Source organism: Hemiscyllium ocellatum, chromosome 12 (assembly GCF_020745735.1).
Source record: "Hemiscyllium ocellatum isolate sHemOce1 chromosome 12, sHemOce1.pat.X.cur, whole genome shotgun sequence".
Lineage (NCBI taxonomy): Eukaryota > Metazoa > Chordata > Chondrichthyes > Orectolobiformes > Hemiscylliidae > Hemiscyllium > Hemiscyllium ocellatum.
Window position 1 is genome coordinate 79808130 of NC_083412.1, and position 121896 is coordinate 79930025.

General features: G+C 40.1%; 1 protein-coding gene across 4 annotated transcripts; it reads right to left on the minus strand.

The window, feature by feature from the left end:
* Window positions 1–30531: 30531 nt before the first annotated feature.
* Window positions 30532–120914, minus strand: LOC132821155 (sodium/myo-inositol cotransporter-like). 4 transcript variants are annotated; one of them, XM_060833757.1, is made up of 4 exons: window positions 109747–112100; window positions 104738–104751; window positions 58004–58137; window positions 30532–30810 (listed from the first exon to the last, which is right to left on the minus strand). In XM_060833757.1, the coding sequence occupies exons 1-4, from the start codon at window positions 111779–111781 to the stop codon at window positions 30627–30629; spliced, it is 2367 nt and encodes a 788-aa protein (XP_060689740.1). In that variant the 5' UTR covers window positions 111782–112100; the 3' UTR covers window positions 30532–30626. The 4 variants fall into 4 exon arrangements, with proteins under 4 accessions (XP_060689740.1, XP_060689737.1, XP_060689738.1 ...); XM_060833754.1 differs by lacking the exons at window positions 30532–30810; window positions 58004–58137 and adding an exon at window positions 120831–120914 and having other exon boundaries at window positions 102155–112100; XM_060833755.1 differs by lacking the exons at window positions 30532–30810; window positions 58004–58137 and adding an exon at window positions 114085–114301 and having other exon boundaries at window positions 102155–112100.
* Between the last annotated feature and the right edge of the window lie 982 nt (window positions 120915–121896).

The window sequence follows — 121896 nt, forward strand, 5'->3', positions numbered from 1 at the left end:
TCTATGAGTCTATGACTGGAACACTGCTAATGTGACACCTCTGTTTAAAAATGAAGTAAGGCAAAAAATGGAAAATTACAGACCGATTAGCCTAACCTTGGTCATGGGTAAGATCCGGGCATCCATTATGAAGGATGAGATTTCTGAATACTTGGATGTATATGGTAAAATAGGGCAAATTCAGTATGGTTTCATCAAGGGGAGGTCACCCTGACAAATCTGCTAGAATTCTTTGAGGAAGTAATGAGCAAATTAGACCAAAGAGAACCAATGGACGCTATCTACCTGGACTTCAAAAAGGTCTTTGACAAGATGCCGCACAAGAGGCTACTGAGTAAGATAAGGGCCCATGTTGCTAGAGACAAGATTCTAGCATGGATAGAAACTTGGCTATCTGGCAGAAGGCAGAGTGTGGAGATAAAAGGGTCCTTCTCAAGGTGGCAGACGGTAACGTGGTGTTCTGCAAGGCTCACAACTTGTCATTTTATGCATTAACAATCTAAATGAAGGAACTGAGGTATTCTGGCTAAGTTTGCAGATAATACAAAGATACGTAGAGGGACAGGTAGCATTGAGAAAGCAGGAGGCTGCAGAAGGATTTAGACAGGTTAGGAGAGTGTGTAAAGAAGTGGCAGATGGAGTACAACATGGAAAGGTATGCGGTAGGAAGAATAGAGGCATGGATTACTTTCTAAATGCGGAGAAAATTCAGAAGTCTGAAGTGCAAAGAGACTTGGGAGTTCAAGTCCAGGATTCTCTCGAGGTAAACTTGCAGGTTGAGTCAGTGTTTAGGAAGGCAAATGCAATGATGGCAATTATTTTAAGAGGACTTGAATATAAAAGCAAGGATGTACTTTTGAGGCTATACAAGGCTCTGGTCAGACAAAATTTCGAGTATTAGGGCACCATACCTCAGAAAGGATGTATTGGACTTGGAGCCTGTTCAGAGGAGGTCCATGAGAATGGTCCCAGGAATGAAAAGCTTAACATTTGAGGACTCAAGGTGGATACTCAATGGAGTTTAGAAGGATGAGAGGGAATCTAATTAAAACATACAGAATGCTGAATGGCTCAGACAGAGTAGATGTTGGGAAGATGTTTCCATTGGTAGGAGAGACTGGGACCTGAAGATACAGCCTTAGCGTAGAGGGAAGATCTTTTAGAATGGAGATAAGGAGAAACTTCTTCAGCCAGCAAGTGGTGTATCTATGGAATTCATTGCCACAGAAGGCTGTGGAGGCCAGGTCATTGATATATTTAAGATGCAGATAGATAGGTTCTTGTTTGTCAAGGAGTTCAAGGATTATCGGGAGAACGTGGGAGAATGGGATTGAGAAATTTATCAGCCATAATTGAATGACAAAGCAGAATTGTTGGACTGAATGGCTTAATTTCTGCTTCTTTTTCTTATGGTTTACAACAATTAAAATGCATCAGCATGGGATTATGAATAGGAAGGATTTAGAGGGATACAGCCCAAATGGGACTAGATTTATTTAGGATATCGGTCTGCATGGACAAGTTGGACCAAAGGGCCAGTTTCCATGCCATACATTAGATTTCTTACAGTGAGGAAACAGGCCCTTTAGCCCAACAAGTCCACACCAACCCTCCGAAGAGCAACCCACCCAGACCCCTTCCCCTACATTAAACCCTGGCCTGCACATTTTTGGACTGTGGGAGGAAACCCACACAGACACGGGGAGAATGTGAAAACTCCACACAGACAGTTGCCTGAGACGGAAATTGAACCCAGGTCTCTGGCGCTGTGAGGCAGCAGTGCTAACCACTGTGCCACCATACATCTCTATAACTCTGTGACTGTAAGAAAAACAAAAAGAGCAAGGAAAAGAATGGGTATGGAGATGACTGCCCATTCCCTCAGCCTTTCCTTGTAGCCATTGTGCTCAATCAATCTTGGAAGTTTTTGCCTCAGTACCACTAGTATTCCAATTGTTGTAAAACTTGCCGATGCATTGGTCCTCCTTATATCCAGAAAAACAGCCCATTGTGTGCACAGTAAGTAACAGAGAAAGCCAAAGATTGAATTTTAATCGATTGCTGTTTCATTGTTTGCTTAATGCAAGCTTGTTATCCATCTATTGTCTGGAATAGAATGAATTTACATAGGTTATCAGAAAGTAACACTCTGTTTTCTTCTGAACAGCTGGCTTTCTTGCAACACAATGGTACATTGTTATAAATCCAACACAATTAGACAAAATAAAAACCGTGCTTTGGAATATTACCAGTTCAAACCAAAGTAAAATTGATCGAAAATCAGGGAGACCAAAGTTATAAAAATAATAAGTGGTGTGTTATTCTTCTGTTAGGACGAGTTCCTTTGTTTATTCTCAATGAACACCATACACAGCTGCATGACCAGCTGCAGGGCCTGTTAACATGTTTGCATTCACCTTTAACCCCAGTGGATTTAGAAGAGTAACTTTCTCTCTGTGTATGTATATATGCATATTAATATGCACTGATTTCGTATAGATAGTTGTTAATATCAGAAATGTGGTACTCCAGTAGAAATACACGGGAAAGACGAAAATTAAAGCTCAAGTAAAACAACATTTACTTGTTGTCTGGGAAAGTATCTGATAACTGACATGTGCCATATTTTTTATTTGCAAAACTAACATGGAATGCTTTTCCTCATTACAATGAATATGTGACAATGGAACCTGCAACATCATGAAATCATACAGTGCAGATGAGGCCTGTACTGCCAAAATAACACCAAATCTCCGCTATCCCCACTTTCCAGCATTAGGTCCATAGTCTTGAAATGACTGGGCTAAGTCGGTGCTTCCTCCTTCTGTGAATCACAGACTGAAAGCTTTACGATTAAATAAGGAAGATTGGATACAAACCAGTTTCAGATTTTTGGCACTGAGACACAAGCTTATTCCTATCATAGTAATATAAATCAAAGAACTTTGGATGCTGGAAACCTGAAACAAAAATAGGAATTGTTGGAGAAACTCACCAGGTCTGCCAACATCTGTGGAGAGAAAACAGAGTCAACATTTCGGGTCCAGTGACCCTTCTTAAGAAGTGATGCTACCATTATACCATAACTCTGTTTTCTCTCCACAGATGCTGTCAAGATCTGCTGAGCTTCTCTAGTAATTTCTATTTTGTCTCATTTCAATCATGGCCTCTTTAGGATTTGATGATTTCCATTATTAGACATTCCAATAATCAGTGGACAAACAGCTCCAGCTCTTAATAAAATGGCAATGGTTCCAGTCAGTTTGCATGATGCTACTGTTTGTCAGAGTAACATGTTGCATAGTATTTTGCTTATCTCTTCAGAATGCCATGAAGGTCATAGCTTTTCAAGAACAAGTGGAATCCTTTTAGGATCTGCTGCTGTGGGACCAAATGGTGTTGTAATCATCCTGTCACTAGAACAGAGAGCGAGGTTAATGCCCTGGGGACATGTGGTCATAGCCCACTATTGCAATTGCTGGAATATAAATTCAATATTTTTAAAAATATGGATTTGGAAGCTAGTCTCAGTAAAGATGACAATGAAATTATCATCAATTGCTGTAAAAACTAATTTGTGTACACTAAGGTTCTTTTGGGAAGTAAATTGGCTGCTCTTACCTGGCCTGGCCTATAACGTTACTGCCCTCTGATTCCGCCTGGTAAGCTACTCAGCTATTAGAGAGGGGAACCACCGACCAATACCAACTTCCCATCAAAGAATACAAACAGAGATGATCATCATCATACATGAGGAAAACGATAGTTGAGAAAATGTTGTAGCACACAATATTTTTGTACAATTTGCACATTGTACAGTATTTTATCCTATTTGCCTTCTAAGATTGCATTTCTAAATGCCAAGCAGGAATGGTGCCATAATACTTATCAATATTTCAAGGACCTTTATCGTTTCTGGGTGCTGTTAAATTGCTGCATGAAATGTCCCATGTAAAGGTAATTTTTTTTGTCATTATCTCCAGGCCTGTAATTTCCCTTTAACACTGGTGGTCTCTTACTAGACCTGTAACTCTGCAGGCAGATACTGACATTGGAAGCTCTTCTGTAGTTCTGTTGAGTAAAAAATGAGGTCTGCAGATGCTGGAGATCACAGCTGCAAATGTGTTGCTGGTCAAAGCACAGCAGGTTAGGCAGCATCTCAGGAATAGAGAATTCGACGTTTCGAGCATAAGCCCTTCATCAAGTAACACATAATTTAAATTCCTGGAAAATATCTTGTCAATGTTTGGAGAATTGTCAATGTAAACTGTCTATTCCCATTTACTACCATTAATTTACATCACAGATGTCTGTATCATTGGTATGGTTACATAGTTGAGTATTTATGTGTTTCCTCATAGTCTGTGATCCACACATGATTTGAGACTTTTAAACTCTGATCCTGAATAAGTAACCTGAAATAATCTTGGATGCTTGTAGAAATCACTTCACTCATAACATATTACTTGCTGCTGAGCTCTATTTTTCAGATCTGAAACACAAGAACATATTGTTTTGACTGCAGCTTGTGATAATATGAACAAGTCAGATTCCAGAGTTAGACCTGGCTTGGTTGACCATTAGTTTTATTAACATGATGTTCAGTCACTGAACATATCGACAAGAAGCTGCTCATGTTCTTCTAACAAAGGAACATTAAAGTTACACACAAAAGGGAAAAAAATTAGGTATTATATCCTTTAAGAATTAATTGAAATGGCCTTCTTACTAATATCAAAAATAAGAAGTCAACTGCATTACCCACAACACCGTCCTTACAGATACTCAAACACCAGAGAAACGTCACTTTAAAGTGTAAAGTTCATTGTTCTGTTGGCATAGCTTTACATTATTTCTTTCTGACAAACTTCCACATTCACTCCATGAGCTCTCTTTAAGTCATTGTCTCATCCTAAGTACCTTAAAACAAATTGCGACTACACTTAAGCTATTTCTTATATGTTTTTCAACTCCCTTTTTGCAGCCTTCTGTTTCTGGAGCTCTTCTCTTCTTAAGTCATTCACCATCAGGGGTTCTTCTCTTCTGCATTGACTGTTCTAAAGATTGCTAAACTGTACTGCTGCTAGTATAGACTTTTTTACATGAAAAAAACTGCTTTGAAAAGAAATCCGCCAATTACTGACCACCTGGATGGTTCTGTCTTTATAAAAGAGCTGAATTCTATCACTGCCTGTTTCTGACATAGCTCACTTGCAGCCCTTCCTTATTGTGAAGACATAAGGACAAATAACCACAAGAGTTTTAAAAACCACATCTATACACATGTAAACAAAACTTCAGAAACCGTGGCACCACTCACAAAAACGGAACTAAAATCAGCTCTTCCCTTTCCTAATTCACACAATATAAAAGTACAAATCAGACTTAAAACTTTACATTCTTTCATCCATATTTGAACCCAGGTTTAGAAATAATAATACACCAGAAACCTTCATCAAGCATTCATTGACTATATAACCTGGAATAGAAATTCAAAGACATAAACATGTTCCTGAGGGGCGTTTGCTGGGTGGATGTTGAAAGGATCCTTGTGGGAGATTCTAGAACCATGACTCACTGTTTCAAGTCTAAAGGGTCACTCGTTTACAACAAAGGTAAGATTTTTTTTCACCAAATGTTGTGAGTCTTTGGAAAGCTCTTATTTTTTGTGGGTAGAAAGCAGTGTCTCTGAATACTTTAAAGGCAGTGAAAGATAGATTTGTTTTGTTAAGCAAGGGAACGAAAGGCAGTGAGCAAGCCCAAGATGTGGAGTAGTCAGATCAGCTGTGATCTTATTAAATGGCAGAGCAAATTCAAAAGACCTATTCCTGCTCCCAGTTCATATGTTTGCATGTTCATTAAGTTATGTTATTTCTGTATGTGGTCAGATTCCTTTTCAGCATTATTGAACTTGGAAATTCTTCAGGAGGCATTGACTACACGTTCTCAGCTTTGCTTTTGTGGGCCAAGCACCGTTTAGATGTTATTCATCTTTACATAAGTTCTCAAGAGAGATCTATACCTGAAATGTTTGTTTGTACTCTCCACAGATGCAGACTGATCTGCTGAATGTACTCCAGCATTTTCAGAGTTTTGAATTTCCAACATTTGCAGTTCTTGTAATTATAAAGTTATGCTGCCATTAACTATGAATCCATGCATCTTGGACATTTTTTGGCTTGAATTTTTGTTACTGTCAATGTTTTTTGAATGTGATTGTAATGTCTATTTATGGCTCCATTAGAGATCTGTTTAGTTTCCTTTTGAATGCTTTAGTATTTCATGCATTAATTGAACAGGGTGAAAATAGAACATTGCCCACCCCTCCCTTGCTGCAGTACTTTCTAGATTGTTAATAAAGCTTGTCAGAATTTGAAGCTTATTCATTATTTTTCAGAAACTCACTAAACTTTTTTTTCCATTTATCTATTGTTAGCTAAACAGTTTATCTAATGCATGCTACATGTCATGTCTAACATCAGTCATACACACATTTCATGCTCACACTTCCATCTATTTAACTCAAATTCCCTATTAAGAAAACAACAAAGTATCACAATTGAACATGAACAGAATCAACATGTAGGAAGCAGAAACGAAACCTGCTAAATATGGATTGTCAGTGCCAGCCAGCAATCGAAGTGGAAAAACAACTTCTGAAAATTACTTCAGCTGCCATCTTGAATAAGCCGAGAAATGAAATAGTGTATTAACGCTTTAAAACATTAAAAATCCACAAATGAATATGTTTACCTACATAATATCATGTTTGTGATTGAAACACCTTTAAATATTTTATTTCTGTCAAGAAACCTGCGCTTATATGAGAAGGCTGAGACTTGGGTGTATTCAGAACCCTGGATTCTTCAGCTGAACAGATTCAAGTTAGCACAGCTCTTAGCAAACATCAGAGTGCGCAACATTTTTGACAGGAAGACTTGGCAAACTCACTGGCTATTCATAGAATGTGCAAAGACTTAAAGTTTGTAAGCCCTGTAACCTCCAGTGGAAAATTACTGATAATAAAACCCCATGGGAAACTATTTTAACATAATAGAAGTAGTCAGAATTTTCTTCTGCATTTATTAAACATCAAAGAAAAGACAAAGCAATAACTCAGCAACTTATAGTAATATTTCTGCAAAAATACTAGTTTATTGTCTTTGTGGTATTATTCACAGTATGTTACCGTGGCAAATGACCGAGCCAAATTTCAAAATTGTATTTCATAGATTTTGCTACATATTATAAATGGGTGCACTACTGTTGATTTGTTTATACCTTGAAGAGGTAACAATATCTGGGAGAATTGTGCAATCATTCAAGACTTGAGGTAAAGATAACAAAAATCGCGAATTGAAGGTGTTCTAGAAAATGATAAGCTTAAACATATTGTAGTGACGTTACTTATTAAAGGGAAGATTTATAGAATCATAGAATCGCTACAGTATGGAAGCAGGCCATTTGACCCATTAAGTCCACTCTGACCCTCTGAGGCACATCCCACCTAGACTCAACCCCCTGCCCTGAGTATTAAACAAGAGCTTTAGCTTATTCTTAATGCCCACTACAAACCTTCAATGAATGCTAAAGTGTTGTTCCCTTTATCATACACAGAGATTTATGTAGCTGTGTTGTTTATTTAGCTATTCACAATAGCTAGGGAAAATCAGACTGGAATTATTGAATAATTACAGAATAGGTTGAGAGCATCGGTCCATTGTGTCTGTGATAGTTTGCTAAAAGATCTATTCAACTAATTTTACTCCTGTGCTTTATCCATATTCATTGCATTCCACTTTCTGTGTAAAACATTTTTCTTCATAGTGTTCCTTCTTGTGCCAATCACCTGAAATCAATGTCCTCTGGTTGTCACTTTCATCAATGAGAAGTTTCTCACTATCTACTCTCTCTTTGAACATCTCTATTACATCTACTCCTAAACTGCCCTTTTCTAAGCAGAACAGTCCCAATTTTCCCAATTCATCCACTGAATTGATGTCTTCCATCTCCAGGATAATTCTCATAAATCTTTCCTGAATCCTCTGAAACTCTGTCAGGTTACCAACCTGCAAAATTAACTCTAATTCTCTCTCTCCACAGAGGCTGTGATTTGGTAAACAGCAACATTAGCTCAGACATAGTTCATCAGGACCACTTTGGAAAGGGGAAGGTGGCTCCTTAGCCTTACTAAAGACAGAAAGACCGAAGAAACAAATTGAAACACTTGTTAAATCACATTTCTTTTCCATTCAGTATTTCAAATCACTGTATTGACTGATCAGGAGTGAGAGATCATACAATGAGGTCTGGGATTCTTCCCCAGTATCCTCAGAAACTGATTATAATATTGATATCTGTTTCTTCTTTTTGCTTCTTTGTATTGTGATGTGAAGACAGTAGTTATTGACTGTGTCAATTAATTTTCATCTTTAGCAAATTAATCAGCCAAATTCCACACAAGGTACCATTCCCCAGGCTCTCTCCCCTAATTTCCTAAAAGTGAGGTTCCCTTAACTGAATATCAACAACAATAGATGCTAATATAGGAATGGCCTATTTCGTAACAAGTTCTCTTTATGTCACTGGACAAAAGCAACAAGCCTGGCAGCACCTGTGGATAGAACATTGAGTTAACGTTTAAAATCCAGTGATGCTTCTTCAGAACAAGCTAACTGGACATGAACCATTATCTCAGCTGTTCTCCACAGATATTGCCAGGTCTGCTGAATTCCTTTGGCAGTTTCTGTTTCTCTTTCTCAGTTCCAGCATCCATGGTTCTTTGTTTCTTATTATTGCGATATTGCTTATGGTTGAATCAGAACTTTGTGGGTTAAAGTTCCAAACCCAGCAACTGAACGACTCGAGGAAGTCTATATCTGTCCACCTGAGTCTGAGATTATCATAGGATCTGGGAATCGTCTTAGTCAAAATTTCAAAATGCCAAATATATGAACTAATATTAGAAAAACAAAGTTACCAACCTTATTATTTTGTGGACCACGGATTGAGCTTTATACACAATAATGTCTCGACCAAAAATAAATCATTTATTTTCCCTTGGCCTTTCTACCACGAAAACACTTTTCACCTTAAGCCTCTCCAAACCCAATTTCTATAATACAGTTAGTCTCCCACCCTCCATCTCTTGCAAACTCCAGCTCTTCCAAAATTCTTCTTCAGTTTTGTCTTGTTCTAAACCTTACTCATCAACACCCCAATGTCATTGAGCAGTATTTGCTTTGTATTCCCTTAAAACTAATATCCTTTTCCATGTTTAAATCTCTACACAGTCTTGACCTACAGAATATCTAATAATAAGCATTTGTCCATTTACTATAGTTGTGAGATTGATGTAACGTGGAGCTTTACAGCGACGTGTCCTTCCCCTTGATTTGTCATTGCTGACAAGCTTTCTGGCTTTGCGTCTGTGCTGAAAGGCAAGACACAGCAGAGGTACTGTGAGTCTGTCAATTCTGAAGGAATTAAAAATCGCACAACACCAGGTTATAGTCCAACAGGTTTAATTGGAAGCACACTAGTTTTCGGAGCGGTGGGTTGCACTTCGGCGGGTCGGTGTGGACTTGTTGGGCTGAAGGGCCTGTTTCCACACTGTAAATAATCTAATCTAAGCAGCATTGCATTGAAAGGTGTTAGTGTGCACCCAGATCCAGAACTCTATTCTAAATGTGGGACAGAAATGTAGTGGGTCTGATACCTACCTCTGTGGATGGGAGTAGGGGGGAGGGAGGGTACAGGAGGCTGCTGGCCATGGGGTATACCCTGAGACATTGAGCACTGTTGTCCAATGTAGAGCCAAAGAAAGGCAAGCTGGATTCGCCCCATGACTTGCCATTGCCAGCATTGTTCACCAGATGGGAAAATTCAATGCTTATGCTCTGCAGTAATCTTACTAAGCTTGTCTATTTGTTCTATACTGCACATTAAACCCTTGGTCTTAAACAGGATTACTTAGGAAGAACCAAATCTCCACCCCACTCCCAGCCTCCCATTTAAGCAGTTTTGTGCTTTTATCAATTCTATCTACCCACCTTCCACTGCTTGCAAGTGTTTCTTTTCTTTCTTTATTAAGTTTCTTTAAACTTTCCTGAAGCAAAGGTAACTTTTTGTCTTCTGTTTATCTTGCAAGCACAATAAAGGCCAGTCTACTAAAAGGCCATTCTGCACTCCCACACCTCCTCCTTGTTATGACTCCATTAAAATGTCAGTTCATCATTCAACCTCTTTTTCATTTCTGACAAAGACTGAACTGTTGAATCATTTGCTCTGCCTTCAGATGAGGACTGACCTGCACTGTGTTTCTTGCATTTTATTTCAGTTTTGAACTATCAGTAGGCTACACCACCAACCCTCTGTTCCTTATTATATGTCCAATTTACAATTTCATGCTTTATTTCAAACGCTTTGTGTTCTATTTAAAAACTCTCCTTTGAGACAATTTATGAAATGCCTTCAGACAAAAAAAAAGATTTGCAGCAGTCGTTCTATCATTTTGAAGCTGCTACATTCCCCAAATAATTATGGTTCTTTGGTCAGGATTGTTTTCCTTTTCATTAAATGGATTTTAGCCCATATTTATTGCCTTGGCTCATTTCTGGGTTTTTTTATGCTAATCAGATTTTTTGAGGTTTTAGTGCTGCAGAATGAAATAATTTTAATATCCTATGCTGAATCCACAAATATTTTTGAAAATAAGAGTTGCCACAGTCCCAGAAGCTGTTCTCTGTTTAAAGAGAGAGAGAGAGAGAAAACTAGCATTGAGTTTAACGCTAGGATCACCTGGCCTCAAGTGAGGGATGTCCAACCAACTGAGCTAGTCTGAAGTCCTAATGCAACCACAGGGTAAAACCTTTACCACCTCACTCCATTATTGTGCAGTATACTGTAGTCAACTCACAAAAATTCCAACAACTACATTAATATGAATGGTTTCCCTTCATTCGTATCCATGCGGTGAATTTTCTGAGAGGCATGTCTCACTCAGTTTGAAAGATTTTCTGTCATTTGCCTGCTTGTCCTGAACTGACCCAGTTCTGACTTCTTTGCAATTTGCACCGTCATAGCTAACAGACTGAGATTTACTTTTGGGCTGGATACAAATCAAAGTTCTGAAGGTGAAAGATGACTGAGACACTTTCCAATTCCCTAGTGCTTGGTCCAATTTGATGAACTTGGATTCTTTCCTACCCCATGCGCTGCTATTTTTGCACTTAAAACCCTTCCCTAGCTCCTCCACCCCTGCCCCCGCACTATAAATAATGCTAAAACATTGAGATTCCCAGGATCATGTTTCTGACCAAAATGGAACATTAGTGTCTTTCTGACCTTCTGGTGGTACTCCCATGTTCAAAGAGCTTGAAAAAGTTGAATTCATTCCAACTTCCCCAATTCCGTCAAACTATTTAAGAACTCAAGCATTTTAAAAGGCTATTGCATTACGAACCACAATCTTCCCCATGAACATGAAAGTGCCCCATGAATGTCTAGTGAACACTAAACATGAAGAACTGAGGAAAATCCCAATGACAAACTGAAAATGCTGTAAATAAATAGTAGACCACTCACATTTTGAGAGAGAAAGGGAGTTTAATGTTCTATTTGGTAAATCTGTTAGAACTGCTAATAATACAAAATCTTCTGATAAAATCAGGGGAACAAAACATTTGTTTCTCCACACGCCACGCCCCACTCCAAGGGAAAATTTCTCAGTTTCTGAGAATTTCTCAAGGGCTACTTGTTGTTTTTCAGGGTGTCCTTTCTCATTATTCAGAAGACCTTTATTAATGTAATTGTGTGGTATTATGGGTGGCTTGGTGGTTAGCACTGCTGCCTCATAGCACCAGGGACCTGTGTTCAATTCCTGCCTCGGACAACTGTCTGTGTGGAGTTTGCACATTCTCCCCATGTCTGCGTGGGTTTCCTCCGGGTGCTGTGGTTTCCTCCCACTGTTCAAGGATGTGCAGGTTAGATGAATTGGCCATGCTAACTTTCCTGTAGTGCTGGGTGCATTAGTCAGGGGTGAATGTAGGGGAATGCGTCTGGGTGGATTGCTCTTCCGAGAGTGAATGTGGACTTGTTGGGCTGAAGGCCTGTTTCCACACTGTAGGTAATCTAATCTAATGTAATTCCTCTAGGGGATACCCGAGGTAAAGGGGTAGCAGCAGGAAAAGATCTTACTGCTGATAATTCTCTAGTTGTGATTAAAAAAATGAAACCAGATGAATGGTTCTTATTTAACTTCACCTGGGCACTTCTGGATGGCCAGCTTTAATGGCCCATTCCCCTGATTGCCCTCGAGACGTGAGCAGTGAGACCACTTGGGCAATAGTGGACAGGTAGCAGAGGTGTTGTGCAGTATGGGGGGTCTGGACATTCTATATATCTCTTAATGGTCTTGTTTATTGAAGCAAATGCAGGGGAGCCATTGGGCTGAATGACAATTCAACTCTAACTCCTACAACAATAGTCACAGTGTGTTTTACAGCAGCAAAATAAGATTTATTGTAATATTTACATGATCCATGAATTACACAAGAGGTTAAACCAAATTTGGACAAGATGCTTGATACGTTTTCCTTTTCTAGTCAGAGTTCAGCCATTCTCTGTGCATGCCCAGACATGTTTGAGCTGTACTAAGCTGATAAATCAGAGTTAGCCTTCTCCCCACAGCTTAAACCTAGACATGATTGTGCTATATTAACCCCTTCAGTCCCCACTGCTGGCCCACCCGATATCCCCATTTAGGGCTGGAGTCCATAGTCACACAGTAGGTTGGCCAGACCTCATGGGTGGACCATCACTCTGAGACATTGCCTGCACACACCCATCTCCTTCACATTGTCAGCACTCACTGCTCACCTTTCAGAAGACTAGGTGTACATGTAGTCCTCAAATACCATAGGAACATTCCGATGTTAGTATCATACTGGGAAAATGCAATTACAAAGGCTTGGCTGATTGGGACTACTGGTGTAGAGGACCTTATGGCTGCCTACTAATCCCCTCGCTAATCCTGTCATTCAGATTCTGGGATGTAGGGAGCAAGGTGGATTAGGGTTGATTAGATTTTGAGGTTGTATTCTCTTCTCCTGCTATTGTAGCAGAGAAGATGGAGGTCCTCGTTTTGTGATTACATGAGCACATATATGTAACAAATCAGCATCATACATGTAACTATTCAGCATCATATTGGAACCTCGGAGAGGCCTCGCTTGTTCCAGAATCTTCCCACCACTCCACCCTATGGGCTATTTCATTTATCTGAGCAGACCTCCCTCCACTGCTGGATCTTTTAGTCAAAACGGGGAAGCATTACATACTGGGTCAAGATGATGCTGTTATTGGCATATTATGGGTTAAGTTTATCCCTGCCAGGTCAATGGTCCCTTTAAATTGTCTCCAGTGTGCACTACTTGCTTATTTCAAATTTATTTTGCCTTTGAAATCAGATTTTCTACAGCTCATTTAATTGCTGCCTACTTAACTGAATCCAATCACAATATAAATCACACAAATTCCTCTACTGTCAAACTTTTCCAGATTAAGTATGACACCTTTTTTAAGAAAATATCTCTTTGCCAGCTGATCTCAACCAGGGCAGAATTTGAAAAGCAAAAAGCCCAGGAGCCCTGATGATGTTGGGTAGTGAGCTAGGAGAAACATATTCCCATTCCTGAATCCTCTCCAGTGATCCACTGCAATGAAATACACAAACCCTTGTGGTTGCAGACTGATCATTGTGCTGGCATTGCAGTAGAACTGCCTAACACCAGCTATTGAAGCTCACCATGAAGGGATGATCAATTTGATCAAGGCAATGGAGAGACACAGAAGTTCAATGTTTTTGAGAAAGGATATCATGGTAGAATAAGGTGAACCTCTTCAGTAGTAAGCCTCAAAATTAGGATAACTGTTTTTGATTATGTGTCAAAAAAAGTTTTTTCAAGCTATATTTTATCACCTGTAACAAAATGTTTCAAGGAACTTTGCAAAACCCCTGCAGCTGTCAATGTTGTGGATCAAAGTGAAAAGCTCTTATTTCTAAGTACAATAAGATTACTGATGCCAGAAAACTGGAATAATGTTGTAAAATATCAGGAAAGTTAAAAAGAAATAGCCTACAGTCTATTACCACTATAATAAGCAACAGACCAAGTATAAAAGCTTATGTGCCCCAAAGTGTTTATTGTTCTCTTGATATTAGTTGCTGGCAACAAACCCTTCAAGTTTGGAAGCTTGATTAGTTTAGTGAAAGAAGAAAAAGTGTTTTCAGTGGACAAACGTTCACCCAGCTGTTGGTCTTTATGTAAGTAAAACCTGAAATACAGTACTATATTTCAAAATTTTGTGAAGTTTTGGTATTACACAATTTGAGGGGCAATACATTAATTAGAAAAATTCAAAACCAATTTGTTATCATCAAAGGCAGGGATTTTGTCACAATACATTTTATAATCACAGTTGAAATGAACTAAATCTTTAATCTCATGAGGGGGAGAATTGGGCCACAACAAAAAGATCTATCAGATAGCAACCCATTATCTATTATGCAGCCAAGTACATTGCAAAACTGGCAATCGACAAAGGTACACATCCGAGATTAAAGACAGATGTTAAATCCCAATGCCTAAAACATAATCACCCTGTGAAGGAAAGCTTTATTCCAGGGATTGAAGGTTTGGGGCAAAACTCCAAAGTGCAAAATTTAATTCATGGTGCAATGTAGATCATTCCCACATTGGAACTAAAACAAAAGATTATTGTGACCATGCATGGGGAAGAGCTGGCCTCTCACCAGGAGGCCTTGTTCTTAACAATCTTAAAGGGACTCAGTGAATACACCAACTCTTATTAGGTGGAAACATGCATTCTTGTGCATGGTCAAAACAAGGGGAGACTTCTCTTGAGAGAGACAGAGGCCAAGTGAGGACATCTGGGAATTTGATTCACAGTGGGAATTTGATGCATGGGGCAAAAGCTTTAGGTAAGTTTTACTGCAAGAAGTAAATTGTGCTGAGTGTGGGCTTTGGTGAGGCTGGGAAAAGGTGATTTGTTTTTCCTATTAGCCTTTCTCTACATGTTCATTAGTTGGTCAAACAGCACTACTATGAACAGTTTTTAAGTTGCTAAGTTAGGAATAATATTATTTTTAAAGGATTAGCTACATTTGAATTTAACTGACAAACAACAGGAATAAAGGTAAATAAATTTAGATAGAGCAAAAGAACAAAAAGACAATTATCACATTGCTGAAAGTAGTCTATAGATCAACAACTAGTGGGAAAGATGTACAGGAAAAGATGTGTAGGGAGGTTATAGACAGGTGCCAACATTATATTGCAGTTATAATGGAGGATTTTTAATCCAAATCTAAAAACTGATAGTGTATGGAGCAGTGAGGAGCAAGTGTTCCAAGATTGTGTTCAAATGAATTTCCTATAGCAATATGTGTCCAGTCCAACAAGAATTAAGGCATTGTTGGACTCAGTTCTTGGAAATGGTATGGGTCAGGTGGATGAAGTGTCAGTGGAGAATCTTTTAAGAAATAGTGACCAGTATATCATAACTTTTAGGATGATGATGGAGTATGTCAATGGTCAATCCAGTGAAAGAAAAATCAACTGGCAGAGAGGGGAGGAGAAGAACAAAATTGTGCAGGACAAACAGGAGTGAAAAGTTCACAGCAGATGCTGAAACTGAGCAATGGGCTACCTACAAATAGGAAATGGTTAGCATATAGCCAAATAATATTTTCTCAAAAGGGAAAGGCCAGACAAACAAATCCTGACGTCCCTGGATGACAAACGAGACAGAAATTAAGACAAAGAATAAAAATGTGCTTATGACAGATGTCAGAATATTAAATTGTCACCCAAGAGGGATGGAAAAGGTCCAGAGAGGAGTTTTTAAAAAAATCAGAGAGGAAAAGAGGAATTATGAGAAAAGACTGTCAGCCAACGTGAAGAGAATCCCAAGACCTAATTTGGATATGTAAGTAGTAAATGAGTGGTAAAAAGGAGTAGTGTCAATTAGAGACTGACGTACTCATGAAGGCATAAGTCAGTAATTGAAATATTGAAACTATCTTTACCAAGGAAGTGGATCTACTGAGGGAATGGTGACAGAGGAGAAAACTCTGTGATGAGAATGGCTCAAGATTGTATCAGGAAGAAATGTTGGATTCACTGCTGGTACTTGAAGTTGACACAGCACCAGGAACCAGATGAGGAGTATCCAAGGATAATGAAGGATGTGAGAGTGAAAATTGCAAGGGTGCTGGCTATAATCTTTCAGTCTTCCTTAGACTTAAGGGAGGTACCAGGAATCTGGAGAATTATAAACATTCACAAAAGTTGGAAGGATAAGCACAACATTTGTAAACTGACCAGTTTATCTTCAGTGGTGGGGAAGCTTCTAGAAACAATTATTTGGGATAGAATTAAAGTAGTCACATGGAAAAATGTGAGTTGATTCAGAAGATTTCTAAAGCAGAAATTGTGCATAATTAACTTATAGAATTATAGAGTCTGACAGCCCATAAACAGACCCTGTTACGAGGATTGGAGGGCTTGTGTTATGAAGACAGGCTGGATAGGCTGGGAGACAGTGAATCTGCAGATGCTGAAGATCAGAGTGGAAAGTGTGTTGCTGGAAAAGCACAACAGGTCAGGAAACATCCAATGAGCAGGAAAATCGAAGTTTCAGGCCCAAGCCCTTCATCAGGAATGAGGCTGAGAACCTTGGGGGTGGAGAGATAAATGGATAGGCTGGGACTTTTCTCACTGGAGCATCATAGGCTGAGGGGTAAGTTTGTAAAATCATGAGGGTCGTAGATAAGATGAATAGCAAAGGTCTTTTCCCTAGGGTGGAGGAGTTCAAAACTAGAGGGCATATATTTATGGAAAGAGGAGAAGGGAGCTGAGAGGAAGCACTCCATGAGAGGAGCTCATGGAATGAGCTGCCGGAGGAAGTGGTAGATGCAGGTCCAGTTACAACATTTAAAAGACATTTGGACAGATGCATGAATAGGAAGGATCTAGAGGGACTTGGGTCAAATGCAGACAAATGGGACTGGGTTAGTTTGGGAAACTTGGTCATAACTTGCTGGAGTTCTTGAAGAAAAGGGTGTCAGAGAAGAGCTGATGAGAGTAATACTGTTGATATAATGTGCATGGACTTCCACAAGGCATTCAATACAATGCCACACAACAGCCCTGTAACAAACATTCCAACTTATAGAACAAAACAGACAGTAACAACATGGATATAAAATTAGCTGAGTAGTAGGAAACAGTGAGTAATGGGCAATGGACATTTTTCAGGTTGGAGGAAGATTTGCAGCAGAGTTCCCCAGAGGTAGGTATTGCAACCCTTACCTTTCCTGATATATATTAATGATCTAGATCCCGCTGTACAGTTGGCAATTTTAGAGTTTGTGAATGACACAAAACCTGAAAGTGTTATAAACTGTGAGGATGACAGAATAGAACTCCTTAAAAGACGTAGACAAGTGGCAAAGTGGGTTATTGGGGGGTAAGGGGTACAGGAGCAAAGGGGGCTGGGTAAATAGTGGTAAATTCTGACAGAAATTTCAAAATTACGAGGGAATGGGTGAAGTAGGTAAGGAGAAAGTACTCCTGCTCATAAATGGATCAAGAATGAAAGGCTACAGATTTAAGGTGATCTGCTTAAAAAGGAAGTGTGTGATGTGAGAAAAATCTTTCTTTCATGCAATGAGCAGTTAGGATATGGAGTGAACTGCTTGGAAATGTGGTGAATGTACGTTCAATTGAGGCATTCGAAAAGGCAATTCAATGATTATTTAAATAGAATCAATATGGATAGGTATAGGAAAAGGTAGAAGAATGGAATTCAGTCTCAATGTTCCTTTGGATAGTAATGGCAGACATATCAAAAGAATTATATCAAGGTAGGGAAGTAATATTACTAGTGATGCTACGTCCACTCTCCAGTCAGCTGGTTTTGGAGGCGTCTGTCCAGCAGTATGGTTATAGTAGCTCAACAACATCTAATTGCTTTGGAAATTAAAGGCTATGGGGTTGGCAGACTGGACTTGTTCTGCCACAGTGAAAGCAAACCATAGATTTTCTTAATAAAACTGTCATCCTCTTTGGATTGCAACAACGAGCAGCCCCAGAAAATGTATTGTAAGTTTCAACATGAGGTGAGCAACCTGCTGAGGTCAGACATTCATATAACAACAAACCATATCACAACAATCTCTCCACAGCCATCATGGCGCCTTGACAAACAACATGTGCCAAGGAAAGGAAAAGAACATAATCCAACTTGGACCAGATCACATGGTATCTTGCCAAAACTGAGATTTGGTTCACTGTGAGCAAACAAAACACAAGGTACAGCTTGGTAGAAAAAAAGAAGTGTTCTTCTTATAGGATACGGTATTCCTGGAAATTTTGTCAGGTGATAATCTCCTCCTCAGAGCCAATAGTAGAGAAATGAATGGTTTTATTCGAGTTGTTTCTCAGATTACAAGGGACAAACCCCATTGCGAGATTATTTCAAAAATGTCATGGGAATTGCTTTGCTCCTGCCTCCAGCTCACTGAGGCACATTTCTAGATGTCTTGTGCCATTGCCAAATTGGCCATTCTTCATGTGAAGATTTCAGCAGTAGGTTTTATTAAGCTATTCAACTGCAGAAGCACACAGTTGAGCACATTCTGGTGTGCACACAGCTTCAGTATATACAGACTGCTATCTGTGAATACTGGAGGTCAGTGACATTGATGAACCTAGTTAAGATAACATTTCTCTCCATAACTAGGGGCAATTAGTACCCATGAGATTGTCTTAAATACAACTGAGTAACAAAAGGCTGGAAAACAATTCAGGGATCAATCTGGAACCAGCATGTCGTGAGCCCATTGAGTTATCTTTCTGTTTGTTTTTCTTACCTAGATGGGTAAAATTCATAAAAGGAAAGACTTAGATTTGCTCCAAAGACTCGGAAGGTGAAGAATCTGCCAAATCTAATATTTGCTTTTCACAATGTATTTTCAAAAAGATAACATTGAAATAATTGAGCTATGGCTTAGTGGTAACAGCTTTAACTCCAAGTCTGGGTTACGGGTTTAATATCAATTCGAGAGGCTTGCGCACAAAATCCAAACTGATTTTCCAAAGTAATAAACTGCATTAGGTGCTGTCTTTTGGATGGATTAGAAACTAAAGCCTTGGCTGTCCTGCTAGACTGGCACTAAAGTTTACATGACACTATTTGAAGAGATGGGGATTTCCCACTATGCTCTGGACAATGTACATTCATCAACCAACACCTAAAAACAGATCATCAGGTCATTATCCCATTCTGTTTGAAGAACCTTGCAATACTGAAAATTTCCTACCATCTTTTCCTTCATTATCAATGATTGCATTTCAAAAGTGAGCAGCTACGATAACTCGGATGGGCAACAATAAAATCCCTGGTTGCAATTTCAGTGTGCTGTGTATCAATTTCTGCCACCTAATTTAGAATATCTCCAAGGAGTATCCGGATTCAGGGTAATCCCAAATGGAAGACTGAAAAAAGTTGTGGCTATAAGATATGCTCCTTTTTTGAGGCTATTTTAGGTGTTGGAGGTGATTTCCTCGAATCCCACAAGAAACACTTACTGTTTTATTTGATGTTGCCTTGGTTTGGAGCTTTGGGGGACAAAAGATCAGAACAACGGCACTTTCAAAAAGATGAAGACAGACAAGGGCATTGACTACATGGTCAGAGAAAGAAACCTATACTGCTGTCTGATACAGCAGTGAATCTGCTCAGTTACTGTCTTTGCTGCTGGAGTTCAAGTACCTCTGGACATCAGAGTACATTGAGGAAAAATTAAAAAACAGCAGAATTCACAGCTGACCTTGGAGGAAGCTTGCTGGGAGTCCTCACAGCACAGGAACAGATAAGTTGCACAGTTTTTTTAAGTGTAGTCTTGTTGTAAATCTACAATAGTGAGTAGAGTGGATTCTTACTTGATTATATGTTTATTGAGATCTGTCTCTTGGTTCATTTTTTAAAATATAATCCATAATTATTAAATTAGCCTGAAGCATTTTTTTTAGAGCAATAAGACAGTATTATTTTCTGGATCTGTAGATCGCTAAGTAGCAAAAATGGCCTTTAGTAGAGTGATGTGCTTCTTCCTTTTGGATATGGGACATTAACGAGAGTTTCCATGTTACTGATGATTATGGCTACAGGAAATGTCTTTGGTTGTGAATCCTATCCGATCGCATGGATTGGTTGGATCAGCAGTTAGAGGCAATGAGGAATTTACAGGCGCTAGAGGTGTGATGGATGGCAGTTATAGAAAGGCAGAAAAGCTGCAGATACAGTCAGGTAGAGGAATTAACTCCAGGAAAGATAGGAGAGGTAGGAAGGTAGTACAAGAGTCTTCTGTGGCTATCCCGATTTCAAACATGTATGCTGTTTAAAAATGTAGGGGGTAAGGAACTCTCAGGGGAATGTAGCATGAACAGCCAAGTTTCTGGTACTGAGAATGGCTCTAATATAATAAGGGGTACGGCGGATTTCAAGCGATCAATTGTGATAGGGAACTCTCTAGTTAGAGGCACAGACAGAAGTTGCTACGGCTGCAGCAAGAAATCAGAATGGTGTATTGCTTCCCTGGTTCCAGGATTAAGGATATCTCAGAGAGGGTGCAGAATGTTCTCAAAAGGGAGAGGGACCACCAGGAGGTTGTTGTACACATTGGAACTAATGATATAGGAAGGGAAAAGGATGCGATTCTCAAGGGAGAATATGGAAAGTCAGGCAGGAATTTAAAAAGGAGGTCCTTGAGGGTAGTAATATCTGGATTACTCCCAATGCTATGCCCTAGCGAGGGTAGGAATACGAGGATGGAGCAGATGAATGTGTGGCTGAGGAGCTGGTGTATGGGAAAAGGGTTCACATTTTTGGATCATTTGAATCTCTTCTGGGCTAGAAGAGATCTGTACAAGAAGGCAGGGTTATACCTGAATTGGAAGGGGACTAATATACTGGCAAGGAGATTTGCTAGAGCTGCTCAGGAAGGTCTAAACTAGTAAGATGGGGTAGGGTGGGGGGGGGACTCAGGGAGATAATGACAAGAAAGATCAATCTGAGAGTGGTACAGTTGGGAAAAGGAGTGAGTCAAACAGTCAGAGCAGGCAGGAACAAAGTAGAGAACACGATAGGACCGATAAATTAAACTGCAGTTACTTCAATACAAGAGGCCTAACAGGGAAGGCAGATAAACACAGGGCATGGTAAGGAATATGGGACTGGGATATCATAGCAATGACAGAAACATGGCTCAGGGATGGATAGGACTGGCAGCTTAATGTTCCAAGATGCAAATGCTATAGGAAGGATAGAAAGGGGGGGAGGGGCATGAGAGAAGGGGGAGTGACGTTTTTGATAAGGGATAGCATTACAGCTGTACTCAGGGAGAATATTCCTGGGAATACATCCAGGAAAGTTATTTGCGTGGAACTGAGAAGTAGGAAAGGGATGATCACTTTATTGGGATTGTATTATAGACCCCCCAGTAGTCAGCAGGAAATTTAGAAACAAATTGGTAAGGAGGTCTCAGTTATTTGTAAGAATAATAGGGTGGTTACAATAGGGGATTTAAACTTTCCAAACATATACTGGGACTGCCAGAGTATTAAGGGTTTAGATGGAGAGGAATTTGTTAAGTGTGCACAAGGAGATTTTCTGAGTGAATACATGGATGTACCCACTGGGAAATAAGGCAAGGCAGGTGACTGAGATGTCAGCGGGGGACCACTTTGGGGCCAGTAACCATAATTCTATTAGTTTTTAAATAGTGATGGAAAAAGATAGACAAGATCTAAAACTTGAGATTCTAAACAGGAGGAAGGTCAATTTTGATGATATTAGGCAATAACTTTCAAACGCCAGCTCGCGGATGCCTCCTCTTATCGCCCCCTTGACCACGACCCCACCTCCCACCACAAACCATCATCTCCCAGACCATCCAGGACCTCATCACCTCAGGGGATCTCCCATCCACCGCCTCCAACCTCATAGTCCCACAACCCCGCACCGCCCGTTTCTACCTCCTGCCCAAAATCCACAAACCTGCCTGCCCCGGCCGACCCATTGTCTCAGCCTGCTCCTGCCCCACCGAACTCATCTCCCAATACCTCGACACGGTCCTGTCCCCTTTAGTCCAAGAACTCCCCACCTACGTTCGGGACACCACCCACGCCCTGCACCTCCTCCAGGATTTTCGCTTCCCCGGTCCCCAACGCCTTATTTTTCACTATGGACATCCAGTCCCTGTACACCTCCATCCCCCATCACGAAGGACTCAAAGCCTTCCGCTTCTTCCTTTCCCGCCGCACCAACCAGTACCCTTCCACTGACACCCTCCTTCGACTGACTGAACTGGTCCTCACCCTGAATAACTTCTCTTTTCAATCCTCCCACTTCCTCCAAACTAAAGGAGTTGCCATGGGCACCCGCATGGGCCCCAGCTATGCCTGCCTCTTCGTAGGATATGTGGAACAGTCCATCTTCCGCAACTACACTGGCACCACCCCCCACCTTTTCCTCCGCTACATCGATGACTGTATCGGCGCTGCCTCGTGCTCCCACGAGGAGGTTGAACAGTTCATCAACTTTACTAACACCTTCCATCCCGACCTGAAATTCACCTGGACTGTCTCAGACTCCTCCCTCCCCTTCCTAGACCTTTCCATTTCTATCTTGGGCGACCGACTCAACACAGACATCTATTATAAACCGACTGACTCCCACAGCTACCTGGACTACACCTCCTCCCACCCTGCCCCCTGTAAAAACGCCATCCCATATTCCCAATTCCTTCGTCTCCGCCGCATCTGCTCCCAGGAGGATCAATTCCAACACCGCACAGCCCAGATGGCCTCCTTCTTCAAGGACCGCAGATTCCCCCCAGACGTGATCGACGATGCCCTCCACCGCATCTCCTCCACTTCCCGCTCCTCCGCCCTTGAGCCCCGCTCCTCCAACCGCCACCAAGACAGAACCCCACTGGTTCTCACCTACCACCCCACCAACCTCCGCATACAACGTATCATCCGCCGCCATTTCCGCCACCTCCAAACAGACCCCACCACCAAGGATATATTTCCCTCCCCTCCCCTATCAGCGTTCCGCAAGGACCACTCCCTTCGTGACTCCCTCGTCAGATCCACACCCCCCACCAACCCAACCTCCACCCCCGGCACCTTCCCCTGCAACCGCAGGAAATGTAAAACTTGCGCCCACACCTCCACACTCACTTCCCTCCAAGGCCCCAAGGGATCCTTCCATATCCGCCACAAGTTCACCTGTACCTCCACACACATCATCTATTGCATCCGCTGCACCCGATGTGGCCTCCTCTATATTGGTGAGACAGGCCGCTTACTTGCGGAACGCTTCAGAGAACACCTCCGGGCCGCCCGAACCAACCAACCCAATCACCCCGTGGCTCAACACTTTAACTCCCCCTCCCACTCCACCGAGGACATGCAGGTCCTTGGACTCCTCCACCGGCAGAACACAACTACACGACGGCTGGAGGAGGAGCGCCTCATCTTCCGCCTGGGAACCCTCCAACCACAAGGTATGAATTCAGATTTCTCCAGTTTCCTCATTTCCCCTCCCCCCACCTTGTCTCAGTCGGTTCCCCCAACTCAGCACCGCCCTCCTAACCTGCAATCCTCTTCCTGACCTCTCCGCCCCCACCCCACTCCGGCCTATCACCCTCACCTTGACCTCCTTCCACCTATCCCACCTCCATCGCCCCTCCCCCTAGTCCCTCCTCCCTACCTTTTATCTTAGCCTGCTTGGCTCTCTCTCTCTTATTCCTGATGAAGGGCTTATGCTCGAAACGTCGAATTCTCTATTCCTGAGATGCTGCCTGGCCTGCTGTGCTTTGACCAGCAACACATTTGCAGCAATAACTTTCAAAAGTTAATTGGGGGCAAATGTTCGCAGGTAAAGGAAGCAGAAAATGAGAAGCCTTCAAAAGTGCGATAACAAGAGTCCAGAGACAATATATTCCTGTCAGGTTGAAAGGCAAGGCTGGTAGATGTTGAGAATGCTGAATGACTAAATAAATTGGTTCAGAAAAAGAAGGAAGCGTATGTCAGGTATAGGCAGCAAAGATCAAGTGAATCCTTAGAAGAGTATAAAGGCAAGTAAGTGTAGCTCAAAGGGGAAGTCAGGAGGGCAACAAGAGGACATGAGATAACTTTGGCAAATAGGGTTAAGGAGAATCCACTGGGATTTTACAAATATAGTAAAGACAAAAGAGTAACTAGGGAGAGAATAGGGCCCCTCAAAGATCAGCAAGGCAGTCTTTGTGTGGAACCAAAGGAGTATTTTGCATCGCTGCATTTTAAATGCTGTCTGAACTGCTGTGCTCTTCCTGCACCACTAATCCAGATATTTTGCATCAGTCTTTACTGTGGAAAAGGGCATGGAAGATATGGAATGTGTGGAAATAGATGGTGACATCTTGAAAAATGTTCATATTACAGAGGAGGAAGTGTTAGACATCTGAAATGCATAGAAGTGGATTAATCCCCAGGAGGTGTACCCTAGAACTCTGTGGGAAGGCAAGAAAGTGATTGCTGGGCCCTTTGCTGAGATATTTGTATCATCAATAGTCACAGGTGAGGTGCCAGAAGACTGGAGGTTGACCAACATGATGCCACTATTTAAGAAAGGTGGTAAAGAAAAGCCAGGGAACTATAGACCAGTGAGCCTGACATCAGTGGTGGACAAGTTGTTTGGGGGAATCCTGAGGGACAGGATGTACATGCATTTGGAAAGGCAAGGACTGATCAGGGATAGTCAACATGGCTTTGTGCATGGGAAATTCTGTCTTATGAACTTGATCGAGTTTTTGAAGAAGTAACAAAGAGGATTGATGAGGGCAAAGCAGCGGGCGCGATCTATATGGACTTCTGTAAGGTGTTCGACAAGATTCCCCATGGGAGACTGGTTAGCGAGTTTAAATCTCGTGGAATTCAGGGAAAACTAGTCATTTGGATACAGAACTGGCATGAAGGTGGAAGACAGCGGATGATTATGGAGGGTTGCTTTTCAGACTGGAGGCCTGTGTGCCACAAGAATCGGTGCTGGGTCCACTACTTTACATCATTTGGATGTAACACAGGTTTGTTAGTAAGTTTGCAGATTTCACCAAAACAGGAGGTGTAATGGAAAGCAAAGAAGGTTACCTCAGAGTATAATGGGATCTTGATCAGATGGGCCAATGGGCTGAGGAGTGGCAGATGGAGATTAATTTAGATAAATGTGAGGTGTTGCATTTTGGAAAGGCAAATCAGAGCCGGACTTATACACTTAATGGTAAGGTGCTGGGGTATGTTTCTGAACAAAGAGATCTTGGAGTGCAGATTCATAGTTCCTTGAAAGTGGAGTTGAAGATAGATAGGATAGTGAAAAAGGTGTTTGTATGCTATCCTTGATTGGACAGGGAATTGAGGAGTTGAGTTAGGAGGTCATGTTGCAGCTGTACAGGACATTGGTTAGACCACTTTGGAATATTGCGTGCAATTCTGGTCTCCCTCCTATTGGAAGGATGTTGTAAAACTTGAAAGGGTTCAGAAAAGATTTACAAGGATGTTGCCAGGATTGGAGGATTTGAGCTATAGAGAGAGGCTGAATAGCCTGGGGCTGTTTTCCCTGGAGCATCAGCTGCTGAGGGGTGAGCTTCTAGAGGTTTATAAAATCATGAAGGATATGGATAACATAAATAGACAATGTCTTTTCCCTGGGGTGGAGGAGTCCAGAACTAGAGGGCATAGGTTTAGGGTGAGAGGGGAAAGATATAAAAGAGACCTAAGGGGCAATTTTTTTCACGTGTATGGAATGGGCTGCCACAGGAAGTGGTGTAGGCTAGTACAATTACAACATTTAAAAGGCATCTGGATGGGTATATGAATAGGAAGAGTTTGAAGGGATATGGGCCGGGTGCTGGCAGGTGGGACTAGCTTAGGTTAGGGTATCTGGTTGGCATGGACAAGTTGAACCAAAGGATCTGTTTCCATGCTGTACAAGCCGATGACTCTATGACTCTAGTGTATAGACCGTATCTTTTTATTTTTCTGTATTTGTGTTGATTGTGAGCTGAAATAGAGAAAGGACTGCTTAAAAGTGGAGGATTGTTGAAGCATCACTGCACTGTTTAAAAGCAAGTGACCTGACACTTAATGTGCTGTTTATTCAATCAATGAGGGAAAATCTAGTTACAGACAAACTGGCACTAGGTAGTGTGTACTTTATTGGATTTGGTCATCAACAAGTAGTTGATAGGGCTGTGGAGTGGTAGCAACTTTATTGATGTTCGCAAGACCGTATGAAATAGGAAGAGGAGTAGGTCAATCAGCCCTTCCCGCCTGCTCCGCCATTCAATAGGATCATGGCTGATCTGACATTCCACTTTCATGCCTTCTCCCCGTAACCTTTGATTCCCACATTGATCAAGATTTATGTATCTCAGCCTTAAATTGTACACAATACTCTGCACTCACAGCTCTTGTGGGAAACAGCTCCAAAGACTCTCAACTCTCAGAGAGAAATTCCTCCTCATCTCAGTCATGAATTGGCACCCATTTATTCTGAGATTATTCCCTCAGGCCCTAGAGTCTCCCATGTCTCCCATGAGGGGAACCATCCTCTTAGCATTTCTCCTGTCAACCCTGTTAAGAATCCCATATATTTCAATGAGATCACCTCTCAGTCTTCTAAGTTTCATTGAGTAGAGTCTTGACCTGTTCAGCCTTTGTTCATAAGAAAATCCCTCCATACTGGGGATCATTTTGTGAACCTTCTCTAAATTGTCTCCAAAGAAATAATATCTTTCCTTTACTAAGGTGATCAACAAGGGTGGCACAGTGGTTGGTATTGCTGCCTAACAGTACCAGGAACCTGGGTTCGATTCCACCTTTGGGTGACTATCTACGTAGAGTTTGCATGTTCTTGGGTGGGTTGGTGGGGGGTGTCGACCTAACAAGGGAGTTGCAAAGAGAATGGTCTCTGCAGAATGCTGATAGAGGTGGGGAGGGAAATACATCTCTGGTGGAGGGGTCTTGTAGGTGGTGGAAATGGCAAAGGATAATGCATTGTATCCAGGGGTTGGTGGGTGGAAGGTGAGGACCAGGGGTGGTTCTATCCTTATTGTGGTTGCAGGGATGGGGTTCAAGTGTGGAGGTGTGGGAAGTGGAGATCACTGGAGGGCATTGTTGACCACATGGGAGGAGAAATTGCAGGCCTTGTCGTAGGAGGCCATCTGGGATGTCCTGGAGTGGAATTAGTCCTCCTGGATGCAGATGCTGCAGAAGCAGAGGAATTGAGAATAAAGAATATCATTTTTAAGGAAGTGGGGGGGGGGGGAGAGGTAGAGTCCAGGTAGCTGTGGGTGTTGGTGGGTCTGAAGTAGATGTCACTGTTGAGTTGGTCACCAAAGATGAAGACGGAGAAGTGCAGGAAGGGGAGGGAGGTGTCCGAGATGGTCCAGGTGCGTTTGAGGTCAGGGTGGAATGTGTTTGTGAAGTTGATGAATTGTTCAACTTCCTCGTGGGAGCACAAGGTAGCACCGATACAGTCATCAGTCACCAAGGAAAAGGTGGGGAATGGTGCCAGTGTAACTGTGGAAGATGGACAGTTCCATGTATCTTACAAAGAGGAAGGCATAGCTGGAGCCCATGTGGATGCCCATGGTTACTCCTCTGGTTTGAAGGGAATGAGAGGATTCAAAGGAGAAGTTGTTGAGGGCGAGGACCAGTCCGCCAATCAAAGAAGTAGATCCGTGCGGTGCAGGGTTCCACGACTGTGTGGTTGTAGGCTGTATTTTCTCACTTCCCCTCCCTCTACCTCATCCCAGATTCAACCCTCCAACTTGGCACTACTCTCTTGAATTGTCCTACTTGTCCATTTTTCTTCTCACCTATCTGTTCCACCCTCCCCTCTGACTTATCACCATCACTCTCCACCTACATCTGCCTATCACCTTCCCAGCTACCTCACCCCCAACCCACCCTTCTATTTATCTCTTATCCCCTTCATCCCACAACCCCGCCCGCCTCCCACATTCCTGATGAAGGGCTTATGCCCAAAACATCTATTGCCCTGCTCTTGGGATGCTGCCTGACCTGCTGTGCGTTTCCAGCACCACATTTTTCCACTCTGACCCTGAGCATCTGCAGCCCTCAACATTCTCCAAAGGTGTGCAGGCTAGGTGGATTCACCATGAGAAATGTAGGGTTACAGGAATCAGTTGGAGGAAAGGGATACTTCTTGGAAGGTTGATGTGGACTCAATGGGCCGAATGGCCTGCTTCCACATTTTAGGGCTTGTTTAATTCTCAGACTGCTCACGGCACTCCAGATGTGGGCTTAACATCACTTTATGCGATTGCAGTAAGACTTCCCTACTCATTCTGCAATCCATTTTAAACAAGGGCTAATATTCCATTAGCCTTCCTGACCACCTGTGGGGAAAAGCTGAGCTCAATTTCCAATGTGCAACCCTGGTAAGGTTTGACAATATTTAGTGCAAGTTTGCACCTGACTTGGCTGCATTAATGTGCCCAAATACTTGCCATTTTTGTCATTCTGAAGAATAGAGAAATGAATTGTGACATTGCGCATTGTACCTTATAAATGTACACCAGCTGTGGAGCTCAGAGTTCATGTATCAATCTGTCCTGGATGCTACCAAAATTCTTGTGCGTTGGTGAAGTTGCAGTATATTCTATCACAGGCCTGAGCTTTGTAGATGGTAACTCAGAATACTCAGCCTCTTTCCTGATATTTTACACAAAAATATCACAGAGTGGCTAAAGTGCATTTAGGAGGGCATTCAACCCTGTGTGCATGTATTAGCTCGTTAAATGAGCATTGTTACATAGTGTCTACCTCCTGCGTCCTGCCCCATACACTTATATGTCAGTTTTACAAATAATTGTCCAAAGACCCCTTAAATGCTTCCACATTCCCAAGTAGTTCATTTCATTTCCTCAGAACTTGCTGAGAAAATGTTTTTACTCACTTCACCCTCACTTCTCTGGCCGATGACTTTAAAATCTATGCCCTTTAGTCCTTGTCGACTTTACAAGCGAGAGCAACTCTCCCTATCTACTCTGTCCAGCCAGTTCGTGGTTTAGAAAATCTCTTTCAGATCTCCTCTTAGCCTTCTTCTTTCCAAGGAGAACAGTCCCAACCTCTTCATTTACTCTCTAAGTTGAAATCCTCATCCCTGGACCCATTCTTGTAAACACTGCTGCACTCGCTCCAATGCATTCACATCTTTCTTTTGTCTGATCTAGCTGAGTTTTCCCTCAGGTGACTTCAGGGTGGTGAATGGATAATTTCTTGTTGCAGATAGTCACTGTTTGACCAACACATAGGGCAAGTAGAACCAGCTAGTTGTTAGCTCAAGCCTGGACATTATCCAAGCTTGGGGGGTTGTAAATTGGCAGAGGCTGATTCATTATCAGATGGAATGAACATTCATGTTGTCAGCAAACAGCTCTTGCATGATTTTAAGGCGTTCCCTCAATGACCTTCACACCATTAAGTGATGGTCAAACTTAGTACCTTGCCTGAGTGAACTGCAACACGCGGAGAAAGTGATCTCCAAAAACAGCTCCCGTTCCTTTATATCATTAAGTATGACTCAAGCTATTAGAAAATGATTCATTGACTCAAACCCACCTCCCTTCATCACAGTTACTCTTTTTTTCTAGTTCAAGGACGAGTGTTCAGTGGAAAAACTGCAACTGAGCGAGATTACCATTGAGTGGATGTTGTTTGATGATATCATTAGTAACTGCTTTTATTACCACGGTGATTAAATAAAAAGTACTGGTTTGGGTGGATATGCAATGCGTTTTGTAGATACAGGCCATCTCTTTCATATTACTGGGAAGATGATTGTTATAGTGTTCTAGGAGATCCCAACAACATGTAGAACTGTTAATATTTGGGGACTACATTTTTACTGAACTTCACATATTAAATTGGGTGGATAGCAGGTGGCTAAAGAATCAGGTTCAGCTGAGATACAGTCTTGCTTTCTTATGGCACTCCAACATACATCCACTCAGCTAGACAAGCTACATAAATGTAATTTTGAGTAAGTATGATCCCATGAAAATGTAGGCAAGTGAGGACTGCAGATGCTGGAAACCAGAGTTTAGATTAGAGTGGTGCTGGAAAAGCACAGCAAGTCAGGCAGCATCCGAGGACCAGGAAAATTGACGTTTCGGGCAAAAGCCCTTCATCAGGGCTTTTGCCCGAAACGTCGATTTGCCTGCTCCTCGGATGCTACCTGACTGCTATGCTTTTCCAGCACCATGGAAATGTAGGCTGACCTGAATGAAAACATACAGTTCAAACAGGAGAAATACATTTTAAAATTTAAAATGTTCCAGCAGACAAAAACAAAAAAAGAACACACCAGTAATTTAAGTCTTCTCATCTTTATTAAAGTAGCCTTCTATCAGCTTTCAACACAGTGCTTTGGTTTTATGTTCCTTTAAATAAATAATTGACACGAGATCACTTCCTTTTGGATTGAAATTTTGCTTCGTAGTTGGGTTGGAGCAGCCCAGGGCAGTTTTCATCAGTCTCTGGAGTGCAGTGTTTCAGGATTGTAGGCCTGATTACATCGATGTCACGTCCTAAATGGTCCAACATGGTTGGGATAATGGTTGGAGGGGCATCAAAGTCCAGCAGGAAATATCTGAAATAAACAAAATATAAATAAACTCAGAAAAATAAATTCTTTCCATGATATTTCTCTCTTCACCCATAATCATTTAATTTTGAACTTTTGAATCCACTTTTTTTATACCAGTTTGCTGGAAACAGGATAGGTACCAGGAGGATTGGCAAAACGGCTTATTGAATTTAAATTTCACCATCTGCTGTGGCAGGATTTGAACCTGGGGTCTCTGGATGAGCAGTGCAGTGATAATATCATTAGGCTATCACCATAATGATGATGGAAGGTGTCATCCTATCTCCTTCTCAGCACCATATTTTACCAGTGGTAGAACATTAACAGTGGCCTCGTGAACCAGGCAACCAATTACAATCCACCGTCCCATCTGTGAGCATTTTACTGGCATTCATAGGAGCTAACACTGCACAAACAGACTGACAAATAGGCCATGCCTTTGTTCACGGGAGGGAAGAGGGGGAAGATGTGTGTGCATGTGAGAGTGTGTAGGAGTGAGGAAGTGATGGAGAAAGTAGAAAGACCCCTATTATTGCCACTCCAGAGTGAGACGAAATGCGTACTACATTACAAAATCTCAAAAGGAGCAGGGATTTCATTTCACAAGTGGAAAAAGGTAATACTACACCTACATGCACAATTGATTAGATCATTGTAGAAAACTACGGGTGCCTGACTTTGGGAAAGAAATGACGATCCTAAGAGGGGCTAGCGATTTAAGAAGAATATACTGTACATAGGACAATCAAGTGCAGTGACCAGGAAAGATAGAACTCTTCTCAATAAGACGGGAGGGAGGGGATCAGATAGAGGTCCTGTGGAAGCAGAACTATAATAAGCATTGAAATGGAGTTAAGAATCACACAACACCAGGTTATAGTCCAACTGGTTTAATCGGAAGCACACTAGCTTTTGGAGCACCGCTCCTTCATTAGCCAGCTGATGAAGGAGCATCACTCTGAAAGCTAGTGTGCTTCCAATTAAACCAGTTGGACTATAAGCTGGTGTTGTGTGATTCTTAACTTTGTCCACCCCTGTCCAACAGCGGCATCTCCGAATCACTGAAATGGAAGTGGACTAACTGAAATAGAAAAATGTAAAACAAAAAAAGAAATCAAAGAAAGTCAAAGAGGACTAAATGAGACAGAAGACAAAGTAATAACTGGCAAAACTCTGTTTTTCTGGTAGCATCTATGGAAAGAAAGCAGATTGAATGTTTTGTGTCCAGTGACTCTTCCTCAGAGTGTTAGCAGCTAGGGAAAGGTGATATTTATGCTGAAGCAGAACTGGGGTAAGGGGGAAAAGATGAGCAGATGGGTGGAGATGGAGCCCAGAGAAGAGACATATGAAAGGGGTGCATAAACAAAGGTTACAGATAGCAGAAAAGGGCAGAAGTTGAATAAGTGATAAACAGGGGTAAGAGTGAAAAAACGGGTGACTGTGCTGAAAGCAATCGATATAGTCTGCTAATGGGTCTGAGAGAATGTGAGAATGGGTGACTGTACTGAAAGCAACCCATCTCAACAGGATTGCACAAAAAATAACAAGGAAGGTTGGAATCAGGCTTTAAAGTTATGAGCTTGATGTTGAGTCCTGAAGCCTATAGGGTCCCCAAGCAGAAAATGAGATGTTGTTGTTCGAGTTTGTGCTGAGACACACTGGGACCCTGCAGCACGCCCAAGACAGAAATGTTGACGCAAGAACATGGTGGGGTATTGAAGTGGCAGGCATCAGGAAACTCGTGTCACTTTTGAGGACAGAACATCTGTGTCTTGCGAAGTGGTCACCCAGAGTGCACTTTATCTCCCCAATATAGAGGAGACTATATTGTGAACAGTGAATGCAGTAGACTGGATTGAGTACAGGAAAATCACTGCTTTACCTGGAAGGTATGTCTGGGGCCTTGGAGAGTTAGGGGGAAGAAAGTAAATGGGCAAGCAATACACCTTCTGAGATGTGCGAGCATTAAAAGTTTGATATGTCCATAGGTTATTGATCCATGGTCATAACTCAGCTGATCTAAATCTACAGGATGCCTAGACAATGTTTCTTAAAAGGGGCAATTAGATACTTCCAGCATTCTTTTTTAATGAATCTCACTATTACGGAGGGATCATAAGTAACAGTACTATGGCCCTTTGCAAGCCAGTGTATCCCTGCTGTCAAGGCTGTAGCTTCAAGTCAGCCAGCCACTTTTGAGAACAAGTTGGCCAACATGCTTTTCCAAGGATGTCCTACTATGCGTGGGTTTTATTGAAATAAAACCCAAGGTCTAGTTTGAAACATGTCACAGGCAAGACCTGTGGGAAGCTGGTCTCAAGTGAGAGGACAACTTTGCATCAATTCCTGACACATTTCACAGTTTAGGAGGTGACTAAATGTTTAGTAAAAGTACCCAGCAAAACAGTCATTGACAAATTAAATAAATTCCACTGAAAACTTGGAAAAGACACTTGTTAAACATGAGCTGGAATTGTGTGGGCGCCATATTATAGGAAAGATATGAATGCATTACAGGGAGTACAGAAGTGATTTACAACAGTAGTTCCTGGAATGAGAATCTTCAAGTTAAGAGGGTACACTGGAGAAGTTGGGATTGAACTCCCTCCAAAGGAGGCAGCTGAGAGGAGATTAGATTAAGGCTCTTGAAACTACGAGTGGGCTCAACTGAATAGTTAGGGCAAAGATGTTTCCATTTGCGAAAGAAACAAGAAAAACACAGTGAGTAGTTAGGGTATGGACTGCACTGCCAAGAAATGTAGTGGAGGCAGGCTCAACTGAGGTATTTAAAGCGGCATTGGACTATTTTCTGGATAGTAACAGTGCACAGAAATGTAGCAAAAAGGCAGGAAATTGGCAATAGATAACCAAGCCAGTGGAGGCATGATGGGCCAAATAACCTCCTTCTACACAACAATAATTCTGTGATTCTGAGAAGAAATGAAATTGTCTTCTTCTTTGTGTGAAGCAGCCAGAGTTCGCAAATAGAGTTTAATCGTCCTTCAAAAGTTGTAAATCTTCTGCCCGTGGCTGGTCAAGGCACATTTTTATTGTTAAATGAACTTCAGTTAAATGAAAGATCAAAAAAGGTGATTGGTTTACCCAAGCAGAATAACTCCTGCCAATACACTCAATGGACATCATAACAAGATCACATATTGGAAAATAAGGCTCCTCTACGGGTTACATTACTGTTCCTGTTTTTACTGGGAACGAGGGTAGTGGAGAGATCATTGTAATTACATACATGTAATTATATGGCTGTACAGTTGCTTCCAGTTAAAGTAATTAGTTACAAGGAAGCAGACATGTTGCATAAAGTAGCTTTCCACATAGCAATTAAGGATATGGTTTACAAACATGAAAATGAAAAAGATAATGGAAATCCAGGCTGGACCAGAAATTATACATTTACTGCTTAATATTTACAAAGGTGTAATCACTGTCACCTGTCACATGTTCCATGAAATGTATTTCCTGTGTTAAACTAATTTGCCTAATGAGTAATTTCGCTGGCCTTGATAACAATATTAAATGGATTTTTCCACTCTGATCCACAGTGTTGAGAAATAAATTAAAGGCTTTAAAAAAGGGAGTCTTGCAAAACCTTTGCTGATTAACTTACACGTGGTACTCTTCCACACAGCTATTTCCACAAGCTACATGTAGTAAATATTCGGAACAGAATCATATTCAGTCTTCAAAAAAATTACACCTCCCCTGACCAATCTGAAAACAGACCTTCAGCCCACACACGCACAAGAAGGTTTAAGTAGCTAGCAAAGCTGGAGAGAGTGCTAGCTTTCAATGACCAGGAATGCAGAGATGGGGCACAATTGTCAACAGCAGCAATTAGAGACAATGGCTCGAACACAAAATGGTTTTACAATTTCAGATGCTCCTCTGGTTCGAGTGATAAAGAAAGGCTGGAACTCTTCTCACTGAAACGTAGGGGGTTAAAAGCCAATCTGACAGAAGTTTATAAAATAAGGTAAGGCATATGTAGAGTTAATGGTAGTTGTCTTTTCCCTAGCATGGGCAATTTCAAGACCAGGAGACACATTTTTAAGGTGAGAGGAGAGAGATTTAAAAAAATACATGAGGCAATTTTTTTTAACACAGAGGGTGGTTAACATGTGGAATGAACTTCCCGAGAAAGTGGTGGATGTGGGTGCAACTACAATGTTTAAAATACACTTGGATAGATACATGAATAGGAAAGGATATGGGTCAGGAACAGGCAGGTGGGATTAGTCTAGTATGGGATGATGATGGACTGGTTGGACCAAAGGTCTGTTTCCATGCTGTAAGCCTCTATGACTTGAACAGCAACAGCACTAGGTGGGCCCAATTAAAGGGAAGAGACATGGCCAGGCACAACATGATGGGCCAAATGGTCTCATCCCATGTGATAAACTTTCTGCGTAGGATGTCAGTACAAAGTGCAAGGGGAGAGCTGAATGACAGAGAGCGAGAAAGAAAGATCTTGTGAATTGAAAGGGAGTATTAGGTGCTTGCCAAATGTGAACTGATTGCAGGACAGGAGGGCTTGGACCGGAGATAGACAGTTGAAAATGCGTTGCTGGTTAAAGCACAGCAGGTCAGGCAGTATCCAAGGAATAGGAAATTCGACGTTTCGGGCATAAGCCCTTCATCAGGAATGAGGAGAGGGTGCCAGGCAGGCTAAGATAAAAGGTAGGGAGGAGGGATTTGGGGGAGGGGCGATGGAGATGTGATAGGTGGAAGGAGGTCAAGGTGAGGGTGATAGGCCGGAGTGGGGTGGGGGCGGAGAGGTCAGGAAGAGGATTGCAGGTTAGGAGGGCGGTGCTGAGTTGAGCCACACATCATCTATTGCATCCGCTGCACCCGATGTGGCCTCCTCTATATTGGGGAGACGGGCCGCTTACTTGCGGAACGCTTCAGAGAACACCTCAGGGATGCCCGGACCAACCAACCCAACCACCCCGTGGCTCAACACTTTAACTCTCCCTCCCATTCCACCGAGGACATGCAGGTCCTTGGAATCCTCCACCGGCAAAACATAACACGACGGTTGGAGGAAGAACGCCTCATCTTCCGCCTGGGAACCCTCCAACCACAAGGGATGAACTCGGATTTCTCCAGTTTCCTCATTTCCCCTCCCCCCACCTTGTCTCAGTCGGTTCCCTCAACTCAGCACCGCCCTCCTAACCTGCAATCCTCTTCCTGACCTCTCCGCCCCCACCCCACTCCGGCCTATCACCCTCACCTTGACCTCCTTCCACCTATCCCACCTCCATCGCCCCTCCCCCAAGTCCCTCCTACCTACCTTTTATCTTAGCCTGCCTGGCACTCTCTCCTCATTCCTGATGAAGGGCTTATGCCCGAAACGTCGAATTTCCTGTTCCTTGGATGCTGCCTGACCTGCTGTGCTTTAACCAGCAACACATTTTCAACTGTGATCTCCAGCATCTGCAGACCTCATTTTTTAACCAGAGATAGACACCAGTGCAACAAAGATGGGTAGGAATAGGGAGATGCTTTCCAGCCTAGACCACAGGGGTGAGAATTGATGCCAATGTAAACCAGGGGGATGAGGATTAGGAGCTGGTGTCAGCATAAACCAGAAGGGTGAGGATAAGGAGGTGGGTGTGAATGTAAATCAGAATGGCGAGAATTGGTGCCAATGTAAACCAGGGAGGTGGGGATTGGGAGATGGGTACCAGTGTAAACCAGAGGGATGAGGATCAGGAGGTGGGTGTGAATGTAAACCAGAGGGTTGGGAATGGTGCCACTGTGAGCTAGAGAAGTGAGGAACATGAGGTGGGTGCCAGCATGAAGTAGATGTGTGAGCATGGAGAGATGGGTACCAGTGTGAAGTAGAGATTTGGGGCAAAGATTGCTTGCATGAACTGGGAAGGAGGAAGCTGCAGCATGATGAGAGGCTGTTGGGTGGGAACATGAGAATGCACAGCACGTTATTCTAGCCTGTGAGAGAGGGCAATTGCTTTGGTCAAGAGAAGTGAGGGCAAGATGTGGAGCACATGGTCTGAAACGTCTTTCTTCCCCTATCTCTTCAAAAACTAGTACATTCCAAAAACTACTGAGGATGCAAATGAAACTTTCGTTGTGAAACTGACCAAAATTGATGGTGCTTTTGTGAACAAGTAAACAGCAAATTATCCCCTTCTTAAAGGAATCTTGGATTGAATTAATGATTTGAAACTCCTCCACACATTTTATCAGCAATACAATAAACTCCATATGATTCAAAAATATGAAGATGCTGCTAATAATCCATTAGGAATATGATTCACTGGGAAATTCAGGAACAAAATAACAGGAAACTGAATTTGAAGAATGCTAATCTCCGAACCAGCGAATACCAGCAATATGGAAAATACTGAATCAGTTATTTAACTAGGGCACTTCAGGTGTTTACAATATGGAAGGCACAGACACAGTTACTCTTCCAATGGATGGATTCAGAAAGGCAATCATAATGGTTACAGAACTTTACTCAGAGGTTCTCTGGAACTTAAGATCATTTTGACTGGTTAATAATATAAAAACAGTGCACACTGAGAAAAACATTCAGTACATGAGGCAGCAGGCACTATACGGGGGATTTCTATAAAGGATAACAAATAGTTGAATTCAAATGGGTTGCTTATTTTTACATTGCAACAAATTGTCAAAACCTCACTACAGTGAGCAGCAAAATGAAGCAATCTTCTGTGTTGGTCCCAACATGAAGCTGGCGTGTATGTTAAGTTAGATGCTTAGGCCTGAAATCAAGGTATTCCAAACCACTCTCCAGCAAACTATGAAATGCCTTGATTGACTAGGAGGCGTACCTGATCAAAAGCACAGCATCAGAGTCAAATTTACAGTCAGCCCAGATCCCAGTGTACAAAGGTAAAAATCACACAACACCAGGTTATAGTCCAACAGGTTTAATTGAAAGCAGTAACTTTCGGAGCGACGTTCCTTCATCAGGTGGTTGTGGAGGACATAATTGTAAGGCACAGAATTTATAGCAAAAGTTTACAGTGTGATGTAACTGAAATTATACCCTGAAAAGTACCTTGATTGTTTGTAGAATCTTTCATCTGTTAGAATACCATGATAGTTTCACTTCTTTCATATGTAAATCACAAAACTTTTTTTAAAAAAAGTTATATTCTCAGGTTAACTGTAACAATTGGTGTCAGCCAGACAATATGTTGAAGGTGTTAGCCCCCCTGTGTTCCCCCCCACTCCGGCATCTCCAAATCATGACTACTATCGACACCACTAACCACCGGCTTAAAGTGGATGATTTTTAACTTTGTACACCCCAGTCCAATACTGGCATCTCCAAATCATGACTACTATTAGACCCCAGTGGAAAGACAATGTTGACAAAAGTCACATGCTGTGATCCAAATTTGACCCATGACATTGATGGTATAAAACTATCAAATACAGCAAAGCACTACATTTGGAGTGACTTCTGAACATGGAGGCAGGCCAGTGACTCAAGGATGTTGCAATATCTTGTTTCTCAGTTTGCTATCTTAGTACCAAGTTCAAGATTAACCATGCAGCCAACTTGACCACTGTGTCAAACCAAATTAATGTTGCTTATGCAGTTTGCTGCAGGAACATGAGCAGGAGCAGAAGCAGCCTTGTAGTTCAACATGTGATGTAAGTCTTTTCTATATCAGCAATACCATCGGAGTTATCACAATTTCCTGGACATTCCATGTCCTTCCAGATTGGTGCTAACAAAAAAAAGTGCAGAAAGACAAATTTCATAAATGTCAGAAAATGGACAGAGAGCTAACATTCGTGGAACAACAACGTACAAATAAATTTTCCTGTTCTCTCAATCCAAAGTGGAGAGGGGAAAATAAAGATAAATTCCCAAGGAAGCACAGCTCTTCTACAGTGTAAAAGGAGCAGTACACAGCTGACAGCGAGAAAGCTGCTTAGGATTCATTTGTATCCATTGTTAAATTATCTATCCAAAGGCAGAGTCTGAGAATTAAGGCCAGATTATTCAGGATTCTCTATCTATGCTAATATATGACTTCCATACCTGAGCTTTTACCATGTACAATAATCATTTATGCAGCATCTTAATAAACATCTTTCAGAAATCCAAATACACAACATCTACAGGCACCCTTTTATCATCCTCCTTGATAGGGCCTCAAACATCTTTTAAATTTCAGAAGCATCATCTCCCTTTCAGTTAACCACATGGTTGAATATATTAAGATTTTCTAAATGTCCTGCTTCTAATGATTAACAATGATTTCAGCATTCTCCCAATGGGAAAGCTTCTTGCTTTCTGTCTCCCTATTTCTTGAAATGTTAATATTTCTAATAAATTCTGACACAAGAAACTCCATTTCACATTATAATTCCACCCTAACCATCTATATATATATTGTAATAAAACATGGGAATCCTACAAGCTAAATTATTATGAGCACTTTCTGCTTTAGTATCCATTGGGTACTACTAGCTGTATTTCCTCTGGCGTATTTGTAAATCATGACACTGTAATCTGTTGAAACCTTTTAAATCGTGCTCCATTTGGACAATGCCAACTGACTAATCTAAGATAATGTCTTTCCAGTTTAATCACAGGAAACCTTTCAAAACATTCAACCCAAAATATCATGTGTCTTTTGCATTCAAAACAGTAAGTTATATACATAATAAACCTGCACATCACTTTTCAAGATATGCTTAGATGTCAGCTAAGAAAATTTGGAGTTTTACAGTTAAAATTAACACTAAGGGCCGTAGCATTTCAAAACTAAACTGGATGCTCATTAAATCAAAGATGTATTTTGTTAAATAAAATTTCTCAGCAGGGAGAATGTCTGTTACATACTTACAGAAGATGAAGCTCCAAAGTGCAAGATAGTGAACAATCAATTTGTGAGTAAGATTCTGGAAAAATATCCTAAAGTAATCAAAAAGAGTGATCCACACCAAATGCAATATGATTCCGAAGTTTTAGAATCACATAAATGAACCATAAGACACAGACAATTTAAATGTCAGTTTAAATAAATCTTCTCTACTGCCTTTAAGCCTGTATGCCCTTATGAATAGGAACTGTAGGCCAAGTTATTTTCCACAAGATCAGTAAATTAATCTCCTGGTGCGAACTGGTACAATCTTACTACAGTCAGATGCCAGACCTGTTAGAATGACGTATGCAGTAGTAAAAGCTGCTGATATCTGTGACTAGCTGCTCGGTAAACAGTCAAATTGTAACCGGAACAGGATCCAGCTGCAGCCTGCCCACAAACACAATTCCCATTTGACTTCTTTCAAGCATTGTTATACAATCAATTTGAGAATGTGTGAATATTCAAAACTTCACTTATCAATTCAATCAACAAGTCTATATCCTTTTAAGTATAGCTTTTTTTCAAAACTCCGATCTGTTTGCAGTTACTGTTTCAACAAACAACAATGCCTCTTTAAGTATAGAAGTCTTTCAGAAGTTTGCAGCATACAACTGATATTGTTCCACATTTAGACAGTTGGCAGCAGTCATGAAACCATAGTCCAAAGATTGCGCAACTAATTCACAGAGAAAGTTCAAGTCAAAATTTCAATCAACTTCAGACACAAATAAATAACTCAGGAACACTGCATATCAGAATCACGATTTGAAAAACAAACAGGAGTAAAACTGCTTGCAATATTTAAAATCCATAATTAGATCTCAGTTTTGTTTACCTGTAGTCAACTACAATGCCAATACACCAGTCACGTAACAGCAATCACAACTCCCAGGGATGTTCAGTCCTGTTGAAATCCATATTTAAGTTATAAAACAAAGCAACAATCTGGGGTTGGAGATAATTCAGCCTCTCATGGCAAGAAACATGATGGCCAGGCCCACTAATTACAGGAGAGGCCTTATGTCAGTCCCATAATCCGAGAAGGAAGGGAATGCGCTCTCACAGGGCTTCTGATTTCCAGCACCAGGATGTCAATTACGTTCATGAATGAACCAGTTGATGCCACTATGTCTGACCTCATTGCAACTTGGTGGTGGCTTGGGATTAAATGCAGGTACCATAACTTTCCTATGGCCACAGAAGATTTTCTGGGGGTGGCTGCTCTTCCCAAAAGACACTGCATTGGGCAGGGGAAGGACAATGAAAGACACTCCACCAGCTTTGTCACTGACCCACAATGATCCACCATTGCCAGCAAACCCCACCTTGCCTTCAATCACTGTGGACTGGGATCCCTCCGCAAGCCTAAGTTTCTGCCAGGCACAATATTACCAGAAGTCACTGCTGCTACTAATCGCATGAGAAGCTACCAGCTGACTACTCTCAGGTAGGGAAGATGACCTCTGTCAGGTAGTTCAATCCTGGGGAAGACCCAATGGTGATTACTAAAGATTCAGTTGGGCCTTCACCAAGGAGCTGACAGGAGTTCTCCACTAGTATTCCAATCGGTGGGCAAGTCCCTCATTGGGAAAAGACGACATTGGATGTAAAAAAAAAGTCTTTGTAATAAAAACAATGGGAATTAGATTCCAACAGAATATAAGACCATCCTACTCAAGGCAAGTTTTCATCATCAAACACATGGTTTGATAAAGTGAAAGATGTCCAGCTCTAACAATCGGATTGCTAAAACAAAACATGAACAGTAGGAAATTGTTTTTGCGGAATTATTCAAGCTGTGTGGAGGAGATAACTATCATTAGAAATGCAGTCATAAAGCGACATAAACTAATTCAATTGCAAAATATAAAAAAACTGCAGGTGCTGTGAATCAGAAACAAAACAGAAGTTGCTGGAAAAGCTCAACAGGTCTGGCAGTAGCTGTGAAGATGTTTCAGGTCCAGTGACCCTTCCTCAGAAATCAATTGTCCAGACCCTACCTGCCCAAACCAGTTCTTTGCTGAAGACAGCAGCACTGTTTATACAATAACATTCGTCTAATCGACTAAACAAAGGAGGAAGACAAGTGAGTAGTAAAATTTGAGAAATGAGAGGGTTAGCACTGCAGTCACTCAAACATCAAAGAATAGACAGTTACACTGGACTGTGGTTATCATGTTATCAAAAATGAAGAAATATACATCTGCAGTTTTTTAGAACTATAATGGGAATAATGGAGAATTTCTAAAATGCAGAATTTATTTCCCTATTACTTCTCAACAATCCCTCTAATTGCCTCACCACACAGCTATTGATCAGTACGATTATCAGCTGAAGACCAAATGATAAATTTGTGGATCCATATCCAACTCCTATAGGTTGAGAGTGCCCAAAACATAGTGCATATTGTGCTTTACAACTAGCACAATGGATTGGTTTGGATTGAAATCTGGGCTGCAGACTTGACAAACTGGTGCTACGAACCATGAGGATAAACCTTCCACACAAGGAGCTGTGGTGACACAGCTACAAAATGCCCACTCCAGCGCAGGTTTAAAATAGGACTGTTCAACAGGAAGTTGCTGTCTCTTACTCTGGGGATCCTCGTAAAGTTCTACTTGCAGCAGTTATTTTAAAACAGAGGTGAGAGATCAACTGACAGCAGATTAAGAATCACTGATTGGAAAATTGAGCAATAAACAGGAAATGAAGAGGGGCCATGAACAGGATCGTCTCGGGCTGTCAAGAGACATTATGCAAAGTGACAGAGTTGTCGGTTTGAGAGTTTAGCTGTTTGCTCATGGATAATGAATAACTTGGCAAAGGTGCATGTGTAAAAGACAAACAAGACGAAACTCCCCAAAATTCTACTTTAAAAAAGAACTCTCCTTTTAAGAGACAAGTCAACATTGCAAAGCTTCCACTTTTACAAGGCCCTGCCTTTTCATATTGATTGCTGTTTAGAAATATAAGTTTTCTCTTTTATTTCAACTAATGCATTCTCACATGTTCCTCTGTTCCTCCTGTGCTGAGATACTTGTGACCAACATTGTCCTCAACTCCAGTTCCACTCCAGCTGCAGTAAAACTAAAAGCATGCAACTTGCCAGACTGTTTCAGAGATAAGAACTGAGGCTGAAGTCAGTGCGGAAAGCTGTCATTTAAATATCAGAACTCTACCAGAATGGGTGTGTGTATCTGTGTGTTTGTGTACATGTGGAGTGTAGAGGACCTTAACTAATTAATAAATTCTTTCCACATCAGCATTTGCTGTCAATTGCTGACGGTGCAATTTATCACTCTTTTGGTGTCTCGCCTGAAAACATTTAGGAAAGCTTATATTGTTGAACCTATTCTTCCAGTTTGAGATATTAAACCTTCTCCTTCAATGGCTGTAAAAGATTGCATGACATTTTTTTTCCCCAGAAAACAAAATTCACTGCCTCAACCAGCCCCAGTAAAAATGCATGCACTGGTTACTTATGGCATAGCTGGACGTTGTTTTGATCAATCCCGTCAGCTTGACTACCTATGTAACAGTGAGTGTAATGCACAGTTAAATTATTGGCTACAAAGCAATTTATGATGTCTCAAGGGTGTAAAAGTCACAAAATAAATGTCAGTTAAAGCAAAAGAAGAGGACTGCAGCATGTTAACGTGTCAATTAACAAGCTCATGACCAAAGTGATATTTACAGAACCGTGGTGCACTAACCAAAATGATTCTAGATTTGAATAACAGCAACGCCTGTTAAAAATTAAGAATGTCAGCCAGAAACACCTTCTCAACAAAAGGACAACGAGAGTTGTGGACTCAGTTATCCATAAAAGCCATTGAAGTGCCCAGTCTAAAAGGTCTCAAGACTTAATGCTGAAAAGGGAAGAGATTTCAAGAAATAGTGCGAGGCAGAAAAATTACAGTAGATCTATCACTCATGATAAGACTTGGGTTAATGGCCTTTGCCTGTTTCTAAATATTTTCATGCAAAAATTCTTCTTGGTGTTGAAAGTTAAGTGGAAACTGGAAACTCTACTAAAACTGGGGTTCTACTCAAACATTACATCACATGATCATACAAGAAAGAGTAGACTGATGTTGATCACTTTTATGTGAGGAAATACAGAGTGTAGAGATGACTTCTCCTTCAGTGACATTTCTATAATAAATGCCTTTATAACTGCAAAACTATCAGTGCTGTAGTTTAGTGCAAAATGTCTCTCAAGCATAGTTGAAGCGATTTGTTTCAAAGTACCTTTTTCAATCAAATCAATCCAGTTCAGTGAAATGTTGAGTGTAGGATTTAGGACAGAGGATAGGGTTCAACAAATGGAACTTTCTTTTAAAATACAATTGCATATGGATCTGAGCAACATGAGTTGTGTAGAAGAATTGGGTGATAAGTGTGTTGAGGCATATCTTGACACGGGAGCAACTTGCGCTAATTTTTATGCTTTTCTTAAATGATATGTGCCTCAACATCTGCTCCCTCAACCTCTCAATGTTCCCCAAATGTTTGTGGCACCCCATGCCACCTCCACACCTCATCATTGATCCTGGAACACAGAATTACTCCAGTGTAAATTAAAATTACAATTCTTTAAGTGTCTATTAGGTTTACAAACAAACAAAAAACCACATCTAAAGCATATTCTGTTAGTACAGGCTCTTAAAGTTTCAAATAGTTTCTTGGATCAAGACATGACCTGCTGAACAGAACTTAATTTTCATTTTGAAATTCTCCCAAGCCTTCAAAATGGCTACCGTTGTCATATCAAAACCTTACAGCGACATTTCCTGAAACTGAGAACAGAGTCCTGGCTCATTTTCATTTCATTATCAATCAATCAATGGAGGGAAGCAAGTCCAGAGATTTTGTTTTAAATTTTCAATCACAAGGATTTCTTTTTGAACAGTCAGCACTGTCAGTCAATCTAAATCACAACAGAAAGTACGATAGCAAGGTTTATTAGCCATTTTTTAAAAAATTCTTCAATGCATCATACCATTTCTGACAATTGGAAAAGTATTGTAGCACTGAATAACAATACCACAATGTTGGTCAATGTAAGGATGAATTTACCTTTGCAGGACAGATCCTCATGATAAATCATCTCTCTAAAATACATCTATATCACAGCATACCATGTAATGGTGATGTTTGAAGAGGTCAAAAAACTTTTACACACCTATAAGAATGTTTCTGAAGCCTCAGCAGGTTCCATGCAGTTGCCACAAAGTCAATATGGTTTTTTTAAAAAAAGGTTTTAAAATCCCACACAAGCACATCAAAATAGTGTCTGGGAGCAAACAGAATTTTCCTGGAGCCCTAATATTGGGGACACCGCCAATGCAAGGGAACCATATGCATTTTGCACCAAAGGCCTGTCCATCTACCCAAAGGCAACATGAAATGAAGTGGGGTCACAATGGTACAGTAACATTGCTTTTCCAATGAAAACAAAACTACGTTTAGCATTTTGCCACTGAATCTGTACCTCCATTGGGGGATGAAAAACTGCCTTTTATCTCTGGTCCCCTCTGCACAGACCTAATAAACCTTTCCAAAATTCTTTGTTTGATATGGAATTTGATAGACTTGGCTAAATCTCTCAATATCTAGCCAAACTCAAACTTATAAGGATACCATTTTTCATAAAATTTTGCATAACTTGAGTAACTGTTCTACAAGTTTAAAATATACATGAAAACAAGAAGTGTACATGTAGTAGTATGGTGCCTGATCATAACATACGTAGTTGGAGGAAAGCAAGGTAAATCACGCTTCTCATATAAATGTTAAAAAAAAATAGAAAATCTAATTATTCTGATTGGAAGTGAGATGAAAATCTGTCTTCACGTAGAGTACTGTAAAATATGGAGAAAGAGAGGACTGCAGATGCTGGAGATCAGAGTCAAAAGGTGTGGTGTTAGAAAAGCGCAGCCGGTCAGGCAGCATCTGAGGAGCAGGAGAGTTGACGTTTTGATCATAAGCAGAGATAAGTTCAGTGGGGCAGGAGCAGGCAGTCATGACATTGGACATCTATTCCAAACCCACCGACTCCCACAGCCACCTGGACTACACCTCCTCACAGCCCCATCTCCTGTAAAAATGTGATCCCTTACTCCCAATTCCTCTGCCCCCAGGAAGACCAATTCCAATCCAGGACATCCCAGATTGCCTCCTACTTAAAGGACTTCAATTTCCCCTCCCACTTGTTCAACAATGACATCTAGTGCATCTCGTCCACTTCATGCACCTCCGCCCTTGAACCTTACCCCTCCAACTGCAACAAGGACAGAATCCCCCTGGTCCTCACCTTCCATCCCACCAACCTCCAGATACATCATCCTCTGCCATTTCCACCACCAGAGATATATTTCTCTCCCAACCACTATCAGCAGTCACATTCGTGACTCCCTAATTAAGTCCATGCATCCCCGCCAAACCACCCTCCACTCCCAGCATCTTCTCCTGCCACTGCAAGGGATGTAAAACTTGCACCCACTCCTCCCCCCTCACCTGCATCCAAAGCCCCAAAGGATCCTTTCACATCCGGCAGAGACTTTGTTGCAACTCCAAACACCTCATCTACTGTGTCCGTTGCTCTCAACATGGTCTCCTCTACATTTGGGAGACAGAAACATTTCAGAGAACATCGCTGGGACACACACTAGACAATCCCACCACCCTGTGGCTGATCACTTCAACACTCCCTTCCACCCCGCCAAGGACATACAAGTCCTGGGCCTTCTCCACTGCCAAATCTGAGCCACCCGACGACTGGAAGAACACCTCAACTTCCATCTTGTGAACTTCCAACCACATGGAATCAATGCCAATTTCACAACTTTCCTCCCCTCCCCCTACCCTGCCTTATCCCAGATCCAACCTCCAACTCAGTACCACCCTCTTGAACTGTCCTACCTGTCAATATTCCTTCCCACCTATCCACTCCACTCTCCTCTCTGACCTGTCACCATCATCCCCACCTTCATCCATCTATCGCATTCCTAGCTACCTTCCACCCAGCCTGACTCCCCCATCCCATTTATCACTCAGCCCCCACCCCTACTCCCCCCAGGGCCCACCACATTCCTGATGAAGAACTTATACTTGAATTGTAGATTCTCCTGTGCTTCAGATGCTGCCTCACTGGCTGTGCTTTTCCAGCACCACACTTTTTGACTGTAAAATAAGGTTCTGATCTTACTCACAGCAGTTACTGTAAATGTTTAAAATATAACAGTCTCTACAGGCAGCTTGGACATAAAATCCACCCCAGGACAGAGGCAGTATTGCTGGAAACACTACACTGCTGGCATTTCTCTCATTCAACAAGCCAAAGTCTTTAACTATGAACCAGGGGAGGAAAACCAAAACCAGCTAAGGTTCTTGGTTGATACTCAGTGGCTTATATCAGAAGTACATAGTTTTGGATGCCAGAACAATATTGGACTCAATTATGAATAGCTTGACAACATCCAAATTGGCTCAATACAATTGACTACTTTGGCAAAATACCAAATGGCACTGCAGACCTTAAAATTTAGGAAAAGCAGAGGTGAAACCAAGAGAAAGAAATTGCAAACTGTCATAACTGCAAAAATACTGTTGTGCTATTCTAACTCATGTTACATACCAAGGGAATGGTGGTATCGGAGAGAGAAGGTATGGGGCCAGTTTGCCAAGTATTCCTGGTACCAATCCAGTTACTTTATCTAGAGGCAAATTGACTGCAATATTGGGAACCATGCAGCAGGAAGACAATTATCGGGCATTTTCATCAGTTATTTCAATTACTCCAGGGGTGAATAAGCTAAAGGCAATCTGACCTTTACATGGAAGAGTGGTGAGACACAGAGCCTCTTGAGACACAGGCTTGCTGTTACGGTAGTCTCTCATGCTGTCCTGGAGAGTTTGGGTTAAAGACAAATCTTGCATACCATCAGCCTTCTCTCGCTTTCTTTGTGTTCCTTCCTCCTGTGTCCCAGGCTCTTTGACAGAACTCTCACTACTATCAGAGTGAAAGCTGCCAACCATCATCAAATCACAGGCACTGATTAGCCAGCCCAACTCTTTGGGCGGCTTTTTACTCAGAGAGCGCAAGGGTGTGGAATGCCCTACCTGCCAATGTAGTTAACTCAGCCACATTAGGGAAATTTAAACAACCCTTGGATAAGTACATGGATGATGATGGGATAGTGTAGGGGGATGAGCTGAGAATAGTTCACAGGTCGGCACAACAGTGAGGGTCGAAGGGCCTGTTCTATGCTGTATTGTTCTATGTTCTATGCTAAGTTTCTCATTGAACGGAAATCTTGGAACTGGGTTCTCTCCAGGATCCCAACCAAAGTCCCACTGCTACAGGGTTAGGACCCAAATACTATTCTGCCTTAGATTCTCACACCAGCATCACAGATGCATAATTACCACTCTTCCATGATGACCATGGTAGAATACCATGTCCAGCATCAATACAGAAACTACAGTGATTCAGGAAGACAACACATCTTACTTGCAGGCAAGCTATGGATGGTTAATAAATGGACCCAGGGCCGTATTATTCACAGCCCATAAAGAAATGCTTCAAATCTAATTAAGAAGAATCAACTTGTCTGTACACAATCCTGGTTTATTTCTACTATTCAATGTAACCTTACTCACAAGCACAAGGATGCTGAGCTGAATCATCCTAACTTCTACCCTCAACAAATTCTTAATTAAATACCCCTAGATGACTTCAAATCCACAGCAATCAATATATATTTGTAAGCGATGAATTTAGAGAGCTATGAAATTATGACCGAAGAGTGGGTCTAACTAGGTAGCTCTATCGGAAGCTGGTACAAACATGATGGGTTGAATTGCCTCCTTCTTGACTGTAAAATTCTACAATTCTACAAAACTTCCCTGATGCTGAGAAAATGACAGCAAGCTCTTGAAGAGTTTCTGCTTTCAATCCCAGGTTCAATCTATATCCAAAGGATCAATTTCACCAGAGTGCACAATCCCTTGGGGTATAGAGCTTTGTAAGGGTCTTGTTTCAGGCACACCCATCAGTGAAGAACACCCATTTCAAGAACTACAGAAATCTTAATGAATTCAGTCCCAAAATTGTCAAATAAAAAAAGAAGCTATACTAAAGACTGTGCCTTTTTGATTTTGTGCTTTTTAAAATTGTGGACAGTGAGAGAAACCTACTTTAAAACCAAGTTTAAAGGATTGCTGCATGCTTTGAAAAGCAACTTATGATAATCATTATGTAACCAGCTGTATGAACAAGCAGGAATTTAAATTTGGGTTGCAGATGAACTGGAACAAAGGGGTTGCAGCTGGGTGGCAACAAGAAGTCGATTGACCTGCTATCAATAACAAAAGCTTTTTGCCTGTCAACAACCATGTGGTTGGATGTCAGGTTCACAGTTTGGACAGGGAACAAGATAGAGAGGAGCGTCCTCCAGAACACGAGATGTCTCTCTGTTCTCTGCAGTTAAAATCCATTTTAAACCTGAAGAAAACCAGTTTGTCTTTCATTCAGCAATTTTGTTGTAATAGGGATGGCACGGTGGCTCAGTGGTTAGTATTGCTGCCTTACAGCACCAGAGTCCCAGGTTCGATTCCAGCCTTGGACGACTGTCTGTGTGGAGTTTGCACATTCTCCCCATGTCTGCGTGGGTTTCCTCTGGATGCTCTGGTTTCCTCCCACAGTCCAAAGATGTGCAGGTTAGGTGAATTGGCCATTCTAAATTGCCCATTGTGTTAGGTATATTAGTCAGAGGGGAATGGTTCTGGGTGGGTTACTCTTCAGGAGGTCGGTGTGGACTGGTTGGGCCAAAGGACTCGTTTCCACACTGTAGGGAATCTAATCATCTAATCTAATCGGTGACCTTTGATTGATAAGTCAGAGACCTTCTACAAGCAAGCATCTCGCTTGTCTCCTGTGAACCTTCTGGAAGCAGCTGGAGTAAGACGACCGAAAAGCAATATTCTAACCAGTACAAGGGTTATTGGAATCAGCTCAGCAACCCATGAATAGGAAACAGTGAACTGCCTTCCAACTTTCCTTCCATTTTTCCCTGTCTGCTTGTCTATCTGTGTTTATGCATGTAAGGGGAAATCTTATAAGGGGATTAGAGATTTCTAATTTGTAGTTTATATGCTGATGGTTAAGAACCGTTTACCTGTTCCTAGAGTTTACAGAACTTGCAATAAATAGTAACTCTTACTAAGTAGAGACACCTTGTCCTTGCTTTCTTTCAACGTGGGTCTGAAAATCAGGCAAATTGGGAAGCTTTGTGTCATCTTAAAATCTTTTCATTTCAGAACAAGCCCAGAAATAGTGCATTACCCCAGTGAATTGTGACACTATATTCGGTTACAACTTGAAGTTCCAATAAGTAAAAATGAAAGGAACAATTACAGACTTCTGCATTGTACACATCTGGTACAACATTTGAACCTTACGCTACCCGTGAGATACTGAAGAAATTAAGGGTGAGTCAGTGATCTCTTCCATATGGTAACTTGTTTTGACATCCCGAGAGATTGTTTCAATCACTGGGAACACTAAGGCGCTATTTTACACCAGGGATTCTAAATAAATGCAAGATGCTGTTGCTGCTCATAATAATCCATTAAATGTATTGGCAGATTTGCAGATTCCTTGATGCCTGCTCCCAAAATGCACATTTTGTAGACTCCCCCTTGTTGGCTACACTGATCCATTTAATGTGGACTTTCTAGATGTCCATAACTTTACCATATTATTCAATTAGATGGGACTGTTTTTAATGTCAAACCATGTTCCATGAAATGTTGTGTCCATTTCAACAGTACAATCAAAAATGCTGAGAACGAGGTAACCCTTAGCCAAAAAGAATTCACAAAACATCCGAGTATTTGGAAGTAATTAAAGTACAAAATTTCATGCACCTTTCATGTCTCCGATGGAACCCATAGTGCTTCACAGCTAGTTAATTATCTTTGGAAAGAGGCACATGGCCAATTTTCACACAATCAGATCCAATAAACTCGTTATGTGATCGATTGCTTTGCTCATATGATACTGGTTAAGGGAGGACACGCTGACCATGGCACTAAACCCCTTTCAAATAAATATAAAATCTGCTGGTGGCACGATAGCCCAGTGGTTAGCACTGCTGCTCACAGTGCAGGGGATCCAAGTTCGATTCTTCTCTCAGACCGCTATCCATGTGGAGTTTGCACGTTCTCCCTATGTACGTGTGGGTTTCTTCCAGTTTCCTCCCACAGTCCAAAGATGTGCACGTTATGTGAATTTGCCATGCTAAATTGACCACTGTGTCGAGGGATGTGTAGGCTATGTGGATTAGCCATGTTAAATGCAGGGTTACAGGTATAGGGTAGGGGGCTGGGTCTGGGTGGGATGCTCTTTGGAGGGTTGGTATGGACTCGATGGGCCAAAGGCCCTGTCTCCTCACCATAGGGATGCTGTGATTCTATAGCTTAAGGGTGTATATGTGCAGGTACATCAACACAGGGAAAAATGCAGCGTATGGTATTATAATGAGTACGATACTAATTGTTAACTTTAAATCTTTGATTGAAATCTGACCTGTGGTAAAACAGTGAGTTAAACTCTTCCAGCTTTATGCATAGGCAATGGAAACAGATTAGGTATGTCATCATCAGTTTGTAGAAGGTATGTTTCTGGCAATGGCTTTTTAGACTCTGTTAGTTATTTTGAAAAAAGACAAAGAAGCTGCAGATGCTGGAGCCTGAAGTAGACAAGCAGGAGCCTGGAAGAACACAGCAAGCCAGGCAACATCAGGAGGTGGAAAAGTCAATGTTTCGGGTACAACCCTTCTTCAGTTATTTTGAAAAAGTAACTACTGTCGTGACCTTGTGTCTGTTGTCCTGTGCTAATTAGGTGCTTTGGTATTGAGAAAATTAATGAGTTAGTCATAGATCTTCTATAACGTGATGGTTGCACTCTTGTGCAACCCTGCATAACAGAAAAATTGCACTTTGGAAAGATTGCTTAAAGTGTTGACAATGTAATTGTGTTACAGCCAACACACTCTTTAAAAGTCTGAGCTTTAGAAACAGTATCCCCAACTGGTCAATTGCATGACAACAAATTTGTGTTACCCCCTCAGCCTCCTGAATGATCCAGAGTTCGTCTATCTCCAGCTCCAGTGCTCTAACACAGTTTCCGAGGAGCTGGACTTGGGTGTGCTTCCTGCAGTTGAAGTCAGTCGGATCACTAGTGGTGACCCTTCCCTCTCACATTGTACAGGAGGAGCATTCAAATGCCCTACATCCAATCCCTCTGTCCTGAATGGATGGGAATGTAAGGCTTAAATTCAAGGAGCCAGAATGGAAGTTTAGAGTTAAACAAACAGAGTTGTTATTCTGGTTTGTTACCCGTGCAACTTGCTAGCGAGGTGGGGAATAGGGAGAGAGGGCAGTTGAACATTGACCACAGGGATGGTGCAGGAGGGAGGGATTCAGATACCTGGATAATTGGGGCTCATTCTCGGGTAGGTGGGACCTCTACAAACAGGATCATCTACACCTGAACCAGAGGAGCACCAATAAACTGGGGGGATATTTGCTAATGCTCTTCAGGAGGATTTAAACCAATTCAGCAGGGGGATGGGAACCTGCAGTTCCAGTGTCCAGGAGACTGAGAGTAGTGAGGTCATGAATATGGCTTCAAGATTGCAGGAGTGTACCAGCAGGCAGGAAGGTGGTTTGAAGTGTGCCAGGAGCATCCGGAATAAGTTGGGTGAACTTGCAGCACGAGTTGGTACCTGGGACTTCGATGCTGTGGCCATTTCGAAGACAGGGATAGAGCAGAGACAGGATTGGTTTTTGCAGATTCTGGGATTTAGATGTTTTGGTAAGATCAGGGAAGGTGGTAAGAGGGGGATGTGTGGCATTGTTAGTCAAGGACAGTATTACAGTGGCAGAAAAGACGTTTGATGAGGACTCGTCTACTGAGGTAGTATGGGCTGAGGTTAGAAACAGGTAAGGAGAGGCCACCCTCTTGGGAGTTTTCTATAGGCCTCTGAAAAGTTTCAGCTTTGTAGAGGTAAGGATTGCAAAAATGGTTCTGGATAAGAGCGAAAGTAACAGGGTAGTTGATATGGGAGACTTTAACTTTCCAAATATTGACTGGAAACACTACAGTTCATGTATTTTAGATTGGTCAATTTTTGTCCAATGTGTGCAGGAGGATTTCCTGACATAGTATGTAGATTGGCCAACAAGAGACGAAGACACATTGGATATGATACTTGGTAATGAAGCCAGCTAGGTGTTAGATTTGGAGGTAGGTGAGCACTTTGGTGATAGTGCCACACTTCAGTTATGTTTACTTTAGCAATGTAAAGGGATAGGTATATATAGAAAGGCAATAGCTGGGAAAAAGGCAATTATGAGGCGATTAGGCAAAATTTAGAATGCATAGGATAGGAAAGGAAACTGCAGGGGATGGGCACAAGTGAAATGTGGAGCTTATTCAAAGAATATCTACTGTGTGTCCTTGATAAGTATGTCAGGCAGGGAGGAAGTGGTTGAGCGAGGGAACCATGGTTTACTAATAATGTTGAATCGCTTATCAAGAGGAAGAACGAGGTTAATGTAAAGATGAGGTCTGAAGGCTTAGCTAGGGCTCTTGAGAGTTACAAGTTAGCCAGGAAGGACCTAAAGAGAGTGCTAAGAGCCAGGAGGGGATATGAGAAGTCTTTGGCAGGTAGGATCAAGGAAAATCCTAAAGCTTTCCATAGGTATGTCAGGAATAAAAGTATGACTAGAAAAAGATTAGGGCCAGTCAAGGACAGGAATGAGAAGTTGCGCATGGAGTCCAAAGAGATAGAAGAGGTGCTAAATGCATATTTTTCCATCAGTATTCACACAGGAAAAAGACAACATTGTTGAGGAGAATATTGAGATACAAGCTATTAGACTGGACAGGATTGAGGTTCATAAGGAGGTGGTGTTAGCAATTCTGAGAAAATGGATAAGTCCCCTGGGCCAGATGGGATTTATCCTAGCATTCTCTGGGAAGTCAGGAAGGAGATTGCAGAGCCTTTGGCTTTGATCTTTATGTCATCATTGTCTACAGGAATAGTGCCAGAAGACTGGAGGATAGCAAATGGACCCTTGTTCAAGATGAGGAGTAGAGACAACCCTTGTGATTATAGACTGGTGAGCCTTTCTTCAGCTATGGGTAAAGTGTTGGAAAGGATTGTAAGAGATAGGATTTAGAATCATCTAGAAAGGACTAATTTACTTAGGGATAGTCAACACGGTTTTGTGAAGGGTTGGTCGTGCCTCATAAACCTTATTGAGTTCATTGCGAAGGTGACCAAATAGGTGATTGAGGGTAAAGCAGTTGATGTGGCGTATATGGATTTCAGTAAGGCATTTGATAAGGTTCCCCATGGTAGACTATTGCAGAAAACACAGAGGCATGGGATTGAGGGTGATTTAGCGGTTTGGATCAGAAATTGGCTAGCTGAAAGAAGACAGATGGTGGTGATGGATGGGAAATGTTCATCCTGGAGTTCAGTGTACTGCAAGGATTTTTCTCGGGCCACTGCTGTTTGTCATTTTTATAAATGACCTTGATGAGGATGTAGAAGGATGGATTAGTAAATTTGCAGATGACACTAAAGTTGGTGGAGTTGTGGACAATGCCGAAGGATGTTACAGGTTACAGAGGGACATAGATAAGCTGCAGAGCTGGTCTGAGAGGTTGCAAATAGAGGTTAATGTGGAGAAGTGTGAGATGATTCACTTTGGAAGGGGCAACAGGAATACAGAGTACTGGGCTAATGGTAAGATTCTCGGTAGTGTGGATGAGCAGAGGGATCTCGGTATCAATGTACCAATCAATCTCTGAAAGTTGCCACCCAGGTTGATAGGGCTGTTAAGAAGGCGCATGGTGTGTTAGCTTTTATTGGTAGAGGGATTGAGTTTCGGAACCATTAGGCCATGCTGCAGCTGTACAAAACTCTGGTGCAGCTGCACTTGGAGTATTGCAGACAGTGCTGGTCGCCGTATTATAGGAAGGATGTGGAAGCTTTGGAAAGGGTGCAGAGGAGATTTATTAGGATGTTGCCTAGTATGCAGGGAAAGTCTTACGGGGAATGACTGAGGGACTTGAGGCTGTTTTCTTTAGAGAGAAGATGATTAAGAGGTGACTTAATAGAGACATACAAAATGATCAGAGGATTAGATAGGGTGTACAGTGAGAGCATTTTTCCTCGGATGGTGACGGCTAGCATGAGGGGACATATGTTTAAATTGAAGGCTGATAGATATAGGACAGATGTCAGAGGTAGGTTCTTTACTCAGAGAGTAGTAAAGGTGTGGAATGCCTTGCCTGGAACAGTAGTAGACTCACTAACTTTAATTCCTGATGAAGGGCTTATGCCCGAAACGTCGAATTTCCTATTCCTTGGATGCTGCCTGACCTGCTGTGCTTTAACCAGCAACACATTTTCAACTGTGGTCTCCAGCATCTGCAGACCTCATTTTTTACCCTCACTAACTTTAAGGGCATTTAAATGGTCATTGGATAAACATATGGATTAAAATCGAATAGTGTAGGTTAGATAGACTTCAAATTGGTTTCATAGGTCATTGCAACATTGAGGGCCGAAGGGCCTGTACTATCCTATAAAGTTAGGAGAAAGTGAGAAGCAGGAGATTTGATGTTTTGGGCATCAGGAATGTAACGTTCTATGTTCTAACGAAACATGCGTTATAGCAGAATGACCTGTACTTGTGTCTTATGGCTTTATGCTTACTGAAGGTTGATAATTCTTGAGGATATTAATCTTTTCTTCTATTCCAGTTTCTGTGTAAGGCACATACCATGTAACCAAACTGTATCACCTAATAAACGAGTTAGTGAGAATGCATAAGCACCCTGAAAAATAAAACAACCCTCAAAGATCAAATAATAGAAAATTTAAAGAGCCTCTTAAAAAGATATTACTTTGTACCCTGACTAGGAACTGGTTTAACTTCTTATCAAGGTTTGCAATTGCCTAGTTTCTGAAGGTGAAAAAAATGAAGGTCACTACACATCACCTTGTACAATCTATCATAGGTATTTCTCGAACATGTGCAGAGAGAAGCTAGTTACCACAGTTTTTTTTTCATAATAACCAATTTTGTTCTATTGAGCAGCTTGGGCATATACATAAAAAGAAAAATCATGTGTTCAATTCACAACACCAGTTTCCAACTCTGGCACTTTGCTTTTACTCCAAGATAAATTTTATGCTTATTTTCATAAACATTTCAACCAGGAAAAATCCATAAATAACTTTGTGGTTTATTGTGAAAGATTTGGAATTCAAACCTCAAAACATTTAATACACAAATTCAGTGTATAATTTTTACAAATAGAGAGATGGCAGGGTGCAACCATTAGCACCTAGCACAAACATTTCTATTCAGTTGAATAAATATAAGTGTACAAGAGCATAAAGAGAAAACAGAAACTGAGTGTGCTATCACATTTGTTGCCCATCCCTAACTGCCCTTTCAGGAGGCAGTAATGAGCCACATTGTTTCATCACAACTATCCAAATGTTAGCCTGTAGGCTCTTCTGTAGTGGCTTGGTATAACAGATTTACATTCCATATCAGAAGACAGCTAAGAATCAACCACATTGCTATGAGTCTGAAATCACATGCAGGCCAGATCAATTAAGGATTGTAGATTTCTTTCCCAAAACAAAACAGCTGGTTTTTATGTCAATCACTGAAAATTTTACTGAGTCCAGTTTTCAAATCCATATCAATTAATAACATACGCCAGTGGTATGGTGGAATTCAAATCAGTGTTCCAGGGACTGATAGACCACTGATGATCATTACACCTTTCCCATTATGCCTCACCCTGAATCCAATCCAGAAAGTCAAATGCGAATCAAAAAAAATGTGTCCAGTTGAAGATAAGGGTCCAAAGCAGGAGATTTGACAATATGGCACTAAAAAGGTAATTTCACTCAGAAGCCAGAATGATGTATTGTCAAACTGTGAATATCAATACAGTACCAGATGTTTTCCTGAGGCTAAGGAAAAGAAACGCTCATGGACAGAATAGAAAGAGCTCAAATCTGCTTGTGAAATGTTATTTTGGTTCCAAGAACTGACATCCGATGTTAACAGTCCTAATATCCCTCAATGAAGCAAATAACATAATATATGAAAGCCACTGCACTATTCAACAACCACATGCACTTAAAAAAACTATATTTTTAAAGTAGATGTTCCAGTGTGCTTCAGGAGAGAGCTAGTAAACAAAATTTGACACTGGCCCATTCATGTAAGGAAATATTAGTGCAGAATATCAAAGGAATAGGTTTTAAGGAGCAGGTTAAAGGAGGAAAGAAAAGCAGAAAGGTGGAAGGAAAACAGAAATTGCCAGAGAAACTCAGCACCTCTGGCAGCATCTGTGGGAAGAAAGCAAAGCGAACATTTCTTTATCTGAATTCAGGTGTTCTGTCAAGTGAAACAATCAAGGTTGCAAACAGTCTGGTTCAGCCTCAGAAAGGTACTCGGCAGAGGGATGGAGTTGGCATATAGGAAATGGAATTTGTGGTAGTGATTGAAGCCAATAGCGTGAAAAAGAGAGCAATTGCCTTTCAAGGATTGAGTTTATATTGCATATTAATGCTAGAGAAACATCTGCTTTGTTTTGACAGTTCAAGGTAAAAAGAAAATGATACAATTACAATGAGTGTACAGTTTGTACTCAATGCTGCTTACTTAATGGCTCAATGATAAGCAAATATGCTTTTTGGTTTAGACTTCCATAGAATGTATATACATCGGTGTTCTGAAATTGGAGATAGAGCATGGGATGCAGTGGTGTAGGCGGTGGAGTCACTGAACACTGGGCTAAATTCTGGGAACAGAGGCTCAAATCCCACCATGACAGGTGACAAAATCTGAATTCACCAATATCCTTTAGGGAAGAAAATTTGCCATCCTACATGTGACTCCAGACCCACCATAATGCACTTAACTGTTAGCTGCATCTGGCTAGTGATGCCCAATAATAAAAGAAAAACATACAGAGACAAGAATTCACTCACCTTCGTGTTTCAATACATTTACGTAACTGCTGAACAGATAAGGATTTACTATGGGTCATGAGACATATGAGTTGTGTATGCTTACTGCTCAAATGATCAATGACAGTAACTCCACAGAACAGTTAGGGGAAAACCTCCCAAAATATAGAAGCATTTTTAGCCATCTCCAAATCTTACATTTTTCTAAATTAGACGTACCCGCCAGTGCTGTGTCGCTGATTGTGTTTGGACATTTTGTATGGCAGTGTTCGTTCTCCCAAACTCTCCAGGTTCCTCACCACAGCTCCATGCTCCAGTAATGCCTCCACTGTACGACGTATGGCAGAAGCTGTCTCAGTCTGTTAAAGAAATAATGGGATGGAGGTGTGGCCATAGGGGAGGGGTGCAGGATACATGGATAGAGGGGAAGACAAGAAAAGGTTACAGCAAAAAGATGAAAATGATTTTTGAGTTCAACAGTTGCACTACCTAAAACACCACTTCATATTTCAAAACCCCAGACATTTCTCACTCAGTAATTGGTTTTTGCAAGAGTCAAGAACACCCATAAAAGGAAGGATTTTGTATTTGGAAGAAAATTCAAAAAACTATGAACCTAGACTCAGAACCTATGAAGTTATTTGACCATTTTTATGTCCATTTACAATATGGAAAAAAAAAATCATCTGCTGGTTACCTCTAGATAAATGATTTACCTCCTGTAAGTTGAAGGAAAAGTTATCCCTCATGATATCACTGGAGAATTTAACTGCTTTAAAGGCACTGCAAAGATTATTTCAGTACACGTGTTCTCACAACAAACCAAACTCTATACCAAGAAATGCTCCTTGCTCATTTTTATTGTGTTAAAAAAAAAATCACACAACACCAGATTATAGTCCAACAGGTTTATTTGGAAATACAAGCTTTTGGAGCACTGCTCCTTTGTCAGGTAGCCAGTGGGGCAGGAAACTAAGGACACAGAACTTATAGTAAAAGATCAAATTGTCATACAACTCATGTGATGCATTGAAAAAACTTAGATTGCTGTTAAGTCTTTAATCACTTAGAATGTGAATGCAGGTTTTTCTTGATTAATATGTAAATCCCAAAACTTCTTTCAAGTCACAGTCCCAACATAAGTTAAGCTTTTATAAAAACAAGTGACATCTCAGCTCAACAATGCATTAGAGGTGTGAGGCTAGAGTCTGCCTCACACTTGAGGCTATTTCTATTTCCAAAGAAAGAATTTATAAAATGTCACACGGACTGACTGTCTACTTCGTGCTCCTTGGATGCTGCCTGACTGGCTGTGCTTTTCCAGCATCACTCTAATGTAGACTCTGATTTCCAGCATCTGCAGTCCTTACTTTTGCCCTGTCTACAGATCGTGCGCTTTTGATGCATGGCAGGAGAGATCAAAGCATTGGTATACTCTTTCTGGAAGCCAGGAACATTTCCAGGACATGCATGTGTGCAGGAAGTGTCTCCAGCTGTAGCTCAAAGGACAGTGCATTTGGAGATGGAGTAGCAACTGTGGAGCATCTGTGAGATTGAGAGTGCTGTGAATGGTGCATACAGAGAAATGGTCACACCACGGGCTCAAACTCCAGAGGCAAGAAGGGAATGGGTAACCAGCAGGCACAGCAAGAGAATTAAGCAAGCAGAGCAGGAACACCCTGTGGATTCCCCTGCAAAAGATATACTGTTTTTTGATACTGTTGAGAGGAGGGCGGCACGGTGGCACAGTGGTTAGCACTGCTGCCTCACAGCACTTGAGACCCGGGTTCAATTCCCGACTCAGGTGACAGACTGTGTGGAGTTTGCACGTTCTCCCCGTGTCTGCGTGGGTTTCCTCCGGGTGCTCCGGTTTCCTCCCACAATCCAAAGATATGCAGGTCAGGTGAATTGGCCATGCTAAATTGCCCGTAGTGTTAGGTAAGGGGTAAATGTAGGGGTATGGGTGGGTTGCGCTTCGGCAGGTCGGTGTGGACTTGTTGGGCCGAAGGGCCTGTTTCCACACTGTAAGTAATCTAATCTTTAAAAAAAAGGTCTCTCAGCGGAAAATAGCAACAGCCAGATTTGCTGCACCACAGTTGGCTATGCTGCACAGGAGAAGAGTAATGCAGTCACAGAGATTCGATTGTAAGGAAAACAGACAGGAGTTTCTGTTCCTGCAGACTAGATGCTGGGATGGTTTGTTGCATCAGAGCAGTTACAGGACATTCTGGAGGGGAGCATGAACATCCAGTGGTTATGATACATATTGATATATAGGCGAATTGCAACAATTGTTCATTCCTGCAAAAGTAAAACAAGTCAAACCATGGCTTACAAATGAAATTAAAGACAGAGTATATTCAAGAAGAGACATACAAACTGGTCAAAACAAAACAACAAATCTGAGGAATGTGTGGAGTTTAGAATTCAGAAAAGGACAAACAGATTGATTTAAAAAAAAAGGAAAATAGAGTACAAGAGTAAGCTTGCAGGGAACATAAAAACTGGCAGGAAATGTGAAGGCATGTGAAGAGAAAAGGATTGGTGAAGGCAAATCTAGGTCCCTTACTGTGAGAAACAGGGGAGAGTATAATGGGGAGCAAAGAAATAGCTGACCAACTATATACATACTTTGTGTCTGTGTTCACAAAGGAAGATACAAATAATCTACCAGATACATTGGAGAACACAGGGCTGATAGAGAAGAAGGAACCGAAGGAAATTAATATTAGTAGGGAAATGGTGTTGAGAGAATGGAAGGGATTGAAGGCCAAAAAGTCCCCAGGGCCCAATAATCTATATTGTAGAGTGTTTAAGGAAGTGACTCTAGAACCAGAGGGTGGTAGGCACTTGGAACGTGTTGCCAGCTGAGGTAGTAGAGGCAGGCACAGTAGATTCATTTAAGATGCTTCTGCCCAGATGCATAAGTGGGTGGGGAGCAGAGGGATACAGATGCTTAGGAAGTGGGCAACAGGTTTAGACAGTAGATTTGGATCGACTCAGGTTTGGAGGGCTGAAGGATCTGTTCCTGGGCTGTAAATTTTCTTTGTTCTTGTTCTTTTAGAAATAGCAGATGCAATGGTGGTCATTTTCAAAGATTCTACGGACTCTGGAACTCTAGCTCCTACAGATTGGAGGGTAGCTAATGTGACCCCTCTATAAAAGGAGGGAGGCAGAAAGAAAACTAGAAATTATAGCCCAGTCAGTCTGATGTCAATAATGGGGAAAATGTTAGAGTACATTATAAAATAATTAATAGCTGAGCATTTAGAAAGTGACAGGATTGGACACAGGCTGAATGGATTGAGAAAAAGGGAACTTTTTCTCAAAGCCATCTGTAAGTCCAAGCAAACCATATCTGCTGGCTCCCCTGATCAACTCTGAGTTACAAACTTGAAGAATTCCAGTGAATTTGGCAAGCACAAAATCCCAAATAAGAAATTAGTGTGTAAAATTAAAATGCATAGGGTTAGGGGACTGCATTGAGATGGTTACCAGACAGGAAACTAAGAGATAGGAGGACTGTGAATGGGTTTTTTTCTGAATGGCAAGCAGTGACTACTGGGGTGCCACACAGGTCTGTACTCAGACCTCAGCTATTCACAATATATTACTGATTTAGATGGCAGAACGAAATGTGATATCTCCAAATCTGCAAACAACACAAAGTTGGTTGAAGTACAAGCAGTGAGGAGGATGCAGAGATGTTGCAGTGTGATTTGGACAAATTGAGTGAGTGGGAAAATCCATGACAAATGAAGTATAATGCGGATAGATATAAAATAACCACTTTGGTACCAAAAATGGGAAGGCAGATTGTCTGAATGGCTATAAATGTGAGAGTGGAATGTACAATGAAACCTGGGTGTCCTCGAACACAAGTCACTGAAGGTAAGCATGCTGGTAAAGAAGGTAAATGGTATGTTGACCTTCATAGCAAGGGGATTCAAATACAGGAGCAGGGATGTCTTGCTGCAATTATAGAAGACCTTAGTAGGACCATGCACTAAAGTGTCAGTGATTAGTGCTTTAAATCCTGTTGTTCCTAATTCATGTATTCTTAATAGCGCCTGTGCACAAATTAATTCTGTGCTTGCTTTGAAACAGGTATTGAAGAAATAATTAGGAAGCTAGCGAAGGATTTTAATGAGTTATGCAAGTGGAAAATTAATGCAATTTAACATTGACAATTGGCCAACGTTCTCAACTCAAGCTAAACTTCTCAATGGCTTTGACTGGTGTAAAGGAAACTCTGAGCTACAATATGTACCAGCCAGTTTTCTCTGGATTCACCTTTTCGGAAATTGGATGAGGGGAGTTGAGACGTCATGTTTCCGCTGTACAGGATAGTGGTGAGGCCACTTTTAGAATACTGTGTACAATTCTGGTCCCCCTGCTCTAAGAAAGGTGCTGTGAAACTTGAAAGGGTTCAGAAAAAATTTACAAGAACGTTGCCAGAACTGGAGGGGGAAGAGGCTGAACAGACTGAGGCTTTTTTCCTTGGAGTATCAGAGGCTGAGAGATAACTTTACAGAGGTTTACCAAACCATGGGGGTCACGGATAGGGTAACTAGACAAGGTCTTTTTCCCAGGATAGGGAAGTCCAGAATTAGGGGGCAAGGTTTAAGATGAGAGTGGAAAAATATAAGAGGGACCGGAGGGGCAGCTTTTTCACATAGAAAGTGGTGCATATATGGAATGAGCTGCCAGAAGAAGTGGACGAGGCGGGTACAATTACAACATTTAAAAAGCACCTGGATGGGTACATGAGTAAGAAGGGCTTAGAGGCAAATAGGCCAAGTGCTGGCAAATGGGGCTATGTCAGTTTAGGATATCTGGTTGGATGAGTTGGATCAAAGGGTCTGATTCCATGCTGTACATCTTTGGGACTCTATGACTACGAAAGCCATCAAACAATTCATATTAATTCCCAAATAAAGCTACTCTTACCAATCAACAAGGTTCCTAGCAACTACATAATCAGTAACATAGAGCACTCGCTTGAGGGACAATCTTTAGAACTGGCAGAAAAAGCAACTGTGCTCTATAGCATATTATCAACATGATTGGCCTACTCTCAACAGTTAAATTACTAGGCTTGGCCTCCACTCCTTCTTCCTTTCATTCCACATCCAGGATTGCTCTAGAAATAGCATTTACAGCATCTGAACTATGCTAAACCAGTTACAGAAGATAAACAAAGCACCAACATCTCCCTGTCCTAAAACTGTCTTGATATTAAACATTATAATTCCACTTTTTTATATGTGTTAGGTTAGGGTGGAGAGATTAGCATGCTGCAAGATTTTTGTTAATTCCATAACAGGAATTATGCAAGCAGGGCATCTGCATCAAAATATATTCTATCCAACCTTTGCAAGAACAGAACAACCACCTCTATTTTGAGGCCAAAATGAAATTAAACACAGTAAATGTTGCCAATTGCCTGAGGCATAGCCAGACTGTTGTACAATGTGCAGTTATAACTGATAGAGACGTGAATGTGACTACCTGAACGTGCCATCACAAAGACTGACTGTTTTTTCCTCCCTAACATGCCCAACTTTGTCCTACTTCAGTTCATCTGCTTCTGAAACCTTCATCCATGTGTTTACTATCTTTAGTGATTCGACTTTTCCAGCACAACACAGGACATCTTTCCACTTCGTATCAGACCACCCAAAACTTTGCTGCTGTGTTCTATTTTGTAACAATCAAGTTTACCCTCTTCTGCCTAGCGATCTAGCCTGTCAAGCAATGCCTCAACTTTAAAATTCTCACCCTTTCTGGCTTTGTCCCCTCCCTGTCTCTGCAACCTCAACCAGTCCCAAAACTCTTCACAGTACCTGTGCTTCTGCAACTCTGGGGTCTTCAGTACCCTAATGTTTCGTAAGCCGCCAATGGCAACCTAACTTTCAGCAACAAACTTCTGGAATTCCCTCCCTAAACCTCACCATCCTTTTATCTTTCTTTCCACCTTTCTAACCAATTTAAATTTTGGTCAGCTGCCAAAACTCCTTAACATGTGTCTCAGTGTCATGTGTTTGAGAGTGCTCTTGGATGTTTTATTAAAAAGGTACTCAATAATCTTTTTGCAATAATTTGGAAATGGCGTCAGAGCTTCTTAGTGATTAACTAAAACTTTGCAAACTAAAATATCAGAAACTGCTTGGCACCTGTAAAGAAGATATTATGACCCTTTTTTTATATAGACATCTGAGATCTCGTAATATCCCTGCATCTCAATTTCCCGCTGACAACTGGGAGGTCTATAATACAATCCCAACAAGGTGATCATCCCTTTCTTACTTCCCAGATCCACCCATTTAACTTCACCAGACAATTTTCGAGGAATGCTCTCCCCAAGTACAGCTGTAATGTCATCCCTAACCAAAAACGCCACCCACCTCCTCTCTTGCCTCCCTTTCTGTCCTTCCTATAGCATCTATAATCCGGAACATTAAGCTAACAGTCCTGCCTGTCCTTGAACCACGTTTCTTTAGCAGCTGTGATACCCCAATCCCATATTTATAACCATGCCTTACCTGTCAGACCTTTTGCATTGCAGTAAATGCAGTTTAATTTATCAGTCTTATCTCATTCTCTGCCTTGACTATCTGGCTTGCTTTGTTTATCTACCATCCTCAGTCTTTTATCACTATCGCTTTGATTCCGCCCTCCCCCGCCACCACCACAACCCCACTATATGGGCAGCACAGTGGCACAGTGGTTAGCACTGCTGCCTCACAGCGCCAGAGACCCGGGTTCAATTCCCGCTCAGGCGACTGACTGTGTGGAGTTTGCACATTCTCCCCGTGCCTGCGTGGGTTTCCTCCGGGTGCTCCAGTTTCCTCCCACAGTCCAAAAATGTGCAGGTCAGGTGAATTGGCCATGCTAAATTACCTGTAGTGTTAGGTGAAGGGGTAAATGTAGGGGAATGGGTCTGGGTGGGTTGCGCTTCGGCGGGTCGGTGTGGACTTGTTGGGACGAAGGGCCTGTTTCCACACTGTAAGTAATCTAATCTAAAAAAAAATTAAAGCCTGAGTAGCACTAGTAAATCTCCCTGCAAGAATATTGGTCCCTTGATTGCTAACAAAGTCAAAACTGAAAAATTTGATGTAATTTAAACTGATGTGTTTGATGATTTGAATAATGCATGTATTGGCTTGTTTAAAAACTAAAATTTGTTGTGCATAAAATCAGTCAAAAGCCATTGATAATTTAACTCAAACACAATTGTCACATGAGTGAAACAAATAGGAAGTTTTTGGGTTGGCCATTCATAACCAGTAGTGTATTACAAGGATCAGTGCTTGGGCCTCAGCTCTTTACTGTAGAGATCAATGATTTAGTGAGAGTGCAAGTACCTAATTTTGACAAATCATGCCAGTTGGATGGGTATAGCAGCTGTTAAGAAGATGTAAAGAAGCTGTAAAAGGATTTAAATAGTTGAGTGGGAAAGAAGATAGCAGATGAAATATATGTGAAAAACGTGGATTTGTCTACTTCAATAACAAAACATTTTCTAAATGGAGAGAGACTGCAAAATGTTTGCATTCACAAGGATCTGGTTGTTCTTGCATTGCATATGAATCACAAAGTTCACACACTGGCATAGCGAACAATTAGCAAATAGAGTTCAATAAAGACTAAAATCCTACTACAATTATAATGCAATTCTGTCACACCATACCCAGATTATAATGTACCACATTATATATCATACCTTAGAAAAGATATTATTGCCTTAGGAGGAGTGCAATGTTCAACGGACTAATTCCTGGGATGAGAAATCAAGTTGATTAGGTTTATATTCCCTCAGGTTCAGAAGACTCCAAGCTGATTCAATTGTAATGAAGAAAAAGGATTTTTGAAGTGTTGTTAATGGGAAGATAATTCGCCTGGCTGGCAAGTCTAAAACTAGGTAACTCAGAAAAGGGCTCACTCATTTAGGACTGACAGCAGGAGAAATTACTTCCGCCCGAGAATGGTGAACACTTTAGAATGCTCTATCCCGGATTGCTGCGGATGTCTGTCGTCAAGCATATCTTAGTCAGGGAACAATTGGATTTTGGGTACTAAGGAGGCTTGAGGAAAGCAAATGGTCCACTTGAGTTCCAGTTTCCTCTGCTTTTCATATGCTTTAATCCGAATATGATGTGGTTGCACTAACATTCCAGCTTATCAAATATTCAGGAACAATGGAAAAGCAACAAAAAAGAGGCATGCCAGCTTTTAAGTCACTTGTAATAATTTTAAATAGAAGTGAAATAGTAGATAGCTCTCGGACTAAAGTTATTTAGCCCTAGGTAAAAAACGATAGCCAGTTTTTATAAAGTTGTGAGCTCTAAACAGTGGATAAGATAAATCAGCAAGTTTGTCAGCAAATTGCAAAGACAGCTAAAAAGAGTAGTCACAGAGCAGGAGACTTTAACTATCCTAATATAATAAAGATGGTGGTAATAGAAAATTAGTGAAGTGGATCAGATGAAAGAGCAATGCAACAGAATATTGCAAGAGTGTCAAAAATTATCAAGTGAAGTGGTAAAATAAATAAACAACAAATAAATTTCAAACATGCAGTTTGATGCAACAGAACCAAGGATTCTCATGTCTGACATGAAAATTATCTCCATTGCTTCAGTTGAAACTCAGTTCTGGATTGAGGGATTAATTCCCACTTCAAAGGTTGAGCACAAAAATCAAAGCTGACACTTCCATGCAGCACTGAGAGAGTGCTGTACAGTCAGAGGATACAACTGAAACAAAAGCCTCATCTGCCTGCTCAGGTGGATGTAAACGATCCAATGGCACCATTTTAAGACATATGTCAATGTATGTTCTTAGACAGCAAGGCAGACAGAGAAAATTGTTAAAAAGATATATGGGATCTTGGGTTTTATAAATCAAAGGACAAGGGATAATATGCTCTGGAGTGCAGAGATAATGCAGCTACCTCTAGATCAGGAGGCTTGGATTCAAGTCTCATCTGCTTCACCGATGTTTAATAAGATCCTGATCAACTTGATTAGAAAACACCCACAAAAGGAAGAGAGTTATTTTGCACCTTTATTAACAAGTTTGGCCTCAATTACATTCAATTCTTGGCGCCACACTTTTGGAAAGGCTTTTGAGAAGTTATAATTTTTTAAATTACAAGAATAGTTTCAGGTATAAGAGACTTCAGTTACATGCAAAGACAGGAGCACCAACCCAACTTCACTAAAAGACAAGTTCTAGAGGTTTGATTGAGGCACGCAAAACCATGAAATCTTGACAATAGATGAGAATTAGCAGAAGCGTTAAGAACCAGAGGACACCGATTTAAGGCAATTCTTAAATAAACAAACAAAAAGATCAGGAATTTTACTTTTTAAATGTAGTGAATGGTTAGAGGATGGGAGAGTGGGACAAGCCCTGATTTGCCCTTCCTGGGAGCCTGCACAGGCACAATGGGCCAAATGGCCTCCATCTGTTCTGAAACCTCTTGATCATTGCAGTGCCTTAATAGTTTTCATGGGATTGATGGACATTTTACAACTTTTAAAATTCCATATACTGCTTTCAAAATTCAAATAAGCATTTATTCTAACTGTTTGCTTCAAATACGGTGGCCCAGATTTCCCAGCGAACTGATCTGCCTTTCATTCTGAATTGTCGTATTTAGCATAAAGCACACTTTGTCTGATTTGAGTGGCACAATATTAAACATTGGTTTTGGTGTTACGATTTTTTATGGCACTGCATTTCTCAAATAGAAGTATGCAGGAACAAAAACACTCAAAAGCCCCCACAGTAACTACAGTTAAAAATAAACTAATGAGTCATGAGTGTTGTATGATTACGCTCCCTACACTAAACAAAAAAGATTATGAAGGTCATAAAATATGTCCTCCTACAGTGCAGAACAGAACATTTTTGAAATTCTATAAGCAGCATTGCATTGCTAGCCACACATTCAGAAGTTTGATAAGCCTGTCCCTCATTAACTGAAGAATAAGTTTTAAAAGTAAAACTATGTAATAATAACGTCAAAGATCAATTCTTCAGAAACATGTTTGGATTTCTTACAAACTGCTTACAGCTGGAGTATTTATTGGTGGATGTATTTGGAGACCACTGCTGGCAGTGGTATCTTGTGTACAGTACATTAACTACAATACTGATAAACAATTCTTGACTTGGCAAGTAGTGCAGCATTAACTATGTTATTATTGACTCCACAATTTCTTCAAATGCTCTGGCTCAATTTCAAGTGTCTGGTCAGTTTCAGAATAGAATGTTTTTGTTTTTCCCTTGTGTTCACATCTGCATATCAGACCATTTTTGTCACAAATCGTAAAAACTGGTATACAAGTTGCATACAAGCATCTGTCAGTATATTTTGTTACACCAATGAGCATTCCTCTCCCTGTAAACCAGGATAACATCTTTATAAATTGCACACCAAGCTACAATATTCTAAAGCAGATATGAGATTTAGTGACTGGCTAAAGGGCACGTCTGCTCAATGGTAGATTTTGCAGGATATTGCTCCTTTTGTCTTGTAATTATCAATCTATTCAGACTTTATTACTCCTACACTGGATTGAGTAATCCAAAGACTTGAATAATCAAGCTGAGGCTACTGGTGATTTCACATCTTGGCTCAATGAGATCAGGTGATCCCTCCAGCCACCTTGAATCAATTCTTCTCCCTTTGTTTTTAGAAAAGGGAAGCATGCCAGCCCATGAAAGGTTCATGATATTTAAATTAGATGATGGAAGCTGAAAATTGAGAGAACATGAGAACCAGGAGCAGGATAGGCCATCTGGCCCTTCGAGCCTGCTCTGCCATTCAATAAGATTATGGCTGATCGTTTAGTGGACTCAGCTCTGCTTACCTGTCCTCTCACCGTATCCCTTAATTGCTTTATTGTTCAAAAAAAATCTTAGCTTTAAAAACATTTGTTGAAGTAGCATCAACTACTTCACTGGGCAAGGAATACCATAGATTTACAACCCTCTGAGCGAAGAAGTTCCTCCTTAATTCAGTCCTAAATCTGCTCCCTCTAATCTTGAGGCTATGCTCTCTTGTCCTAGTCTGGTGTAAAGAGAGCCCACTTTCATTACTATCATAATGAAACCATTTTCAGTTTTTAGAAAGGACAGACAGAAAGTAAAAGGTGGTGGTGGTTAAAAAGGAAATTAATAGGAAAGATATTAATGAAGTTCTGAGGAAGGATCGCTGAACCTGAAACATTAACTCTGGTTTCTCTTCGTAGATATTGCCAGATCTGCTGAGCTTTTCTAGCAGTCTCTATTTTTGTTTAGGAAAGATATTAGCTCGAGTGAAGTGGAATCTGTATGAGTAAAGTCTGGAAACACCTAATGTGGGAACTAAAAAGGGAAGATACTGTTTTAAAACAAGGAGACTGTGTAAAGAGATGGCTACAGTTTTCAAAACCATGTTTACTGAATTGCATCGAGAATCTCATACAAGTGTCTTTTTCTAGAGCAGTAATAGCAAAATCAGATAGACCTGTTGGGTCTGAATAGTGCACAACTGTTTGACAACAACATTTTTTTAGGCTCCTGAGTGGGCCCACTGCAACAAAAAAAATCTACAATGTGAAAAGGAACAGTTAAAAAAAACTTTTGCTCTGTCCTGTGTGGTGATGGACCAGAAAGTCTCCAGTAACCACTAGTTGGCTTATCACTTTCTGAAATCTGCTCTCTCTGCAAATTCCCTACTAATGGATGAATAAAATACCTTTAAAAAAACTAAAATGGAAAAATTCAAAGCCACTGAATAAAAAAAACTGAACATCACTGTGCAACAACCTTGTATCATCAAAGAATTGAAAGGGAAACAACTCATTGAATGTGTGCTGGATTGGTGTTATAGAAGCGTTGTTCCCAGATTTCCTTGCCTTTTTCTTGTTCTTAACTTCAATGCTTTGTGTGCGTTATGTGCTTGAATATGAAGGAGGAAATCTGAGGAGGATTGGACGTTAGCAATTTATATTTCATTTTTGTCATTGGTTACAAACAATTTGCTCACAAGAAACAGTTATTTTCATGTTCCGTACAGTAACCTAATGAGTGTGTTCTTTTAACCTGAATTAGACAGGCTAAGTTGGACAATTCAGTGGTTTAATCAAATGTTCATATCTGTAATGACTCCCAAGAATAGTGGAGTTTGAATTCCTAAACAATCATGAGAATTACCCTTTCTTCACATCATTCAACCAGGGTTCAAATGTTTTAGTAGGATCAGACATGGGGATAAAAAAGGGGGAGGCGTGGCATTACTTGTCAAAGACAGTATCACAGCAGTGGAATGGACGATGGAAGAGGACTTGCCATCTGAGGTAGTTTGGGCTGAGGTTAGAAATAGGAAAGGTGAGGTCACCCTGTTAGGTGTTTTCTACAGGCCTCCTAATAGTCCTAGAGAAGTAGAGGATAATATTGCGAGGATGATTCAGGAAAAGAGTGAAGGTAGCAGGGTGGTTGTTATGGGGGACTTTAACTTCCCAGATATTGACTGGGAGAGCTATAGCTCGAGTTCATTAGGTGGGTCGGTGTTTGTACAATGTGTGCAGGAGGGTTTCCTGACACAATATGTCGACAGGCCAACAAGAGGGGAGGCTATATTGGATTTGGTTCTAGGTAATGAACCAGGCCAGGTGTTAGACTTGGAGGTAGGTGAGCACTTCGGGGACAGTGACCACAACTCGGTGACTTTTACTCTAGTGATGGAGAGGGATAATCGTGCGCCGCAGGGCAAGAGCTATAGCTGGGGGCAGGGAAATTATGATGCAGTGAGGCATGACTTAGGTTGTGTGGATTGGAAAAACAGGCTTCAAGAGAAGAACACTAATGAGATGTGGGGATTGTTCAAGGAGCAGCTACTGCGTGTCCTCGATAGGTATGTACCAGTCAGGCATGGTGTAAAGGGCCTTGTGAGGCAGCCGTGGTTTAGTAAGGAATTGGAGTCCCTTGTGAAAGGGAAGAAGGCGGCATATGTAAAGATGAGGCGTGAAGGTTCAGTAGGGGCGATTGAGAGTTATAAGGTAGCCAGGAAGGAGCTAAAGAGGGAGCTAAGAAAAGCGAGAAGGGGACATGAAAAGTCTTTAGCTGGTAGGATTAGGGAAAACCCAAAGGCTTTCTATAGGTATGTCAAGAATAAAAGGATGACTAGGGTAGGTATCGGTCCAGTCAAGGATAGTAGTGGGAAGTTGTGTGTGGAGGCGGAGGAGATTGGAGAGACATTAAATCAGTACTTTTCATCAGTATTCACTCAGGAACAGGACACTGTTGCTGATGTGAATATGGAATCACAAATAATTAGAATGGATGCCCTGGAAATATGCAGGGAAGAGGTTTTGGGAATATTGGAAAGGATGAATATAGATAAGTCTCCTGGGCCTGATGGCATTTACCCCAGGATCCTATGGGAAGCTAGGGAGGAGATAGCAGAGCCATTGGCCTGGATTTTTATGTCGTCATTGTCAACGGGAATAGTACCAGAGGACTGGAGGATAGCGAATGTGGTCCCATTGTTCAAGAAAGGGAGTAGGGATAGCCCTAGTAACTATAGGCCAGTGAGTCTGACTTCAGTGGTGGGCAAAGTCTTAGAGAGAATGGTAAGGGATAAGATTTATGAACATCTGGGTAGGAATAACGTGATCAGGGATAGCCAGCATGGTTTTGTGAAGGGCAGGTCGTGCCTCACAAACCTTATTGAGTTCTTTGAGAAGGTGACTATGGAAGTGCATGAGGGTAAAGCAGTAGATGTTGTGTATATGGATTTTAGTAAGGCGTTCGATAAGGTTCCCCATGGTAGGCTAATGCTAAAACTTCGGAGGTATGGCATTGAGGATACATTAGAGGTTTGGATTAGGAATTGGCTGGCTGGAAGGAGACAGAGGGTAGTAGTTGATGGATTATGTTCATCTTGGAGCGCAGTTACTAGCGGTGTACCACAAGGATCTGTTTTGGGACCATTGCTTTTTGTTATCTTTATAAATGATCTAGAGGAAGGACTTGAAAGCTGGGTAAGCAAGTTTGCGGATGACACGAAAGTCAGTGGAGTTGTGGATAGTGAGGAAGGAAGTGGTAGGTTACAGCGGGATATAGATAAGTTGCAGAGCTGGGCGGAAATGTGGCAAATGGAATTCAATGTAGCTAAGTGCGAAGTCGTTCACTTTGGTAGGAATAACAAGATGATGGATTACTGGGCTAATGGTAGGCTACTTGGTAGTGTGGATGAGCAGAGGGATCTTGGTGTCTATGTACACAGATCTCTGAAAGTTGCCACCCAGGTAAATAGTGCTGTGAGGAAGGCATATGGTGTACTGGGCTTTATTGGCAGAGGAATTGAGTTCCGGAGTCCTGAGGTCATGTTGCAGTTGTATAAGACTCTGGTGAGGCCTCATCTGGAGTATTGTGTGCAGTTTTGGTCGCCATACTATAGGAAGGATGTGGAAGCTTTAGAACGAGTGCAGAGGAGGTTTACCAGGATGTTGCCTGGAATGGTAGGAAAATCTTATGAGGAAAGGCTGAGGCACTTGGGGCTGTTCTCATTGGAGAAGAGAAGGTTTAGGGGAGATCTGATAGAAGTGTATAAGATGATTAGGGGTTTAGATAGGGTAGATACTAAGAACCTTTTACCGCTAATGGAGTCAGGTGTTACTAGGGGACATAGCTTTAAATTAAGGGGTGGTAGGTATAGGACAGATGTTAGGGGTAGATTCTTCACACAGCGGGTTGTGAGTTCATGGAATGGCCTGCCCGTATCAGTGGTGAACTCTCCTTCTTTATGTTCATTTAAGCGGGCATTGGATAGGCATTTGGAAGTTATTGGGCTAGTATAGGTTAGGTAGGACTCGGTCGGCGCAACATCGAGGGCCGAAGGGCCTGTACTGCGCTGTATCCTTCTATGTTCTATGTTCTATGTAATTGTGATCCAACCTGCCACATTCCTTACCCTATGGGTTTTTAACCATTACAATGACTCTGCCAGTTGGAACTTTACGAAATCCCTTATTAGAAGTCAGAAGACAATATCCACTGCACTACCTTCATCAATCCTCCTTGTTACTCCATCAAAAATGTCAATTATGTTCATAATACATGTTCCTTCTTTAATAAACCATAGGGGCCATCGATCATAAATCTGTGTCTTTCTAAATGGCAGTTTATCTTGTCTGTCAGAATGCATTCTAATAATTCCCCACCATCAAAATCAGATGGACCAGCGAACAATTATTTGGTCTGTCCCTTGTTCCTTTGTAAACAAAGGACTCACAGACCCCCAGTCCTCCAGTATCTCACTTGTATCTAGTAAGGATAGGAGAAAGACCTGTCATACCCTGTTTGGATTCCTTTAACAGCCTTCGATATACTGTAATTAATCTGGCCATGGTGATTTATCCATCTTCAACTATGTCGATCCCTCCAATAGTTTGCTTCACATTATGTTTATTGTATCTACTAATGCATACTTATCCTCATGAATCTGAAGGCCTTATCATCCTTTTCCTTTGAGGAGGAAAACAAAGTACTCATTAAGAACCCTACCAACATTTTCTGTGTCTACACACCTTGTGAACCTTGAATAAGTCTGATCCCCTTGCCTTTGTTTTCTTCTTATTATTAATGTGCTGATAAAATACTTTTGGGACCTCCTAATATTTTCTAGGAATACCAGGGAGCTCTAGATTTGACAGTGCCAGCTTTTTTTCTTTGACAGAACATAGAAAAATTCTGATGAAAAGTTACTGAACCTGAAACGATACTTTGTTTGTCTCTCCACATATTTTACTTTCATAATTGGAAAAAAGGCTAGTTTTCTGCTGAGATTATAAATCTATTGTCTTTGGTTCAAACACAAATTTCTTCTCTTCTTTTGCAAAGATTTATGTCAGAGAAGCATTCTTCTCTTGCCCCAAGTGAGGTTAGTGGTTGATTGTTGGCAGTCCTCATTCCGAGCTAATATTAAAAGCTTATATCTTATGATTTCCTGTGGTAAATGTTAACATGTGCTTTTAGTTGGCTACAAAAGAACCATAATGCTGGAAGTGATATATTTTTGAAAAATCTGGAGTGTCAAAGTCAATTTTAACATGAATGAGGTGGTCTATTTGGTGAAAACAGCTTCACAAGTGGTCACCTGATAAACAGAGACTGGAAAGCCAAGTATTTCAACACCCAAGTGGTTCTCTGCTTTTAACATAAATATTCTGAACTTGCAGTTCTGTCAGCATTGCCTAATGTTAAACAGAACTAAGGTACATCCCATGGTTTCCTCATTTTAGGTCAAACGCACAGCTATCACTGAACGTATTCATTTAAAGTGGCCATCAAGGACCAGCAACATTATCAATTGTCAAGAGTGAAGCACTTAAAAATCAGAAGCCATATTTTTACATGACATTTGTTGCAAAGTATCAGATTGCTTTTAAAGCATGACAAAGTTTAATGGAAATGGAAAGCAGGTAGATTCTAGGAAGCAAGGGCAAACTTCTCTGTTACATTACCATTCATGCAATGAAAGCTAAATGCCAGCTGCACATTGATTGGCGCTGGTGGCTGCACTGTCCCCAGCCCTAACAACTCCCGCCCTTTCCCCCACCCCACCCCCCACTCACTACATTCTCAGGCTCGCCACAATCGTGAGAAGTCCTTTGGGCCCAAGCTGTGATTTTGACATCACATTCAATCCATCACAAAGGCCACCTTTCTTTCTTCCTCAATATTACATGTCTCCTTTTCTACTTTCAGCTCATTTCTGCTGAAATGTTCATCCATCTCTTCATCGTGTTCAGTTTCAGTTGTCCTCATATTCTTCTGGCCAGCCTGCCATATTCCACTATCTGTAAACTTTACCCCATCTAAAACTCTGCTGTCTCCATCTCATTACTCATGTATCAACCATCCTTGCAGCCTTGCAACTAGTAAAACTCCAATCTAAAATTCTAAAAACCAATCTAAAAATCATGGCCATACCACTACCTAATTCTAACTATCATCTAACGTTACAACTGCCCCAACCAACTTATGTCTTTCATGTATCCCCATCAACCCCTTCCCTACCTTAATAGGGCATATTAACGATAGGTAGGATATATGCCTTTAGTCACCCAGACACACACTATCTAAGTTCTAGCTAATATCTAAGCCTCTATCTATCCCATCTAAGCCTCTGCATCATTCCACCTCCTCTCTTTTGACTATCCTTAAAAACCAATTGAGACACTAAACTTCTGACCATCCCATCTTGCCATGACATACATTGTCCAGGCCAATCTCCATCAGATTGCCACTCCACTCCTACATTTTTGCATTAGTACAGAACTTTGCACTTCTTATCAGCAATTTCAATCCTTCAGAATGCGGAGTGTGTCTGAAATCCAACAGTCCCCTCTTAATGTAGGATATTTTGAGATGTCACAACATGCCCCTTTTGCCCACAGCAGCAGCTGCCACATTCTGTGAAGTTGAAGTGTCCCAAGTCTGTGTGCATGTCTGTTCATTAGCCCAGTGTTGCCATTTCTTTGTTCCATGACATCATCCACTTCACCCCCCCCCCACAACACCCTGACAATGACCATCTGATCATCCCCCCTCCCTCAAACCACCTTTGTGGAGTCACCACCTTTTTCACACTTCAACAAAGATCACCCCTCCCTTACCTCAGTGTTCGCTGCCACTAATGCCACAAAATGCTTAACATTCCACACCAATATACATTGCTGCTCCTGCTTCAATGGTAATATTTCAAACACCATTGAACAAGAGATGGAGATTTAATTATTCAAGTTAGAAAGGTGGGTGTGGAACTGATGTAACCAGTTAGTGAGAGAAGGTCGAGGTCGTGGTTGGGGCTGTCAGCTCTGGTATGGCATGCTGGTGGTGGCGGAGGGGTGGGATTTAGCTATGTGAATGGCTGGAAATATTGGGTCCATGGCAGAGGGGCATAGTTGGTGTTTGGCAGTGTTGGGTCAGGGAGAAGGGAAAGGATTGTTCTGTGTGATAATTATCTGGGAGTTAGATCAGATTTTTATTCCTGCATACTCATTAGCTTAAGTAAGACAGAACCCTCTGACTTTCATGGACTCGGAGGTTCCAGAAACTGGGGAACTGCACATCAGAAAATTGGATTTCCTGGGCATTTCCCATGGAATCTTCTGCATCGGGGTTTTCCCATAGGCCCAACGCACAACTTCAGTTTATGTTGGACAATATTCTCTAGCTATCAGATCATCCAGGCCATTATCTCTCAGCACATCTGAGAAAGTCCTGCAAACATTGTCTTAAAGATACTAGAGCAAGGCAACTTCCTGTTGATGAAATGCCAGCAAGAGATTAAATAAAATTAGAATTACTAGAAGCATGAAAATTCAGCAGATATTTTTCTGCAGAAAGGTTATTAAAATATGGAGAGTTACCACATGTGGCTCTTGCGCATATCTCTGTCAGAACATGGAATATATACTCAAAGAAAAATATTGAAAGGGTACAGGAAGGAATGAAAGTGGACAGTTGGAGTAATAGAGGCACAATACAAAATAGATTTCATCTGTTCTTGTTTTTAAATTATTATCGTCTCCCGAATAAATTCTTCAATATCCTACAGTATAGTTTTGTGGCTTCACAAAAATAACAGCTTCCCATTTCAATTATTTACATTATGAGGAACTCTCCCTCTTGCCTACCACAGAGGTTTGGTCGTGTTTCCTAAAGCAGTTAGTGCTGTAAAGGTAAGTGAGATTTTATCCCACATTTTGTCTCTGGGTATGACATCTGGACAGATGATCATTTATAATGGCTTCGGTATTTCAAATTGTCTAATAGTTTCATGTTACAACATCAAAACACATCCAAATACAGCAAGACTGGAACAACATCACCGCTTGGGCTGATAAGTGGCAAGTAACATTCAAATCAAACAAATGTCAAGCAACAGCCATCTTCAAAAAGAGAGAACCTAGTTTTTACTCTTTGACATTCAATGGCATTACCATAACAATCTGCTTTCTGGAAGTTACCATTGACCAGAGATTGAACTGAACCGGGCAGATAAAATATCGTGGCTACAAGAGCAGGTCAGAGGCTGGGAATCCTGCAGCAAACAACTTACCACCTGACTCCACAAAGTCTGTCCACAAACTACAACCCACAAGTTTGGGTGGAATACTTTCCCCTTGAATGTTCGTGTCCGGGCAAGAAGCTCAGCATCAAAGACAAAGCATCTTACTTATTTGACATTCTATCTATTATCTTCAATCACCATCTCCTTACCACCGACACTTAGTAGCCGCGATGTGTACCATCCACTATCTGCAATAACTAACCAAGGCTTCTTTGAGAGCACCTTCCAAACCTGCAACCTCCACCGCCTACAAGGAGAACGATAGCTGGTGAGGTTTGTGCAAGTGTTTCCCAAGCTACACATTATTATAACTTGAATTTATATCACCACCAGTGAGTGTTGAACACCCTATTCTTCTCCTAGTTCATGCTATGTGAATTCATTGTTACAAGTTGAAAATCCTGGAATTCATTCCTTAACAGCACTTTGGGTACATCTACACTAGGTGGACTGCAGCAGTGGTTCACTATCACTTTCTTAAGGACTATTAGGAATGGACAATAAATGCTGGATACAAGACATACATGTGAAGATGGTAAAAAGAACACTTAGGATCTGTAAGAATCGATTTTCTCAAAAGAAGCTGAAGCATCAATATAAAAAAAGTCCCAAATCTAAATTGATCAAAATGATCTCTCAAGGATGAGTCACAGAGTCATACAGCACAGAAGCAGACCCTTTGATCTAACTCATCTGCACCGACCAGATGTCCCAATCTGACCTAGACCCATTTGCCAGCATTTGGCCTATATCCCTCTAAACTCTCCTTATTCATGTATCAATCCAGAAGCCTTTTAAATGTTGTAATTGTACCAACCTCCACCACCTCATCTGGCAGCTCATATGAATCAATAGCTCTTTATTCCAAAAAAGACCTAAATCAGAGTCCCCATCAATGAGAATAAAACCATGGTCCTTCCTTTTTAATTCATTCATTGGATATGGGCATCACTGAGGGTGCCAGCATTTATTGTCTATCTCTATTGCCCTTAAGAAGGTGATGATGAGCTGCAGACTAAGTGGTGCAGGTAGAGCCATAATACTATTACGGAGGCATTTTGACACCACTTGACCTTCTCAGCAAATCTTACAGCCTAGGTTATCCAGTAACATTTATAAATTGTTTAAAACCAGGCTTCAGAACAGATCTCTGGAGAGTATCATATCCCTTTATCTTCTAGCTTCAGCTGCCAAGCCAAGCTCAAGTCCAGAGATAGGCAATTCAGAATACACAGATTAGCTTTTGAACAGATTTGTCAAACAGTTGAATATCCAAGCAAATTAACAAATGAGAATATGGTAAATATCTCATTGTAGAATTCCAGTGGATTGGTAAGGCATCGATTGTTGTTGTGGCCGTATTAATTGCCTTTGTGATGTTCAATTAGAAATTAACTTGCCATAAAACATTCAAATATTCTCCTCACTACCACATTTTTAAAAATCTGGATTTTTTTCATTCATATTTGAAGGATTTCAAAATGATGTTAGCTGAAATGATTCAACCAGCAATGAGAATCTATCCTTATTCCAAGCACCTAGAAATAATAGTTTTACTTCAGAAAAAAAATTCTCTCCTTTAAGATTGCAAAATTCCAGGCCAGCTGTCCTGCAGATACATTTTAGGATTCTTCATAATAAGGAATAAACTTACCTCCACATGTTATAAATTTCCAAAACAATGTGACTGGCTGTGGAACTTGGCCACAATCTTAACTGGACGAGAATTTAACATCTGCAATTTTTAAATTCTCTTTATTCCCATCCAGATCTCCGTGGAACTCTACAATGTTGACCTTGGAGAGCATCATATTAATTTATCATTTTCTAGCTTGCATACTGAACCAATGTACAGCCTTTAACAATACTATACTCAGCAATTTATCTTCTATACACAGCGTCAAGATCAATTTGACTCTTCTGGCAGGGACCAATAACCTGCCTTTTAAATCCCAGTTACTTTTTCTTGTACACATATCATTGAATATACTACAATGACTTCAACAGTTAACAAAAGTATCACTGTCAGGCTCAAAATTAAACCCATTAAGACATCTCAATTTGCTTTAAACAGACAACAAGCACATGCTTGTTTTTCAGTGTAAGAAGAGGCCATTTCACCCATCAAGCTCATGCCTTCTACAAGGAATATAGGAAAAGAAGTCAGACATTCAGTGCATCAAAATGGCTCTGCCTTTCAATTTGGTCATAGTTAATTTTCAATGTCACTTCCTCATGTTACCTCCATATTTGTTTATGTTGTTAGTCTCCAGGCATAACCTACTATTCAGTGCATTGAGGGAGAAGATTCATCTACCTAAAAATCAAAAATATTCATCTTGAAAATCCAGCAGATTATTGCACTTGATGTTACAACTGTAGGTGATCAGCTGCCCCACAAAGAATTTCATCAGGATATTATCCAGCATCCCCCATCAACTCCAGATAGTTACAATGCTGGAAAACAGCAGCCCAGAATTCTCAATTCGAGAAGATTTTAGCAGATTTAAATGCACTAAAACAGATGAATGAGGAGCAGGTTTTGGCAGGTTTTACCCTTGCTTCACCACTGAAGATCAAGGCTGATCTGAATACTCTACATTTCTGCCTCCCGATGACAATTAACCCTTTATCAACTGTACACAGGGACATGAGAAGGCCATTTTGCCCCTCAAGCCTGTTTCACCATTCAACGAGATCATGCCTGATTTACAGCCCAACTCCATATACCTGGCTATGGCCCGTATCTCTTAACAACTTAAACTGTACAAGGGAGGGATAGCCCTGAATGGTTTACCTACTCGAGATCACAGGAAGTTTTATTTACTTTCAGGCTGTAACTCATTTTTGTCTTAACATTACTTCCCACTTCTCACTCGGAGACCATCATGCTCAAAGAACTGTTTGAATATTTGTGTTGTTCCTTTATGAACAATTAGTATCGACAGCATGGTGGCACAGTGGTTAGCACTGCTGCCTCACAGCGCCAGAGACCCAGGTTCATTTCCCAACTCAGGCGACTGACTGTGTGGAGTTTGCACATTCTCCCCGTGTCTGCGTGGGTTTCCTCTGGGTGCTCCAGTTTCCTCCCACAGTCCAAAGATGTGCGGGTCAGGTGAATTGGCCATGCTAAATTGCCCGTAGTGTTAGGTAAGGGGGTAAATGTAGGGGAATGGGTGGGTTGCGGGTTGGGGTGGACTTGTTGGGCAGAAGAGCCTGTTTTGACACTGTAAGTAATCTAATATCAATTTTTGTATGCTATATTTTATGATAAGGAAATAATATTTGCGTGAAGTAAAGTTTTTCAAGGAAATAAACAAGTAACACAGATAGAAAGGAACCTGTGGATGTGGGCCACACAGATTTCCAAAAGGTATCTGACAAGAGTCCACAAGGGCTACAATGCAAAATAAGAGGTCATGGTGTAAAAAGGCAACATATTGTAATTGATTGATTAATTAAGAAGCAGCAAACAGTAGGGATAATGAGTCACTTTCAGGTGAAAAAGCAAAAGCTAATGGGGCAGCACAGGGATCAGTGGTTGGGCCTCAGTTATTTATCTAAATAAAGGATAAAGGGTTCAAATATCTGGTTATTACATATGTAGATGACAAATAAAAGGTAAGAAAATAAAGTAAAAGGACACAAAGAATTTACAAAATAGAGTTCAATTGGTTAAGTGAGTATCAAAAAAAATTGGAGGATGGATTGTGATGGGAGGCCTGGTGGCTCAGTGGTTAGCACTGCTGCCTCACAGCACCAGGGTCCCAAATTCGGGCGACGATCTGTATGGAGTTTGCACATTCTCCCTGTGTCTGCGTGGGTTTCCTCTGGGTCCTCTGATTTCCTCCCACAGTGCCCCCATAGTGCTATGTGCATTAGTTAGAGGGAAGTGGGTCTGGATGGGTTAGTCTTTAGAGGGTCAGTGTGGATTGGTTGGGCTAAAGGGCCTGTTTCCACACTGTAGGGAATCTGATCTGATCTGATCTGATGTGGGATAAATGTGAACTCATCCATTTTAGCAGGAAGAACAGAAAAACAGCAGGTTATTTAAATAGAGAAAGGTTGTAAATCCTGGAGGCAGAGGGGAGTATGGATGCCATGGGACACGAATTACAAAACATTAGAACAGAGATGATTTGGAATGTTGATGTATATTCCATCCTCCTACAAAAAACAAGTAAGCAAGTTTTGCCACAGTTGTACAGCACATTGGTGAGACCATATATGGAATATTGAATGCAGTGCTGGTCTCCTTTGTTGAGAGAAAGGATAACATTTTGGAAAAGTCTCACTCAGCTTATTCCTAGGATCGGGAATTATCACATAAGGATAGGCTTAACTGTTTCAGGTTGTATCCATTTGGTTTTAGAAGAATGAGAGATGATTTTACTTAAATGTATAAGATCCAGAGAGGATTTAACAGGTTGAATGCTGATTTTCCTTCATGGGACAGATAGGAACTATGGAATATGATTTTTAAAAAGGGTTGCCTATTAAAGGGGAGATAAGTAGATTTATTTTTTTTCTGAGAATTGGGAGCCTGTGGAAGGGTCTTCCCCAGAGAGTATGAGGTCAGGCTGACTGAACATTTTCATGGCTGATTTAGATGGACTCTTGACTGACAACAGAAAGTAGACAGGCTTGTTAAAATGAAGAAAAACTGGCATGAGGGTCCAAACAGTCAATTTCTGCCCTAATTTATATAGCAAAAGTTTCCATAAATATATAAAGCAAAAAAGAGTGGTTAAAGTAACTTTAGAGGATGAGAAGGGGCATTCAGTTGTGGGATATGATGAAATGGCCAAGGCATTGAACAGGTATTTTGTATCGATCTTCACACTGGAGGACACTAATAACATGCCAGTGATTGACAAAGAGACGAAGGTAGGTGAGGGCCTGGAAACAATCATTATTACAGAAGAGTTAGTGTTGAGCAAGCTAATGGAGTTAAGGATTGATAAGTCTCCTGGCCTTGATGGAATGCATCCCAGGGTACTAGTGGGAGAAATAGCAGGCGCACTGGCGGTAATTTTCCAAACTTCGCTGGACTCTGGGGCAGTCCCAGCTGATTGGAAAACAGCAAATGTGGCGCCACTATTTAAAAAGGGAGGTAGACAAAAGATAAGGAATTATAGACCGATTAACTTAACCTCCGTAGTGGGGAAGATACTTGAGTCTATTATCAAGGAAGAAATAGCAAGTTATCTTAAAAGAAATTGTCCCGTTGGGCAGATGCAGCATGGGTTCATGAAAGGCAGGTCATGCTTGACAAATCTTCGTAAATTCTATGAAGACATTACAAGCCAAAGTGGACAATGGGGATCCACTGGATGTAGTGTACCTAGAATTCCAAAAGGCCTTTGACAAAGTACCGCATAAGAGGCCAATGCATAAGATAAGGATATATAGTGTTAGGGGTAAAGTATTAGCATAGGTAGAGGATTGGTTATCTAAAAGGAAACAAAGAGTAGGGATAAATGAGTGCTATTCTGGCTGGCAATCAGTGACTAGTGGTGTCTCAGGGATCGGTGTTGGGACCACAATTATTTACAATTTATATAGATGATTTGTGTTGGGGACAATGTGAAGTGTGTCAAAGTTTGCAGATGACACTAAGATTAGTGGCAGAACAAAGTGTGCAGAGAACTGTGAAATTTGCAGAGGAACATAGATACATTGAGTGAGTGAGTGAGTGAGCAAAGGTGTGGCAGATGGAATACAATGAAATAAATGTTAAGTCATACATTTTTGTAGAATTAATAGTAAAAAGGATTATTTTTTGAATGGTAAAAAGGTGCGGCATGCTCCTGTGCAGAGGGACCTGGGTGTCCTTGTGCATGAATCACAGAGGGTTGGTCTCCAGGTAGAACAAGTAATTAGGAAGGTAAATGGAATTTTGTCCTTCACTGTTAAAGGGATTGAGTTTAAAAGTAGAGAGGTTATGTTGGAGGTGAGGCCACAACCGGAGCACTGTTTGCAGTTTTGGTCTCTTTATTTGAGAAAGGGTGCACTGGCACTAGAGGAGGTGCAGAGGTGGTTCACTAGGTTGATTCCAGAGTTGAGGGGGTTAGCTTATAAGGAGAGACTGAGTAGACTGGGATTATAATCATTGGAATTCAGAACAATGAGGGGGGAATCTTATAGAAATGGATAAAATTATGAAGGGACTGGATGCAGGTTTGCTCACTGAGCTGGAAGGTTCGTTTTTAGACATTTTGGCATCATACTAGGTAACGTTATCAGTGAGCCTCTGGATCAAGGACTGCTGGTATGGCCTGCTTCCTATTTATGTGTTTAGGTTTCCTTCTTCTCAAATTTTCCATCAAATCTTCTCAAAACTCATGAATTATGGAAGGAATAGATAAGACAGAAGCAGAGAGGATGTTTCCACTGGCAGGTGAAGCTAGAACAAGAGGGCCTCAAGATTAGAAGGAGCAGATTTAGGACTGAATTGAGAAGGAACCTCTTCACCCAGAGGGCTGTTAATCCTTGCCCAGTGAAGTAGTTGACGCTACTTCAGTTAGCATTTATAAAGCTAAGGAAGATTTTGTTTTGAACCATAAAGAAATTAAGGAATATGGTGAGAGCACGGGTAAGTGACTTTGAGTCTGAAAAAAATTAACCATGATCTTATTGAATGGCAGAGCCGGCTTGAAGGGCCTTACGGCCTATTCCTGCTCCTAGTTCTTATGTTCTTATATTCTACATGCTTGCATTACTCACCAATAACTAACAAATGTTTCAGTTTTAAGTTGACATCCTGATATCAGGAATAGAGCAGTAAGTTAAAGTCACCTGAAATTACTGAATTAACTATCACTTATTTTTTTCCTGCATCATTAAATGAATTTTCTTCTGTTAATCATGTTTGTTGCTCCATATTCTAATAAGTATGATATTTACCTATATTAAAGTTTATCTCCCTTTCCTTATCACATTATCTATGTTGGTTCAGGTTTTACTAAATGCTGAGTATTCAATGGCTTCATAATTTACCCATGTTAATAAACAGTGAAAATACTTTGAATCATTTATGAATGGTATGAACAAGAGGGACATAGATTAAAATCCTGTAAAGAGCCAATAGCAAATGCCTTCAGCCAATACTTTTCTTATGATATTTCCTAATTCCCATTGCCAAGTGAACACTGAACCTGCAAAGTTAATTGTTCATTAGTTCCACAAACCTTGACCCTTTTAAAAAGTGAAACCTTATAAAAATGCCGAATAGCTCTTCATTCACTATTTGTTACCTCCTCAAAGAATTCTTGCAGATTAATGATGCCTGGCCCATGACTTAAAATCTGATTGAATTGTTTATAGCCAATGGGCTGTTAGATGAGAAATGATAGTACCCTATATAGCATTTTCCTACTGCATATTTCAGATTAACTGATGCATACCTTCCCACGTTGTATTTCATTTATCTGAATATTGGGGTAATATTTCCTATATATTTTCAGGGGAGGTGAATACTGTTGACAAGCCAGCATTTATATCCCATTACCAAATGTCCCTGAGAAGGTGCAGGTGAGCTAAATATTGATCCACTACAGTTAAAACCAGGGATCCATTAGGGAGGAAGTTCCAGGTATTGAACTCATTACAATGTGGATATAGTTTCAAATCAAGATTTTAATGGAATACTCCCCACTTGTCTATAAACATGTGCAGCTGTACTCAACAAGCTGAACACAGGACAACAACCCACTTGATCAGCACCCCATCCAATACCATAAACAAACATTCACTCCTTCTGTCATGGAAGCACAGTGCCAGAAATGTGTACCACAACCGACCTACAAAGATGCACTGCAATAATTCATCAAGGTTCATTTAATAGCACTTTCCAAACCACCAACCTCTATTACTTGGAAGAAGGGCAGCTGGTACACGGGAGCCCAAACAACTGCAAGTTGCCTGTAAGCCACAAACGATTCTGATTTGGAAATGTATCAGTGTTCTTTCACTATCCCCAAATTAAAATCATGAAACTTTGTAATAGCATTGTGGGTGTACTTACTCTTCCAAGGTTGCATCAGCTCAGAAAGGCAGCTCACTATGACCATTACAACAGTAATTCGGGATGCAATGAATGCTGGTCTCCCCAGAGATACTATACCTTGAAATTAATACATTGAAAAGAACAAGGAAAATTTACAGCCCAGGAACAGGCCCTTTAGCCCTTCAAGCCTAAGCCGATCCAAATCTACTGTCTAAACCTATCGCTCAATTCCTAAGCTTCTGTATTCCTCTGCTCCCCACCTATTCATGCATCTGTCCAGACGCACCTTAAATGAATCTACTGTGCCTGCCTCTACCACCTCCGGTGGCAACATGTTCCAGGCGCTTACCATCCTTTCGTTATTGACTCCCTCGCCCTGGGGAAAAGCTTATCTCTCTCTACCCTGTCTATACTCTTCAAAAGAACCATAATAATGTAGAATACAAATTAATGAATTATACTGTGTGATTTGATATCCAGGACTTTTAACAGATTGAAACAACTTTAAAGTACCCAAAGTACCCAAAACACTGACTTAAAAATGGCCACAGCACAGGTTTGCTAGGTTCCATGAAACTAACTTGGAATAAACAAAAGTCAGTCTGAACTGAATTGTTCCCAATAGCAAATCACTAAGTCACATAAAATGACCTTAAGGTTAAAACACAGCAACAGAAGAATCAGTGGGTGTGACAGAAATGAGAGAGAAAAGATAGACAGCTGCCATCAAAACATGTTACTGTTTCACGAAGACATCAACAAACATAGTGTACAGAACAGTGACACCATGGTTGCCACAGACACACCTATCAAAAAAAAGTCTCTTGGAAAATAACAACAGCAATATATCAAAGGAGGCTTGGCGAGCTTCCAGAGTGTAGGGGAAGAATTGAAGCTTTTCCTTAAAGAGTCTGGTCAACTGCCTGCAGAAACAGGAGAAGCAGCATGGAGCTCAAGAGCTTTAAAGAAAATGCAATCTTCACCACTGTATAAATGTTGCAGTTCAAAGACAAAAAACTCTATCCTTCTTCATATTGAACAAATATTGCCTTTTGACTCTGTATGTGTGCATGTCGCCCAAGTGACTGCATTCACAAAGGATGCAAGTTTGATGTTGCAGCTATCATTTTCCAGGGTTAGCAGGGTATAAAATTACTTTCTCTTCTTCTGAAGTAAACCTTGCAATTGGCTATTCACTGATAAAAATTGTTAAGTGTAAAAATTAGACAGGCGGATCCTTTGTTGCGGTCTTCTGGGCAGGTCAAAAAAAAGAGCGGCCAATTCAACCTTCGTCACCTGATTGTAATCTGAAAATTGGAGGGGGAATCTTGCAAGCAACAGGGTTCCTACGTACCTACAAGATCTTGTCCTTCAGATGATTAGAGGTCACAAATTATGAAGGTGCTATTGGAGGAGGTTTGGCAAGTTACCGCATGCATCTTGTAAATAGTACACACTGCAAACATTCCAACAAGTTGCTTTATCCTTGTTGGTAGTGAGTTTGAGGTTTGCTGGAACTGCACCTTTCCAAGCAAGTAGAAAGCATTCTGTCTCAGTCCTGACCTCTACTTTGAAAGAGCGTACAGAAATTGAGAAGAAAGGAGGTGAACTATTTGCCACAGATATATTAGCCTTTGACCTGCCCTCGCAACCATTCAACTAAGATTCTGGTCAACAATATCAAATAAGATATTGACGAAGAAGGATGCAATAGTAATGCCTTTGAGCGTGACTGGGAAATGGTTAGATTCTCTCTTGTTGGAGATGGCACTGCCTGCACTTGTACAATGCAAACATCACTCATCACTAATTAGCCCAACTCTACATGTTATCCAGATCTTGCTGCAAGTTAGAAAGCTTCTCCGTATCTGAGGAGTTGTGAATGGTGTTGAACATTGTGTAATTGTCAGCAGACATCCCCTTTTCTGTCCTCAAGATGGAGGGTGGGGGTAATTGTTAAAGTAGCTGAAGATAGTTAGAATTAGAAACTAATCTGAGGAAATCCTGGAGCTAAGATGACTGCCCTCCAATGACTACAATCAACTCCAACCCTTTGTGAGATTTTCCAAATTTTCATCAACTTCAACTTTGTTAAGGCTCCTAAAAGCCACACGGAGTTGTAATTTGCCTTGATGTTTAGAGTAGTCACTCCCACCTCAGGTCTGGAATTCAGCTCTTTTGCTAACATTTGGGCCAGTGCTGTGCTAAGGTTTGGAAACAAGTGTCCCTGGTGGAACTCAAACCGAATATCAGTCAACAGATCCTGGTGAGCATGGTTTGGTTTTTAATACAGGTATGTGGTTGAAAGTAGACTAACGGCTTTGTAATTTTGTCATTTGGGTTTATCCTGCTCGGATGCTAGCTTCTGGGGATCTCACAAGATGGCCTAAATGGATCATCTACTCTATACTCTTGGCTAAAGATAGTGGCAAATGCTTCAGCCTTGACTTTTACACTGATGTATCGGCTCATTATAGAGGTTGACATGTTTGTGAACCACTGAGGCCAGACAAGAAAGAAATAGTCAAGCCCCTTCTCTGAAGTGCATTATCAAGGCTCTTACGATAAAATGGTATCTTTCAGGGCCGTTTATTTTATAATAGCACCATCTCACAAATTACCAGATTTATTGAATTCAATTTCACAATTTACTACGATTACTAGGCTGTTACTCAAGCTCAGTAACAACTGTATTTTACAATTCCAGTGGCTGTAATGCATGATAAGTATAAAGAACATAGTGCCTTACTCACACCTTCCATCATTTGTAGAACATTTATACTTAGTTAGCTTGCAGAGATTGGAGTTGCAAAATGATGTGTAATATTAGTAGCAAATGCAGAAAAGTCCAAATGTAAAATTCCACTATTTTAACTAAGTTACTTTATATTTTGTAGGAAAATGGATGTAGGTTTGCTCGCTGAACTGGGAGGTTCATTTCCAGATGTTTCATCACCATACTAGATATCATCTTCCAGTGGGCCTCAGGCAAAGCAGTATACAAGATTCCTTCTTTCTATTTATATGTTTGTGTTTCTTTGGTTTGGTGATGTCATTTCCTGTTCTTTTTCTCAGGGGGTGGTAGATTGGGTCTAACTTTATACGTTTGTTGATAGAGTTCCAGTTGGAATGCTAAGCTTTTAGAAATTCTCTGGCTTGTCCTAAGACGGATGTGTTGTCCCAGCCGAAGTGGTGTCCTTCCTTATCTGTATGTAAGGATCAGCCATGATCATATTGAATGGTCGTGCAGGCTCGAAGGGCAGAATGGCCTACTCCTGCACCTATTGTCTATTGTAAGGATACTAGTGAGAGAGGGTCATGTCGTTTTGTGGCTGGTTGATGTTCAGGCATCCTGGTGGCTAGTTTTCTGCCTGTTTGTCCAATTTAGTATTTGTTACAGTCCTTGCACGGTATTTGATAAATGACATTATTTTTGCTTGTTGTCTGTATAGGGTCTTTCAAGTTCATTAACTGTTGTTTTAGTGTGTTGGTGGGTTTGTGGGTTTGACCCCATGATGCCGAGGGGTCTGAGTAGTCTGGCAGTCATTTCCAATTTGATGTAGGGGAGAGTGACTGGGGTTTCTGGACGTGTTTTGTCTGCTTGTTTGGGTTGTGCTGAGAATTCGGCGTCCTGTGTTCCTTGGGTTCCCAATCTTTTTCAATACACGATATAGGTGATCTTCCACTGCTCTGCATACTTCCTCTGTGCTGCAGTGTGTGCTGGATCATTGAAATAATGTCCTGATGCAGCTTCATTTGTGGATGTTGGGATGATTGCTTCTGTAGTTCATTATTTGTCCGTATGTGTTGTTTTCCTGTAGACTCTGGTTTAAAGTTGCCGATTGGCTGTTCACTCCACTGTGACATCTAGGAATGGCAGTTTGTTGTTGTTTTCCTATTCTTTAATGAATTTTATGCCAGTAAGGGTATTATTGATGGTCTTGAAGGTTTCCTCTAATTTATTTCGTTTAGTGATGACAAAGGTGTCATCCACGTAGTGGACTCAAAGGTTGGGTTGGATGGTTGGCAGAGCTGTTTGCTCGATGCCCCCTTCCAACCCCCCACATTCCTGATGAAGGGGTTTTACCCGAAATGTCGACTCTCCTACTCCTCAGATGCTGCCTGACCTGCAATGCTTTTCTAACACCACACGTTTTGACTCTGATCCCCAGCATCTGCCATCCTCACTTTCTCATAGCTTTAACAATTCATGCAGCATCAATTGCACTGAGGAAGAAAAGCTCCAAAACTTACCACCCTGTGTATATAGGTGTTTCTTAAGTTCATTTAGGAATGGTCCAGTTACTTTTTAGACCAAGCCAGAGTCATTAATTTTACAACCAATGATGATTTTACTCTAATCTGTTCACCTTCTCTTAAACTTTCGTCCAATCTCATTCACTGTTAAAATTTCAAGGGATGCATTCCTAATTTGAGAAATTTCTCATTACTTATTCTTTAGATTCCAAGTGTCATTCTAGTATATTAATGCTACAGTCCCAACATATTTTAAGGTTGGATGTGGACATTGCCGACAAGGCCAGCATTTGATTCACAAGTCCAAACACCCTTGAGAAGGTGGTAGTGAATGATCTTGAATGGCTGTAGCCCATAAGGTATACAGAGATGCAACAGTGCTATTTCTAGGATTTTGACCGACCAACAATGAAGGAATAATGATTTAGCTCCAAGTCAGGATGATGATAGCTTTGAGGGGAACTTGCACATAATGTTGCTCGAATATGCCTGCTGTTCTCAGTTTTGAATGGGAATCACAGTTTGAAAAATGGCTTTCAACTGAGCCTTTGCAAATTGCTGCAGTACATCACGTGTATGGTACACACTACAATCACTGTGTGCTAGTGAGTGAATATTTAGGATGGTGGATAGGATGCAAATCCAGCAGGCCACTTTATCTGCTGTGATCATTGCTGGAGCTGGACTCAGCTAAGCAAGTGGGGAGGACTCTACCACATACTTGACTAGTGAAAATGGTGGGTAGCTTTTGTGGTCAGGTAGCAAGATACTTCCAGCAGAATTCCCAACCTCTGCCTTGCTCTTGTGGTATTTAGGTGGCTAACCCACTTAAGTTTCTGGTCAATGTTAGCATCAAACCTGTTGATGTTTGAAAGTTTAATGGTGTTAACACCAATTAACAATCAGGGAGATGGTTAAATTGTCTCCATTTGGAGCTGGTTACTACATTCCTAGCTGCACATAATTTGCTGCCAGAGATGCACATAACTGTAGTATAACTACTTATTTTTCTTACATTCTATTAGCCTTTTCAATTAACATGAGAAAATGACGTGTTCCTTATATCCCAAATCTTATTAAACCTCCACTGTTTCTAGATCCTCACTTGGAAAATATCATGTTCTACCCCTTTAGGTAGGAGAGTGTACATTCTCACATTGGCCAACTTTGAAATCCAGTTGCTACGTTCACATAAATCTTCATTAGGTTTCCAGTTACACTGCTCACGATGCTGTCAATGTATAATCATAAAATTTGAATCTGAAGCCTTCAAACCAATTCCAGTCCCCCAAGTCTTCTATAAGTACAGTGAGTAACCAAGCACACATGCTTGGAGGCTATATCACATTGTCATTTAGACTACTGGTCATTACCTCTATTCAGTCTCCCAATACTCAGTAAACTTCCCATTCATGTCTACCCAATTATTTCCCATGAGTAATGTACTCTGAGCAAAAGAAGTCTAGTAGTAACAAATGAAAATGAAATCACCCAAGAAATTAAGCAAAGTGAAAAACACAGAGAAACTTGAATGATTAAAGTGTGATATGTTTTATTTACATCTAGTGTTCCATCCAAATTTAAGACCAACTAAAATGTGAGAGATAGGATAAGAACTCATTAACCTAAATTTCATCTGTATTGTTACAATACTAAACAATTTACACATTGAATATATAACTGCATCTGAGAAATGCAAAACTAAATGCTATGATAATGCAATGTGGACCTCATTAAATAGACAGCAAATTTAAACAAGTTATGAAAAACGTAAGTTACCAGAAGACTTAACTTATACATTAGAGATTATTCACTCAGAGTCAGAGATGTACAGCATGGAAACAGATCCTTCGGTCCAACATGTCCATGCCGACCAGATATCCCAACCCAATCTAGTCCCACCTGCCAGCACTTGGCCCATATCCCTCCAAACCCTTCCTATTCAGATTCACATCCAGATACCTTTTAAATGTTGCAATTGTACTAGCCTCCACCACTTCCTTTAGCAGCTCATTCCATATACATGCCACCCCTCTGCCCTTAGATCCCTTTTATATCTTTCCCCTCTCCCATTGAACCTTTGCTCTCTATTTCTGGACATGCCCCACTCCAGGGAAAAAACCTTGTCTATTTATCTTAAACAATGCTGTCATGATTTTATAAATGTCTATAAGCCTCCAATGCTCCAGGGACACAGCCTCAACCTATTCAACCTCTCCACATAGCTCAAACTCTCCAACCCAGGCAACATCCCTGTAAATCTTTTCTGAACCCTTTCAAGTTTCACAACATCTTTCCAATAGGAAGGAGACCACAACTGCACACAATATTCCTAACGTGGCCTAACCAATGTCCTGTCATTCACAACATGACCTCCCAACCCCTGTACTGAATACTCTGACCAATAAAGGAAAACATACCAAATGCCTTCTTCACTACCCTATCTTCCTGCAAGTCTACTTTCAAGGAGCTATGAACCTGTATTCCAACATTTGTTCAGCAACATTCCCTCGGACCTTACCATTACGTGTATAAGTCCTGCTAAGATTTGCTTTCCCAAAATGCAGCACCTCGCATTTATCTGAATTAAATTCCATCTGCCATTTCTCAGCCCATTGGCCCATCTGATTAAGAACCCATTTAATCAGAGGTAACCTTCTTCGCTGTTTACTACACGTCCAATTTTGGTGTCAACTGCAAACTTACTAAATATCCTCTACCATAACCACCCTATTATTCTTACAAATAATTGAGATCTCCTTATAAATTTGTTTCTCAATTTCCCACTGGCTATTAGGGGGCCTTTAATACAATCTCAATAAGGTGGTTATCCCTTTCTTATTTCTCAGTTTCACCCAAATAACCTCCCTGGATGTATTTCAGGGAATATCCTCCATTCAGTATAGCTGCAATGCTATCATTTATCAAAAACGCCACTCTCCCTCCTCTCTTGCCTCCCTTTCTGTCCTTCCTGTAGCATTTGTATCCTGGAACATTAAGCTGCCAGTCCAGTCCACCCCTGAGCCACATTTTTGTAATTGCTATGATAGCCCAGTCCCATGTTCATAAACATGTTTTGAGTTCATCTGCCTCCCCTTTTAGGCCTCTTGCATTGAAATAATTGCAATTTCTCAGTCCTACCTTGCTCCCTGCTTTGTCCCTGCCTGCCCTGGATTGTTTGACTCACCTATTATCTCAACTGTACCAGTCTCACCCATTTGGAGCACTGCTCCTTCATCAGCAGTGCTCCAAAAGCTAGTGCTTCCAAATAAACCTGTTGGGAGTATAAACTGGTGTGTGATTTTTAACTAAAATATTCAATTCCAATTGTGAAACGAATACCATCGCAGAATTGTACTTTGCTATAAGTTTTTTCCCCACTTATGTCTCTTCTCATCCCACTCCAACTCAAACAAAATAAAAATAAAAGTCAGCTCTTACAAGCTATTACCAAAAATAAAAATTTAAGGCACAATTATACAACTGATATTCAAAGAACAGAAATTCTGTTAGTAATGAAAGGACTGCTCTTTCTTCACAGACACTGCCTGACTTGTTGCTTTTTCTCCCCCATTCTTTTGCTTGTGTTTCAGATAGTCAGTAGCATTTTGCTTTTGGAACAAAAACAATGCTGGCCCAAGATCATTAGAATGCAAAAGATCTGGTGAACAACTAAAAGCCAAGAAGACAATCCAAACTCATTGAAAGGAATGGGGTCACCATTAAATTGTTATTTCACAATTCCTTTTGCCAGTAAATACAATGCTTACACAGGAAAATTCAAAAATGGTATGCACATTTTCTGCACTCACAAAGCATTAAAAGCTAAGCTATTCCATTGTTCAAAGGCAAAATAGAACAAGCCTTTGGCTTATTGACATCTTTGCCAACCGAGCCAGAAGGTTGTAGGATTCAAATCCCACTCCCACATAGTTCCATCAAGTGACAACAGGAGAATCGATGTTGAATTCACAGCACAGAAGAGGCCATTCAGCCCATTGAGTTGGTATCACCAAAACTACGCTAAATCTACACTAATTCCAGTTTCCATAATTAAGCATAATGCCTTGATTGTTTAGACACAAGTGATAATCCAAGTACTTTTTAAAAGGTTGTGAGATTACCCAACTCAACTACCCTCCCAGGCAGCATATTCCAGATCCCACCATCCTCTGGGTGAAAGAAGTTTTCCTCTAATCAAATCCTCACTGCAGGACCTCTACTAATTACATCTACTGCATCCGTTGCACCCGGTGTGGTCTCCTGTATATCGGGGAGACGGGACATCTTCTTGCAGATTGTTTCAGAGAACATTTCTGAGACAGCCGCACCACCAACCCCATCGCCCTGTGGCTGAACACTTCAACTCCCCCTCTCACTCTGTCAAGGATATGCAGGTCCTGGGTCTCTTCCACCCCAAACTGTTACCACCTGACGCCTGGAGGAATGTCTCATATTCTGCCTTGGCCTAGGGGTGGAAGAGATAAATGTGGATTTCAACTGCTTCCTCATTCCCCTCCCCCCACATTATCCCAGTCTCAAGCCTCCAATTCTGCACCACCCTCCTGACCTGTCCATCACTTCCCCCCACCCCCGAACTATCACCTTCTCCCTCACCTTCATCCACTTATGACTTTGAGCTACATTTCCCCAAACCCAACCCCCTCCCAATTATCTCTCAGCCCCAACCCACAAGTCTCATTCCTGATGAAGGGCTTATGCCCAAAACATCAATTCTCCTGCTCCTTGAATGCTTCCTGACCTGCTCTGCTTTTGCAGCTCCACACTCTCAACTCTTACTGGACCATAGGGTTACTCTCTTATGGAGTTTGTTCCGAAGAATCGGGGACATCTGTTCTTAGTGTCAATGTTTCGGTGTAAATAAGGTGATAACATTTGTTCACTTGTGGAATGTGTGGCAGTACTTCCTTCTCACACTGGAGGCGCACATATTTCACAGTGGAATGTCAGATAACTAAATTGCTGTTCTAAAAGACTTGTAATTTAGTAAGATGACTGGAGTATGCAGTTAATACATAATCCTGATTCATTTTCACATATACCAGATTGAGCAGATTTGAATTTAGGAAGCTCAGCTGCCGCATCTTAACTGTTCCGGGAAGTAAACGTGTCATTACCCTTGCAGACTAGGAAAACACAGAGGTTAAAAGTTGGAAGATGCTCGCGTGAGTGAGAGTGCAAAAATATTCTTCCGTAAATTACATTCACTGACTGAAAGCACAGAATGTGTGTGACAGAGAGAGCGAGAGTGAGAGAGAGAGCGCAGAAGCTGGCAGAACGAGTAACTCTTTCTGGGAATGTTATGAATTTAAAATGCATTTTGGGAATCTACCATTTTGTAGGAAAATGATACTGGACATGTTAGCTGAGTGAGGTGACCCCATGACCTTTTTCACATAGTTTAGACTAGTCTCTCATTATGATGTACTAGCCAAAATAATTGACCATTTGGCCTGGCTGGATTAAGGTTTCTCATGTCGATGTACATGTAGCTTAATTAGCAAAGTGTGTGCAGATCTGTCAATAAGTTTCTTTTCCTCTTAAGTTTTGCCATTTTATTGCTGCTTATCTGATTAAGGATGTGTGGCGCTTTTATAATTTTAAAATAAAATTCTATATAACGACTGCTTGTTTGTAGAAATAAGGGGCGTAGCCGGAGAGAGCTTTGAGGGGTAAGAACTGGCGTTGCTACTCTGCGAAAGGTTTCAGAACCTTAACTCAAGCATGGCTTCTAGGTATCTATGTTATAGTCTGACATTGACACAATTGGTAAATAAAGATAATAATTTAAACTAAACTGTCGGCAAGACTTTTATATTCCCAGATGACCAGAGTACGATCTCTGGGACAAATCGAGAGAGGGTACAGGTAGAGTCCATCAGGGATTTCCTCAGCAGTCTCAGATACTTTAGCACCACTCTTTCCTCCCTCCCTCCACAGCCCCATTTGTTTATATCCTTCCAAGTAGCTCTAGCAGATCTCTCCACCAATATATTAGCTCCCCTCCAATTCAGGTCCTAGCCATCCTCCTCACACAGGTTATTTCTACTCCAGCAGAGATTCTAATGATCCAAAATGGGAACCCTTCTGCCCTGCACCAGCTCCTCAGCCACACATTCGTCTGCTCGATCCTTCTATTCCCATACTCACTAACGTATGGCACTGGGAGTAATCCAGATATTGCTACCTTCAAGGAGTTCCTTTTCAAATTCCTGCCTGACTTCCTATATTAACTCCTCAGAATCTCAGCTTTTTTCCTCTTCCTATGTCTTTAGTTGCAATGTGTACAATGATTTCCTGCTGGTCCCTCTCCCCTTTGAGAATATTTGCACTCTCACCAAGATATTCTTGACCCTAGCACCAGGGAGACAACACACTATTCTGATGTCTTGTTGTTGGTCACAGAAACATCTGTGCCTCTGACTAGAGAGTCCCCTATCATAACTAACTGCTTGGAATCTGGTGTACCCCTCATTACATTTGAGCAAGTCTCAGTACCAGAAACCTGGCTATCAGTGCTACATTCCCCTGAGAGTCCATCACTCCTACATTTTCCAAAACTGCATTATTGTTTGAGATAGGGATAGCCACAGGAGACTCCTGCACTACCTTCCCCCCTCTCCTGGAGGTAACCCATCTATCTGACTATCTGTGATTTTTCTCCCTTCCTGCAACTGCCATCCAGCACACCTCCTAGCTCCTGTAAATTCTTCATTGCCTCCAAATGCCGTTCCAAAAGGATTTGCAACCAAGCACACTTCCTGCAGACATAATCATCGGTAACATGGAAACTCTTAATTTCTTACATCTGACAGAAAGAATGCATCACTCCATGAAAGGCCACTTTTTTATTTTCTGGGTCTGTAGATTAAAGTGCAGTCTTCTGCTCTAAAAACACTTCTCCAAGTTAACTTAGTACCTACTTTTTTTATTTTTAAAGTTTGATCAAGAGATACATCTCAAAATGAATATCAAAAAGAACCCACTCTAATTTTTTTTTGTAAATCTATCTACTTAGATGCTTCCCTGCTGTGATCTCCACACACAGGTTTCTCCAGCTGCAAATTTCACTGTTTAGTCGATACAAACAACTGGTGGCGATTTAACCTGAAAACCACCACAATCAAGTGAGGGAAGAAATTGAGAGGAGAGTCCGATATAACAACCTCAATTGGTGTGGGGTTTGAACCCACACTGTTGACATCTCACTTATTTGCAAACCATTCAACGAACTGAACAGAACACACACCCCCCCCTTCAAATCAACTACTCTTGCAGCTTTCTCTCCTTGAAAGTAACCTCAAGCTTATCCAGCCTTTCTTCATAGCTAAGCAATCCATCCCAAGCAACACCTAGTAAATTCCCCTCAGCACCCTCCCTCCAATGCAACATCAGCCTTCCTATAGTGTAGTGTGTGCAGTTCTGGTCACCACATGAACAATGGCCTAATCAAAATTCTGCACAACTCCAACATAACCTCCCTACTTTAAAATCTACTCAACTGATAAGGTGGCATACAGGACATTTATTTAATTATCCTGCCACCTTCAGGGATTTGGGGACAAGCACTCAAAGATCTCAGTTTCTCCAAGCTTCCTAGTGTATCATTCACTGAGTACTCCCTTGTCGTTACTTCTTCCAAAATATATCACCTCCCGCAGGATTAAATTTCATCTGCCACATATACACCAATTGGGGTATATATCCTTCTATAACCCAAGATCTTCTTCCTCACTGTTAGCCTCCCAACCAATTTCCATGCCATCTGCAACTAGATTGATATTGAGTGAAATACCTGCATCTGGCTAGTGTAAGTGATCACCCCGATGCATGGGCTATGGTAGTAAACAAGGCCCGTTCCATTGGGTCTTACTAGATTTTCAACTGGCATAAAATATAGTTTATGGTCATGAAAGGAGTTTTCAATGTGGTGACCTGCCAAAGCCTGATCAGTCTGAGAACTCCTTTACCACTGTGCAGTGAGAAGATTTAGAAAAGAAAGACAATAGGACAGATTTAGTGTGCACTTGCACTTCTATCCTGACACTAATAAAATCATTGTTCTGTTTTACTGTCAAATGAAAAACAAAAGCAAGCACTGCACACAAACTATTTTATACTACAACTGTTGTTAATAGGATGAAATATTATCCAACATAAAATTAGCATGTTTTTTCCCCCATTTTAGACTTTCTTTTGAAAACCTAGTTAATTGGACACTATTTCTGGCTTATTTTTTAAACTAGGCAGCATTTGGACAAAATGCTGCAACTTTCAATTTCAACAGTAATTTTTCCATAGGTCCTTCAGCAGTATTTGTGTTCCTTGTTTGTCTTTTAGTTCTGAAAAGGGATCACTGCACCCAATGGGTTTTAACTCTTTCTTTCCAATGGTGAAACCAGTCCTAAGTTTTCTTCAGCAATTTCTGTTTTTGTTTGATGTCCCAGCATCTGCAGTTCGTTTTTTTTTAATATCTTTGCCCCCAATTAAATAATTATTTGAACATACCTTCTGCATTCTAAGTCATGCAGTTTATACTTCCCTCCTTAAATTACTGCCGCTCCATTTCCCGCTCATCCTTTTAAGCCTCAGCTTTTTTGATTAAAAATTGTTCAATGTTCTTAATTATGCACTTATCACCACAACTTTGTTCAACTTCTAGCTGCTGAGTGCCTTGCTGTGGTACATATTTGCGTTATAAATTGAATATTTGTGTGCTAAATGTGATTAGTTAGAATGCTTTATGCATCTCAATTTGCCATTATTTTGCATACATTCCTTTATTGATTGCTTCGTTTTGTTTCAATCTCGGTGAAGTCTAGTCTATGATTTACCTCCATTATGGGCCTATTAGTACTGTTGAAATTGGTATACCAAGGACAACTGCAATACAAGACAACTCAATCATGAGACTAAAGAAGCAGAGTTAGCTCTGTAATGCTCAAGAATGAAAGCAGATAGGAGGAATTGTTGTCGTCAAATTGCTCAGCGTCTGCTCAGCCATTCAATTAGATCACAAATGACCATTTAACCTCAAAGTCTATTCCCTGCACTACCCCTATTTCTAGACATTAATGACACTGAGGGAAATCTATTAATTTCTGTCTTCAGCAGGCTAAAGCATTAAAAACTGACAGCGCTGGAGTAGAGACTTCAAAAGTTACACCACCTTCCAAGTTAACAAACTCCTCACCTCAGTCTTAAATGGTCTAACAGACCCGAAAAGCCAAATAGCCTACTCCTGCCCCTATTTTCTACTACTTATTCTGAGTAATCCACTGGCTCTCAAGACTTATCAACCAAGGGAAACATCCCATCTGCATCCAACCAGCTACATCCTAAAAACTTAAGCTTCAGTTTTTAGATCACTTCTTGCTCTTCAAAACTGTAGAAAATATAGGCCCAGTTTCCTCAATCTCTCTTCAGGAATCAAAATTTATTCAAAAACTGAAATCAGGACCAGGTTGCAAGAATGCAAAGAAGCGATGGTATTGAACAGGCTGGGCCATTGAAACTAATGGCAAATTGAGATGCATAAACCATTGCAATTAATGTCTAAAATGCAAATATTCAATTCAAAATTTAAGGTAATAATACAGCAAGATTTTTAACAGCTGTCAGAAGTCAAGCAAAAATGAATGAGGCAACAAAGATATTAGGAGCATCAACCAAATGTTTTGTCAAAAGAAAGTAGATCTTAAAAAAGGTAAATGAAAAGCAGTAATTTAAAAAGTAATTTAAACGGGGTGGATGTAGAATACAGGACTTCAATTGTAGAAGGTATGTTCAAACAGTGACTAAATTACCACAAGAGGTACCACAAGAGGATGAGAGTTGAATAGAGTGTTTCAACTAGATTGCAGGACCAGAAAAATGGAGGGAGGAATCTAAACATAAAGAGGATTAGAACTTTACAGTGGACGCATTAGGGAAAGGTACTTTGGTCAGCAGGAGAGACTGGTGCGGGGTTTCAATAAGTGTAAGTTCAGGAAAAATGGAAGATCCACCGGGAGAACATGCAAGTTTTTTTTACTTGAGCAGAGTAGGAAGGAGGCAGTGTGTAGTTTTTTTATGATGAATGAATGCAGAGTTGAATTCAGTTAAAGATGAAATAGGACCTCCCCACCACAATCTAATGTTTAATCACGGGAATTTTTAGCTGACTCAAGTTTAGATATTAGGCAGACACTAACAAGTGGCTGTAGTTTTAAAAGTAGAGCTAAAGTAAAACTGGTTGATGCTGCTATACACTGGTACCTGATCCATGACAATGGATAATATAATCATGGGCAGAATATAATGAGGAAGATAACAGAACATCAATCATTGGTGAACAAGCCAACATTATTGAAAATTCTCTGTCTAAAGTTAGGAGAAATTAAAATAAGTCAGAGTAATCCAGCTGAAATGGAGAACAGGAGGAAGCAGGCAGCCCTGTCAAATGGTGAACAACAAGGTTGATCAAATTCAAGAGACAACAGAATGCCATTTTAACTTTTGTTAAAATGATTTTAATAAATGACAGGGACAGAAATGGGGCAAAATTTTTTTAGCAAGAATCTGTACAAACATTAGAGGCAATAAGACATTCAAGAACTTCAGAAAAAGAGAAACTAAAAAAGGACTAAAGTAGATAAATGATAAACACACTTGTGCAATTTATATTTGGTTTTTAAAAAGCCTGGCATTTTCAAAACTGCCAATACAAAATTAACAAATGAAGTCCTTGCAGATCCATTGCTGAGAAGGAAATTGCCAGAGCAGTCATGACAGCAGAAAAACCATGCAACTAAGGAGAAAATATGCTTCAACAAATCAGAAATTAAATTATTCAAGATACTGGCAAGTTCTAATCTGACTTTTATTTTCTGTTTAAGCAATCCTACAGTGGAACTAAGGTTTTAAATGTTTTATAACCTAAATTTAGTATATTTGCTGCATACCTCAATTTTATATAAAATAATCCAAACATGTTGTGGAAAGAACTTGTTTGAGCAACAAGCATTGTTACTCTTGAAAATGTCATTTCCAATGTTGCATTAAATTTGTATATTAAACATCCTAGTTGTTCAATTGATGGTCAATAACAACATTGATGGTGCCAAATCCCCAAATGGGACCAACCATCACTCACTGCTTTTTAAAAACAAATATTCTTGGTTTACCCTGCACGCATTGTTTCCATGATCATATGACCACATGATTTAAATAGTGTAGAAACTAAAAATCATAATTGTACTTCCAAAATTCATCTGTTATTAACAGAACTGCTGACTAGCCTTTGCAATCTAATTTTCTACTGCATCTGAAGATTTCATTTATTATCCCATGTACCAATATTGAAAAGTATTGTTTTGCTTGCTCTCCAGACAAATCAAACCTTAAGTACATCAGGGTAATAACAGAATGCAGAATATTACAACTACAGATCTGAAAGTGTGTTGCTGGAAAAGCGCAGCAGGTCAGGCAGCATCCAAGGAACAGGGGATTCGACGTTTCGGGCATAAGCACTTCTTCAGGAATTCCTGAACGTCGAATCTCCTGTTCCTTGGATGCTGCCTGACCTGCTGTGCTTTTCCAGCAACACATTTTCAGCTCTGATCTCCAGCATCTGCAAACCTCACTTTCTCCTATTACAACTACAGAGAAGGCATAGAGAAAGCTTAGTCCTTATGAGGTCCATTCATAAGGATGACAACAGCAGGAAGACATTATTCTTGAATTGGTGTTTTCAAACTTTTGTACCTTCTTCCCAAAGGCAGAGAGAGGGTGGAGAGTATAACCTGAGTGGGAGGGATCTTTGATTGTGTTGGCTGCTTTCTCGAGGCATCGGGAAGACTTTATGAAATCAATGGAACTTTGCATGAAGTAGTCTTTAAAATTACACCTCTTTGATAAAGAGTGGATACAATGACAATGCTTTCTCTCGTGGAGAAGGGCATAACTAGTAGCAAATAATAGGAAAAAAAATGTTTTCTACACAAGAGAGTTGTAAGAATATTGAACCGGCTAACAGAGGAGATGCCAGACACATATTTGTGTAAATGGCAAATAAATGCTCAAAGCAACGCAAGACAAACATTTCAGGAAAATGAATAGATCACTTTTGCCCAAATTCTGGGTCAGAAACCCAAATGGAGTTGAAGAAACTACAAAATCAGAGGTCAAACTTCAATTTTTTTCTTAACCCAAGACCGTTCCCTGCACTAGTACGAAGACCTAAACACTGACACAGGCAGCATCTAGTTTTCTTTTTCCCCTACTTTGTTTACTCTATTACTACTGGATCATGGGCTCCTGTACATAGTCACAAGAATATTATGCACTGCAACACATGCTGAGCTCGGTTAAAATGTTGCATGTTTAGTTCATGCCATGAATTAATACAAAAGCAAACTTGTTCAGAACAGTACTGTTTCACTCAAAGCCCAGCCCAACCATAAATCCAGCAGTGATGCATCTGCTGAACTGTGGTGTGAGTTAAACTATATCTCCCTGGTGCTGCAGAATGACTTTGGATCCAGCAACAACCAGCTCAAGAACTTCTCTGTACTTCTGTGGCACCTGGTCAAAGTCCATGAGTGGTTCAAATAAAGAATTGGACATGTGAGAAAAAAAATGTATTGTTTTCACAAGGTATTTAAAAGTTTTAAACTTCAAATGTAAAGTAATATAATACATTAACTTTAAAGATTATATACAAAAAAAAATACTACACTGCTTTTCAGTTCTGTTTTTGTAGATATTTAGAGTCATTACACATTATACTGAAATTTAATGGAAAGTAGTAGCTTTGTTTCTGCTGGAAAACATTACCACCTCAGTAAATTTAGACAAGGAACAGTTGGAGGGATTGTGTGGAGCAAAACCTGACACGGATGATTAAGCCAAATTTACGGCATGCAATCCAACGAAGAATGAACAGTATCACTAGACAAGCAAAATATTCCTTTTATAACTTTTATTAGTTATTTGTTAAGTACATAAAATACTTTTAAAAAGTACAAGTTACACAATCACAGGTAAAAACAATATTTTTCTTGGTTAAGGCTAATTGACTTATATAGTTTGTGAATTACATAATCATAGGCTTCTTACAGGTGGACAAAAAAAATCTAAAACCAAATTGAATTCCTTTCTAATTATCCTACAAGAATAAAACTGCATTTCATCTAACTTGGTGTTTTAAACTTCTTCACTGTTCACATGACTCCCTTATTATAAAACAAACCACCACTTCCTAATGACATAACAAACCCTGCATTACTGTTTCTACACAAAATGCATAAAACTTCAACAAATAAATCTGGATGAACTTGACAAGGAAGACTGTATTCCCTGCAAGACTTTTCAATTACAACGTTTAACCCTGCTGGAGCTGTAGATTGGTTGGGTTAACAAACATTTTAAAACAACCTTGCCCCAGCTGCTTCACCCACCATTCTGGAATCACGTGATGTTGGAGGCTGAATGAATAGTTTCAAAATAAAAATCTCTATTTGGTACATCCTGTCAGACAGCGTCAACTTTAAAAATCCATCTAAGTTAGAGATGAATTGAGCAATAATCTAGACTCTAACATTAACTATCATTGTCAAATATTCTCATTTGTATACATTTGACTGAATGTTGAATGTTAAATGTTTCTGAATCAAAGACATACATCTTAATTTCCAAATCAAAGCACTTAAAACCCCCCACTTAAATGTTTTATAGCAATTTGCAAGATTAAACTAAACAAAGTTTTGAATTTTCAAATCATTGTGATACAAATTAACATTGAACGGTCCTGGTCTATAACCTTTAAATTCATTTCACTGTGAAGAACAAATTTTGAACGAGAATTCCCTACCTTATATTTCCTATACAGGTATTAATGGCCAAACAGGTGACAGCAAAATATAGTTTCAAAGCATAGCTAGCAACAACTGTCAAAAAAAAAGTCTGAAGAATTCACTTGGTATTTTCAATAGGAATCAGGAGAATGTTCTAGAGTTGATAAAATGTGTAGCTGAAAAGGCACAGCAGGTCCGACAGCATCAGAGGAGCAGGAAAATCGACATTTTAAGTCAGGACTCTTCATCAGAACATCAATGCTCTAGAGTTGCCTGAAATACTTACTGGTCATCTGCGCCAGGATAAATTTTTACAAATCCAGTATGTGAAGAATAATTAATACAGAAATTCCTATTACACCTTCAACATGCAAGTTTTCAACTTTCTATTGCAATTTTCAAATGTAATGGAGCAGACCTGGTAAGGTTTACAATATTAATGATGTTATGTCAGTTTTTAATTGCATAATTTCTGATAAGAAGTCATGTCACTTGTGTAACAGGTGGTTTGTTTTCTTGTCACTCTTAAAAAATGGGTGGTTTTGTTTAGAAAGATGTAAAAAGATGGAGTGCCTACAATTGGAATTATTTCTCTAATTGCAGTTTATATTTGGTAAGCCAAAATTGACAGAGGCGACATGGGTACGGGTAGCTGGGAAACAATCCACTATCACTACAAGCTTGAGCCATGTATCCAACATCTTTTGAAAGTCTTGCTTTATGGTTCTATCATGGCAGTACTGCCAATTAGGATAGCTTCAAGCTATCACACACTTTACAATTTGCGAACTATCCAAACTGATTACTGAAGATTAATCAGCTTGGATAGATCACAACTAAACAAGATTATCCAAATTTTAAATTAGCTTTGGTAATCTGTTAAAGCAAAATTGAAATCGTGGATAAAAATTAATTATCTCTACTCAACTACACAAGTGCAACATAGAATATTAAAATCTGAGTCACTATACCTTTCAATCACCTGAAATAACAGACACCACAAATGATTAGGAATGAAACAGGATCTATTTAAAGCTGATTCACTCATTCCAAACATAAGTTGGGCACTGCATCCTTTCAGCACTCACGAATAAGCAATTCAAATCTGCATTTTTATAAACTCTTTCCCAAAAATATCTTATTGTCCCTGATTTACAGCCTTCTTTTGTTTTAAAGTTTTATTCTATTTATACAATTGAATTATAAATTTAAAATGCTAATTTTTCAATACCCCATTTTCTGCATTCCCTCTAACAAAAGCATACATGTTCTCAGGTAAACGCTGCGTTGCGCCAGGATCAATGACCATAAAAAATACCAAAAAAAGTTTTAGCACAATACTTCAACATTAAACTTCTCACACAAAGCAGCACAATTAAGTAGCTGAACCAAGAGATTCAAAAATTGACAGATTTCAAATGATCTATTCATTACTGAAAACAATAATTTGCAACTTTGTCCAGTCCCAGCATTTCAACTGACCACTTTATTATGCTACATTTTCTAATCTCCTTTACAATTTGAATTCTGAAAAAGTAGTCCTGTTTTTTTTCTGAGAACCGTTTGTTGGAACAACTCCTTGCCCCTTGCTTTCCTTTGGATATTTCTCAATATTATTATTATAAATGCCATTCTTTCAATAGGACAGCAACTTCAAATTTATTAAGTGAGGACATGTATATAGCTTTTCTGACATCAGGATAATTTGCTTCAAGAAAACTTACACAGTAATTCCTTTCACAATGCCTCAGAGATCATCAACTTAAATTTGTTTGTAAAAACCTGTAGCAGAATTTCACCTGAAACCTTTGACTACAAACATATCAAATTCAATACCTCCAATTCACTGGCTAAAGCCATTTCAGAATTACTTTCCAGCCAATAAATACTTCAAGTACTGGTCCTTATTCAATAAAACGGAAAGCTAACTTATGAAAAGAACACTGCAGGTTTGTCTAAAATTTAGACAAGAATGTAAGGATACACAAATGGGAAAAACAGAAAGGAAAATAAGCAATAAATAGATTTCATCTTGTATTTATCCATTCTAATTAGATCCATACTATGAATTATGACGCGGAATACAAACTCAGTACTGTTTGATAAATGTTACACGGTACAAAATTTATAAGCTTGCAAATTGCAGTCAGTAACGAAAAAAAAGAGACAGCTGGAAACTGGGAAGCCTTCAGAAATAAGATAACTAGAGTTCAGAGACAGTACATTCCAGTTATAGTGAAAGGAAAGGCTGGTAGGTGTAGGGAATGCTGGATGACTAGAGAATTGAGGGTTTGGTTAAGAAAAAGGAAACATATCAGGTATAGACAGGATAGGTCGAATAAATCGTTAGCTGTGTATAAATGCAGTAGGAGTATACTTAAGAGGAAGATCAGGAGGGCAAAAAGGGGACATGAGATAGCTTTGGCAAATAGGGTTAAGAAGAATCCATAGGTTTTAAGGCAGCCTTTGTGTGGAGGTGCAGTAAGTGGGGGGAGATACTAAATGAGTACTTTGCATCAGTATTTACTGTGGAAAAGGACATGGAAGATATAGAATGTAGGGAAATAGATGGTGACATCTTGAAAAATATCCATATTACAGAGGAGGAAGTGTCGAGAACTGTGGAGGAAGCTAGGGAAGGGATTGCTGGGCCCCTTGCTGAGATATTTGTATCATTGACTGTCACAGGTGAGGTGCCGGAAGACCGGAGGTTGGCTAATGTGGTGTCACTATTTAAGAAAGATGTTAAGGACAAGCCCAGGGAGCCTGATGTCAGTGGTGGACAAGTTGTTGGAGGGAATCCTTAAACAGGAGTACATGTATTTGGAAAGCCAAGGACTGATTAGGGGTAGTCAGCATGGCTTTGTGCATGGGAAATCATGTCTCATTCCTGAAGAAGGGCTTATGCCCGAAACATCAATTCTCCTGCTCCTCAGATGCTGCCTGGCCTGCTGCGCTTTTCCAGCACCACACTTTGACTTCAGTAAGGTGCTCGACAAGGTTCCCCATGGGGGATTGGTTAGTAAAGTTAGATCCCAGGCAATACAGGGAGAACTAGCCATTTGGATACAGAACTGGCTCGAAAGTAGAAGACAGAGGGTAGTGGTGGAGGGTTGTTTTTCAGATTGGAGGCCTGTGACCAGTGGAGTGCCACAAGGATGGGTGCTGGGTCCACTACTTTTCCTCATTTATATAAATGATTTGGATATGAACATCGGAGCTATAGTTAGTAAGTTTGCAGATGACACCAAAATTGGAGGTGTAGTGAACAGTGAAGAAGGTTACCTCAGATTACAATGGGATCTCGATCAGATGGGCCAATGGGCTGAGGAGCGGCAGATGGAGTTTAATTTAGATAAATGCGAGGTGCTGCATTTTGGGAAAGCAAATCTTAGCAGGACTTGTACACTGAATGGTAAGGTCCTGGGAGTGTTGCTGAACAAAGACCTTGGAGTGCAGGTTCATAGCTCCTTGAACGTACAGTCAACAGGTAGATAGGATAGCGAAGGCGGCATTTGGTACATTTTCCTTTATTGGTCAGAGTATGGAGTACAGGACATTGGTTAGGCCACTTTTGGAATATTGCGCACAATTAGGGTCTCCTTCCTTTTGGAAGAATGTGGTAAAACTTGAAAGGATACAGAGAACATTTACAAGGATGTTGTCAGGGTAGGAGAGTTTGAGCTATAGGGTGTGGTGGAATAGGCGGAGGCCGTTTTCCCTGGAACATCGGAGGCTGAGGGGTGACTTTGTAGAGGTTTATAAAATCATGAGGGGCTTGGATAGGGTAAATAGACAAGGGTGAGGGAGTCAGAACTAGAGGGCATAGGTTTAGGGTAAGAGGGGAAAGATATTTTTTTTAAAAAAAAAGAGACCGAAGGGACAACTTTTTCATGCGGAGGGTGGTGCGTGTGTGGAATGGGCTGCCAGAGGTGGTGGTGGAGGCTGATACAATTCCAACATGTAAAAGACATCTGGATGGGGTATATGAATAGAAAGGGTTTGAAGGGATATGAGCCAGATGCTGGCAGGTGGGACTAGATTGGGGTGGGATATCTGGTTGGCATGGACGAATTGGACTGAAGGGTCTGTTTCAGTGCTCTATAAAAGTGTATCAACTAATGCAATATCCATTCTACTAAACAGACAGTGAAAAGCGTGACTTGTTTAAATAAACTGATTTTTCACTTTGAAAATGTAGTATTACAGGTACAGTAAAAATGTACAAGACGTTCATGTGTCACAAAATCACATCAGGCTCTATACACAAGTTCCAGAGCTGTGCATTCCTCTCCTAAAAATTACATAGGCCACATAAAAAAAAACAATTTACATACAAAGCTCAAGGAAAAATACTTCATTTGTAGAATTTGTCTCTGCATTTATTAAGCATTTCCCAAGTTAAAATTTGGAATTAAGAGCATCTGTCTTGAAATATTAAACCATTCTGCATCTGAGTTAAAAGTTAGTTCTTGGGCGAGCACTTTTTATATGTTTAAACTTTTGCAATTGGTCAACAGCACGTAAAGAAAAGCGAAGTAGATCAAGATGATCACTTGCAGTGGGTTCCTTTCCCAATTGAAAGTGTTGGTAGTTTGAATTTGAATATGTAATTAGGAAACTAGACACTAACTCACATCAATGGAGGAATGTCATGCTACATGAGAGAGAGCTTGGCACAATTTTTTTTCATACAGACATAAAATCAATTTGTCTACATACAAATTATTGTTCACTCTTCATGACTGTTTTATTTAAAGAATTTCTTACAATAACCTGCACTTGTGTTTTGATGCAATATAAACAGCTCATTCAAAAGAATATAAAAATCAAACTTTAGAATAAAATTGTAATTTTAAAAGCAAAATGACTGAGGAGAAAATAAGCACACAAAAACATAGGAAACCAAAAAGTGTGGTGGGAGAAAAACAGTTCTACAAGGATATTAGAATGATAAAGAAGCAGCTAACATTTTTCAAAAAAAAATGTAGGCCTCTTATTAGTTCAGGTTAGTACAGAGAATACTGACACCTAAAATTAACTTGGGAACATGTATGTGTCTGATTCCCCTCCATCCAATCATTATGCTTTACAAATTTTAAAAATTTCATGAGTACAAATATAGAATGGGGCTGGGGGAGGGGTTAAGAGCCAATTATGTTAACATAACAGTTTAATTATCACACCTACCCTACTTGCTCCACATAAGCTAAAAGAATTTAATTGCCACAACGCATATAGTTATCACTGAATACAACCAAAAGTAGACACTTACTTAATAAAGAAACAATACTTCTTATTTGATTTAGGCCAAAACAGGACTAACTTTATGAGGGTTAACAGGCTGATCATAACTATTACACATTAGCAAAACTTTTCATAAATTAAAATGTTAAGACTATGATCCTTGTGTTGGCCTACATGCTCAATGATATCTCAATGAATTTCTCGGAGTGCAGAAATTATAACAAATTGATTTAACATATACAAACATGTACAGCACAATTATATACTGGAAAAACAGGTATCCATCCACTAAATACAAAGTAATTGGCTCAACCTCCCTGCCCATTCCAGTAAATTCCTGATCCTATTATGCAAGATGATGTTCAACACAACTCAACTCCCACAGGGTGGATTAGAGATGTGAAGAAAAAAAACCTATTCCAAGACCACTGCTGCACACCTTTTCCCAGCTAACTCTGTGGAAGAGATCTGGAAGGAGGTCACCATCAACCAAAAACTACTGGGCAGCAAGTGTGGGAACAGGTGAATTGAGGATGGCGATAATTATGAGGGAAAAATAGTTAGGAGTGCAAAATTGAAGTGCTCTTACTTCTTATAAAATATTAAGTGTAGTAATTAATTCAGTCCATTCAACTACTTTTGGGACAAAAATATTTAAGTGCTCAGACATTTATAAGCATTTTATGATCAACAGATTAAAATTTCCCTTCTCCCATTTACACATTTGGTGATGTATTTGGGCAGAAAAATAACTTTAAAATAAATATTTCATAGATTTTTTTTTAATAAAATCAGTTGTAGCTTATCGTTCACAGAATAATTGCCAGAAAAGAAACAAAGTCATCTACTACATAAAAAATATTTAGTGACAAATTGTAAACCCCAAAATTAAGTTGGCCACAGACTTAATTCCAAAGGTTACAATATTTATTTTTCAGCCACGGATTCACACACTTAGCATAGTTTACTGGTCATGAGACACACTCTGATAACCCATAAGAGACCAGTGAGCCTCAATTGTGGACAGAGGTATATTGAACCATATAGTGACTTCATAAGTGAATTTAATCTTGGTCCTCTTCAGAAACTAACATGCACATTCCCAACAGCAGCTGCTAAACACCAGAGGCAGAACTACAATGTAGTTTGCCCCACCTTAATATAAGGCACTTTGGTTAATTTTACCATATATGTTCTGCATCACAAGATCAGACTGGCAGAGTGAAATGGACTTTTAGTTAACCTCCCTCCCTCACCAACTCTTTTTACCATAACTTCTTTATAAAGTTATCTACCTGTGCCAAAAAAAGGAAATTTAAAAGAAAATACTTCAAAAACAAAAAAAAATTACTTAAATTTTCAGGCTGATTTTACAAAGAGAAATAAAGGTACATGGATATGCCACAAGATAATACAAATAGAAGTCCAGTATTTAACAATACTTTAATCTTCCGACTTTCTTGTAGCATTTGTATGCAAATCATTTCATCTTCTACAGAAACTCTTGCTACTGGATTCTTCACATCATAATTTTTTAGTCCACAAAGGCAGTCAAAAAATTTCCACCATTTGTTTCTTTCCAGTTCTGGTTCCTCTTTGGTTTCTGGGTCCACAACAACTGTTTGTCCATTTGTGTAATGATCATTCACTGTTTGTCCCTCTGAGATGACTGGCGAATTCAAAGATTTGGAATCATCGCTTTCAGGTGTTAAAAGAACTAATTCGATTCCATCGGTGTCCTTTTTATGAGCACTTGTGGTATGGCCATTGCATTCAGCTATAGTTTGATCTGTTAATTTATCACATTCTTCTTTTTGAGAGCTTTTTATAGTGTCCAAGTCTTTTAATGCCCAGAACATGGTACTAGAAGTAAATGTCCTGGGAAGAGCAGGGGTCAGCAGACTTACTACAATGGCCGTAATGACAGTGGTCCAAAACAGAAAAGTTGACACGTACATATAGTGAATATTTCTGATAAAACTTGGTCTGGTATCAACTTGGTCACAGTCTGGTGCTTGATAAATAAAAGCAAGAATCAAGCGTATAATTCCCAAAATGGATCCAACCAATCCTCCATAGAAAGCACCCTTCTCATTGCAGCGCTTCCAGAAAATACCAAGGAGGAAGAGGGCTGCTACTGGTGGAGTGAGATAATTTGCAACCTCTTGAATGTAAAGATACATTTGGCCTCCCTGCATCTCTACAATTACAGGAACCCAGGCAATGCTTACAGCTACCATGAAGACAACAAACAGACGACCTACTATCATCAGTTCACGAGAGCTGGCAGCCTTTCGAAGATGTTTGTAAATATCCAGGGTAAATATGGTGCTGGCACTATTGAATATAGAATCCAAATCACTCATTAATGCTGCTATCATGACTGACATCATTAAGCCACGAAGGCCTGCGGGCAAGATTCCCAATACAAGTCGTGGATAGGCAATGTTTGAGCAACCTGCTCTGCTACCACATACTTGCATACAATGCTCCGGATTAATGCAAATAACCTCATCAGTAAAGAGAACTCTGGAAATCATACCAGGTACGACTATGATAAACATGGGCAAGAGTTTCAGAAAACCAGCCATTAGGGTAGCTCCTTTGGCATGAGCAATGTTCTTTGCTGCCAAGACACGCTGTACAATGACTTGATCAGCACACCAATACCAAGCTGAGACTGGCGTTTGACCAAACAGGAAGCCAGGCCAAGGAATATCCTCATCAGACGGCTCACGTAACATCTTGAGAGCATCATCTTTTGGGTGAATGCGGCAAGTGTTTGTAGAACTTAGGTTGAAGGAGGCTAGAACTGTTGTAACATTTGGTGAGGCCAACATGTATCTCTGTTTCAACTCCTCAAAACCTCCCACCTTGACCATTCCAACAACCATCAATGTTAAAGCTCCACCAATCATAAGAATTGCTTGTAGGGCATCTGTGTAGATGACAGCCACAAGTCCGCCTGTAACAGTTAACACTGCAGTCAACCCAATTAAGATGATGATAGAGAGATATAGGTCCCAGCCGAGTGAGGCCCGGATAAACAATGCACCAGCGTACAGGTCAACAGAAAGCTTTGTGAAAACATACAATGTCAAAAACAATAAAGCAAAATAGACTTTTATTCTGTTACCACCGTAACGTTTTGAAAGGTATTGTGGCATGGTGAACACACCAGACCTGATGTAGACAGGGATGAAAACCCAACCTAGTAACTGTAAAAGCAACACTGCATTGAACTCCCAAGCTCCTACTGCAAATCCACTGGCAGCTCCAGATCCTGCTAACCCAATAAAGTGTTCACTGCCAATATTGCTCACAAACAATGAAGCACCTATTGCTATCCAGGTCATGGTGCGTCCTGCAAGAAAGTATCCACTCACAGTACTTCTGTTGGACTTCCACATTGCAAAAAAACCAATGCACATTACAAGGACAAAATAAAGTGCTACAACAGCTAGATCAGCTGGTTCCATAAAGCCAAACATTTTTATAAAATGTTTGCGATTCAATTAACAGAGTAAGATATCCAATGACCAGGCACGTTAAGATTGCTAATGAAGTAGGGAAAAAAAAACTGTATGGAGTGATAAATATTTGTCCTTTGGTTTGCTGCCTTGGTTGAAACTGTAGGATTCCAGTTGTCAGGTACTGGGATGCCAAATACTATTTATCTTGTTTACTTCACTTCTGACTATTTCTCATGCTCTTTTTAGTAGCATTCCTCAAGACTGTCACAGCTTAATTTGTTGGTGTTGAATTTCTTAGCTGTTGCTGACAGGTCTAGTAAGGCCTAGAGTTACACTCCTGCAAGACAGCAAAGACAAAAGACAAAAGAGGATATTAGAATTGCACTTTTTAAATCAACTTCAATTCTGAAAAAAAAACATGGTGCAAATTTTCTCAATGGCTAAAAATTAATATATGCAAGTGAGCATGTCAAAAGATCAGATTTCTATTATAATAAGAAAAAGGCAGAAGAGGTGACTGCAGGCTTGTGATCAATATTACTGATCACTAACTCCATCAACTCCATAAGCCAACCTTGCACATGAATCAGGGGGTGTGAGGGCAAGCATTCTCAAGTGGCATAATTAAAGTGAGATCAGATAGAAAAATCAAAAGAAATGGAAGTACATAGATGGTAATTTGAAGGTATATTATTTTTATACAAAACAAACTAAGTGGTACCAATCCCATACTCAAGTACCACAAACCTGGGCTATGAAAGCTCCAATAAATTAGTTTGTTTTGGGAAAACGTTAAAGGCATTTTCAGCAAACCATTGGCTCCTGAAGCATGCTCTTTAAATGCAACAAATTTGATCCATACAATTCCTCAACACCAAATTCAGGTGAACTTACCAGTGTGGATTTAGTGGAAAGTTGTAGAGATTGACATGCATGGAGCATGCATGTGAAGCAGTCCATAATCAATGCATAGGAAAAAAAAGTCAAAACATTCAAAAAGGTAGTTTGATGCCAGATGTTTGAAAACTAACAAGATAAGTTAGAAAGTGTAACATTTAAAAAACATCCTTCTTTATAATAAAAAAAGAAAGTTTCATTGGTGGCACGTAAATGCATACCACTAAAATTTTAAAAGATCTTATGAACACATTAATTGCTGAAACTGCTCAAACAGAAAGAAAAATATATGGTACTGGACAAATATATTTGGGGGAAATTAAGTAATTAATCTGTTTTGCCTCTCTAAAATACCATGGATTTTCAGTCCATAATAATTCTGGAGCATTTCAGGAAGTAAAGATTTTTTAAAAAACACACAAAAAGTAAGCAGCTTATATTTAGCATTGTAAGGCCTTTCGCAAGCATTAAACTGTTAAATACTCAGTATCTTGATAAAAAATAATTGAATGCCATGTACAGCTGACATCTGTGACACCAGAAAATACTTAAATTTAGGCTGACTCTGCAAAACAAAGTTTAACACACAAGTCAAAAATATGGTAAGTGGCTGTATCTTAAAACTGAAAACATGGTTACAAATAAAAGAGTCAAGTAGAAATCTGAAGAAAAAAAGTGGGAAAAGATGTCACCCTGATCAATGCATTTATAACACGGTAGTAGAGAGGCAAAAAAAAAGGAAGCTCATTGATTGCAAACAGGGAAATGGAATGGAAATTTGTACAGTGATGCAACAGTCAACATTTAATCCCCGAGCTGCAATAAATTAGCTAAGATAATAAATTATCCAACAGTTTGGGTACTACAGTTAACCTCAATGTCCTTGACCTTTGGTAGGGTGCAGAAGAAAAACAATGAACCAAAATTCCAATTCCTGATAATCATTATCTAATGATCCCATGTTAAAAAAAATGTGAAAGTTCAATCGGAGGCAAGATGAGGTCAGCAATTGATTCAGTAGAGATGACACCCTAGATAGCAATCAGAAAACAGTTGGTCTGCCTCCCTGTCCCCACCTTGACAACATGGAGGCCAACTGTAGTGCATCACCCTCACCCGAAATAAAAGGAGCTGACTCAGACCAACGATCTGGGAACTTGCAAGCTGTACAGTTCAGAACATCTTGAATTCACCAAGTCAAGAATCAACTCTATAATCTTAATATGATGTAGCCAATTACAAATAGGATGATTATATGAATTAAGGTTGCTTCAAAATATTTTAAAGAGGTAATAAAAAAATGCTGTGGTAATTATATAGTAGATACTTAGATGTAAAAACCTCAACATTTCAAAGTGCATTTGTAATAAAAGTTTACTATAACTGAATGTACTAGTAAATGGTTAGAAGATATATCTACTCACGTATGCAGAAAGGAGAAACCACGGGTTTTCCAAAAGATTTGCACTTGAGGTTCACGTGAAGCACATGAATGGTGCAGGTATCCTAAGCTTACAGCTGCACTGTAAGTACCATTGACAGCAATGCACCTTTAACAGAAGTGCTGGAGTAATTGCATTCAAAAGGCTAAATGATCCAATACTACCATCAAATCTAGCGAACGTATCATATCTCTATTTTATAGTTTTCTACATAGTTATAGTCACACCCTTATAGTTAAAGGACAGAACCATGCATTAAATTGTAACTTACACACCAAATTTCAGAATTTCTCCCTAATCACTATTTACATTTGTATCCTTAAAATATATTGCTATCAGTACTTTGGAATGTTAGTTCAAAATTTTCAAACTGTAGCCAATCTCGGCTCTGAGAACATCGCCGTATAAGATTATTTCTTTTTTCAAAATGGCTATATAGTTGGCGATAAATCAATCCCCTACCATACATCTCCAGTTCATAGTTATGGAGTGTATACAAACTTCATGACATTCTGCTATTGCACTGTATATTTTATTGCACGTTTCCAGCAATTTATATTGCTAATTCTTTAATACAAGACACATGAATAATAATTGTGCATTAAATTCCAATAGTACATCAACAACATGCTGCACAAAACTGGCAAAATTTTAAAACATTCAGATTTGATACTGGAAAGTTTGTTTCATCCTCCACTGTTTATCAAACTTTTTAGGGTCCTTTGCACATTCCTCAACACCAAAAAAAATGCTGTCTATATTTTGCAATTCGAATAATAGTGAGGCTTAGCACTCACCAGTATAAAAAGGAGTAAAACAGACAGCCACTTCCAATATCTACATGTGCAAGTTGCTTAATAACAACGTAGGTAACTGGGCTATCTTTTTTCTAGACTGTTCCTGGCTTTTCTACAATGATACAACGGTATCTGGCCAAGGGATTCATCATTCAAAAAGTTGTGGTACTTACCCAGTATACATAACATTTCCGTTCATGTGCAATTGTTTTTAAAAGAAGATGTGGAGTCTCATTCCGTGAGATTTTCTTAAAAACTCCAAAATTAGGTAAAAGTTTGTTTTCACTTTTTCTTTCTGTCCAGTCACCTCTTTTTCAATTTCATCTTTCTTTTTAAGAAAGTTTACTGGAGTGCTGAAATCAATTTTGGGCACCACTTTAGGAAGAGCACAAGAACTTTGAAGAGTGTGAAGAGATTTGCTGGAATGGCACCCAAGATACGGAAATTCAATTACGTAGAGAAACAGGGATTATTGTCCTTAGAGAACAGACAGATAAACAGACTTGAACGGGTCTTCAAAATTAAAATAATTATTTGGGGAGAAAAGATTGCCACTGGTAAAAGGGTCAGTTACCAGAAGAAACAGACTTATAAAAAGTGAGAAAAGAATCAGAAAGTCAAAGAACTATTATGAAAATTAAGATTAGAGTACACATTGAGGAAGGATGGTAGAAGCAGCAATATGCAAAAGGAAATTGGATCAGCATTCGAATAAAAATAAAGATCGTATGATCATAAAGAGCCATGAAATGAGACAAACAAAGTAATTCTTTCATGGACAAAATAAGCTGAATGACAACCTTCTCTTGTACAGGTACTTCGGTATGTCTGAGGTAGCTGGATTGAACCCAGACCTTTTGACCAAGATGTCAGGGCACTAACACTGTACCACAAAAGTTACCCACCCACCCCCATTCCTGATGCAATATTATAATCTCAGACAGGGTGCACAACTGCTCAAAAATAACTTAAATTTCTTCCATCTATTTCAATGAGACAGTAGAGTCTTTTCTCAGTCCTTCAAAAGTGCTTTCTTAGAATTATTTTCAATAGCTTGCTTTTACTTCATTAGTTGGCTTCTCCATCGTTACCAAACTAAAACAGAAGATTTAATATAATCCAAAAAGTCATCCTAAGAACTATGGTGCCCATATTAAACATCTCACTTTTCCCATAAATCAAAATTTGTTGAAAGACTCAAATACCTTGGTCAGAAAAGGAAATTCTTGCACATGCTCGGGCAGCCTATGAGAAAAAAGCTCATTATCAGATAGGTGCTAATTTCTTAACTTAATATTTCTAGTTGGTCAATGGATGGTGATTTATCATTTTAAATGATTACTTAAAAATTCCAAATATATAATTTTAAATATTCTAATTTGTCTCTACATTCTTCTTAAATTTAAACCAAAGGCCCCTTTATCAGTTCCAAAGGCTTCCAAATCTATTAGATACTTTACAACTTCTTCCCATCACTACAACTTTTATCCACCCAATTCCACCCTTTTTACAGTCATCTCACCTATAAAATCTGTTTTCTTTAAATAACTATGGAATTTGATTGACCGGTTTCCTACTTTGACCATATCACACAATATCGGCTTTGTTCCTGAGTATTAGTTTCTCAATTTAAAAAAGCTGACTGCCAAATAATTAAAAAACTAAAAATTTTTAGAAAACTTGAGAACTATTTTCCCAGCTTGAAATCCCCACTGTCTGGAAATGTTATACTTTAACAATTATATTCTATCACATATACCATCTAGGAAATGCAGTTAAACTGCACACAGTTGCAGTGTGCCAAGCTCACCTACCTGCAGTACTGCAGCAGATATTGCAGACAGAATGTCAACACTTATGCAATAAAGCAAGAGCCAAGTTAAAAGTTCCATAAGTATTTTGTCCTCTCATAAATAGTCCCTTGCCAGGCAGGTCTTCCTGATAACTCAAAATTGATTAGTAAGCATTCCTTGCCCATTCAAACTATGACAACACTTCAGCAATAACTGTCTATATCTTTCATCGTTACCAGAACCCACTGCTCTACTGACGTGGAAGTCAGTAAAACACTAATACAACTAGGAAGCAACCAAGAATGAATGACGAATCAGTACCGTAGTAGAAGTTTAAAAAAATCATCTCATGTACGCCATGAAATATTTAGTTAATCTTTAATAAATGTTCCTAAGCTAATAGGGATTTTGCAAAAAAATACATATACAGTCTCAATGGATTTATTTCTATGCTCTAGATGATGTTACTCATGCTAGTGAAGATAGATAATAAAGAAAGCCACAAGAAATACTGTTGGAGAACATTGAATATTTTGCTTGTTATCATCTTCTATGACAGTACCTTATAGTTAACCATAACATAACTTTATACTACAAATGTAGCATAGAGTTCATCCTACATACTACAAAAGCCTTTACATTTATTAGGTTCTACAAAATGCTCTCCAGTTCTATAAAACCTAAACCAACAGAAATACAGTCACTAGAGAACATAGAATTATAATTTAAATTGAAATTATGTGCCATTTTTAATTATGACCAGGTTGTGTTCTTCCAGATTCTCATTTCTTGTGAAAACAAATAGCATTATTGTTCTATTCAGATTAGAAATAAGTTTATGTTTGTTATGAGAAGTTAATGAAAGCAGCAATTTATTAATTAAGTGAATGTTTTAATTGAACTATTGCTTTTAGTAATTCCCAAGTTTCAATGCAGTTTTTAAGCCTTGGAAATTAAAAGAAATAGGTTCTCAACTTATTGGATCGCTCTTTGAACTCCTTACAAGATTACATTATAAAATTGGGGGCTTGTCACCATATTCAGCAAGATGGAATGCATAGGCTGGACAGGTATCCAGAGAATTATTCATATCAAATTCTCATGCATTGTGAAAGACAAACCCGTAAACACACCTCCCATCCCATTCCAAGGATTCTAATTTTGACTCCAAGCCAGCTCTCAACTTTATTGTGCACTGGAATTTTCAGCACTTGTTAACAGTCTTACTAAAAAAAACTTACTGATATCAAATCTAATTTCCTATACTCAAAAGGAGGGATCACAGTTGGAAGCAAGAGTACAAAAACAAAAGCGAGAATATATCTTAAAATGGTGTGAATCAAGGAACTGTAGGTGGCCAGAGTTTTAGGAGTCCAAGGGCTACAAAAAAGCCAGTACATGTATAGGAAAAGTAAAAGGGAGCTTGCCTGGACCTCATGGGGATTAGAGGACAGTGGTAAAGAAGTTATTATTAAGCTTTATAGTGCTTTCAGGAGTATACAGGAGCATAGTTGGTTAAAAAAAAGAGCAGGTTGCATTAACTTGGTATATATTCACTTGTATTGAAGACTGAGGGTCAAACAACTCATTTTAAAATATGTTAAAAGGATTTAATAGAGGATTATGTTTCTCCATATACATCCAAACAGAGGGAGAATAGCATGAAAATGATCTTTAAATTGAGTTGGGTGTTCAAGAACAAAAAAGGAGAAAAAAAAGGTAGTAGAAATCTACTACCACCTTGGGACAAACACCGTTTTAAGATTGGCAGACAGATTTTTTTGTTAGATGAAATATTGTGAAAAGATGGTTAAATGGAACTGAAGCACAGATCAGCCCAAGAGCAATATTTTTGCTTAGTTTTCAGATTAATTTCTGAAGCTCAATTAATCAGGAATAATACATATTTACTGTGCAGGAGACTTGGATGAGTGGAAAACAGATGCACCAAAAATGTTCTCTCGTGAATGTGGTAGTTATTTTCTAAAAAAACTGTAATCCCTCCAGTCCAGAAATGTACTGCTCAGAAACCAGTTATGTTCAGCATCCACATCATTTTAGTACACTACTGAAATAACAGAACATTGAAGATTTAACATCTATATAGAAAATATTTTTATAATTACTTTATACTGTTTCAGGTAGTTATATCTAGTGTTTGCTGATTCACACATGATTAACTTCGTTCAGCAACCATGTCAACCATTTTGTAGTGTAAATTTCTGTATTTGTTTGAAATTTGATAATCTTTCATACGCCCCGATGATAGCAAGACAAAAAGCTTCATCCACATGGCTTCTTTTCAGTGATATTCTATAATCCAGAAAATTCCAAAATCTAGAACTAAACTGGTCCCAAGCATTCTGAACTGGGGAGGTCACTGTACATTAAAATGCAAACAGTGAACCTTGAGATAACAGATTTACTTATTTCCTATTCAAATATGTTAACATAAAAGGAATATAATATTAAGTAGCTTTCTTTTCCAACTAGATTTAATGCAACAATAATAACTTACAACCCACGTTAAAGATCAGAGTAAATGTTTTAAAAACTTGCCAACTAATGCAGCACTCACCTGTTCAAAGATTTCAAGTAAAGGAGAGTAGATTCCTACTCAAAGGATTGATTCTAGTACTGTCAAAATATCATTTTTTGAAATCATCACCTCATAAAGTTAGAACCCCAAAAGGCTTTTTTGGCAGGTGTACCAACGCATGACAGCATGGGGGAACCAAGTTTTATAGTGAAAAGTCAGATTGACTTACCATGCGATTAATACAAAACAATTAGAGTAAAAATAGGCTTTTGGGGACATGTATGCAGTCAACTCTCCAAAATTAAAGTCAGCAACTCTTGTAACAAAGTGACAAATTTACCTTCATAATTACTATATACCGCAGATTAGAAGTTTGTTTCGCAGATCTATTTTGGAAAGTGTCCAACATCATAACTTTCCAAATAATTTAGCAGTTTTAGTCACTAGCTGCAAAATGCAATTCATAACATGGACTGTAGACTTTACTGATTAAAATTGGACGCTAAAATTCTTCAAATCAATGTCAAGTTGGTTTTAAAACTGTAAATGAATGTGAAACACGTTCTTTGGTTTTTAAATCCCACTGATACTCAACTGGTTCATGATTTATAGACATTGGATGGATTGTGCCAAGATGAAAAAGATCAAGGTTCCACCATAGGTAATCACTAATTAACCTACCTTCTGCACAGCAACAAGATAAAAGCTCAACTGTAAACCAAAAGTTTATCACAACAGGGAAAACTAGAACTGTGGAAGCAAGATTGCGTAGTTGACCCAACACATTATTCCAAATAGTTTTAAACACCTTTATTTAATTACTAAATATTTCTTACACTACATAATTGCACAACTAAATTAACTGTTGGCATTAGTTAAACTAAGAAAAGTATCATTATCCCGTTGATTTTGCCCTCTTCATTGTTAATATGATTTGATTGTAAATTTGTAAGATATAACAAGATAACGCGAACAAATTAACTCAATGTCTAACATTACTGAATAACTATAGTCAACTTAAAGTCAGTATTTCACGCGTTTAAATGCATTGCAGAAAGATACCCATCATTTTATCCCGTTAACCAAAGAACTGTTAAGTATAGAGCAGTCCTAAACTTCTGTTCGGGGGTGGGGGCAGTGTCTCATCCAAGCGTCTCCAAAACCCTAACAACCAGACTTGGCCAGGTAGGGGGCACTGATTTGAAAGAGGTGCGGTGGTCAGCTTTAGTTTTCATTCTCCAAACAGCCGAAGCCCACTCGGCTTCTTCAACTAACGTTTCTCTCGCTCTCAGCGACTCTCTCCAGAAAAAAAAATCAGCAAACCCGCAGCACCAGTCAGGCCTCAAAAAAAACCAATCGACTCTTTGGTTAGAAAAGAGAACAAAATGCACTATCCTGATACCACGTGAATAAAAACATTTTTTTGTTGTTTTTTAAAGAGAATAGGTAATGTAGAGGAGGAAATCACTGTCGTTTCCCGCCAGCCTGTTTAACGAGGATTTCCACCTCGCCGCTGGTTTGCCCATGAAGCGGGAAGATGGCGACTGTTTTATTTTTCACTCGTTCTTTCTTTTCGTTTTTGTTTTGGTCAACACTCACCCGCTGCATAGCCTTCAGAATCAATGCAAGCTCATATCTGGGCATGTTGTTATGATCCTGCGGTGATTATTCTCCCGCGTGTTCGTTTATATGTAGATTTGGCCTCCCGTATCCCCGCCTCTAAAGCAGTTTCTTCCAGTCCCTGCCCCCTCCTGCTGAGCACCATGGGGCCCACTGCCTTTTAAAGGCGCACGCACCCGCACAATCTTAAAGGTGCAGGCGCCATTCTTTGCAGATCTTTTCCCCGCTTTGAAAATTGATTTTTGGCGAACATTATTTGTGCAAACACAGGCAAGCTCAAGTAACCCAATTAAATGGCAATTCTTCTAAAGGAAAGGAAGACTTACATTTATGTAGCACATTTTACCAACAACCCAGCTTCTCAAAGACCTTAAATTTACAGCTAATGAACTATTATTGATGTGTAGTCACTGCGCTATTGTAATGACAGAACGGTTATGTACAGAAATCTTCCACAAACATCAAAATGACCACATAATCGGCCTTTGTGATGTTACAGAATCATGCACTGTTACAACATAGGAGGTTCTGCAGTTGTCCCGTCTGTGCTAGTTCTCTGCACACCCAACTCATCTTGTCCCATTTTCCTGTTTTCCCCAGCCTTGCAAATGCCTCTTCACCTAATAATTCAAATCTCCTTTTGAAGCCACATGTGAATCTTCTCGTGCCACTCTCACAATCTGTATAGTGCATTCTAGATCCTATACCCTCAGTGAGTTTTGAAAAAGCCTTTCCTCATGCCCATTGCTTCTTACGCTGATCTCTTTCCTTTGTTTCTTAATCCCTGCATTAATAGGAAGTTTCTTATAATCTACTCTGTCCAGGTTCCTTAAGATTTTTAATAGTTCTATCAAATCTCCTCTCAGCCTTGTTTTTTCTAAAGAGCACATTCTCCAATCTATCCATGTAACCCAAGTTCCTCATCCCTGAAACTGCTGCCTTTTCTAAGTCTTCTCTAATTAGCATCACTCTTAATGCGTGGTGCCTAGTACTGGACACAATACTCCAGTTGTGATTAAATAAATCTAAACAGATTTATCATAAT

Excerpts from the sequence above, each read along its gene's own strand:
- LOC132821155 (XM_060833757.1), bottom strand. The coding sequence starts at position 111,781 with ATGTTTGGCTTTATGGAACCAGCTGATCTAGCTGTTGTAGCACTTTAT. Across the intron at positions 30,811-58,003 it reads CAGCGACACAGCACTGGCGG|ATATTTCCTGCTGGACTTTG; the intron begins GTACGTCTAATT and ends TGTTTATTTCAG.